Source organism: Molothrus aeneus, chromosome 14, assembly GCF_037042795.1.
Source record: "Molothrus aeneus isolate 106 chromosome 14, BPBGC_Maene_1.0, whole genome shotgun sequence".
Classification (NCBI taxonomy): Eukaryota; Metazoa; Chordata; class Aves; order Passeriformes; family Icteridae; genus Molothrus; species Molothrus aeneus.
In genome coordinates, this window is record NC_089659.1 from 8,596,882 (window position 1) to 8,708,873 (window position 111,992).

At 45.1% G+C, this 111,992-nt stretch overlaps 4 protein-coding genes and 1 long non-coding RNA gene across 12 annotated transcripts; 3 read left to right on the forward strand and 2 right to left on the reverse strand.

The window, feature by feature from the left end:
* The first annotated feature begins 20,793 nt into the window (after nucleotides 1–20,793).
* LOC136562700 (synaptotagmin-like protein 2) lies at nucleotides 20,794–42,013 on the forward strand. The gene is made up of 16 exons (XM_066559673.1): nucleotides 20,794–21,055; nucleotides 23,159–23,310; nucleotides 26,196–26,289; nucleotides 27,366–27,456; nucleotides 27,632–27,725; nucleotides 28,338–29,450; nucleotides 30,829–30,927; nucleotides 32,811–32,902; nucleotides 33,937–34,038; nucleotides 36,279–36,448; nucleotides 36,587–36,689; nucleotides 37,335–37,496; nucleotides 38,192–38,270; nucleotides 38,756–38,855; nucleotides 39,103–39,308; nucleotides 40,378–42,013. Exons 1-16 carry the CDS (start codon nucleotides 20,955–20,957, stop codon nucleotides 40,521–40,523), a joined length of 2,904 nt encoding a protein of 967 aa, XP_066415770.1. The 5' UTR covers nucleotides 20,794–20,954; the 3' UTR covers nucleotides 40,524–42,013.
* Nucleotides 42,014–45,922: 3,909 nt separating this feature from the next.
* On the forward strand, nucleotides 45,923–48,415 carry LOC136562427 (uncharacterized). 2 transcript variants are annotated; one of them, XR_010784516.1, is made up of 2 exons: nucleotides 45,923–46,031; nucleotides 48,104–48,415. It is a non-coding gene; the product is annotated as an uncharacterized lncRNA (long non-coding RNA). The 2 variants fall into 2 exon arrangements; XR_010784517.1 differs by having other exon boundaries at nucleotides 46,027–46,106.
* A 2,854-nt stretch (nucleotides 48,416–51,269) lies between these two features.
* On the forward strand, nucleotides 51,270–59,180 carry RAB39B (RAB39B, member RAS oncogene family). Its single transcript, XM_066559766.1, has 2 exons — nucleotides 51,270–51,539; nucleotides 55,617–59,180. Exons 1-2 carry the CDS (start codon nucleotides 51,325–51,327, stop codon nucleotides 56,041–56,043), a joined length of 642 nt encoding a protein of 213 aa, XP_066415863.1. The 5' UTR covers nucleotides 51,270–51,324; the 3' UTR covers nucleotides 56,044–59,180.
* Nucleotides 59,181–60,339: 1,159 nt separating this feature from the next.
* Nucleotides 60,340–69,812, reverse strand: VBP1 (VHL binding protein 1). The gene is made up of 6 exons (XM_066559768.1): nucleotides 69,705–69,812; nucleotides 65,542–65,666; nucleotides 64,884–64,950; nucleotides 64,324–64,422; nucleotides 62,463–62,601; nucleotides 60,340–61,507 (listed from the first exon to the last, which is right to left on the reverse strand). The coding sequence occupies exons 1-6, from the start codon at nucleotides 69,789–69,791 to the stop codon at nucleotides 61,437–61,439; spliced, it is 588 nt and encodes a 195-aa protein (XP_066415865.1). The 5' UTR covers nucleotides 69,792–69,812; the 3' UTR covers nucleotides 60,340–61,436.
* A 991-nt stretch (nucleotides 69,813–70,803) lies between these two features.
* On the reverse strand, nucleotides 70,804–99,646 carry LOC136562407 (phosphatidylinositol-binding clathrin assembly protein-like). Of its 7 annotated transcripts, XM_066559204.1 has the most exons (23): nucleotides 99,442–99,621; nucleotides 91,814–91,956; nucleotides 90,563–90,638; nucleotides 89,621–89,723; nucleotides 89,336–89,429; nucleotides 89,120–89,231; nucleotides 87,981–88,087; nucleotides 87,324–87,365; nucleotides 83,797–83,882; nucleotides 82,612–82,735; nucleotides 81,882–82,018; nucleotides 81,482–81,585; nucleotides 80,473–80,619; nucleotides 79,971–80,030; nucleotides 79,749–79,859; nucleotides 78,973–79,089; nucleotides 78,826–78,856; nucleotides 78,214–78,334; nucleotides 76,280–76,303; nucleotides 76,097–76,153; nucleotides 75,667–75,774; nucleotides 75,056–75,110; nucleotides 70,804–72,567 (listed from the first exon to the last, which is right to left on the reverse strand). In XM_066559204.1, exons 1-22 carry the CDS (start codon nucleotides 99,572–99,574, stop codon nucleotides 75,096–75,098), a joined length of 2,052 nt encoding a protein of 683 aa, XP_066415301.1. In that variant the 5' UTR covers nucleotides 99,575–99,621; the 3' UTR covers nucleotides 70,804–72,567; nucleotides 75,056–75,095. The 7 variants fall into 7 exon arrangements, with proteins under 7 accessions (XP_066415301.1, XP_066415306.1, XP_066415303.1 ...); XM_066559209.1 differs by having other exon boundaries at nucleotides 70,804–75,110; nucleotides 99,442–99,646; XM_066559206.1 differs by lacking the exon at nucleotides 80,473–80,619 and having other exon boundaries at nucleotides 70,804–75,110.
* Nucleotides 99,647–111,992: the final 12,346 nt, after the last annotated feature.

A 111,992-nucleotide genomic window follows, 5' to 3' on the forward strand; every position in this document is an offset into this window, starting at 1 on the left:
CTAATCATTGTTTGCATTTTCATAGATTAACAATTTTTGAAACTATTAAGTGGTTTTGTTCTTTGGTTTGGCAGCATTTGTTGTCCTTGTCTAAAATGAAAAATGCTTTCAGCTTAAGAGTGCACAGAACTGCATCATTTATATGGTGGCTGCTTGCCTTAACAGGTAAGATAATGTAATTTTAGGGTTACTCTGCCATATTAAAACCTGGCATAAAATTAATGCAATTGGGCTGAACTCTAGGCTTTCCACCTGCTCCTGCTGTCTCTGATTTGGAGGGTTCAGGTGCATTGATGTTAAAAGGATGTGTTTGTGCTTTCAAACACAACAGTTCATGCTGTCAAATGACTACAAGGTGACCTCATTCTTTATTTTAAAAAATAACCTGGAAATATGAAGGAAATTCTTGGACTCAGTGCTGACCTCAGCTGCTCCCTACTCCATGTATTGCTACAAATCTCTTTGCTTTTGGCATGCTCCACTTTAGGAAAGAGACTAAAGCAGCCTCTGTGTCTGAGCATTGCTTTGACTGCGTGAGTTTGACCTGGCTATGAACCCCTTTCATTAAATTCACATAACTGGCCCTTGGAGTGAACTGAGAAGCTGTTTCTGCATCCAGGCTCTGCAACTCATCTGCCCTCTGAAGGAGCCTGAAATTAGTGGGACTGTTTGGCCTTTTTCTTGGGGAGGCAGAATAATATTTGTACATGCCATTAGTTATTAATTAATGGTTGTACAGCTGGTTTTGCCCCAGCTGCCCTTCTCCCCATGGCATTTCTGCCATGGGGTCCCTGGTGGCAGCAGAGCCTGGCTGTGCCTGCTGGCAGCTTCCCAGGCTGCTCTGGCACTGGCCCCTGGTGACTGTTGGGGCATTTTCCTTGGGAAGCTCTGGGTTCCCAGAAGCTGGGCAGTGCTTTGGAAATAGCATGTAAGGTGAACAAGGTAACATGGAGTGAGCCAAGAGCAGCTGCTTCCTTGGTGCCTGGCTTCATGAGACTTTTCCTTTTGATTCCCAGGAGTTTTCCAGGAGAAGGTTACTTGTTTAGTTGGTTTTAATTCCCAGGAAGAATGATAAGATGCTTCCTTCCCTGCTTTGCCAATAATCTCATTAGACTTGTCTTAATTATTTTCATTACACTGAGTATGGCAACACGATGGTGTTACAAAGTTGTGGAGCAGAGGATCAGCAATCCTGAATGCAAAACAGTGCAGGAGACCAGGAGATAAACCTAAGCACTTGTTTTGTCCTGCCTCTGACTTGCTTGTGACAGGCAGCCCAAGTTATTCAGCAACTGATGGGGACTCAGATCCTGTAGCCCGGCTGCTTTGTTCCACACTGCTGTTCCAACTCTCTGGAAGCACTTGTTAATCTTCAGTGATCAAGTGGGCACTGAGTTTGCATAGTGTAGGGAAGTGATGGAAAATGAAACTGTCAGCAGCCTGTACATCGTGGGAGCAGCTGGGAAAGCAATAGCTCAGATGATTTCAGATGAAGTCATCTGAAAAACAGATGAATCTTAATGGTGTGTAGGGTGTAACCTTTGAAAAACAACCGTCTAATCCAGTTATACACGGCAATTTGATTCAAACGAGCTACCGAAAGCCGCGGGGCAGCCCAGGCCGGCACAGTTACATCCCTGTCCCGCCTTGCCCGGGGCACCGGGGCTTGGCAGCTCCAAACCCGGGCCGGTGCCGGTGCCGGTGCCGGTGCCGGTGCCGGTGGTGGTGGTGGTGGTACCCTGCACACAGGCGTGTCCCGCAGCCCGGCCCCGTGGCCTGCACAGCCGCGGGTGCCCGTGTCCCTGCTCCGTGTCACGGCCGGCTGTGCCCGTGTCCCTGTGCCCGTGTCCCTGTGCCCGTGTCCCCGCTCCGTGTCCCCGTGCCCGTGTCCCTGTGCCCGTGTCCCCGCTCCGTGTCCCTGTGCCCGTGTCCCCGCTCCGTGTCCCCGTGCCCGTGTCCCTGTGCCCGTGTCCCCGCTCCGTGTCCCTGTGCCCGTGTCCCCGCTCCGTGTCCCCGTGCCCGTGTCCCTGTGCCCGTGTCCCCGCTCCGTGTCCCTGTGCCCGTGTCCCCGCTCCGTGTCCCCGCTCCGTGTCCCTGTGCCCGTGTCCCCGCTCCGTGTCCCCGCTCCGTGTCCCCGCTCCGTGTCCCTGTGCCCGTGTCCCCGCTCCATGTCCCCGCTCCGTGTTCCCTGTGCCCGTGTCCCTGTGCCCGTGTCCCTGTGCCCGTGTCCCCGCTCCGTGTCCCTGTGCCCGTGTCCCCGCTCCGTGTCCCCGCTCCGTGTTCCCTGTGCCCGTGTCCCCGCTCCGTGTCCCCGCTCCGTGTCCCCGCTCTGTGTCCCTGTGCCCGTGTCCCTGTGCCCGTGTCCCCGCTCCGTGTCCCTGTGCCCGTGTCCCCGCTCCGTGTCCCCGCTCCGTGTCCCCGCTCTGTGTCCCTGTGCCCGTGTCCCCGCTCCGTGTCCCCGCTCCGTGTCCCTGTGCCCGTGTCCCCGCTCCGTGTCCCCGCTCCGTGTCCCTGTGCCCGTGTCCCCGCTCCGTGTCCCTGTGCCCGTGTCCCCGCTCCGTGTCCCCGCTCCGTGTCCCTGTGCCCGTGTCCCCGCTCCGTGTCCCCGCTCTGTGTCCCTGTGCCCGTGTCCCCGCTCCGTGTCCCTGCCGGCCGTGCCCGTGCCAGGCGGGCGCTGCTGCGCAGCCCCGAGCGGTGCCCTCGATCCCCCCGTGCCAGGGGCACCCCGAGCTGCTGCCGCCTCCCCTCGGCGGCTCCTCCTGCCTGTGCACCGGCAGAGCATCCCCGTGGCTGCATCATCTCGGGCCATAAACTACCCTGTGGCTCCCACTCTCACAAGGGAAAAGCAAAAAGCTTGTACAGGCTTTTCCAAAGGGTGAAATAAATGGTTTTGTAAAATTATCAGAAATGCAGTTGGGATCTTTCTTTGCTCTTTTCCTTCCCAAGCACTGAGTACTGATTCTGTGCCACAGATGATGTAAGACTCCTACTGGGTGGCCTTTTCTATAATGTTCAATAAGTGATATGTTCTCAGAGCCTGTATGAAATACTGAAAAGCTTCCAATTCTATAAGCAGACAGCCCTCAGAAAGAAAAAACAGCTTAAAACCCAGTGCAGGGACCTATCTATCAGCACCACTGATAGATCTGGTGCTTAATTAGCATCAGCTTTTCATTTTGCCCCTTTCTATTCTGCAGGTTAATATCACATATCCAGCTGGGACTGTTCTGGTTGGCATTGTCACAGTCACTGCCTGTGCACAGCTAGAAAAAGCTGGCTTTGTTCACTGGGACTTTGGGAGGCAGGTCACACCCCAGATGACAACTGACCTGCAGCAGATAGATTAGAGTGGTTGTACCTTCTAGCAGTAATTACATGCAATTAGAGTGTCTTCCTGGGACAGGAAGCCCCTGACCTTCCAAAGGAGGGTTTGCAGCCTTGATTTGATCCCGTGGTGTCAGTGAGATTCCTGCAGCACTGGAGCCATCCACGAGCACACAGTTATGGGAGCAGGGCTGAGCCTGGCCACGAGCACGGCACCACTGAGCACATGGCTGCAGAAAGTTGCTCTGTTAGCCTCTGTGTTTCATCATTAAAATATGATGTAGATGGGAGACAGTGACCTAGGGTGCACCAGGACTGTCAAATTTATCATGACCCATGCAATAATTAATGGTTTCCCCTACCTTTCTACCTCTGGGCATGGTGGTGGTGAATAATGACATGAAAGGTCAGTTTAATTTGCTCTTTCATTAAGGAAATGCTACTTCTATCCTGTGGATTGCAAGGAAAAAAATCTTAAAATAGTTCCAAGTATACACTTAAAGAGCAAAAATCAGAAAGCAAATCAATGGCTTACATAATTTTTATTTTTAAAAAAGTACAACCCTACTGGAGCACACAGTGACCTTGGATATGGCATCATTATAAAGGATTAAAAACTATTAGCAGCTTCTTGCAGTTTGGACTTTTAAGCCAAATAGGGCAATGCCTCTTCCTGATAATTCTACTTCAACATTGTATTAATAATAACATAGTTGACAGTTGCTAAGTTCTAGAAATAAGTTCGTTTGAACAATATAATCTCTTTTGCAGTTCAACTGACATTCATAGGGTGCTTGCATTTTTTGCAAATGTTTCCTGTTTTAGGACATGAACTGAACAAATAGATAATCAAATGGTATGGGAGTTCAATACAAGGGCTGGACCTTGACAAATAAAAAGCACTTTTTTTGTTGTGATTGAGCACAAATCCATGTGACAGTTTTTAAATACCTTTTATGTGTTATCCCTCAAGTAGCAGCCTAATTTGCACTTCCAAAGAACATCAGCAAATCTTTCCTGTTTCCTTAGAAAATGCTATTTTTGTGATCTTATTCCTGTAAGCCACACTCATCTTGTTCAGTAATCCCTCAGGTCAAATACAGCAAAAGCAATACTTCCTCTAAGTAAATACCAGCATAATGCAGTTAGGCATCTTCTTTCATGTTTTAATAACATAAAAGTCTGGCAGAGTCCTGGTTTATTCCAGGCATGTTAAGTAAACAGCCAATTTTGATAGCCTTTTTTGCAATACAAAAGCTTTATGTACATTAATAGCTTAAAATCTCCTTGGACCCTTTTGAGATGGGAATGTGCTCAGGTGAGTGTTTCAGCCTTGCTTGGGTGGATGGGACCAGGGAGGAAAGGAAGGGGTACCTGTTCTAAGGGGCCAGGGAAAAACGTTCTGGTATTGCATAATGAGAAATCATCTTCAAACTAAGCTTCTCTTTTCCTTTTTAAAGAATTATTCTCAAGAATTGTCCTTTCTGCTTTGGCTGCTTGTTAAGGCACTAGATACCAAATGCATTTTGTCCTTCAAAATTATGCCTATATAAGCAATTTTGAAACCCATTTGAGTGGAGTTCTCACACTGATGTCTGGCAGTTCAGTTCTCTCAAGATGGGTGTTTACTTACAGTACTTCAAAATAACTGGGAAAATGTGGACTTCTAGTTCAGAAAAGAAATTCCAAAGCTGACTATGTGCAGTGTTGATTGTGACAAGTAGACCTGAAATGCTTGTGTGCTGACTCCTGTGCTGGAGCAGAGCATGGGTTCATATTGCTAAATAGCATTTCTGTTTAGATTTGCTATTTTACATGACAGATCCATGAACAAATCCAGCCTCAGCTGACCCTGGGGGTTGGAGGGTGGGTTGGATGCTGGTACCCTGCTGGTACAAGCTTTCTCATCATGCAGTGCCACAGGCTGTGCAGTGCTGCAGGTGAAACAGCAGCTGTGGGGAAGGTTGTGCTTCTCTAGGTAATTTTATCCTTCACTTTTATTCACTGGACTTTGCTCAGTAATCTAACTGCAGATATTCTCATTAAGCAGAGGAAAATCTACTCCTGTTTTTGTGTCTTGCAAACAGCTTTGCCTCTGTGTTACCTTTCCTTGTGTGGTACTGTGCAGCAGTGTAGTCTTTACTTAGGACATCCTGTGAGAACCAAAGAGAAACCCATTTCTTAAATGTGATTTGGACTGCAAGAGGGGCAGCAAACTCACTAGTATTTCAAAGAAACCTCTCTGTGAGAGAAGATTTATTGTTTGCTTGTTTTAAAGGAATGCCAGGATGTGTTCCCAACAGGAGACACTATTATTTCCTCTTACACACAGGGCAATTTTAAAGCCAGTTAGCAGCAAACTTGTGTCTCTCAGGGCTTCCTGCTGACAAGGAGGGAGCATGCAGGGCATCCGGAGGGCAGGGATGGAACAGTGTGGGAAGGGATATCAGGCAGTGTCACTTAACATCAACAGCACTTTGGTCTGAAAATGGTAAAGCTTTTCTAATTTTCTGCCTTTGACAAGTCCCTTTCTGCTCCATGTTGTCTTCTGCTCGAAGCTGGATTACTGCATTTATTGGAATCTAGAGAACAGACTGGATGCTTTTTGCCATGTATCTAGCCTAACTCCTCAGCTCAGCACAGCAAACCTGGAGTGACAGTGGTGGTATGAGCCACTGTGTGATATTTCCTTTTCTGTGCTGGTTTCACTCTGGCCAGAAATAAACACATTGCAACAGAGCAGCACAAAAACAACCCACTGGATTATCTCATGCATGTGGAAAGTCTCCCATTTCCTTCATGAACACTGACCAATACCAGTCTTGAGATATGGCTGGAGGTCTCAGGCCTGTAGGTGTGTTTTCCTGAAGGATTTTGCTTTTCTACAGGTGCCTGTGTTTCTCTTTTCTGCAGGGAAACCTCACCTTTAGTAACCATCTCTTCTCACTGCAGAGAGGAGTCTGGACCTTGCCCTGTACCTGGTGCAGGCTCAAGCCCCTGGTGTTGCTTGAGCCATGGGTGGCTGTGTGCACTTTGTATCCCACTCTGTCACTGCTAGCTGGGATGAACATGGCCCTACAAAACCTGTTGGCTTTGCTGTAAACAATTACTAACATCTTTCCCTTGACTTGGGCTATGTGATTTGTAAGTCTCTCACAAAGTTCCCTGAAACATGAGCCAATTTCTCTTTTAAAACTCTTATTACATTAAAAGAAAAAGAATCATCTTGCACTGCTGAGCAAGATGGTATCAAAAATATAGTTCTTGCTGCCAACCAATAGAGATTTATACCTTACAGCAGAAAGGACACAGAGCCTCAGTTTTTGATAAGAACTGCTCAGCTTTTCATCAGTAAAAACTGAGTTCCACAGTGCCAAATAAAATAAGGCCAGCTTCTTAGCTGGTTTAAACTGGATGACCTCCATGCAGTGTCACTTGATCTGCACTGAATTTTACTTGCTGAATTTTAGCTGTAACATGACTCACCATCTCTAACCAAGTAAGACATACAGCAGGATTGCAAAGGATGTGTCTAAAGAGATATGTTGCTATTCTGCTCCTATCCAGTCCTAGATGCCCAGTTCCTGCAGATAGAAGTAGGACCCTGCTCGTACACACATTTATCAGGGGTTTTTCCTCCTTTGGAGTCTGTATTTATGTTTATGGCTTGCTGGTGGAGCATTTGTCCTGATGGATGGGGATTTTATCTGTTTCTTTATTCTGGCAAGCTGTAAACCAAAATTTTAATACCGAGCAAACAAAACTGAGAAGCAGTTTGTTCTCAGAAAAATATTTTTATGATACAACAGTGGGAAGTAAAAATGGCATCTCCAAAGCACCATGTTCTTCCTTTGGTGCTTTTAGTAGTTTTAGCACTGCAGTCAGGGAGCTGGGGAGGAAGTTTTGGGGTTGCATCAATTTGAATGAAAACCCCCACTGAAACTGTTGTTGGTGATTTTGTCATGCTTCCACATTTAGTTCCTCTAGAGGAGGCTGAATTGCAAAGAAACACTGAGAGCATTAATCACACTGATATTTACCTTTCAGCTATCTTCTGGCAGCCTTTTGAAAGTCACCGCTAAAAATACTTAAAACCCTCCAAGCTTAATGGGATTTGAGTTAAGAAAAAGGACAGCATAGAAAGAAAATCCTTAGAACGATGTGTTGTGCCACGGCTGTACTTGCAGAGGTCCCAGCTTAGGTGAGATAACAAAATGATTGTTCATCTGAACTAGAGGTGCACCTCATCTAAAGGGGAGTCCCACATTGTACTTTGAAAAATTGTGTGGGTTTTGAGGGGCTTATCACCGTGGTGGGGATATCAATGGACAAACCTTTTGGTGGTGGGTTTACCTTGGCTGGATGCCAGGTGCTCACCAAGCTGCTCTATCACTGCCTTCCTCAGCAGGACAAGATGTGGTGCAGGAAAATAAGATGGAAAAAACCCATGGGTCAAGATACAGGCAATTTAATAAAGCAAAAGCAAAGGATGCACATGGAAGTAAAGGAAAACAAAACATTTATTCTCTACTTCCCATCAGCAGACAATGTCCACTTTCCAGGAAGCAGGGATTTGTTGCACAGAGCCTTTGTTCTGGAAGAGAAAGGCCATAATAATGAATGACATTGGGGCAGGCAGCAATCAGCATCTCAGACTCAGATGACCTCCTGATGCTTTAAGCTTAATAGCCCAAGTCTTAGACTTGAATCAGCAGTTCATTTTAGGATATGAACTATGAAAGCCTGAATAGAAATCAGCAAGTAAATCCAGTTTTTTTCCCACCTCTGCCTACTATTTTAGTGTTTTACACGATTTCTGCCACTTGTTCTCCTGAAGATATTAAAAGACTGAAATGTGAGAAAAGCATGGGAAGCACAGGCTGTGGTAATAAAATGCATTTCTTCACTGATTTTATAGGCTGTTGTAAAGTCCCCATGTGACTGTATCTACTCCCTCCCAAGTCACGTTTTTGTCTAGCATTGAGCAGGAGTGGCCAGAAATAAACCCTACACTAAGCTCTTGTTCCTGCCTCCACTGGAAGCAGAAGCACTGACTGTCCAGCAGCCAGACATTCAAACTCTCAGGGATGTCAAAGTGTGACTGGTTTTGCCTCAGCTTTCTGTGCTGTAGAAGATGAAAACCGGGGGAGCTGCCGTGTCGGTGGTGGTGGGACAGCAGGGACAGTAGGGACAGCCATCAGCTGCCAGCTGCATCCTTTAAGGGATGCTCTGCTTTCCTCCCAACGGGGCTCTGGCACTTTGTAAACTGCCCCTGGGGAATGAGCAAGGCGGGCACATTCCCCAGGTCTGCTATTAGGTGACATACACACGTGATCAGGGTCTAAGAAGAAAAAGGTTTTATTTTGTGTGTTCTCTAGCTTATACACTCTTAAGAAAGCGTGATCTTAAGTCATTAACTACATCACAATAACTTATTGTATTTATTGCTGTAAAGCAATTAGTGTTAATATAATTGGTAATAGTTTAACAAGAATTTAATAAGGCACGTATACACATTTACTACATGTATGTAGTCTAGCTTGCAAAGATTTTCGTGTATCTTTTCTAATCTGTTCCCATGCTGACGGCTTTATCTTCTTCCTTGCCACGGATACACTCGAAAATCATCAATTATTATTTCTTCTATTAACTCTGCTTTGTTTGCAAGCCAGCTGTCAAGGCCCTCCACAGCCTCCTGGAGCCTCCTGATTTTTCCTCCCCATCTAAGATTTATTAATGTATCCATTACTGTGTCTTCGTGGGAGCAGTGCCCTGGTGGAAGGAGCCACGGAGGCACCGAGGGGGCAGCGTCACACGTCTAGATTGAGTTACCGAGGTAAACAGCAAGGAGTAGAAATCCCAATAAACTGGAATTGCTGGAAATATACCTTCAAATCCTAGTTTGGAGCTTAAATTTTTGCAGGTTTGGGTTAGAACGGGGGCTGGGCAGCTCACTCTTGGCTACCTGCCGGAGTTGAACACTGGCATAGCGCTCGGTCCCCAGCATCCCTCTTCGCTCCCTCCTGTCCCCAGGCACAGACCGAGGGAGAGGAACAGGTTTTGTTTCACAAGGAGGCAGCTTTGCCATGCTGAAGGGACATGGGGCGGCTGCTCTGCCTGCTCCGAGAGCCCTGGGGGTGCCTTGCTGCCTACACCTCCCCTGCGAACACCCAATAACTTATATCTGCTCCTACCTTACACCTCTCCTAACACCCTGCCTTTCCAAGGCGGGTCCTGCCCGGGCTGAGAGAAGGGTGGCGCTAATTACTTTGTATTAATACACAATAACAATACTTGGCAAAACTGAAAGGATCCCCAACCCAGGCTGCCTCCAGCCCCTCGCAGGTCCCGCTGACCGGCCTGACCCCTGCCCCTGCTCTGGCCCGGGTTTTCCGTCTGGCTGCCGCCCCGGGATGGGCACTGCCCGCCCCGGGATGGAGAGCCCGGCCCCGGGATGGAGAGCCCGGCCCCGGGATGGAGAGCCCGGCCCCGGGATGGATAGCTCCGCCCCGGGATGGAGAGCCCGGCCCCGGGATGGAGAGCCCGGCCCGGGATGGAGAGCCCCGATTCGGGATAGATCGCCCCGATCCCGCCCCCAGGATGGATAGCTCCGCCCCGGGATGGAGAGCCCGGCCCCGGGATGGGTAGTCCCGATTCGGGTTGGATGGCCCCGCCCCGGCATAGCCCCGATCCTGTCCTGGGATGGATAGCCCGTCCCCGGGATTGTTAGCCCGGCCCCGGGGTGGATAGTCCCGATTCGGGATGGACAGCCCCGCCCGGCATAGCCCCGAGGGCAGGTAAGGGCTGCGGGGCTTCGCCGTGCCGGGCACAGCCCCGGTGTGCGGGGGGGAGCGGGAGAGCAGCCCCGGCCGGGCTCGGTGCCCGTGTCCGTGTGCCGGGCACAGCCGCCGCCGGGACACACCGGGACACACCGGGACACACCGGTGCCTGCCGAGCCTCGCTGGCCGGCCGGGCGGCGCTGGGAGCGGGCGCAGGTGCCGCTCCCCCGGGCCAGCCGAGCCGCGGGGGTGCCCGGAGGGTCCGGGGCTTCCCTTCCAGCAGGGTCTGGCCTCGGGGGCACCGTGCGCTGGGCACGCGGGGCCCGGCAGCGGGTGGGAGCGTGGGGCGAGCTGCACGGAGCAGCTGCCGGGCCGGACAGCGGGCAGGACACGGGGACAGCCTCGGTGCCCGTGGCGGGGCGGCAGTGCCGGCGGGGACACGGGCTCCAGCGTGCTCCGTGTGCTCCGCGGCGGCGCTCGGGGTCGGGACGGCGCCCGGCACAGCGGCAGCGCTCGGGGCTGGCCCGGCCTTCCCCAGCCCGGCACGGCACGGCTCGGGGCTGGTTCCGCCCACCGGGCTGCCGGGGCCTTGCCTTGGCATGGGGCATCGGTCCCCTGCGTCTGGCCGGGACTTTGGGCTGTCAAATCAAAGTGTATCTCATCTTGCATTGATGAATTGCCTTTTGCAATTAGTCCCAGAGTGGTTTTTGTCCCATCTATTAAAATGAAGTTTGTGAGGCAGTTGCTGGTTTTCAGAGGGATCATAGAATCAGAATAGTTTGGGTTGGAAGATCATCTCATTCCAAGGCAGGTACACCTTACTCTAGACCAGGCTGCTCAAGCCTCATCTAGACTGGCCTTGGACACTGCCAGGGATGAGGCATCCACAAATTTCTCTGTAGAGAAAAATCTGACATAAAAAGCTTTCAAAAAAGGAAAGTCCTAGAAAATAAGGGGTACTTTTGATGATTTATAGTATACTTTTTGTTACTACTTCCCCACTTTGTATTCTAAGCAACTCGTGAAAACGTGGAATGTTAAGTGTCACTTCCCTGTGACTTCTGCTGTTTTATCTGTATTTTCCTGGTCTACCCTCTCTATCCTGGTTTTATTTACTTCCCTGTTCACGCTTCATTGTTGCAAATGCTTGACATGGCAATAAAACCAGCATGTTTTAATTTCTGCTCCCTTTGCAGCCATCTCTCCTGTGTGATCAATGCTGTTGTATAAGCCACGGTAACCTATGACCTGTTTGGTCCTTGTGCCTTTCTTGGATTGCTTTGACACTGAGTCATTTTCACATGAAATAGTTTGCAGTGGAGCTTATTCTCTCCAGTGATGCTGTAAACCATTCTAGACCCCTGCATCTCTGCCCCTGGGGCAGACCACAGGGCATGGTCAGACAGTGGAGATCTGCTGACCTGTGGAACTTGTGTGAGTGAGGGTGTCAGCAGGCAGGAGTTAGCTGGTTCTGAGGGCTGAACTCAATTCCTTTACCTCCCTCCCTGTTCCACCTTTGGCAGAATATCTGAGAAACTCCACGTGGTGACCCAAGTTTCTGCTCTCCTGCACAATTCTGTAATTGAAGTGCAAACTTGTTTTTTTTTTTTTTCCTCCTGGACTCATAAATTGTATCCCTTTAATGGGCCTCCATCCCTGGGAAAGGGGCAGCCCTTGCCACAGTATGGCACAGTGTGGGACAAAGTGTTCATTGTACACGAGGCTCGCTTTGATTGCATTTAAATCAATATTGTTATCTGCACTCAGAGATGTAGCAGGGGAGTGTGTGGGTTGAGCTGGAGAGAAAAACAAAACAATGATAAATGTTTGCAACAAAGTTATAAGGAGTACAAGGCTGTCCTGGGGTGTAAAGAGGCGTCGGAGCCTGAGGAAAAGAAGGGCTTGTTAGTGACACTTGATTCAAAACTAAGTTACTTTTTTTTTTGCAAGTTAAACCTAATGGTACAGTTCATCTTGGAGAGCCAAAACAGATGGGATTAGAAACTCACCCAGGGAGGATGCTGCTGGGAACTGCTCTGGGTGGCTGCTTGGCTGAGCCTCCATGGCTTCAGGAGCTTCAGCCCAAGCTGTTCCCTTCTTGCAGACCTGCGCTCCCAGGGCTGACTGCACAAAGCAGAGTCACCACTGTGGAGTGTCCCTGGGCAGGCACCTTACCCTCTGCAGCATAATGTGCATTTTACACAACAGCAGCATCATCATACAGTTGTGTCAGGGCAGAATTACAGTTGTCACTGCTTATATAAAAGCTCCCAATCTTATTCAGCTTAAGCACCTAGAAATAAAACTACATTGTTCAACAGTTCAGATGACCTTGTTATTTTTATCCAAAAAGTCTGTTTTCTCCACCTTCCTTCAAGATTTGCTAAGTATTCATGGAGCTGCACAGATGGAAGAAACACCTTGTCTGTGCAAGGAAGTGGTACCAGATGATCATCTGGTACTGATTTTATTTTTAGTGATTTAATTAAATCAGTGCAATCTGTGTTTGGACTTCCCACTCAAGTTTGTCTAAACTTTTATGTTAAACTGAACTAAATGACAGGCCATGTCCACATGCAGATTTGTGCTAGTTTAAGCACATCTGTTTATAGCTGTGCTTGTAGCTAATTAACCTACTGCAACTTTGTCCAGTAGAGAGAACCTGCTATGAGAACTGTGGTTTTGTGTTGAAATTAGTGAATCTGATTCGCTTTTAATCTCCTTGTGAATTGACACTACCCATCTCTGGTAGAGTCAGCCTCCTCATGGCTGTGGGTGTTGGATGTCACCCTTCACTGGGCAGACTTAAACCTTTCACCTACCTGTAAGCATTGCAGGGGACAGACACTGGAATCAGGTGCATTTTCCTTCTTGTATGCAATGGGTGCTGCCAGGGCCTCCTGTGCCACTCAGGTCATCCTGCTCCTAGAGCGTACAGTGGCTGCAGTGGGTGAATAAATGACTGAGTCTGGTTTGCATTGGAAAGTCACATTATTTCTGGAAGGAAAGTGGCCAGTTAAAAAAGAAAATATTCCTATGTATGAATTTGTTTTTTCATGGGACAAGGTGTGTGAAAGCAGGGGATGTGGCAGATCAGACATGGGCTCACTGCCCCTGAGTTTCCTTTCACTGTATGCCAGAGTGACAAAGTAAAACAGCTTTAGTTAAAATTTTAGTGTAGTGCATTTCTGCACTAGAACTGGGCCAGCACAGACCAGTCTGGGCCCAGCACAGACCAGTCTGGGCCCAGCACAGACCAGTCTAGGCCTCAGCACATGTTTGGGAACTAGAAGAGAAAAAGTCATGGATCCCAGATCAGACATGGACCTTGGGCATCAATTTTCTCCCCTTCCATCACAGGGGGGATGACCCCAGCCTCTGGATGCAGACCCTCTTAGTTTTGGCATCAATAACTAGAAGCTACAGGTTGGTGATTACTTCCTAAGAGTGTTTCTAAAACTCCTTTTCCTGGGTGTTGGAGGGAATTGTACCTGCCAGATATCTCAAACAATGCAATGCACCCTGCTGTTTTACAGTTAACTCAAAACTGGAATGAAGGTATTTCAGAATCATCCAGGCGTGGCTGAGGCTTAAAAATAATCAGTGACCAGAAGGAAGGATCCCTCAGTATGCAAAGTTTCCTAAACAAACAGCACTGTTTTCCCTTGGGATTTATCACCACGCCTCATGCCTTGAGCTCAGCAGGCACAGGAGTACAAAGGAATTGGGCCCTGCATATTTTTAACTTCACCCTGTTACAAAATGAGGTGGTTTTAACATTGTGGTTTTTTTAAATGAAATGTCTTCTGATCTGGAGGGCTCCTGACCAGGGTAGGTGTTGCAAGCTCACAATTATTGGGGCATAACAAGCAGGGTCAGGAAAGCAATTTAAGACATGTCACCACTGCAGGCAAACATGGAGAAATTATGTTTGGAAGAAAGCACAGTTGAGGTCAGCAAATATTTTTCTGGGTCAAAAATAATAGACAGAAGTTCTCATGGGTGGTTGCTTTTTTCTTCATCTTCCATTTCTGCATTTTCTTTGTTTGAACTCAGACAAAACTTATATTCCACCTCCCATTTTTCATATTGAAAATATCTGGGTTCTGAGGATGAGTGGGTGACAAAGGACAACAGGGAGATGATTAATTTAAATACTTGCAATGTTCTAGCTTTAAGCTGCTACTGCTCACTTTTAGATACCATCCATTTAATTGCCCTTACCTTTTCAAATGTAACAGCTGAGGAGATGCTCTTAGGAGCACCCATCATACCAGGTGGCATCTAGAAACCCTGCTAGCAGGACAGCTGAGTTTTAAAAGGTGATGTAACAAGCCTGTTCTCCCTTGGCTGAAAGGGAAGCCTGGCCACCAGGATGTTCTCTGATGGAAATGTCAGTGTGGCAGAAGCACAGCAAGATGTCCATGAGAAGCCCTAAGCTAAGCTGTGGGGGTGAAGGGCTGTTACAAACTAATAAATAGGGAATGCAAATCCTCGTAGAACTCGTTTTCTTGAGGACCTAAGTGCAGATTTAGAGCAAAGCTCAGCACAAGCCCCTGCCCCCACCCCAAAGCCATTTAGTGGAGGTGTGGGAGGCTTCCCCCTTGCCTCCAGCAAAGCTCTTGGGAGAGGAATGCCTGTGCTGGGAGTGAATGGAGGCACAGTGGGTCCAGCAGGGTGACAGAGCAAAGTCTCTGAGGTAAAGCATCCTCTCTGGAGATCCAGACACCCCTGTTCACTGGGACATTAGGGGATTTCTTGGTGTCCCCTTGGTGGCTGTGCTTGTTTATTTGTGTTCTGGCAATCTGCAGAATTACAATGAACTACATCCTGCAAGCTCTGCAAATAGTTCCCACCTATGAAATAAACAGAACTCTCAAATATTTAGACTATAGCATTGCATTATCAGTTTATTACCAAGTAAAGGACTTGTTGACCTTAAGGAATCTGAGTCAGACTTCTCCTGTGATGGGTGTTTTTATTTTGGCAATGCTGGTTCTAGGAAATAATGATTAAGACTGAGAAGCTCAGTCTTTTGTTTACCCTAGGTGGTAACTAAAGGATGGTTCATTTAATTGAAAATGGCTAAAAGGAAGTAAATTGTGTGCAATGCAAATTCCACCCATGCAGTTCCTTGTTAGAAGGAGATGAGTAGAGTTCAGTGGAGATAATTATTCGTGTGATGGTTATATTGCATTGTGTAAAAATATAGAGGGGAGCAAAGATCCTAATGCATCCTTAACTGACCCTTCTGTAATGTCCTGGGTCTGGGATGTTCTTTGGAAGCCAAGGTATTTCTGAGGCTGAGTGCAAACAGGCAGAATTCACCCATTTCCTCAGTTAAGCATTCCTCACATGCACTGAACAGGGAGAGTTTGCTCATTTTTTTGGCTTAGCATTGTATTGTTCTGAAATATCTTCTACTGGCTGCTCTTGAGGGGCTGGGCTGGAGACCTGCTTGTTCTGATAAATTCCTGCAATTCCTCTGTGCCATCTCAGGGCCATTCCTGTTCAATGGACATCCTTCACTAAAGCTGCCTAAGGGGAGGGGGAGGGAAGAGATTTTAATAAAGCAGCAGAGATTCTCCATCATGCTGGATGTTATTGGAAAGTGTGATGTGGAGCAATGACTTGATCTGAGAGAAACCACCCAGGGCTGTGCTCAGAATGAACTGAGCAGTAGTTTTTTTGGTCTGGGATGCACACTGGAGGGGAGAGCCATCTCTAGGGTCAGAGCTGCTCTCTTCTAGCTCACGGCCTGCCAAAGCTGCCCCCACTGGGGGCTACCAGCAGCATGAGCTGCTCTTTGTTCTGTCTGAGGTGGGAATGGCACTCTGTCATGTACAGCCCTCAATGAATAGAGAAAAATATCTCTAAAGTCTGTGAGTAGCTGAGCTTGAGCAATTCTGGCATTTGTACCTGGCATTGCCAGAATTTGGCCTTGACATTTCCTGTGTGATGGTAACAGATGTGTTTGGATGTGGACTGCTCTGGGAGACCACAGTTACCTCCTTTGTTTGAAGTTATTCTTTATCTTATCAGCTGTCTCTCCACCTGAAGGCCATTTGTGTATGACTTAGCTGCTTAGGAGGGCTTTGGGTAGGAGGTTTTTGGGTAGGAGCTGTAGGTGTCTCTCTCATTTCTCTGCAACAAGTCAGACAAAATATCATTGCAGTCAGTGCAGTGACACATTTTCAGTGGAATAGCTTTTCAGAAAGCAATTAAACAGATTCTCTGTTCTTGTAGTTCACAGCTGTTCTTAGTCAGCAGAGGAGTAGACAGTTCAGAGCTGCAAGTGGTTTATTGCAAATTAGGAGAAAATAATGTACCTTGGAAGAGCTCTCATGATGCTGTGGAGTTTCACAACAACTAAACAAAAGGCAGGTATTTTATATATTCATTTCATTACAGTGAGAGGGGGGATGTGAGCACAGAGAAAGAGAAGGAGGGTTGGTGGTGTGAGTGTGGCCACAGGCAGAACAGACTCTTTGCTGTTCAGCCATGTGCCTTCTCCCTGGGACAGCCCTTGGCTGCCTTAGGAGCACTGTCCTACTGCCCAGCAATTCCATTCTTTTAGAGCAGTGGCTGTAAGCTTGTGCAATACCTTTCCCATTGGTATTTCTGCACCTTGAGGGCTTGCCTGTGTGTGAAAGGGAGCACTTGGATCAGTTGAGCTGCCACAGGCTAAAGTGGGGCTCAAACCTGGCCCCTGCAGCTGCAGCTGCCCCATCCCTGGGCTGGGACTGCCCCTTGCCTTGGTGACAGTGGCCAGTGCCAGCCCTGGGCACAAACACAGGGCACCAACAGGGATCACAGCTCCCTCTGCACTGCAGCACCAGGCAGGGACAGACAGCCCAGCCCCACAAGGAGGGTTTAATGCTGGTTTTCAGCCCATCCCTCACACAGAGAAAGACCAGTTTGCTTTTTCTTTTTTCTCTGCTGGCAAAGGACATCCATTAAAAATTATAGTATTATGACAGAGAGCATTATAATGGCTGTCACTGTTTTGCCTGATAATAAAAATAAAATAATAGTAAAATAAAAGTAAAAGAATGATGGCAATGTCTCTGCATATTTCACTGATTGCAGAAGCAATCAGATGGGAGGAAGAGTGGGGCTGGACTTTCCAGCATGAGACATGGAGAGGCACATGGCTGATCATGGGCTCTCTGGGTATGGCAGTTTTGGCACTAAATCTTTCTGGTGCAGTTAACTACAGCACATACTGGGAACTGCAGGGTGACTGTGGGTGCCAGGAGCACATCCATCATTCTTAATACAATGCTGCTCTTGGTTTTGACCTGCCCTCCAGGGACTGTCTTGACTAATGAGGGTACTGGGAAGTGTCCACACATTGTAAAGCAAAAGAAGGTTATTTCCTTACATTGTGACATGATGTATGATAAAGAGGTATGGACAGCAGCCTTTCCAGCTAGCTGCTATTTTCACTGGGCTATGAATACTCTTGTGAGATCAGTATTATCTGTTCCAGGTTTTGTTATGCTTTGTGTTAGGAGGTCTAAAGGGTGAGGTGGGTCTAGATGGTCCTGTGCTCACCTAGGTCATGGAATGGGGTCTTGACTACCAATCTGTCAGGTTACAGTTCCTAAATTCCTCCTCTTCCTTTACATGCCACTCAGTGTCTACCCAATAAAATCTGCTTGGCCTGTGGTTATGTTATAAATCTGTGCGTGTCCAAGTGCTGAGGAAGATGTGCAGCAATTTGAAGGAGAGGTGCATGATGAGAAATCAGAACCAAGATTGGAGTGCCCTGCAGATGGCCTACAAATAATTTGTGTCTGTAGGAGATGTCAGCAAGGGCACTGAGCTGTACTGGGTATCTGAGCAGTTCATGCTTTAGTTCTGCAGAGCATTACCATAGTTCTGAGCTCAGTGAAGCCTCCCAGAAATAAAATGAAAATGCAGCACAAAGAAGGTGTCAGCCCCTTCAGCATCTGCCTTTCTGAAAGGGGATGTTTCACACCTGCCAGGCCAAGCAAGCTTTTAATTTTTATCTGATCAAACTATTTGAAAGAGAGTTACTTTAAAAAACCCAAACAGCTTCTGGAACAGCAGCCTTCTCCAGTACTCTGTACCTGCCAGCTCATTCTTATCCTCCATCTATGGCACTTTCAGACCCAGGTGAGCATTAGCACCCTGTCCCTTGCTGCTCTGCAGCTCAGTGGTCCATGGAGGGCTCTCCTGTGGAGCCTCTGCACTGCCCAAGACACACATGGGGCACCCATCAGAGGCTGCCCAGGCTCAGTGGGGCAGGGACAGCCCTGTGGCCATGCTGCAGATGGAGATCATTCCCCAGGCTTGTGAATTCCTGCAGGGCTGGGGCAGCAGCTTTGCAGCTCCTGACACTTCCAGCAGAGCCCCCAGCTCTGGTGGAGCAGTCTCCTGGAGCAGCTCCCTTTCCCACAGCAGGTGCATCAAGTGGTTTGATTTTTAACTATATAAACAAAAGGAGTTGGCTCTTGGTTTCTGTTAACCTTTTCCTTCTAATGTAGGTATTTCAGTGAGAGAAAACATTTTCATGGGGAAAAAAAGGACTCTTTACAAAGAAGAAGCCTTTTTGTCAAGATGTAGCCTTTATTTTTAATTGACTGCCATACTGATGAATAAATATGAGTCTTCTCTGAAAATATTTTCTGAAGTAGTTTCAGCCCACGTGTCATGGGGTTTGTTAAAAATAAATAAAAGTTCTTGAGAAGCAAATACTGTGATATGTCCCTAGATACCTTTTCAAAAATAAAATCTGTCCCAGAAAATTGTGTGAATGTCTTTGTAGAAGCAGGATTGTGCCTGAGAGCCAGAGAGGAGTAGATGGAACTAAGCATGGAAGAGCCATGCCAAGCTGGAAGAAATGTAGGTTTAAACAGCAGAGATTCACCAGGGCTTTTTATTATTGTTTCTGTTTAAACTATTTAGAGTGGTATGGATAGTTTCTCACATGATAAAGGCTATATTGTAGTGTGACAAGCACAGCCATTCTTGCCTTAAGAAGTAGGAAATGTTGTTTCCTTTCCTCCTGCAATTTTTTACAAAAACAATAACAGTTTTTATGACAATGCCATTCCTTTTATTAGCTTTTTCCTGCAGTGTTCTGAGGGTTTTATTTGTAAACATTATGGTCAGATGCCTATTCTTTCTCTTAACACATTGTTACACCATTACAAAAAGCACAAACGTTTGTGAGTTTATAATCTGTAAAATAAGGTAAGTCTGTGAAATGATGTCACATGATGAGCAAAGTTCACCGGTTCTCAGCTTTGGATGGGTCCCTTGATGAAAGAGGTGCACCATGTCCAGTCCAAAGTGACAAATACTATGAAGATGCCAGCTTTGAGGGGTCTGAAGGAGCTGTGGCTGGTTAACATGGAGGCAGAGGTGTCCAGCCCAGTGAGGATGGCTGCAAGGGGATAATTCCTGTGTCAGCTAGGATGGGCTGACAACCAGGTAGCAATGGGGAGAAGTTTCTTGCTGACAGCAAAGCACTGAAATAGGTGGCCTGAAGGGGCTGAGGTTGGTATCCTCAAAGGCACAGATTAGAAACTAAGGGTGATACAAGCTTTGAGGTAGGGAATGGGCCTGATGACCTTCAGATCATGTTTGCCATGAAAGATGGGATTTATTGATTTTTAATGATCTGACTCCCAAGGCTGTGGCTTTGGAAGAAACAGCAAAGTATCATGAAACCCACAAACACCTGAAAGGTTTGCAAACAGTAGAAAAATTGAGTGAGGTAGAAACTGCCTACTTGGACAGGAGCAGAACTTTTCCTCCCTCAAAGGTGGGCCTTACTGCCCTCAAGTTGGCCGGGAGAGAGGAAAAGGAATAAAGTGGCAAGGCAGTGCTTGTTTTACCTTTCCTCCACGCCCTGCAGCCTCTGGCTATTTTCGCTGTCTTTTGAAACACAAAGTGATCTGCACCAGCAGTGTTTGAATAGCAAATATCAGTGCAGCATAAAGCAAAGGGCACACATATTAGGAAATGAGCAGCCCCTGGTATTTCATAGCATAACATGCAGCAGAAATACTTGCAGGTTGCTGTTCTGTCATCTTCTGATTGCTTTACAAAGGTTGGCTGCTTATCCTTGGTCGCATTTAGGGCATAAAGAAGTGAGGATAAGAAGAATGGAGGTAAAAAGCAAGCAAGCAATTTGGTAATTTATATACATATTTTGTTTGTAGCATGCTGATTTGACTGTTTATCTGTTAGTAGGAAAGGGCTAAAGTAAAACATTGTCTTGGTTAGGTTAATACCACGTGAGGAGCTCTAGGACAGGGAGGAAAGTAGGGCAGCTTGTTTTGGAACTTGTGCTGGAGAACAAATAGAAACCCCCAATGTACACATTCACTTGCCATATGTCACGCTTATCTGAAAGGCATCTCGGTGCTGTTCCTTTGCAGGGATGCTTGAACTCCACAGAGCAGACTTCCCTGCTGAGGAGAGCTCATGCCAGAGCTGCTGGGGCTGCAGTGGGTGAGAGGAGCTTCGGTGCCTGTTGAGGCAGGAGCTGCTCCTTCCCCTGCTCCCCTCTGTGACTGACGCTGGCACCAGAATCGCTGCGACTGAGCCTGAGGAAAAGCAAAGGAGCCTGACTTGCTGAGAGAATTTTTCTGGCAGGGGAAGGCATGCAGTGCAAAGAGCTGTGCCAGCCCAGAGCCTGGAAGTGCAAGTCCAGGTGCTAGGGTGAGTTCCACCCAAGCCATGCTGTGGTGACTCCTTTCTCTGCACCGCATCTTGCTCGGCACCAGGGCGCTGTGAGCGGCTGCCCATGGCCCTGGGCTGGATTAGTGCCTGCTCTGAGTCCCCTTGAGCCATCTGAAGAAGATTGTAGGGAAGATGTTGGACTTGAGCTTCCTGACCGAGGAGGAGTATGAAAAGCTGATGAAGGTTCTGCAGAGAGATGCAGAGCTGAAGAAGAAGGATGGGGATCGCATCAGGTGAGAGAGTGTGTGATGGCAGGGTGTGAGCTTCCCTTGGGGGAGACTTTTTCACTTCTTTGAGAGAGGAGCATGTGTGTGGGTGCAGGTTGCAGCAGTACTGTCCGTTTTGCTCAGATCCTGATAGATCTTTTCATTGTACCTGGTCTTTCTCAGCCATTCTTCTGTTGCTGCTGTCCTCTCCTGGCAGGAGGGGATTCTCCTTTTGAGTTCATCATCAGCCCTCAGAGATGCCAAGGGCAGTCACCCCTTTCCTGCTCGGTGGGGGAAGATGCTGGTTTCTTGGTGGCAGAGGTCTGAGCAGGGGAGCAGCTGCTACCTTGTTTTACTCACCTGGTAGCACAGAAAGGCCATAGTGTGTTTTAAAATGAGATTTTACAAAATGAGGTTTTACATCCCCTTCTCTGTTGCCCCGTGTCTTTTTGAGGTGGGTGTGTGTGCACCATCTGTCAGACAGAGAGGGGTGATTAGAGGCTACATGATCTGTCAGAGGTTTGCAGGGACCTGTTCCAGAGCCAGGGGTTCTGGCTCAGTGCAGCTCCTCTGCCACTGGCCATCCTGGAGCTCAGGTCTGCTTGATCAGGATTGCTTGTTGCTGCTGTTGCTTTTTAAATGCCAGCCATTAGACCATCTGGGCTGACAGTGTGCACCACGCTCAGGGAGCTGGCACTGAATTCTCCATGGCAAGAAATTAGTAACTCAGTGGGTGTGGGTGGCACTGTGCCAGTTTACCCCAGTTAAGGATGCAAGTCTTCCATTTGCTGTTGAGCCAAAAAAAAGAGTAATCCCTGTACAGAAAGGCTGCTCAAGGCTTGAAGAGGGAGCAGGAAGCTTTGCTGCTCCTGGCACCCTGTGTGCCCTGGCCTCTGCTTGGAGGTGGGAGCTGAGGAAACAACTGGAAGCCAAAGCCTGGACTTGAGGTGTTTGTGTCTGCATGCTCTTCTTACCTCTCCTCTGAGTTGTAACAATTTCAAAAAAGCTTGTTTTTATTTATTTTGGGGTTTGTTTGTTTGTTTCTGAAATGAAATATATTTTCTCTCTGAAATGGAGGTTTGGTAAAAAGAATGTTTGGATTATTTTGGTTTTGTTTCACTTCTCTTTGAAAGCTGTTGCACAGGAGGCTTTGATTTGGGGGTGAAGTGAATTAGGTCCTGCTCAGAGCCCCTTGCTGTCAATTTGGCTACCTGCAGTAAGACATGTTTGGTTTCAACACAACCTGCCTGCTAAATGAAGTCAATGGCATTTCCTTGATGTGCTGCCAGCAAGATTAAAATTACTATTTCCTCTGGCCCAGCACCTTGAGACCTTCATGGAGGCAGTGCAGCCCTGGACTAGATGGGAGCATGGCCTGCAGAGGCTTGAGCCCAGTTATCCCTGCTCCCTCCTGGTCTTTAGGCAGCCAAATGTGACCCTTCCAGGAACCCACCCTGACCTGTGCTGAGCTGTGCCAGCTGAAAGGCAGCTAATTCAGGAAGCCATGGTGAGGAGGATTAGAGTACAGAGCACTGACAGGTTTAGGTGCCAAAAACCAGCCCTGGGTGTGCCCAAGAGAGGAACAGTAGGAGAAGCCATGCCTAGGAGGGAGAGCTAACTGCAAGTGCCAAAATAGGCGTGGCAGGGGGAGCAGGGAGAGGAGAAGTGCCCAGGGAGAGTGCTGCAGGGACAGGCGGCTTCCCTAAATATCCTTATTTATTTCTGTGGTTTACAGCAAATTTGATCCAAAAGGTTTTGCCATAAATAGATTAATAAACAAATAAAATGGAGAAGTGCAAGACAGATAAACAGCCCCACCCCTTCCTTAACCCTCAGGGCAGCCAAGCAAGTGGACAAATCTCCTTGCCAGGTGAATGATTTGGATTTATGAAATTTGGAAGAGGTGAAAGCCTGTGTTTACAAGGTGCTGTTACCATTTCAGATAAAGAGTAAATCAGGTGTTTACTTCCTGCTGTTCTAATGCTGGTTTGGCTCTAGTGATTGCAGAGAATAATCTCTGGATCCTTCATAGTGTCAGAGAGGTGAACCCATGGACATATTGCAAAGGTAGCTCAGGGGAAGTGGAAACCTGGAAGATCTGTTTGGTGATGTGCGTGCCCTGCCTTTCAGGAGGATTCAAGGCTCCATCACAGATGAAAAGAAGAAGAAGTTTGTGACAGGGGAATGGTTTTCAGAAGTGAAGGCAAAACGGTTCCAGGAAGACTTGGCAGGGCCGGATCTCCTTCGGGCATCCATTAGAAGGAAAAAGGGCAAACCAGAAAGTGAGTATGTTAGTGCACATCTTCCCAAAACAAACTGATGGACCAGAAAAACATTGGTCCCATTGGGTGGGAGGGATGGGAGTCTCCCTGTACTGGCAGTCTGTTGAGAAACAGTCGTGTTGTGATAAGGGGATTCTCATCTATGTTTTCAGTACCAGAAAAACATCCCTTGTTATCAAAATCAGGATCCAAAGAAAAAATTACAGTGTGGCCAAGAAGCACATTATTCCCTTTTCAACTTTTTTTTTTTCTTCCCTTTTTCCTCTGTTTGTATTCTCAGACTTATTTTGGTAAAGCTCAGGTATAACATGGGACTTTATTCCTTCCTCTTACTTTTTCCTCTTACTGCCATTTTACATTACTGGTTGTGCATCAAGATTCTGCAGCTAATATATTCACCTTAGATGAGATAAGGGCCTTTGCTTGCCATATTGACAGCTTTTTCCTTCCCCTGGAAAGATCAGTCATTCACCTCTGCTGGCTTTCAAGGTGATGAAGGGCTGCATGTTCCTTTAGTCAAATCTGTGTTCATAACTCCTGATTTGAGTCTTTGGACTTAACTCTGTGTTAAGGAGGGAAATGAAAAAATTCCTTCATGGAAAAGCCCCACTAAGATAATTTCTGGCATTCCCTTTGCAAGGTAAGTGGGCTGAGGAGGGGTGGAAATATGTGCTTGCAAAGGAAAATTCCCAGTGATCTTTTCTGGAGGAGGGTTTTAACCTTCAGAAGGGAGGGTTGTGGGGATCCCTGAGGGTTTTCACAGTTGGTATTGATTGTAGTAGGAAAACAATAGTCATGGGCAGTAATACAGATCTATAAAACAGATAGATACCCTGTATTTACACTACAGCCTGCAGAGCAGCACAGATGGATGAATTTGATGATAACTTCTTCTTGAGCTTATGTGCAATTCTTGAGGGCTAAAAATCACCTACAAGAGAGACCATTTTATCCACCTGCTGTGGCAAGTGATGCACAGTTACTTATCCATGTCCCAGGCACTAAGAGTCTTTGTTTTAGAGTGGTAGGAAATGAGTAAAAGTGTTAGAGCAGGAGTGCCTGCCAATTTTATACACATGTATAAAAATGCATGTATAGGCAAGTTAAACTGGTCAGGCCACTCCTGATTTCTGTTGGAATTTGCTTCTTATATTGTCTCATCCCAAAGTTAGCAAAGGCATATGGCTTGTCTTGATGGATTGTAATGCACTAAACTGTTTGTGGTGATAGGAGCCAGGTGTAGCTGTGGCAGGGGCTGAGCCATTTTTAAGGCAGGGATTTGGATGGGTGGGAGTGAAGGCTTCCTGTTGCCTCTGCCAGGCAGGAATGAGGAGCTCTGTCTGAGGGGGAAGTGTCAGTGAAGAGCAAGTACAACACAGAGCCTTTGCAAGTGGGATGAGAAATGAATACAGTCTTTGGTTGTCAAGGTCTTTTCAGCCATGACAGGCACAGGGAAAGTGTGGGAGCTCTGTGTTTGGGTCCTTTACTCCCAGCACAGCTACCTGCTGGCACCTCCCTCCCCAGGTCTGAGGAAGAAGAGGAGGATGTGGCTCACTGTATCAATAAATCTGCTCAGTGTGCCCTGCTGTGCCTGCACGTGCCATGGCCAGCACGTGCCACCAGCCATGTCTGGGGTTCTCTCTCCTAAAACAATGTTCAGTGGTGCTTTGTGCACATCAGTGTTGGCATGGGCAGGACAGTCCCTCTCTCAGAAACATGCTCTCTAAAACTGGCTCATTCCTACACAACCAGGCTCTTGTTTTTCAGCAGGAGCAGTTCCCTGACTTCCACTGCTCTGGAAACCACAGGGCCCCCCAGCTTCCCCCGCTGTGTGCCAGACATGCAGCCCTAATGCCACAGCTCTGAGCAGGGCCAGGGCAGGGCAGGAGGATTGGGAATGCAGCATTTTTCTCCATAGGAGTGCACAGGCAGGAGGAGTGAATCTTTGGATATGGCTGTGACTTGCAGGCTGACCCTGCTGGATGGCACCACCAGGCAGTGTTGAGTCTTGAGCTTCTCACCATAGGAGTGGCATGCGCTTGGGCCTCAGGAGGTTTTCCAACCAGATAACAAGCAAGGCTATACTGTTTAATATTACTTCTGAATCCTCTGAACTTCTTTTTCTATTGAATTGTTTAATGAAATATATCCTAAAATGGTTTGTCATTTCTTGTAATAGGTAAATTTTCTCTTTAAAATAGACCTAGCTGCATGAATAAATATGTGCAGATCTTGTTGACCAGACTAAGGTTACTTTTTATTCTCTGTTTGAGAGTTTAATCCTTTTGGTTTTGCAGTAGCAAGAAAACCCATTTGCTAACAAAATATCTAATACAGCATTATACCCTGCAGTCTGCTGTAAAAGTTACCATCCTCTGTTGTTTTTAATTTGGGGTCTCTGGGAGCTCACAAGATATAGCTGGGCCTTGTGCCAGTAAAAATAACAGGGATCTCCTCATTAACTGTATTGGCCTCCTCCTTTGTTTGCCAAGATCGGATGACTTGAGTCAAAACAGGAAATGGCTGAATTTAAATCCTGGAACAGATTAACTTTATTGACAGTCAGTGGCAGCATCCTGTGGAGGTTTCCAGTGATGTGACAGCTCCTGGAACAAGTCAGGCATTGGGCAGCTTTGTCCTCTTGGACCTGCGGGGTCTGGAAGTGCCTTTGCTGCCCTGGAACCACCCCAGCCTTGGGGAGAGCAGACAGAAGCCCTGAAAACCCTCTGAAAACCCCTGGAAACCCTCTCCACTTAAACCCCCAGGGATTGTGCTGGTGGGACTCTTTTTCATTGGGTAAAGCATTTTCTTACCCCAAACAAAACACACCAAACATGGCAAGTTTAATGAAATGTCATTTCTCAGATGTCTCTGTTGTATTACAGATGAGGACAAGAGGCACATCCAGACAAGTCTGGAAAGCAAAGCTGCCCCAGTTCCTGCCTTTCCTGAGGACATTGCTGGTGCAGGAGAGGGAAGGTAACTCTGCTGCATGTGCAGTGCTCAGGCTGCTGCTCTTACTTCTAATGAGAATTGAATGCTACCCATTAAACCCTGGTCTCTAACTGAGTTTCCAAGACTCTATAAGTAATAAGTTCTATAGGGTATTTTTTAAGTCCTTCTTCTAGGAATTGTCAGAATATCAATCCACCCCTAATAATCAAGTGCTAATGTGCTTATCCCACAAAGGTCTTTTCCTGCATGATTTGATAAGGGATCAGTAAAATGGAAGCTGTCTCTAATGCCAGGATGTGCTGGTTAGTTTTTCAAAGTAATTATGGTTTTATTTGTTTAATTTTTGCTATGGAGCAACACTAACAAAATGAATGGTTTGAGGAAACTGCTCATTTCCTGCTGGTGCCAACCTTTGTGTCCAGTGCTCAGCACTCTCCATCAAGGCTTGGTAGGATTTCACGTTGTGCTGACTGAGCAGAAACATCCATTATAAAAGCACTCCAGTGAGCAAGTCAGTGACCTCACTCAATATCCATGGACTGTGGAGAAGCATTTAAAATATTCACATATTCATGTATTATTGTTTCCATCGTATTTGCCTTTTTTTTTTTGTCAGCAGAATGAAGAATCATTCTCCACAGGTGGCAGTTGCTCCAGTTAAATATTAAATATGGGCTTTGACAACACTTGGAAGCCTCTTGCAGGTGATTAGTGGGTGTTGTTTAATGAAGGACCCAGAGGCAACAGGCCCTAGGTACTCCTGCTTTGCTGGCACAACACCCAGTGGGTTTTTGCAGGGGGTTGGTTAAATCCTGAAAAGCTAGCTTTGTTTTTCTCATTCAGTCTTAAGCAAGGTGTGGCCTGTTCCTTCCTGGGCCATAGCACAGAAATGTCCCTCCCTTCTGCATGGCCCTTGGGCTCTTCTGGCACCTCCCAGAAGAGGAAAGTCTCAATAAACTTAGTAGTTGACACACATTGTTTTTAGTGAGCAAGTTCTGCATCTGAGCAGAACTGAGGTGGTGTTGAAGACTGCCTGAGCACCCAAACAGGCACATCATTACCACAGACCTCCTTGTTCAGGCATTTCTCCTCTCCCACAGATCCAGTACGCCTACTCTTGAAACCACAGAGCAGAAAATTCTGCCAAAACCGAAGCCAAGACTTCCTGTCCAGTTGTCTGCATCATACAAGGTAGTACAGGCAGAGCCTCTGCACTTTGTTTTGTTACTCCTTGAGGCTTCACACAATCTATACCTGCTGACAGGGGCTCCACAGGCTGCCTGCCCTGGTGTCTCTGCTCAAATAAAACACATTTTTTCCAGCTTTACCAGTATTTATACACTGATAAGATTTGTTTTCTGTGCAGAGTTCCAGCATACATGATGTCTCTTCCTCGGAGAGTGACACAGGAACAAGTCCAATTGTGACTGCAACAAACAGCTTTCATTTGTCTGGAAAAGGTAAGTTTTTTGTTCAGTGAGCTATTGGTGCTTTTGTCACTCACATCAAACACCAAGAGACAAGATGTTTTTCAGTGTGTGTACAAATAAATAACAAAGAGTACCTTGGCATATAAGAATGGGCTGCCAACACTTTGTGAATTGCAGGCAGGGCAGCAGGGACCAAGGGAGAAAGGAAACTGATGAAATTTCTCTGGGCTCTCAGTACATATTGAACTGAGTGCTTGGCTCTCAGCTCTTTAATCCAGAAGAGGACTTACCCCTCTCTTTCCAGCATTGACTGCATAGTGTAGTTCTGGAACATAGCAAATAGCCAGCAGGGAAGCTGTAAAATTGAAAGGGAACCTGCAAACAAATCCACAACTCACAGCAGCAGTTTAGAGCTCAGTGGATTTTCTCAGTGCCCTGTTGCAGGGAGAAGGACTGGGGTTTTCAGGGCTTTCTTCAGATGGAAGGGAGCTTTCTAGAGTCTGAATATGGAAAAGAACTAGGAATATATTGATGATTTCTAAAAATTCCCTGTGTCTTCTCATTGAGAAATTGCAGCCCAGACCTTCCAGGGAGGTTGGATATGATGCAGTGGGATCTGAGCATTTGTTGTTGTTGTTGTAGGTCATGGAGTATCTCCAGTGCCCACCAGGCTTTCAGAGGATGCTGAGCCTCAGCCCAGCACTGCAGCTGGAGGAGAAGCTGCTGATGGAGCCACAGAGGGGCCAAAAACTACTCCTGAGGAAACTTATCCTCCCAGCAAAATACCAGTTAAGAAGAAACCAAGCAGAACCTTCCTGAGGTGTGAGCAGGCTGTGAATCACACGGGGCCAGCAGAGATCAGCCTTTCCAAGGAGGAGGCACCGGCAGGCCCCAGAGTGCTGCCCACAGACGGGGAGAGCGGCCGGGCCGGCAGGCAGGGGGTGAACTACACCATCTCAGCCATGAGTAACAGGGAGGAGGAGATCGGCCTGGACCGTGAGCACTTCAGGAGCCTGAAGGACTTTTGGGAGAAGGGAGCAGACTCTTTTGGGGCAGGGGGCAGCCCGGAGGCAGGGCTGGGTGAGGCAGACCCTCGGCACCTCAGGCTGGGCCGCTCGCTCTCCCTGCAGCCTGGGCCAGGCCAGGGCGCTGAAGGGAAGCCTGGTGCCTTCACCAGAACAAGGACCCCCTACAAAAGGACAATAACCCTGTCTTCCAGCGAGGAAGAGCCAAGCTGTGCCACCCCTGCAAGGAAGGGCTCAGTTTCTGTCACTCCCAGCTCCACCAGTGCCAAGAGCAAAGGGGGCCTGGTTACAAGAAATGACGTGCTGGGTGAAAGCAGTGGGAAGCTGCTGATGCCCGAGGAAGAGAAGGTGGTGCAGCACTGCTCCAAGAAATCCAGACTGCCTGTGAGAGCACCTTCCATCCAGCTTGAGTCACCCACCAAGGATGTGTCTGGCAGCACGCTGGGGCCAGGGACACCCGTGGAGGAGGAACTGGTGGTGGCAGGAGAGCGCAAGCCCACAGGGAGGGCCCCGGCCAGCAGGGTGCAGATACTGATAGAGCCTGTGCCCACAGATGGGGAAAGCGAGGATGAGAAAGAGGAAAGGTCTGATTTGGGCACTCAAGACAGCATGGAAATAAATGGAGAGCTACCTGAGGAAAAGATGTGCGAATCTTCAGACCAGCCAACACCTGGTGAACCATCTGGAGAGAGAGAAGCTGTTCAGGGAGCAGACTCAGCTGTTTACTCAGGTACTGAGGGCTGTGACCGCACCCTGTGAAATCCAAATACAGAGCCATCCCTAAGCTGGTTTTCTTCCCTAACCCTTCTGCATTTTGCACATTTTCTTCATCTGCCCATTTATCCTATATTGCAATTTGTGCAGAGTTATCTTTATGGAATGTGTTCCACAAACAGCTCTGGAAACAAATCTTGTGTAGCCTAGTGTGAGTGCAGAAGGGGACAGTGCCATGTTGTTCCCTTGCTTTCCTCCCCACTCCCAGTCCCTGGGCCTTACCTGCAAGCAGCTCACCTTGGGACAGCCCTCCACTGCCTACAACACAACACAGGAACTCACTTTATGTCACTCACTGGCAAGATTGTATTTTCTTCAAATGTGGGACTGGAAGAATTCTTTGTGATAGCAGAGATAAGTCTAACACAAATAGAAGAAATAAAATGTGAAGCAAAGTGTTTAATAAATACACTGGCTCTCAGAGTATCTTGATATAGCCACTGGCTGTCAGTGCCTAAATTACATTTTGTGGTTTTTTGGAATGTGCAAGTGAACTTTGATATTAAACTTTAAGCAAAGTGGACTGAACAAGGAGTCTGTTCTTCCTGGGTTCTGATACCATGTTCTCAACCATGATGGTGTCAATAGCATCACCATTTTAGCAGCCTCTTCCTCTGGGTTTCATGGGCTCTTGTAGTGACTGTTACTATAAGAAAACATTATTGTTACTTGCAACTCTACATTTGGGCTCTGATTACCCTCAGCTCTGCTCTCTTCCAAGCAGACCTATGAAGAGAGAGCATCTTCCCTTCTTTTTCCAAATTTTCAGTCCTCATGTACGTGGATAAGACCTGTTTGAGAGGATTTTCCACAGACTAATCTGATTTTTATTTTTTAATTGTGTAATTTCTTGGCTTATTTCTTACCTCATGTAACATTCCTATGAAAATCCTGACTTGCACTTCAGGTCATTGTAAATATTTTCTTTATGGAATATTTTGGGTTATGAAGGACATCTAAGATCATTAAGTCCAACCATTTATACACTAGATCATTCTAGTATTTCTCGGGGCTTTTTCCTTTATTAATTAATTTATTTCAGGATGATATTAGCAGATGGCTCTGTTTCACTGGAAGCTCTTCACGAGAGGTGGTGTGTCTTGGGGACTGGGTTAATCCAGTATTTGCATTTCCTGACACAGTGTGAAGAGATTTTCCCAGGGGAGACATCAGAGCACCTGGATCACTGGGAGGCAGCCCTGAGCAGTGTGACTGCAGTGTGCTCTGGGCAGAGGGACCAGGGGAGAGGCACACACACACAGGCCTGTTGATGCACTGCCCATTGTGTTTATTTATTTATTTACCATGTTGATTTGGCTTTTTGTGTATTCCAGAGGAAGATGGGGATCATTCTCCTGCTGCTCAGGCACTGGCCCGAGCAAATAGCATTAATCTTGCAAAGAGCATGGTGAACATTTACACAACCACAGAGAGTGAGTAACATCTTTCTTTCTTCTTTTTGGTTTACATTTGCTGTAGGTGATATATTATGCCAGTTTTTCATCACCATGCTTCTGTGCATGTATCAGGCAAGGAAAATGACATATTGTTTCATCATCAAATTAGAGAGTTTATACTGCCTAAAATTAAATTCAGAGCCAGGAAATTACAGCTAGATTGATGGTTTGTTACTTCAGCAAAACCACAAGGGCTTCGAAGGGTTGGCAAGAAGCTCGTGCTCATCTCTCCTGTTCCTGCATGAGGCTGTGGGATCTGCTGGCAGCCTGGGGATTGATCTAAGGTGCCAGAGCTGGTGTCAGCTGTGACCCAGAGCAGAGCCTGTGGCTGGACTGATGTCCCCAGCTGGGACATATTTTATGGTGACAGTCTCTCCCTGAGAAACCCAGAGAAGCTGAGGAGAAGGCAACCAAGGAAGCAGCAGCCTGCCTGAAGAAGCCCAAGCAAGCTGCAGGCATGGAAAGCACCTGAGGGAAGGCAGCAGCAGCCTCTGTGCCCAAGAAAGCCAATGACAGTCCCCAGAGGGATTGGCAAGTCCAAAAAGACAGCTAAGAGCTTGCCTCCAAGGGAAGGGGTGAGACCAAGGCTGCCAGGACTGAAATGAGAACATGGGAAGGCAATGCCCAAGGAAAGATGAAGGTAAAGCCACTCAGAGGCTTTGAATGAGCCAGTTTGAGTCCAAGGCTGGCCATGGGAGGAAGGCAGCTTGCTGGCAGGTCCCACTGCACAGCCCTGTGGCTGTGCCCACCCGGCTGGCACCTCGTGCCAAGCACTGCCCATCATGGGGTGCCTGATGTGGCACAGGGAACACTGGCTCAAGGCTCCAGGCCCCCATTGCTGTCCAGGGACGTGGTCTCCACCAAGACAACCAAGACTGCAGCTTCCCCTTATCTAGAGTGTCCTGATTTAGGGCAAATTGGGAGAAAACATAATATCCAGCATAAACAGAACACATGAATGGGGATACAAGCATCATAACATCACCCTAGGACACTGAGCCCCAAAGCTCATCCTTGGAAACCCTCCTGTAACAGCTTCATGTTTGCAGTATAGCAAATAGTCTGTGGATACTATTATTTATTCAAGGTTGGAAATAAAAATAGTAAATAGCAAATGAATGTTAAATCAAGAATCTCTTGGGCATTTTGAGCACCAAAGCATGTATCATCATGCCTAAAATGCCAAACAATTGTGTATATGTTCATGTACATATTTCTTTCCAAAACAAATTCTTCTGGGATGGAGAAAGTCATCTTCAAGAGAGTTATTGGAAGATAAAGATACAAACAATAAGTTTTAGTTAGACATTTAAGCAGTACAGTAACCATCTTTCTATTGATAGGAAACTTTCTAACTTTTTTCTTTTAGATAATCTGGCTATTGTCCACCTCTGTGTCTAGCAGAGTATTTGAGAGGTGTATGCAATGGTGAAATTGTGGGTATAAATATTTTAGTGCTCTTTTCTTCAGGGCAGTGTGCTGTGAGATAAAAATGTGAACATGGTTGGTTTCTTTGACAAGGAGGCAGATTAGGGTGGATTTAGTGTAAATTCAGTCTACACAAAGCAGGCAACATCCATGTCCTGGTGCCGATGAGGAATTAGATGAGCCACTAGAGGGAGTTCCACACTCCCACACGGTGAATGAAAATCACTGAAAATGCCTCAAGATGTTAATTAGGAATTTTTGTCTTGGGGAGGATCAGCTTCAATGACAGGTGACACAGACAGAGCAAGTAGGTAGTGCTCTAGTGCCTTCCACAAGCTTTTCCTCCTTCCTTGTGCTCTTTAATAAAAGTGTGACTTATAATTTCCTGATTCTGACCAGCTATCTTGATGCCTTTTTTTTTGTACCTGCAGCATACAATAAACCTCATTTGATACCACATCAATTTCTTGAACCTGAAAGAGTCAAAGAACTGAGCAGATCCTCTCCCCTCCTGTTGTCTGAGGTGGGTTGATGCCAGAAATGGCTGAAATAGTGTTCACAGCATCCCCTGGATGGCAGTTGGTGTCATGAGGGTGTTTCTCCTGGAAACCAACAGTACTTGCTTTAGAGCATGCCTTGGTTATGTCATGAATAAATGAGCATGTGGACACCCAGGGCACTGGGAATGTTTCTCTCTCTGCTCTGGGGAACCCTGACCCCCAGAGGAGCACTGACTTTGACCCTCATTCATGGAAAAAGTTTCCCAGACTTCAAGATAGACTAGAATCCACAAAAGTGTGAAATAGATTATAGACAGCAGTGTAGGTGTATCACTTAGGTGAGAAATTTAGGTTTTGGGATTTTTAGTATGTTGTGGATGGAAGCAAGATGGAGGGCACAGGGTGTCATCCTGGGTTTCTTCTTCATGCTTCTTCTTCCTCCTTCTCCATGGGTTTGGGGGGCATTTTGTAATTGGGCAGAAAAGTCTGCATTGCAGTTATTGGGTTAAAAGGGAAAATAATCTAGGTGTCAGTTCTTAATTTGATAGTTTAGTCAGAAAAGACCTTGTAACCAGAGATTGTTGGCCATTTTGTGCCTTCTAATGAAAAGCTGCTGAACTCACAGTAGTGAGACTGTTTTACTGATAAGAAATAATAAACACGAGTCCCAACATGAACTACCATCTCAAGTGCCTTCAATCCAGACCCAGAGAAACCCACAACTGGAACCTCCACATGAGAAATGCCTTAAGAGAAAAGCCCCCAGCAGGCAGAGCAGCTGTTCCATCCTGGAGGATGCTGCCCTGTGTGTCCAGCCACGCTGCTGTGTGCCCTTTCCCAGAGCCCAGGCGGGGCCTGCAGCTCTGTTTGGAGGCAGTGAGTGATGACGTTCAGTGCTGCTTGGAGGGGATGCCCTGGGGAGGCTCCCTGTACTCTCCTGCAGCTCTGCTAACCTGATCTCTGCTCATGGCACTCTGCTGAGCAATTCCTTTTTCTCTCCAGTGTTGCAAAGCGCTCCTTCGGCACAGCTTAAAGACGCTTCTTGTTTTCTGAGCAGACGGAGTCAGACACGGCCTCGGAGCTCAGCTTTCAGCTGGGCAGGCACAAGAAGTCCCCCAGCACTGGCAGCCACTCCTCTGACATGGCTTCTGTCTCCTCGGTAGGTCCTGAGCGTGGGGGCTCTGCCCAGGCTCCTCAGCTGGATGCAGGGATGCTGCAGTTAGGCTGCTGCTGCTGCTGGGGCCTCCAGAGCAGCCTGCTGGTTTCTGCAGGGTACATTGGTAAAGGAATGGGGGTGATAAATTACTGGCTCAGGTTAAATCCAGGTGCCACCTCAAAATAGAGACCCACTGAGTCATTGCTGGTGAAATTCCCTGTAAGCGACAGCCCCCCCTGCCAGGGGTGGGTGCTCTGGGTCCTGCTGGTGCAGGAGGTGGGGAAGGGGTTTCTAGGTGGGAAAATGAGGCACACAGCTCTTAAGGGGCATGTTTGTGGTTCAGGACTGCAGATGGGTACCCTCTGCAAGCTCATCCTTTACCAGCAGATAAGAGGGAACTCAGAGTTGGACAGCAAAAGCATGTTTTGGAGCTTCAGCTTCTAATGAAAGCTGAAAAAAGCTGAATGTGTTTAGTTGAGTGTTTTTAGAAGACTCTTTAGAGACAGTATTTGGGGATGGAGCTGCTTAAAAGTGCTTGAATTTGCTGTGTTACTGTTATAGATTTCTCCAAGGGGTATATTTGAGAGTTACAGAATATATGTGAAGCAAAGCTGGTAGGGAAAGGTCATGAATGGAGATAAATATATTAAAAACTTTGGGGCACATGAGTTCTTCTCCTAATTTGGAGCATCTGGGAGCTGAAAATGAGTCCAGGTCATGCAAGTGTTCTTGAAAATCTCATTCAGGATTCTCTGCTGGGGTGAGTATCCTGATGGGATGGTAAATGCAGCTCCAAGGACTGACTGGAGATGTTCAGCAGGTTTTTGGAGGTTATAATAAAATTCAGAGCCAAAGTAAGTTGGGGAAGACAGAGAAGAATTGGGTTAATTATAGGAAGGATTTTTGATAAATGTTCATGATGGTACCACAGAGAGGTGCCAAGAGGGTTAATGATTTGCTTTGTAAACAGCATTAGCTTTTATGATATCCTGTCAGGAATCATGATTGGTGCAAGGGAAAATTATCTCAGCTTTCTGTGGCTGAGCTTTGCTTGTGCTTCTTGACTTTCTATCAGTGAAAGACAAAGACCTGAAAAAAGAAGCCCAAGTTGTCTGGGCAAATTGCAGTTTTTTCTGGAAAAGCAAATAACTCCTGGGTGCCTAGCTCCAGATTTGTGTCTGGGGAAACCTCATGCTCCTGTGCCTTTGGGGCAAGCACAGGCTGTCTCTGGTGGGGCAGTGGCTCTTCAGAACAGGGTTGTATCTGTTTTGTGCTGCTCCATGCACATTGTGAGTAAGCAACAAGATAGGAATAGTTCTTCCTACATTTCCAGTCTGATAGGGTTCCTGTTAGCCTATTTCATGAATGGATTGACAATTGTGTGACTATGTCTACCTGAAATAACAAGTTCTTATAATATAGTTCAAGTTCTCTCAATATCTTTCTTTCTTAGTGATGAGATTGGGTCAGGATATCAGTTATTTGTTCTGTAAGCATAGGGAAGAGACATGTGTGGTCCCCCCAGGAATATCTGTGTCCATTCCCCAAAGTTTTGGGATTTAGGAGTGAAAAAACTTCTGTGTTTCTTGAGCATTCAATGCTTCTAAGTCCTGGTCTATGATAGCACATCCTTGTGAGACTCTTATAGGGATTTCCCTGTGGTGGTGTTCACAGGGGTCCCAGGACGAGGGAAGAGATGAGAATCCTGACTCCATGTTTCAGAAGGCTGATTTAGTATTTTATTATATATATTATATTAAAAGAAAATTATATATTAAAACTATACTAAAAGAATAGACGAAAGGATTTCATCAGAAGGCTAGCAAGGAATAGAATGATAATAAAATCTTGCAACTGACCAGAAAGTCCGAGACAGCTGGACTGTGATTGGCTATTAATTAGAAACAACCACATGAGACCAATCACAGATGCACCTGTTGCATTCCACAACAGCAGATAATTATTGTTTACATTTCATTTCTGAGGCCTCTCAGCTTCTCAGGAGAAAAAATCCTAGCAAAATGATTTTTCATAAAATATGTCTGTGACATTTCCCAGCTCTGGCTTGCTTGAGAGCAGCCACAGCTGTGAACCCTCTCTGTGTCAAGAGCACCACACTGCACAAGAACAGGAACACCAGAGTTTTTCTCTGGGAATGCATTTCTCAGGCTCTCATCTTTGCCCAGAACCAAGTCAGACTGTGCCTGTTTCAGTGGCACTGACCTTGCTCTTCCCCCTGGCAGGTGAGTGGCAGTGTGCTCAGTGTCTACAGTGGTGATTTTGGGAGTGTGGATGCCCAAGGAACCGTGGAATTTGCTCTGGACTATGATGAGAAGAACCGGGAGTTCCAGGTGCACGTGTCCCAGTGCAGGGGCTTGGCTGTGGTGGATGAGAGGAAAGGCAGATCTGACCCGTGAGTGACCTTTTAATGCCTGAATTCTGTCTTCTGGAGGATTTTTATTTTCTTTTGATGTAATGGTTCCTTCCTTCCTGCCAGCTTACTGGAGAGCTGGCAATGTGGGGCACTGTCCAACTGGAGTTTGTTTTCTAGGTATGTTAAAACTTACCTGCTCCCAGACAAAGCCAGGATGGGTAAGAGGAAAACGTCAGTGAAGAAGAGGACAGTGAACCCCGTGTACAATGAGGTGTTACGGGTAAGAACAAACACACACACTGAAAAGCTCTGCTGGAGTAGGCACCTCTGTCAGGCAGGTCTGGAAAGATCCTGCCTTCTTGGCCAGATTCTTTGCTGCCTCCTGCCTGCACTGCACTGCTCTTCCCTGAGCTTTGAGAGCCCTGGGGTGTTAAAGGCTCCTCTGCACCCATGTGTGTGGCACCCAAGATTTCTCTGCCAAAACCACACAGATCTTTGGATGCAATAGGGTCCTGCAGTCAGAGCAAGGGCTGTTTGTCCTCCCCCCTTCCCTGGCATGCAGTCACAAGGCACAGGACTGGTAAGAAAGGTCTGCATTATGTGATCATACTCATCAAAGCATGGAGGATTATTTAACAACGGCCAGGCCTGTGTTAATAATTCTTGAAAGAATATTGGTTTTGCCCTGTGATGAATGGAATGCCAGGTTTCCCTGTGCTCAGCAGAAAAGCTTTGTCAGGGTAGTAGTGTTGCTACAGGACAAAAAAAGAGATGTTCAGACTGAAGCCAGTCCATTGGTAGTGCATATGTGTGGGGTGGGTTTGAGTGTCTCAGAGCTTATTCAAGCTTTTGTGTGGTTTATTTCTGTTTGTGAAAGAAACAGAAGAAAAAATTTGAGCAACCTGATTTCTCTTTTTTCCTCTAGTATAAAATAGAGAAAATGGTGCTGCTGATCCAAAAATTAAATCTCTCTGTTTGGCACAATGATCCCCTGGGACGTAACAGTTTTTTGGGAGAGATTGAAATAGACTTGGCCAGCTGGGACTGGAGCAACAGGAAACTCAACTGGTACCCACTGAAGCCCCGGGTGAGTGTCTCACTGCAGTCCTGCTTTCCAGCCCAGCCCTGAAGCCTGGAGGGTGGCAGTAGTCCTTCCTGACTCCTCTGAGGTCTTTGGGTGGAGCAGGACAATGTGAACTGCACTAGGGAAGAACCCCTGGGCACCTTAGTGCAGCTCAGTGCTCAGAACAATGCCCTTCTCAGGTCTGTTTTGGTGACTGATCTGCAGGGACACAGTCATAAATGCAACCTGACACTAATCACAGCAACTTTGACATGACTTTGCCATTCTCTGCACTCACATGAAGACTTAAAAAAAAAAAAAAAACAGTCTTAAAGTCTTAAAAGCAGCAGAGTTCTAGGTGAAGCAGCTGATATGCCTTGAGAGGTGAATATTCAGGTGCCACTGTTTGTAAAGCCTGTACAGCTTCCTGCATGCTTCTGGATTCACAGGTCTGATATGAGTCCCTTTTAAGCAAATAGAGGACATTTATCTTTCAGAACCAAGATGCTTAATTATATCCAGCTGGACATGTCTGGAAGGGCAACCTTGTACTCTGAATCCTCAGGCTTTTGCTTCTGAGAGGCTGAGTTTGAGAACAAGCCCACAGAGAAATGAACTGCCCTAGGAGGGGGCTGCTTCAGCCATGGAAAATCAGAGTTTGTCCATTTGTGCTCCTCCACTGAAGTCCATTAAGTCAGTCATAACCCTTTCCATTTCAGAGCCTTTCTGCTGTTAATGGTGTGGATCATCGAGGAGTGATGAGTTTGTCCATTAAGTATGTCCCCCCTGGAAGCCTGGGTGAGTGTGGTTCATGCATTAAGGGCAAACACACAGCTTGCAGTGCCTCATCTGCTATGGGGCTGCTTAAAGAGCAATCTCATCAGAGCAAGACCTTGGAGATCAGCACAAAGGCAGTATTTGACAGCACTGCCTGCAGCCTACATCTGATTTCCACATCTGGACTTACTGGGGAGAGAGGAAGGGCTCAACGACCTCCAACTTATGAGCATGTGGCACTGTAGGGTGCTGTGATGTGGTAGGAGCAGCACAGAAGCCATGTTACTGTGGGACAGGCATGAGGTTGCTTTGGCTCAGCAGTTCCATCTCTTTTCCTGTCTGATACAGCACTGGTGGGTTGTGTCAGGAGCTGCTGCAGGGCTGAGATGCCCAGGGAGGGGCAGTGAGCACACAGGAGCTGTGTGGGTCCCACAGGAGAGGAGCCCTGTCATTCTGAGCTGTGGCTCTGGCTGCCATGACAGCTTTTCTCTTCTCATAAACTGCAGGGCCCAGGAATCCTCCCTCTGGTGAAGTTCACATTTGGGTCAAAGATGTCAAGGACCTGCTGCAGTTGCGTCCATCCGGAGTTGACTCCTTTGTGAAGTGGTGAGTGCCTGAGCACGGGGCTGCTCCTGCTCTGGGCTGTGCTTCCCACAAAGGCTGTGCTTCCTACTCTGCTCTCAGGCTCACCAAGCTGTGCCTCCATACTGGAAAGCCTTTGTGTTGCACTGGGAGAAGTGTAGGGGAGAATTGCCCTTGTTTTTCACCTGTAGGAAAAGCAGGAAAATCCTTGCTGTGATAAAGCTCTTGGTCAATGTTCAGTGTTCATGCTGTGTGCTTTCTCCTCCCAAAGCTATGTGCTTCCAGACACCAGTAAGAAGAGCTACCAAAAGACCAGAGTCATAAAGAGAGACACAAACCCTGTTTTCAATCACACCATTGTGTATGATGGTTTTCACACAGAGGATCTGAAGGATGCCTGTGTTGAACTCACTGTGTGGGATCATGAGAAACTTACCAACCATTTCCTTGGAGGAATCAGGCTGGGCCTTGGGACAGGTCAGTATTTTCCTTTATATTAACTCAAAACTGTTCCTGTAGTGCTACAAGGTAAAGTTACAGAGTATTTTGCTGTTGGAGAGAAACCAGGGATGGGGAGTCTCAGTAAGTGGTACCTGCACTGTGTCGTGGATGGAGGGGGCCCTGGTGCCATGGTAACAACCCTCTGTTCCCACATTTTCTGCCAACATCAGATCTGAGGTCTGGCAAAACTCAAGAGAGTTTTCCTGCTGGGAAAACAGGCTGCATGACAAACCAACATTATATTGGTGCTCCTGCCAGGGAAGAGTGCTCAGGTAGGGACTGGAATGTCACACAGGACAGCACCTGGTGCCTGTCCATCCTTGAGGTGCTCTCTGAGACATCTCACAGTGTTGCAATCGAGGATAAGTGTTCCCTGGGGAACAAGGCTCATGGTAGCTGGCAGGTCTGCCTGGCAGGTGCACACACTGTGGCTGTTGGATTTGCCTGTATGTTCTCTGGTTTCCACCTCACATGTCACCAGGTGGCTTGTGGACTCTCCAGAAGGAAAGGCCAACAAGAATAAACAATAAACAGCATAAAAATACCAAATCCAAATTAGCTGTGATCTAAATTTAGACTTCTCTCTCACTGACAAATAATTGGCACCTAAAATTTTGGTTGAATTGGAATGGATGTACACACTTTTCTGCTATGCTATGTTTGATTCCTATGGAAATAAAACAAGAGAATTTTGATGAATACTCCACCTTGTCCACAAGAAAATCTTCTAAGAGGAAAACCAACCCTTTAAGACCTTTCTTACCATTCAAAAACATGCAGAAAGGGTTTGAGCCCAATATTGCTTTCCTTGGCAGGTTATGTTTAGGGTTCTTGCATTTTATGGCTTTTGCAGTGACTTCATTTTGAGCTATGGCGTAGAATGGGCATTTGCAAGAAAATAGGAGGTGCTCAGGGTGCAGCTTGCTGGGGGACAGTCAGCAGCTTTTATGTTAGGACATTGCCTGCAGCAGTTACATCCCATTGAGTGTTTTTGCATGGAGTGGGAACTCTTTGTGTAGCTCTCAAAGTTTCTCATTCTTTTCAGGTTTGAGCTATGGCATCTCTGTGGACTGGATGGACTCCACTCAGGAGGAGGTGGCCTTTTGGCAGGAGATGATGTTGGCTGCCAATGAATGGATCGAGGGATTGCTGCCACTGCGCTCACTGGCAGGGAGGAAAAAGCTGAAATAACCCATTGCTGGGTGCCATGGAAATGCCCAATGTGCTCATTAGAATTAGGAAACTTCCTGCACCAGGGAGAAAGAGACCATCCACAGGCTGCAAGTGTCAGGGTAATAAGGCAATTAATGGGCATCACCTTGGAGGTGTTAATGTTCAGTACTAATCCACTCACAGAGGACATGGAAGATGCCAAACAGGATTTTAACCAAGAAGAAACTTATTTTGCCTTTTTGTTTAATCATTTATGTACTCAGTATATTTGAATTCCATTAAGCTCTGGGAACATTGGCAGAAGGAAAAGGAGATATGGATACTTTTTTTTCTTTTTACCATTTCTTATGCCATTTTTCTTCCATGCAGAGATGCAGTTGTACTGAAGCAGCAGCATGGTTTTATTCATACTCCCTGCAAGGGGTACACTTTGTACTTGGTGTCCAATTGCTCCAAATCACCAGCACAGTTTGAGAATGGGAGCTTTGCATTTGTCACCCGTGATAACACCTCTTTAACGTGAGGAAAATTGAGTTCCAAGGTGCATCTAAAGAAAGAGAGGACTATTTGCAGCAGAAAATGAAGAAACCTGAGGAGGATGACAATGAGAAATTTGATGTATTAATTTCTTTGTGCTTTAATCTGAAAGAGTGAAGGGATGCTCTTAGGGATAGTGGGATTTTGCAAGCAGGGACTGGTTTCCTGGCTTTTCCACAGGCTTCCTCGGAGACCTCAGGAAAATCTCTGTGAAAGGAGAGTTTGAGTGCAATATATACTAAAATGTTTGCCCAGAAGTAAAACATGGTTGCATTACTAAGGGGCCTTTGCCATGCCTTGTGTGCAAAACATTTCAACATGAACTGATGAGGTGGGAGGCAGTGTCACACTGGCCTGGCATCAGGGTCAGGGGGGAAAGGGCGCAGCCACACTGACACAGGAGGCACTGGGAGCTGGGCCAGAGGTAAGGAGGGGTGAGAGAATGTGCAGGGAGTGCAGAGCTGCAGTTTCCTGGGGGTCTTCTGCATCTGCATCCCCTGCTGCCCTTCTCTTCCTTTCACCTGATGCCTGCTGTGAGCTGTCAGTGGCTGGAATTTGCCTTTTGCCAGGAGCTTGCAAAAAATCTTTGCATCTGGCACCGTGGTGGAGTGGTGTTGTGAATACATTTTGAATTGCAGCTTTGTAATTTCTGTTTTGGATGTACATACTGTGATTAAATAGAATGTTTTTCTTTAGTCATCAGCTGGTTTTCTTGTACCTATTTTCACTGTGCTCCAAATAACAAAAAAGCAAAAGAGGTGTTAAATTTTTTTGTGTCAAAATGAGGCATTTTTGCCAAAGGGCAAGTGAATTGTCATGAAGAAATAATTTTTATAACTATCCTACTTTAGATTTTGGCTCTCTGATTATTTTGGTATTCTTCTTTAATGGATTGATTTTATTTAACTCAAGCCTACTGTGAATTTTCAGCTTACCAAAGATGGTTGTAAATAAATGAATGGAAAAATGTACACTTAGAGTAATAAGACTTTTTCTTTAAATGGAAACATTTAGGATATAATCAGCTTTCATGGGAAAAAGAAAGAATTAAAGTGGTCTTGCAGTCGGAAAAAGACAATAATTGGAAATGCACCAGACACAGTAATAAAAGCACTAGGAGAGAGTCCACAGAACAACAGAATTAAGCAGTGACTGTCTAATGAAGGAGTTGATTCATCTGTAACATCAGCCCAAAAATACTTGGTAGGGGGTCCAGCTTGACATGTTTTGTTCACCAAGATTTGGTCACTTATTACCTTTGTGGGATAAAATAACAATACTGGGCCTAAGTTGAGAGTTTTAAAAAAAATATGATCCTTACCTTAGGTGCTGAACATGTGAATATTTATACATCAGTGCACCTGAGTGCTGTGAGGAGCCCTGGTGCAGGGGTGGGGGGTTCAGCTGGGATGGATGTGCACACATCAGTGTGAGCTGGAATGGATGTGCACACATCAGAGGGTGCTTGCTGCAGTGAAGTTACCCACAGAACTGCTGCTTTCCTCCTGGTGCTCCCCTGTCCCCAGGGACAGACAGGGATATTCCTGGGGCAGACTTTCTGCTGGGGCTGGAAAAGTGGTTGGTAGCACCAGGGACTCTGTGTCAGGTCCAGGTCTCTTCCTGGTGGGTTCAGCTGATTCCTCTCCACCTCCTCCTCCTCAGCAGCATTACTGCATGGCAATGTTGCCAGAAGTGCTGGTTGCATTAATGGAGCTGGAAATGGTTGTGTTGGTGTGTCAGGAAATGAACAGATTTTTCATTGGTGGTTCCAGGAGGGCAGAAAAAGGGGGTCAGTGGGCCAGTTCATCCCAGCAGAGTTACCTTTATGAACTTGGCACGGGACTTTGTGAGACTATTTTTGTACTCAGATTCCATTGAGGATTTTTTTTGTTAATCTTTTCCTGGCTTGTTTATTTAAATTAAGCCCTGATTAACTTAAGAAGCTTTCTTTGGCACTTAATAGTTTATCAGAGTAAAAGATTACGCTGCCAAACCACACACACTTTGTCACACAGCTGATTCTGGGGCAGTAAAATTTGCTATGCTCTCTGTTTCACTTACTGCACAGAAAGCACTTTATCATGAAATGACTTAAGGCACATTTATTGCCAGTGTCCTGTGGAGGAGCAGAGGATCTTGTGGGTATAAGGTTAATGGCCTGTTTGCTTGTGGTTTATGATGCTGACATTTGCTGTCTGTGAATGCTGAACCTCACAGACTCTGACATGTAAATGTGTGCTGATGGCAACAAGAGTGGGGTTGTAACTGGTGGGAATAAAAGAAAAACCAGATGGAAAGTTTTCTGACTGTATTTACTGGTTACTTGTAGCATGGGTCAAGCAAAACCTCATGCAAAGGTGAGAGCCTGTGGTGCCAGTGGCTGTGGTTTGTGTCCCTCCTTTCCCTGCACAAGGAGGTGCAGTGCCAGCAGTGGCAGCTGAGGGGACCCCTGGGCTGGACCAAGGAGTGACCCCAGGGAGTGCAGTGCCATCCTTTAATATCAAACACAAACCTCAGCACCTGCAGGACAGCTGGCAGCTGCTTTCCAGGAGGCTTCTGCATTTGTGAGCCAATGTGCTCTCTTCTAGGTTATGTCTGATTTATGTAACTTTTTATTGGAAATCTTCCAGGATTAAAAGGAAATGGAGAAAAAGCAAAATTCTAGAAAGTATTTCTGCTTCATCAGGCAAATAAAATATGTGGCCTATGGCTATTCAATATGTAACATGAATAATTACAAGTATGAGAAACTATTGAAAATAGTTTAGAAGCTAACTAAAGAGAAAGAAAGAATTGTTGAATCTTGAATGAGTGTTTCAGCAGACATGAAAAGAAGTGGCTGAATTAATTATCCATTACTAAATATTTGCCTTGCTTTATCCTTCACCAAGACAGGGAAAATTGAAGTACTGTAGAGATTTGGAGATAAAAAAATGCTGGCTAAATAAACACTTGTAATAATGTGATCTGTTGAAATTAAAAATGCTGCATTTTTGCAAGCTTGTTTAGTCAAAAAATGTATCAAATATACTGGTGTATCAAAAACTGAATAAATACATTTCTGATCCTGATAGCTAAGCATGAGTGTATTCAGCACCAGGTTGGATTATTTTTTTAAATTGTCTGGTTTGTACTTGAAGATTTTTCATGGCTCAATCCTTTCTCTTTTCCACCTGCTTCTTTTGCACCCCTCAGGTATTAGAGGGGGTGCCTGGGAGCAGATGTCCCTCTGAGCACTGTCACAGAGGTTGTCAGCAGAAAGTGGGAAGCAAAATCAGTGCCCAGATTTTGGTCCATGCTCCTGGAGCTCCCAAGAGCATCAGTGCTGCACGAGATCCACTGAGAGATCTCCACCCTGGAGAGCCTTTGAAACAGAAATCCCTTCCCATGAGGTCAGCAGGAGCAGCCACTGCTTCCAGGGATGCATTTTTGGGAGGTTCCTGGGGCTGGTGGCTCTGCCAGAAGGAGCAGCTCTGCCAAGGTGAAGTTTGTGGGGCTGCAGGAGGACTCAGAGAGTTTGGGGACAGCAGGACCAGCTCCTGGCCTGTCCTGAGCAGGAGATGGCTCCTTTGGAGAAATGAGGTTTGAGCAACAGTGGGCAACTCCTGAGTGGCCATTCCCACTTTTGGGGTGTTTGCCACCTTCACCCATGCCTCTGAACAGGTTGGTTGGTTGGTTGAAGGTGCAAAGACTGAGCATCAGTCTCCAGAAGACCCATGGAGAAATTACTATAAATGGTTTATATGAAATCTCTTTCTTCTGGGAGAGGGATGGGAGTGATGGAGAGCTGGATATGTCTCCTTCAGGAGCCCTGCAGGAGTCTGGTGGCCCCAGCCCAAGCTCTTTTTCGTTTTGCATTAATTTCCCATTCTCTCAGCTTAAATTCCCCATGTCAGATAGTAAAGTCTGAATGAAGGGTGAAGCTGTCAGCAGGCAGAGTGGAAAAACACAAACAGGAGCAGGGGCTGAGCTTGCCAGGTTGGCTGGTCTCAGCAGGTTCATGCCTGAGGGCTCCAGTAAATATTCCTGCTGGAAAGGGGCTGATGTTCAGTCACTGCCCTGCAAGTGACCTGAAATATGTGCTCGCTTAAGCAGACAGATACTTGCTTTTTAAAATGTTGTAAGATCATATTATGGCTGAACTTGTCTCTGGGCTGAGGCAATTCAACCTCTGGTGTGGACCCAAACGAGCTAAACCAGCCCTGCTTTGGGAGGAAAGGAAGGAATCCTGTGCATGAAGGCATTTCTGTGGGTCAGTTTTCCTTTTTTTTTTCCAGGGCTGCTGTCAGGGTTTAGTGAATTACTTGGCATCCTGTATATTACAAAATGGAAACTATAAAACACCACAGAGCCACAAGTCCTACCCCCTGCAGCACCTTAAAAACCCCACAGCTAACCCTTAACAGGCGTGGCAGGCTGTGCTGGAAGGTGCTGAGCAGAGACTGCTCCTGTGTTTTCCTTTTCCCTGCACACCAGCCTGAGCAGCTGCTGAACTACAGACACCACCAGCAGGAACAGAAATCAGATTTCATGCATCTAACAACCCATAATACCATTACAGTAGTTGTTAACCATCCAAAGTAGCTCTTGAGCTGTAAGCAAGCAGTCTGAACTCTGGACTGGAGGGGAAGCCAGGGAGCTGTTTTCTGGCAATATAAGTAGCTCAGACACCCACTTTATAGCAAGAAAAATCACAATAACCTTGTTCCCTTCCCTCCTCTCTCTCTCCCACTCACCATTACTAATTTATTCTGATTGTAATGGCTTCTATTTGCTCTAAGCAGATCCTGTTCCCTTCCTGGGAAGAACAGCTACAAGGACATAATATTCCCAGAGGAGGATCTGTGCTAGGATTCAGGCAGGCTCAGGCAGATATAATGATCGCTTGATGGGAGGCCCCCTTTCGATCAGGCAGCCCATGGCCATTCTAATGCGATTGTAATCTGAAATAAGACACCAGGAGCTGCATCTGGAGTGAGCCCTCCCGTGGTAAGGAGCTGCTGTTTAATTTATTGTCACAGGGAAACATTTTGCAAATGTTTTATGTCTCTTCAAAAAGCCCAGGTGAGTTGTTTGTATGTGCCTGCTGATGGGGCTAGAGGCTGTGTCAGGGGTGCTGAGGGGCACCAGAGGGTGGCTCTGCCACTGGCAGGGATGTGGGGACAACCTCAAGTGGGGACAAGTGGGTCACACTGTATGAGAGGTATGAGAGTTCAATCTTCCCTGTCCATTCTGGCTGCAAAGCAAATGCTAACGCTGCCCTGGAGCACTGCTCCAGAGGATTCTCTGGTTATTTCTGAAGTTTCTCTGCATTTGCCTCTCTCTCAGTTTCTCCCAGTGCCATGGATCCTGGCTGGATTTGCAGCCCTGTCTCTGTGCCATGTTAAGCTCCTTGTGAGGAGGCAGAGCCTCCTGCTCAGGGATGGGGCAGTTGAAGCTGTCTGAAGCTGCTCTGTGCTGGGCCCTTTGCTCCTCTGTGGCCAAGGGAGAGAGAAATGCTGGTGGAGGATGGTTCTTCCCATCAAGCTGAGTGGGCTAAATAGCTCTCAAGATGTTCCTGCCTCTCTCAGCTGGGTACAGAAGGAGCCTGGGCACCCAGTGCAAGAGAGCCATTTAGGTAATGGGTTCCTCTATTGATGGGGGCCATTAATGGAACAGCCAGCATCACTCAGCCAGGACTCTCCTTACCAAGCCTGTGTCTGCTTTACTGCTTTTGTTTTGTTTTGTGACACTGGGAGCCGGTGGTAGCTCTGCAGGATGCCCCCCTGGAGCCCCAGCATGCCTGGAGCTGCCTTGGTGGGCAGTGCTCACTCCCTTGTGCACCAGAGGCATTTTGCTGACAGGGGGGGTGTTTGGGGAGGGAGAACAGGCAAGTTCTGGGGACAGAGGCTGCCAGTCTGCCAGAGAATTCCACCTCTCCAAAAGGCACAAAGGCCAAGGTGGGACAGAGCTACACCATGTGCCTCCTGGCACTCAGCCCTGCCTGCTCTCCCCTCCTGCTACTGCTGCTGGAGGCTGTAGGGCTGTCACCTCATCACAAAGTCCTAAATTATGTTCCCAGTGCCTCTGTCAGCTCCAGAGCACTGTGTGGTGCCCTTGCCTTTACGCTTGTCTGCACCACCCTGACTAAGTGTGGACATGGTATAAATAATAAACACTAATAAACACTTAATACCTTCCCTCTGTCCTGGGTTTTACAGCAACACATTCAGCCATAGGTCATGGGTGCCATCACATCCCTGTCATCAGTGCAATCTGTCTCCATGTCACATCTGGACAGGCCTAATTTAACAGAGGTGTTTTTTAGAACTAGCTAATAAATTCTTTGCTCTGTGTGGTTCCCAGCCCTGCTGTCAGCACTCCCATCACCTTGGTGTGTGCCCTGTGACTGTTTCCAGTCTGTTTTGGAGGGACTCAGGGCTCTGCTTGGGTGCAGTTTGTCTCTGCAACAGTGAGCAGCTCCACTGTGCATGTGGCTGGGATGTCACACCTGGCAGGGCCAGGGATGGCAGAGTGTGGATGTGGAGCTGCAGCTCACCAGAGTGATGTGATCACTGCTCTGTCCCAGGCTGGGGCACACACACAGGCTGCCTCACAGAGCTCCAGACCTGCAGAGAGGGATTGTGGCTGATTGATTGTTTTTTGTATCCTTGGAAACTGAAAGGGCATTAAAATTGCATGGTGTGTGCAGTGCTGATGCACTCTGCTCCTTGAAGTGCAGCCTTGGGCTTGGGGATGGCTTCAGCCTCCAGCTGCCCTGCAAAGGGCACTGCTTTGAGAGAAAAGCTAAGCTACAGCTGAGCACCAAACTGCTCAGAGGGAACTCTGTCCATTCAGAGGGAATCCAACCAAGGCCAGGCTGGATGGGCCTTTGAGCAGCCTGGTCTAGTGGAAGGTGGCTCTGCACATGGCAGGGGTTTGGAACTGAGGGTCCCTTCCAACCCAAACCATTCTGTGAAGTACCTTTGTGGATTGCAGTGCTGAGCTCCAGGAGGGTGTCTGGCTCTGACACATCCCTGACCACAGCTCAGCACCTTCTCTGTTGTGTTTCTCACTCTCAGAGTTCCTGTCCAAGAGGAGTTGTCTGCCTCCAGACCATCCCACCCCAGGCACAGGGACTGCTGGGGCAGGGGCCAGGCCTGAGGTGGAGTTCCTGCACAGCAACCCCCACCCACCAGCCTGAGGAACAGGGCTTGCAAAAAGCCCCAGAATCTGCCCAGGGCTTCATCATCTAACACTGAAAGGGAGTGAATATGATCCCTCTGGGATGGAGACTACAGAGAACACAGGGGAGCAACAGAGTCATTCTCCAGCCTTTGCCTCATTTTGTCTCAGCTTTTATGCCTTAAAATAAATGTACTAAATAAGAAATCCTTGCTGCAGTGGCTGATGTGTGGATGTTTGTCACCTAGTGTGCACAGAGCCTTGGGCAGGGCTGTCACCCGTGTTTGCTGCACCCAGCACAGGCTGTGGGCCAGCACTGCCTACACGAGAGCTGCCCTTGGCTTCCCAGTGTGGTGCTGGCTGCTGGACTGGACCCTGCCTGTGGGGTCCCAGCGTGCTGCCAGCAGGTGGGAGAGCTCTGGGGTCAGCCCTGCCCTCACCTGTGCTCAGGTGGTTCTCAGGCAGCTCTCCCCAGCACCACCAGCTCTGAGGGAAAAGGGGGTCTCTGGAATTGCCCCCAGGGCCACAGGAAGGAGCACTGCAGGGCTGTCCCCAGTCTGGAGCTGCCATCAGCCCACAGGGGCTGCTCCCAGTGCTGCCATCAGTGCACACACACTCATGGTGAATCACCAGCACCTGCCTGACCTCAGCCAACAAACCTCACTTTGCACCAGATCTGGGTTACTGTCTCTCAGACACCAGATTTTCCATTTTCTACAACAGCACCAGAACAAAGGCTCTCCCAGGATCTCATTTGCTCCTACCTTCTCATTGCTGCTAATTAATGCCATGGCTGCCTAGTCACACAGTGGGTGTTCATCTTTATGCATGTGTTCACAGAGAATGAACAAAATATCTGCATCACGGTGTCCTGAGAGTTGATTTGCTGGGGAAGACAGGTGCCTGATGCTTCAGGAATTCCTCTGGCTACGACAGGATCTGCTGGGCACCTTGGTGCTCTCCTCAGTAAGTCCCAGTGCTCTGGCTGCTCCTTGTCAAAGGTCACGCCAGGAAATGTCAGTGGGCCTGGAGCTGTCCCTGGAGCTGCCCCTGGAGCTGCCCCTGGAGATGCTGCTGGTGGGTGACTCAGGGGTGCTACTGAGTGCCCTGTGCCTGCCTGAGCACAGCCAGACCTGTGGGGGAAAGGGAATGGAGCAACTCTGAGTGTGTGAGCACATGGGGAGGAGAGAAAAATAGGGAAGAGAAACCACAATTGGTTGTGGGCTTCAACTAATGGGCACGGAGTACTCAGAAATCATTCTGTAAAGTGCACCAGATCCCACAAAGCCTCGCTGGCAATGAGTCACTGGTTAATGTACCACTAACTTGGATTTATAGGTTTAATATTTTTCTGTTGCGCTGTTGCTGTTGCTGTGTAGATTGCTTCATCAATTTTCTTTCCTGTTCTGAGGTACGTTAAAGTAAGATCTTTTGGGGTTGTTATTTTTTAATAAATAGATTATATTTCAAAGAATATTGAAAAAGTTCCTTGCCATTTATTCTTCAAGACTTGAAATGGTCTCTCTAATGTCCTAGTCCAATTTACATGGTGGTTAACTGTCTCATGCCTATATAAATGTCCTTTTTCTGAGGACCTAATGAATATAACAGCCACTCTCAATGCATTTATTTCAATAGTAGTCATGAAGGAGGAACTTTTAAATGAAACCATCTTTATTTTTTAAAAACCCACCAACCTATTAATAAATGTTTTTAAAGTGTCAATATTCCTCCTTTCTGTGTCCAACTGAATACAGACATTTTACTCACTGTTTTTAACAATATACGTGCCAATTTTCCCTTCCAGACATCAAAACTCTGCTCTGGCAAGAGATTTAAAAGTAGGTGCTCAAACTCAGCCATATCCCACGGAGCCAGGGGAGAGTGGCTGTGCTGTGACAGTCCCTGTGTGGGACAGGCTGGCAGAACGGGCAGCCCGAGGTGTTTGTGCTTGCAGCGTGAGATGTTCACCGCACATCACCCTGCTGAGCCCGGAACCCACTCCAGCAAAGTGAGGGAAATGCATTTAAGACTTGTGGTATTTAGATTGCTGGGTATTTAATGTCCATAATTACTAATTTTTGAGACTGTACACATATGGTATACACACACACGATATATATATATATATATATATGTATATATACAGACACACAGGTATGTGTGAGCATGTGTACTTGTTGGGTTTGGTGAGCAGGACGCCTCCTGTTACCATGGCCCTTTCCAGAGAGGCTGGTGCGGTGCAGGTGACCCTGGGGCGGTACCGATGCTCTCCAGAAGTGCCAGGAGCACTTGGCTCCTCCGGCAGATTTCAGTGGGAACGGAGCCCCCAGTGCAGTAGCGAGGAGCCTGAATCTCTCCAGAAACGAGTCTCGGGTTTAAAACACAGAAAGGTGATGCGCACCTTGCTCGACTCCCCCTTTCCCTTGGCGGAGCGCCGAGGAAGATGAGCTCTCCCCAGCCATGGGCTCAGCACAGCCTCTCCCGGTGCCGGGGATCGCTCCGGTGCCCTCGGCCAGGGCTGCCCGGCCGCCCCGCACGGTCCCGCCCCGCCCCGCCCCGCCCGGCTCCCGCACCGCCGCGTTCCGGGGCTGGCGGCTCCTCCCGGCAGTGCGGTACCGCGCGGCCGCCATTGCATCACCGGCACCGCGCCGGCCGCGCCTGCAGCCCGCACCCCGCACCCATCCCGCATCCCCATCCCGCATCCCCCATCCTCCATCCCGCATCCCCCATCCCGCATCCTCCATCCCGCATCCCGCATCCCCATCCCGCATCACCCATCCCGCATCCCGCATCCCCCATCCCGCACCCCGGCTCCGGCTCGGGCGGGGAGCGGCGGGGCGAGCGCGGTTCCGCGGCAGCGGGCAGGGACTCAGGCCGGGCTCCAGCGCGGGTTCGGCGGCTCCGGGGCCTCCCCGGGCCCGCGTAGGGCGCAGCGGAGGCGGCGGGGGCTCGGCGGGGCTCGGCGGGATGCGGAGGTGGTGACGGGCCCGCGGCAGCCGCGCAGGTCCCGCCATGGGCCCCGCCTGAGCGGCGCGGCCGCGGCCGGCCCCGGGCCCGGGCCGGGCATGGGCGGCGCGGCGGCGGCGGCGGGCGGGCGCTGAGGGCCGGCGGCAGCATGGAGGCGATCTGGCTGTACCAGTTCCGCCTGATCGTCATCGGCGACTCCACCGTGGGCAAGTCCTGCCTCATCCGCCGCTTCACCGAGGGCCGCTTCGCCCAGATCTCCGACCCCACCGTGGGCGTGGATTTCTTCTCCAGGCTGGTGGAGATCGAGCCTGGCAAGAGGATCAAGCTGCAGATCTGGGACACGGCCGGGCAGGAGCGGTTCCGGTGAGACCCGCGGCGCGGGGCCGGGGGCTGCGGGGGGGGCCCGCGGCCGGGCGAGGCGTGCGGAAACGAGACAAAGAAGAGTCAAATTGGCACCTTTTGTGCCCCCCATCCTCCCCCGCATCCTTCCCCCATCCCTGGGACCCGTGTCCGACCCAGATGGCTGCAGGCAGGTGTGCGGGATGTGCAGGTGTGCGGGATGTGCAGGTGTGGATAGCGAGGGGCGGCTCCGCCGCCGCTGGGGGGGATACGAGGCCCGAGGCAGCGCTGGGTCCGCGCTTTGCCAGCCTGGAGCTGTCCTTGCATCGGCGGATGCTGCTGGCAGGGAGAGCGCCTGCTTCCCTGCTTCCCCCGGTGCGGAGGCAGGGGCCGGGATGTTTCCCAGGCGAACACTACGGAACGCAGTGGAAAATGCGTTTGGGTGCTGTGCTGCGACAGCAGAGCTCAGCTCTCCTCCGTAGGACAGAGAAAGGTCGGGACGAACGTTTGGCTGTGGCTGTGCAGGGATGACAGGTGCTCTCTGGAGAGTGCCAGCGCTGCATGGGCACAGACAATCTGGGGGCTTAAGCAACAGTAACCAAGTCTGGATGAAGTAAAATAAAGGCAGCTTGTGGGACCATGCCAAGTTTCCCACAGGACTGTGTGGGAAAACCAGCAGCCCTGGCTGGAGCAGGCTCGGCCCCAGCCAGAGAGGAGCTCAGACCTGCTGCTCACAGTGCTCATTTTGAAGGTGTGTGAGTGTACCCGCAGCTCCTGGCCTCCTGTTTTTTGTCTGAGTTTTTCATGTGTCTTTAACCCTGATCCTCTCCTCCATCCTGCTCCCTTGGGATCACTTCCTGTGTTCCACATCTCTGTGCAGCATCACAGAGCTTCTACGTCTGTGCTGTAATGACTCGCCTGAGGAATGTTTTGGTTTCATTCAGTAGATGAAAACTCCCCGACCCCACCCCTCTCACCACCTTCCCTCGCATCTGTGGCACTGGCATCTGGCCCAGGATGTGCAGTAGTTGGTCCTTATCCACTGACAGGATTTTCCTCTGCTGCCTTGATGCCTTGCAGGCAAGGAGCTGCTGCTTTATTCTGCTGAGAGAGGAGGTGCTTTAGCTTGCAGTTGCATCAGCTCCCAGCTTTGGCTCTCTGGCTGAGGTCTCTAGAAAACACCTGAGCGCTGTGCCCTGTTCTGCCGTTGCTGTGAGGAGCAAGAGCTCTCGGACGGCTTCAGTTTCCTTTCCTTTGCACATCAGGAACTCCAGGGCCCTGGAGGCTGCTGGCCCTCGGTGCTGGGCTGACCCAGCCCTGCACTGGGGGTGTCAGCAGGATGAGCTGGTGACCTTCAGAGCAAGGGCAGCTGCACTGCTGCCCTGGGCAGCAGCCTGCAAAGGCAGGAAGGATGCAAGGGGCAGGAGTGGTCAGTGACAGTAAAAAAAACCCCACTGTGCAATTTTGAAACGCCCTTGCCAAAGTGCAGACTCGAATTCCCAAATGTGAAAAGCTGGAGCAAAGCCAGCGGCCTTTATGGATCACTCTGAAATGTGGAAAAAGAAATATAAGGTAAAATCTGGTTTGTGTTTATCCCTTTCAAATTGCTCTTAGCTCTGTGTGACAAATTGTGCCCCATGAAGACAACTCTTGGGCTCCTCCTACAAGGAATGTTTCTTGGCCAGAGACAAGAATTAGCTGTTACTGGAATAAGCCAAAGCCCCTTGGACTTATCATAGGCAAGAAGCACAATGGAGAAGGTACTCTCCAGAAACCTGAAACTTTTTTTGTCATTTGTCAAGCACAGGGAGTTTTTGAGGAGGGAAATCTGTAAGAATGAGCTCCCCGTTTTCAGATCTGAGCATTTCCAGTCTGATTTACATAGTTTAACAGCTGCCCCACGAGGACAAAACCACTGTAGTTATTTTGAAAACACCTTGGCATTCTCTGAGCAGCAGCTGTGTTACAATTTTGCTCTTCCTGACCCCCTGTTGTGAGCTCTTTCACTCTCCTTAATTATTAGCAATTTCTGTGCAGTCAAGGCTTAAATTACAGTTAAACATGTGCCACTCTATTTTGCCAGACCAGGCCCCAGCACATGCTGCCTGGGGCAGTGTTGAGGCTGCTTTGGAGCTGTAGAAGAGCAGGGTCCAATTCTTGCCAGACCCAGCAGGTTTTGCCCATCTCTCGTTGCTCAGATACTGCTGTTCCCTTGTCAGAAACGTGATGTTGTGTAATGCTAGCAAAAGCAAAAGCCTGTCAGCCCTCTCTCCCTGGAGCTGTGTCCCACCACCTACAGAAGAGCTGTTTCCTCCCAGCCAGCAGCTCTGCCTTGGCTCAAAGGGGAATACTCAAACAAACAGGCCCTGGCTGCAGGAGTCCCACCATGGGTACAGAGCAGGGGACAGTTCCCAGACATTGTCCGTGTGTTAAAACTTGGCCAAAGTAGCTGCAAGTCCCTGTTCTGCTCTGGTCAGTGTGTGTGTGGCAAGAGGAGGGAAGGTAGAGACCTCAGAAGGGAATTGGGGAGGGATGTGCAGCATGAAGGCAATAGGCTTTGCCTCCTGCAGATTGGTGAGGAAAATAGTTGTGGAAAAGGCTTTAAGAAAAGGCACTGAGACCTTCACCTGATTTTACCTTGAAGCAGCATTCAGCTTAGATTCCATCATGTCTTTCAGAAGTACCTGGGGCATTGTTGTTGCTGGCAGGAGGAGCCAGGGCTGATGGCACAGAACACAAGGGAGAAGCAGAAATGTCTGTGACAGTGTTGGGGTGAATTCAAAGTGCCAATATCTGTTTGCAGCTGGCCAGATAGCAAAAGGCAGATCTAATTCCCTCAGTGCCAAATGTGCAGAGTGACTATTGTTCCTAAGCCAAACAGTTGGAGAGGAAAAATTATCCAAACATTGCCAGCTAAGTTTTTCCCCCTGCTACTGGCTTTCTTCAGTTTTGTCTGTGAATTTTCACCCATCACTATGTTTGTCGATAAAACAATTCTTGAAAACTGTTGTTCATCTTTTCTTGGGGCAATTTTGACAGATACACACACTACAGGACCAAATGGCACCTAACAACAGTCTTGCATAGCCAAAAAAAGACTGTCCTAAGGTAAAAATGCAGCAGTGCTTGTATTACTCCAGCAAGGAAAGTTCAGGCCTGGGTGTGAATTCCTCCAGGGACTGAAATCGATCGTTGCTTCTGGATTTAGAGCAAATCCATGACTTGCAGAAACACCACTGTTCATCAGCTTCTTGGTTTCCCCTTGTGTAGCAGTCACTGAACTGTAGCTCTGCTTTAGCCCCATGGCCTCAGCTTTGCTCCATTCGTGTTTGCTGATTGATTTCCTGTGCTGCTTCTGGCTGCCTGGGGCTGGCCTGGCTCAGAAGAGCTGTGGGACATGTCCTTCATTTTCCAGCCTGCAGTTCCAGGTCTTTTTGGTGACTATTTAATGTCAGTATTTGGCAGGAACATGACCAGTGTTCATGCAGCTTCTCCTTGGAAGCTCTTGTATTATTTTGCTGTTTCTTGGTCAGTGCCATGATCAGTACCAGTGTCCCGTCACTGCAATGTCACTTTCATCCAGTTGTGTAGAGGAAGAAGCTGTAGGGATGGGTGGATGTCTCTATCCCAGGGCTCTGGGTATATGGAGGAGAGCTACAACCCCATGGTCAGCCTTTCCAGATCTCTGACCTCCTGCTTTTATGTGGCTGTCAGAGAGGGGGTGTTTGGTTCCAGTTGAATCCTTTGATTTGTCACAGTGCCTCTAAACCCATGGGTTAGATGAGGTGTCCAGAGAGAACTGACATGATGGGGTGGGACTCAACAACCAGAGACATAGAGAAATCCATGAGAGAATAAAATGATGGGGGGCATTTTGAAGAGAGCCATAATGTGGGGCAGTTACCCAAGCATGAAATCTTTAAGCCAAAATAAGTTTTCCTTTTAGATGACAAGCTCTACAGAGCACCAGCTGGAAGTTCTAAGGCGTTGCCTGGATGGCCTTCTCTTGCCCTGTACTTGCGGGGTGGTAATGCTGCTTTCTTAAAGGCCATGTGTTCAGAGAGCTGTGAGCTAACACTGCTGTGGCTCCTTGGCTTGCAGGTCCATCACCAGAGCCTACTACAGGAACTCGGTGGGAGGACTGCTCCTCTTTGACATCACAAACCGCAGATCTTTCCAGAACGTGCACGAGTGGCTGGAGGAGACCAAGGTGCACGTGCAGCCCTACCAGATCGTGTTTGTCCTGGTGGGGCACAAGTGTGACCTGGACACGCAGCGGCAGGTGACGCGGCACGAGGCAGAGAAACTGGCTGCTGCCTACGGCATGAGGTACATCGAGACCTCGGCCCGCGACGCCATCAACGTGGAGAAGGCCTTCACCGACCTGACCCGGGACATCTACGAGCTGGTGAAAAGGGGGGACATTTCCATCCAGGAGGGATGGGAAGGGGTAAAGAGCGGCTTTGTCCCGAACGTAGTGCACTCCTCAGAAGAAGTGGTGAAATCAGATAGAAGGTGCTTGTGCTGAGCTCCTCTAGGGAGGCCGTGGTGATGAACTCTACTAACCAAACGTTCTTTACTAAGTGAACTCAGTGTGACAGAGTGGAGAGCCACGCCCCCGTTGTGAACAGCCTCCCATGTTGTTTTGGACACCAGGACAGACCCTGGAAAGAAATGTTCTGTTCCAAATAACCTTTCAGAACTGGGGGCTACAAACCTGAAGGAGAGCGAGTGAGGGTGCATGTGGATGTTGTAAGGAGACAGGAAGCAGAAATGAGGGGCTGCACAACACAGGAGAGGGTATACAGAGCTGAATGGGCTGGTACATGCCAGGGTACTGTACATGTTCTCTTTTAAGTAAACCCATAGCTCCCTGCTGGCTTTTGGAGCCACAGGATGGATACGCAGTCGTATGACAAACAGGCAGACAGAGAGAAAGCAGGAGGACATTTTGGTTTGTGTCAGCTATTTCTTTCCAGGAAGGTCTAAAGGCAGCACAGATACCATTTCCTCATAAGGTCAGTTCCACAGGAGAAGTTTACTGACATGGTATGCACACTTCTGAGTTTTCTTTCTTATGTTCTTGAACCTAGTTTGATAGCAAAGAATATTTTGTGGGGTTTAAAGAGGAAAACTACTTATTTGATTGGTAATTAAAGTTTAAATTATTCCTCCCTTAACAGTGTTTTTCTTGCTGTGCTGAACCAAGACTCTAAGTGGCAACTCTTGCTGCAGTAGAGATTATTCAATGCAATTTTTACTCATTTAGTGCCTGGGTGAGTACCTTGAAAGTACCCCAAGTTCAGGCTTTCCAGCAGAATTAAGTGATAAAGAGCATAAAGAGAGAACCATGTCCTCAGGTGTTATGTGTTAAGACTGGGGTGTTGCAGCCAGGTGGGACACACCATTTCTGTCTCAGTAACAGCACTGTGCTGACCTTACCAGCCAGGTCACAAGGAGGAATGGAAAGGAAGGAGGGAAAAAAGAAACCCAACAAAATAAAAAACTTGAAAAGCTTAACTCAGGTGCATCAGACATCCTAAAAGGTGAGATTAGCTCTTAAAGAAGTTAAATAGCATTGAAAGCAACGGCTTCCAGAGGTACTTTCTGCTGTTAAAGTGTCATAGTTTCTGTTTTGGCCTCTCTGGAAGAGAACTGGCACTGGGAAGGTGGAACACACAGCAGGAGTGTCTGAGCAGGTGGGAAGGAAAGCCTCAAGACACACTCAAGAGTAAAATTTGTTTTCCTCCATGTTTTAGTTTGACAAAAGAGGATCCATCTCAGGCTGGCCATCATGGGATGGCAGCCATGTCACAAAAGCTGTGTGTAGGTGGATGTTTTCTGGGAATGCCATTCACCACTTAAAAGCTTTGCTTCTGCCAAATTTTAACCCAAGCTTTTGAAGTGCAATGGGGTGACTGTGCTCCTGTAGCAAATTAGGGAACTTGAGCCTATTGAAAGTGAGCAAACAAAACTATAGTGACGTTTTTACTTGTGTTTGAAAGCTTTATACACCAAACTGCAATGGGCAGGATGGGGGATAGGTAAAAGCCACAGGAAGCATCTAGTGTTTATTTTTGGCCTCTGAGTAGAGAAAAAGAAAATATTTGTTCCAGCTTTTTAATCTGCCCTGTCTACAGAAATACAGGTGTTGACTGCTGTTGAGTTCAGACTGTTTTTCCTTCTGAACCCATTCTCACAGTTTGCAGCAGCACATGGGCAGCTCTGTATTAAGAAAAAACCTGTGGTTTCCATACTGAAGCTGTAAAAAACCCAAACCCACAGCAAACCCAACCCAGCAACCCAAACCCTGAACACTTTTGCTTTTGGTGTTCTAGGAACAATTTCAGTTCCTGGGCTCTGCAGGGGAGCAGCAGCACTGCACCTGCTGGGAGGGCACAGGGAGCAAATGCCAGGAGGGGGGTGGCAGTGGCCTGGGGCTCCTTGGTGAGCTTGTCAGTGCTGGAATAGGCTGTGGGTGCATCCAACAGCTCCTGCTGAAGGGCAGTGAGTGCCAGGCACTTATGGTTGAGTGCCCTGAAGATTAAAATGGAAAGTAAAGTGCGCCCTTTACAAAATCTGTTTCTGGGTGAGCAAAGGTGGGTGCAGGGAGCGCTACAGGAACTGGGCAGATGCCAGGGCAGAGTGTGGGGTTTGCTCAGACCAGCTCAGTCAGTTGCATTTCACAAAGGCAGGGAGACACAGTACCAAAGGGTCAGTTTCTTTGTTCCCTGGATGGAAAGTCCACCTAGCAGCTGCTTCAGCTTTTTCAGGGGCCAGGTGGACACTGGGTGTGTCTGGGGGTGCTGGCTGAGCCCCCAGGGGCACAGAGCCAGGGTGTGACATGAGGGGCAGTGAGGAGTTGGATCAGACATTTTAGCAATAGTCAAATTCTGTAATTCCCTGTGTGAGAACCTGGCCAGAGGGGAAAGATCACTTTTCATGAGACAGACAATATTTTATTTAATGGGTTTTGGACATTCCCTGTTACTGCTCCCAGGGAGAAATTCCAGAAAGCCTAAGCCAGTATGTGCATTCTGGCCTTCAGAGTAAATCTTCAATTTAAATACAGAAATGTTGTAATTCTAAAGAGGAACAGTACAGAAGAAAATGTACATGGTCTTAACTATTTAGAGTTAATAAATTGTTATATTAAATGATAGAGAAATCATTATCTACATCTTTTTCTAATTCTTTGCATTTTCTAGACAGCTTATTAAAATATAGGAAATGTAGATTCATCTGTACAAAATTTGGAATGTTTTTTCTAAGATGAAGAACTTATTGGATATGCTAAGAATTCTTTTCTAACAACTGGTTTTAATGCTTTGACTTAGAGGGACTTTGAGAAATCAGAAGGTGATACCTCTCACAGGCTAAAGGTCAGGAGCTCTTATACTCTAGGACAAAAAGAGAAAAAAAAAAAAGCAAAAGCTAACTTTCTGTGGTCTCTACCACATGTTAAAAACAATCTGCATGTTAAACTGAACTTGCTCAGAACCTCCAGAATAAAAGCATACTTTACACTGTCCTCGCTTTGTTATGCACTGTAACGAAATGTGAAAATAATGCTGTATTTAGCTGTCTGTATGTGACTGAAAATATGCTTGTATTTAGCAAAATGGTTACTACGTGATAATGTGAAATTCAAAACTTGTAAAGAAACTTTGGTGGTTTTTTTTTTTTTCCCTTTCCCCCTGCCCATTCTCTCTTAGCGTGTTCCCTGCTCCCTGTCCCTGCTCTGTATTCCAGCCAGGGCTGGATCCACCATTCCCAGCACTGCCTCACTCTGCAGAGCCTGTCCTCTGCCTTGCTGAGAAAAGCCAGACCAGCTCCTCTGAGACAACACCACCCCCTGCTCCCAGCAGTTGCAGCCACCGCAGCCTTGGCCCCTCCAGGAGGCCTCTGCAGGTCTGGTGGCACCAGCAAAGGGCAGAGCAGACCCAGGCAAAGATTAGTCATGACGCTCATCTGGGAGTTCTGGGGTTTTTTATTTACCTCGGATCAAACACAGAAACACCAAACTCTGAGTTGTGATGGCCGCAGCCACCTCCCATTCCCCAGGAAGCAGAGCCCTTTGAACACAGGAGCCATTTCAGCTCCAGGCTGTCATCCTGTCCCCTCTGACACGAGGCAGCAGCTTCCTGGCAGTGGCATTCGGCTGATTTTGCTCGGTTCTGCTTTTGCTGTGCAGAAATGCTTAACTGGTCGTTTTGTTGTGCACAACAAAGGCAATTGCTGCCTTAGGACCAGCCAGGGCTGGGGGGGAGGAGCACAGCCTGTTGGGTCTCATTAATCCAAACTGAAGAAAAAACTGTGAAAGACAGGGAGAGAAACACAGGCTGTGTGTGCAGCTGCATTTCCATCATTGCTGATGCTAGAAAAGGAAAATGGAGAGCAGCAGCCTGAGCAGTGCCACATCCTGCTGCTGTGGCAGACACCTGTTGGAGAGGACAGCAGGGCTCCACGTTCCTCTGCTGCAGCCACAGACACTGAAACAACAGCAGGGCCCTGGGGAAGGAAGAGAGGAGCCCAGGCACTTACTGCTGACCAGGGTTTACCTGCTCTCTGCCCTTCCCTGCAGCTCACTTTCTGACAGGCACAGTGTGGTGAATCACTTGCTTTCAGTCACCAATTCAGATGTGCTGACTCACACTCCCCCCCCTTTCATTCACACCAGCATCCAGCAGCCACACTTTTCACGTCTGCTGCTTCCACGGAATTTTGCATCCCCCCACGCCCAGTTAAGGGAGGGAAACACTTACAGAAGATCACACATCAAATTCATGACTTTCACACAAAGAAAAATGCACAAAACCAGCTGTTTGCCACAACTGTTTAGTTTTACTATTTTAATATCATGAAATAAAAGTACAAAAAATTTACAGGTATATTGTTTCTTACATGAAGATTGAACAGTTAACATTTGCATTTATTTTGCAGTGAAACCTGTACTCTCAGTCACAGAATGTGATTATTAGCCACTGACATCACCACTGAGCATTTCATTTTAGAAAGAAACTGCAAAGGTAAGAGGCAACAATCTCACAAGGCTTCGTAAGGACCAATGAATACTCCAACTGTACCAGCAGAGGTCATGCTCCAGTCAGCCATCCCGACCTAAGCCAGGCTTCCCACCTGGAGGCCGAGTTCAGACATCTCAACTGGAAACCTGGGGAATGGAAATGGGAGGCTCTCACAAGCTGGGGGCTCTTGGGTCCCTGTTCAGCGCCTCCCCTGAAATACCCAACGTGGGCACAGGTATGGAAAACAGGGGTGAGGCCTGCAGGTCTGACATGCCCTGTGCTGCTCACTCCCTTCCCAGTGCTCTGAGGACAACCACAAACTGCTGCCTGTGAGGTGCTCAGAGCTCAGTGACAGGCAGTCAGCTCACCCAGAGTGACCACGAGTTTATCCATATCCAGGAATGCCTGCAGGCTGGTGCTGCCATGAACTGACTGAAACAAACCCCAAGTTTCCACTCTATTTTTGTTGTTTTCTAGAACATTACAGCTGCACATCTTCCCAGCCTAAGTCAAAGTTAACTCCATCAGCTGTACAGAGATGAGAAAGAAAAACCCTGCACTGCCTTAGCCTGTGAACGTGTCAGGCTCCATTTCATACATGCCCCTCAGCTTTTCAGACAGGCTTTCAGGTAGAAATTTATTTATGATGGACTGGTCTGATCAAAATACTAAATCCTTTGCTGGACTGTGTGGTGCCTTTTCAAATAATTCATTTCATGAAGCATGCACGAAACCAAATTTTGAGTTTACAAATAAATAAAATGGTGCTCACCATTAGTTTTTATATATTTTACCATTTACTGAAATGCTGAAAGTAACTCAGTCCTGAATGAGGTTTGGGGGTGTTTAAATAAAAAATACTTGGAAATTGAAACCACATTTAAAATTGGAAAAACTATGCTTTGTTTTTGGATGGGTCTTGCTTGTTTCTTCTCTTTACGTCCCAATTATAAACTCTAGCCATATCTGAGGGTGTGGAATTAAGGAAACAGCTTTCTTATGCTAACAGAAAAGAGAAAAAAAGATTTTTAAAAAAGGAGAAAGAGCAGTTTACAGAGTTGGCCACTTAGTTACAACACTCAGTACAGAAACCATTTCTTGAAAGGTCTGACTTGGTGCAGAGCTTCAGCTCTCAGGAACACTGGTAACTGTTGGTAACTGCAGTATTTAGATCATTACTTTAAAAATCTCCAAAAAGATATTGCAGAGAAACACAATTTTAGTTTTGCCTAAATCTTTGCTGATTTCAAGCCGCCCATATCAGCTGTATTTGCCTCTTTCAGGGCTCCCAAACTCCTGCTGCACTAAGACAGCTCAAGTACCAACCTGAAAGAACAAGCAGTTGTGACTTCATTCAACTAAATCTAATACTTCAGTTAATGGCTACACTCAGTAAAATAGTTTTTAACTAGAAAGTATAAAAAACAACCCCACACACCCAGGAGGTGGTTCATGACAGCATAAAGAAATTTAAAAAACACTGAGCACAGCCCAAGCCAGACCCTTGCTGGCTGCAGCAGGGCTTGTGCTGCTTGGAGGCAGCTGCAAAGGCTGTGATGGGCAGCAAAGAACAAAGTTCATGTGCTCTAGAGGAAGGGTCACTGTGGTGACCCTGTGGCTTTAAGGTGGTCACCTGGGCATCAACCCAACCTTCCAGCTCACTCTGCAGCCAGTCTGGGTTGCAAGCACTGCACTACATTTCATGAGGACATACACACAGGTTTTGTTACCTCTCACACACCAACCTCCAACTTAGCCCTGCCAACACAATATTCCACTACATTGCTAGGACAGTTAAGTTCACAAGTGCCACAGAATTTTGAGGAAGCCAGTCTAAGATAAAAATACATCAGAAAGTTGGCTGTTACCTGGATGTTGGCTTTCAGATACATCTCCTCCCCCCCATGAATGAAAAGGATACTGACTTCTGTAGTGGTGAACTGATCTCTGAGAAAATCCAGGTCTTCCTCTAGAAGATCGAGGTTTTTTGTGGCTGTTGACAAATTCTTCTCTAACAGAGCCTGAGCTTCATCAATATCATATTCAAGCATCACATTGGCCTGAAAAAGAAAGATTGATAAAAGCTTTTAATCTTGCATTGTAAGGACTAAGCCCCACCAAGTGTATTTTAGGCTGTTGTTCAAAACTAATCCTGTTAACAACAGACTGTCCTGACAGGCCAAGCAAGATTCAGGACAGGCAATGCCCAAATCCACTTGAGGCCTCCACTCCTTCAGTAACTGAGTAATAAATCTCCCTAGTGACTTAAAGTTAAGCTCTCTTCCTATAGCTAAGCAAGAAGGGATTTCTTCCCCCGTGGATCACATTCAGCCTTTCAGGTATTAGCATCTCATCCTCACTGTATTTGAAAAGTGAGACCTTACATTTCTTAGCAGCACCTTTCAGATGCCACACAAGTCTAGAAACAGTTTTTGTTGGATTCAAGATAGACCTCAGACTCTGTGTGGAACACGGACAAACATCTGGCACTGTCAGTAACAAGAGCTACTACAGGTACTAGAGATACAACAGGTATAAAAGTCCTCTCTGATGCTGTGGTGATGGTTTTTAATTCCACACATGGTTGTTTCAGTAAGAAGCTACCACAGGATGAGATAATAGAGCAGTATCAGGTGAAAATGCACCAATGAAGCTTTGTCCTCTTCAAGAACTGTGCCCTGAATGGAGGCACAGTCTGTGACTGACAGGATCCCACAGAAGGCTGCACTGAGCTGCCAGAGCTGGATAAGCTGCTCTCTAAAGCAAGTGGAGGACAGAGATCCCCAGTAACAGTGACACACAGCCTAACACGGAGTGCAGGCAACAAGCAGGAGAAAGGCCAAGAACACTTAAATAAAATTAATTGTGTGTGGCATTTCATTACAGCTTTTCAGTGTGAACTGTTAATAAGATGAACCTTCTCTGATGTTCTGTTAGAAAATAAACCTGGGATGTTCCATGAAAGTCAGTGTTTATGAACTCTGAAGACAGTCTCCTAATAGTAACAGCTATCAGAATTTTTTTTCTTTTTATGACAGAAGTGGGAAAGTTTGGGAGCAACTGTCCAATTAGTCTGGATGGTTCATGTGTCCAGTGTTTCTGTCCTAACCAAGAGGCTTTGTCTGGCAGCCAACACTGGGATTTAGGAACATCCATGATTTAAAAGTCTCAAAATAAGCATCAGCAGGTTAATCTCCACATATAATGAAGCCTCTAAATACAAAATGCTCCAACCTGATAGTGCTTAAGTACTTAGGAATCTAGGCTGTGAATGCTGATCCCAGCAGGCTTTAGTGCAAAGTCCACTCTAAATGCTGGCAGATACCTGTGAGCAACAGAAATCCCATCTTTCCCTAAAAAGGTGCATGAAAAGGGAAAGCAAGATGCTGAATACAAATAACATAGAGAAGATGGGAAGCTACTTGCCAAACTAAGTTATTTTGCTGGGCACATTCCCATGCCAGGCAATGTCATTAATTTGAACAAAAAGTGACAGAAATGGTAAGGGAAACACAAACAAGGTTTTTGGAAAGACCAATCGAGCAAAAAGACAATTCTCTGAAGTCTTACTGTTCAGGAACCAAAAAGAATGGAACAAGAAATCTTCACTAACACACTGACGTTACCTGGTTAGATGTGCTCTGCTGCCAGGGCACAGCACCACCATGCACCCATCAACAGAATGGTGCCCACTACAACCAGGGCAGACAGCAACCAAAACTCCTTCACAAGTCTTTTATAAGTTATTGAAACAGTTTCAGAGGAAGGTCCATTTTACTTACCCCCAACCACAAACAAACTTTATCTGTAGGAGGAACTGAAGCTTTGCAGTAGAGATTATCTGCCAATAAAAATCTGGTTTCCATTGGATGTGTGGAATCCTTAAGACAAATGATAAAATTTACAATTGTTATTTTCACTGGAAATATGTTAAAGACATAAAACTTAGAATAAAGAGCACACTTTTCTGCTTTCTGCCATTGATACAGTATTAACTTTTGTGGAATTCTACATAACTTTACTTCAACGTTAAAGTTAGAGCTCCAAGAATAATGCATTTTTAAAAGATATATTTAAAAACAATACAGAAATCTCTATAAAGAATGGAGATGAAGTCAAAGCTTAGCTGCAATCTATACACTATTAAAAATGAAGTTTGCATTACAAACATTAACTGGTTTTGAACTAGCTTTCAAAAAGTACTACATACCTTTAAAAATAATTCTGTTATTTATAAAGGCATATTAAGTGTGCTCTCCAAAACATTTCTTGCAATGTGTTCTGTTAGGGTGGAAAGGTAGTTAGCTTTTCTCATACTCATTAGATATTCAAAATAATTTACCTTTTTCTTCTGCATGTGTTTTAAAATTTCTAATGTCTGTTTAATTTCAGGAATCTGACTTTTTAGCCTGTGAATTAACAACAGTCATAATTTATTATTTTACAGAGACACAAAGTTTCCTAAACAAGTGATCACTTTTATTATACAGTCCACCCTCCATTTAAAAACTTGTTAACAGCTTTTTCCAGCTTACAAAAGCAGGTTTGAAAGACATGGCATGTAAAGGCAGCTCAGCTCCAGCTTCACCTGGCCCTCACAACAGCGAGGCTGGCTGGCTTTGGAAGCACAGCAATCCACTCAGCTTTCACAAGGAACAACAACAGGAACAGTAACACCCCCCCTTTCACTAAAACACTACATTCCAAATATTTGTCATCTCCCAGAGGACAGGGAAACCTCAGCAGAAATACAGGGTGAAACCCCTGCAGGTAAAACAAACCCAGTGTGTTTATTCTGAGGCTCATGGACTATTGTGACAGTGAGAGCCACAGGACTCTGCACTGTTCAAGCCAGAGCTCCCCAGAGCTGAGGGCACTGCTCCCCCTGACAGCCCTGGCAGAGGCACTGGCATCCCAAGGCCTTCTGGGCCACTAGACTTATGATTTAAAAAACACAACTGTGCTAAACATTTCCCAAATCTGCAAAAATTACAACTTACCTCCTTTTCTTTTGAGCAAGATTAAGTTCCAGAAATTTATACTTCTGATACTGCTCATCCAACTTCTTAAGAACTACATCTGCTGTCTCATTTCCAGGCTGTTTCATAAAAGAATCTACATCTTCCTTTAAGGGGAGAAAGAAACCCTCAGTGTTAGAAGAGTTTTATGGAAATCCCAGACACAGACATGCTATCATCTTACTGCAGCTACATCTAGAGGAGGTTTGAAATGTAAACTTTTTCTCTGGACTGAAGTACAAAGCATTTTGTTTCTTTTCTTAGCCATCTCTTCATTTCCCCCTCCCTGCCTTTTTTTTTTTTTTTTTTTTTTTTTTTTTTTTTTTTTAGGGAATTAAGGGACGGGTGCAAGGATTGCTTCATAACCATATCTGTGAGAACATGGTTAGTGGTGCTTTCAGTCCTGGCTGATGTCAAGGGCCACCTTACAGGGGTGGGTGTCCATGGGGCATGGCTAAACCTGGGTTTCCTACCTGGAAAGCAGGGATAATGCTTCTCTGTGGCTAACCAGATCATGAACTATTTTGGACAAAACTGATGAAGGAAAAGAGCCTGATCAAGCATGTTGTAGCAGAGGAAGATGCAAAGGGTATTTGCTGAGAGTATTTGCTCAGACAGGCACTATGGAAGTGAACAGCCGGGTTTCAAAAGCTCCTTCTATGGTTAGCAGGAAGCCACAGAAACCTCCAGAGAACAACTCCAGCCAGTCCTACCATCAACTGACAGTGAGAGCCAAGGACTGGCAGGAAAAGCTGCCCGAGAAGAAAGGCCTGAGCTGGCAAGGATGTCAAGCTTGGCATGTGCCTCCTTCAGAACCCCAGGAAGCAGCTCATCTGCTGGGGGCCAGTGTTCCCAGCTGCTGAAAGGTACATCAGGGATCAACCACGTGTTTCTGGCCTCAGACCATGTACACACAATTCCAGACAACCCCACCCCCACAGAGAGGTAATTCTGCCCTTGTCCACACAGCTCAGTAAAATCTGATGGAAGCCCTACCACAGGCCCCTTCAGCTCCTCCTTTTGAACTTGGTGTCTCCATTCCAGAAGCTTCCCACCAGAAAATGACTGTAATATGTTACTAAAGTGATACCAAAGATGGAGCTGTTCCCCCTCATTATGATCCCTTAACTCTCCTGGCTAAAGAAACTTACTAGGAAATTACTGAATCTGGTAAGGAGTCCCTGCCTTCCTTATCATAAAGGAAATCTGTAGCAGAACATGAACTCCACAACCTGCAGCAGGCAGCACTGTCCAGGTGGTAGATCCAAATCAAGAGACCACAGCTCAGACTGCTTGAAAAATGCCTCGAGGGAGGAGCTACCTCACAGTCAGGGAAGCATTCCTGCCTCTGGATAAAGCTCCCAGAGAAGCCTTCAACAAAGAAAACAAGGATTAGGTATGGGAAGGTGTTGTGGAAGTGAGGCCTGAGGATAGTGTGAAATGGAACTCCCTCTTGTGGAGGCAGCTCTGCTTGTTTAAACCAGCTGGGGCAGAGAGCAAAAGCAGGGGGCAGCAGCTCCCCCACACGTGCCTGGCACCCAGCTCTGCCTCAGCTGCCATCTGTGTGTGCACAGGGACAGCACTGAAACAAAGATGCTGAGAAATGAATCCAGAAGTAAATCCAGGCCCCCTGCATACTGGTGATCTCCTGCCACTGCATAATGTCCCAGCTCAAGGTGAGCTCAGATTTACCCCCAAGGTGTTCCTGCTGGGGCTTCCAAGCCTGGTCAGGCTCTTGTCCCACCTCCCCATCTGCAAGGCTGAGGCACAGTCACTTCTTTAAGCTTGACCAGAGCAGCTCTGAGGCACAGCTGGCTGCCAAAGCCATTAGGATCCCCACTTTGTGGTGTGTTCACAGCACCACCACTGCAGAATTCTTACAACACTTACAGCTTCTGCAGGGACCTGCCAAAACTCATCTGTATCTTTTTAGGAAGAGAATTCACTGGCAAAGCAGCATTTTGCAAAGCTCAAGCCAAGGCCCGGGAATGCTCTGCAGAGCCCTGAAGTGCAGCAGGACAGCCCATTCCCACGTGTCCCTAGGGTTCTCTTCTGAGTGGTGACCCAAATAAAGAGCTGCAGGCATGCACTCTGCAGAGCTTCATCACCTGGGGGCATGTGCAGAGAACATGACAAGAGACACCTACTGCAGACCTGCAGCCTCACACCTGCTGAAGGAGGCAGAACAAAGAAGGCATTTCATTTGGAAATGTCTGGGCAACAGCTCAAAACCACCAAGCTGAAACTTCTGTTTTGAGAGTTTGTTATCCAGTAAAACCCTGCATCTTAACACTACTTACTCTGAGTGCTGAACATCACTTGGAACCTGGAGAGGGGCAGGAGTGTAAGAACAACGGCCTCAGAGAAGGCACGAGCCATAAATTGCGTGAGGAGCCTCTACTGAACCAAGACACTGACAGGAACCATCTCTGAAGACAAGATCCACAGTGAGACTGCCCATGCAGCATGTGGTGTGGGAAATGCCAAGCAAGAGATCAGCAAGTCTTTAAATGTTTTTGAAATAGAAACCTATTTTCTGAAATAAAAAAAGCTCCAGTAAAACCTACCCACAAGACAGTAGTATTTTCACTCTGCAGAGCAGAATACCATTACAACTCCTCAGTGCAGGCTTATTTTGAATAAAAGAAAGTCTATTTTAACATCTACATCCAAGTACTCTATGATCACCATCGAGGATCTCTTCTGCAGACATACCTGTATTTGACCAGAGCACCTCTCAAAACTGAGAATTAGGAAGCTTCCAAGATGTTCAGATCCAGAGATTATGAAGATCCACAAGGTTTTGAAGAACTGAAGAGAAGCACAGGACTTATGCACAGCCCCAGCACTCTTGGAGCCATGTGACACAGCACACAAGATATTTCAGACACGGGTACTGAAAGGAAACTACATGGAACCAAACAGAGCAGCTACAAAGGCAGCCACCAGCATGGGATGAGGGATGTGACAGATGCCCTTAGAGTGTTTGCTGAGGCTGTTTATGTCCTGCTTCCTGCCAGGGTGGCCACCTTGACCACAGAGTCAGCAGAGACCACAGGTTCTCCTCTGTCAGGATCAGTGAGGTCTCACAGGGCAGCTGAAGACAGGCTCTTCCCTTTCACTTTCATCTTTGCTGGTCTCTCATGAAGCATGGAAGGAAGTTAGCTGGAAGAAGCAACAGTTTTCCAGCCCACTAAGGATTTGTCAGATCCTAATTACTGTTAAAAGACCTTAAAGGAATAGGAAGAACTGGATCACTGGAAGTTAATGCACTGCACCTGTCTGGTCAGGTCCTATGCCCAGACAAGACACAGCAGCAGTACAAGCACTACATCTAGAAACACCAAAATGCAAGTCAAACAAATTTATAAAGCAGTTGTATCGGATGGGGCAGACATCCAACACTTCCCAAGATCCCCAAGGCAGCTAGGTACAACCACTGTGATCAATAGTTATCGATCAAAGGAAATAAAACAGCAATCAAGACTGTGTACCAAGAGTGAGCTCACAGCTGAAAGTGGACAACGGATGATTGTGAAATTATGCCACTGCATCAGTCACGGATTCCTGCTTTTGAACCCCTCAACAGAATCATCAAACCCTCGGTAAATCAGTTTTTAAAGCTGAATAAACAAGTTCGGCCTGTTTTCCAGAAAATACACATTTGCTGGTTTTCAAGAACACATAGGCGCTTCTGAAAAGTGAATCTTCTCAGCAGTGTAGAACTTGATTAAGAGACGAAGATGCACGAAAGGTGTTTGAGCAGGGCAGGTTATCCATGGAGCAGGAGCGGCCAGGCGTGCCCCGCCCGGTGCGTGCCGGAGGGCTCTCCCCACACGGGGCTCTCTGCCGAGCCCGGCAGCGCAATAACGCGGTACTGCTGAACACGGGCAGCTTGGGATGGAACAGAGCAATCACCCGGGAAAAGGCCCGGACTGAGGCTGTGCAGGGCCTCCGCCGCCCTCACCCCCGGTACCGCCCGCCCGCCGAGGTGCCGCCTCACGGGGCCGGGCCCAGGTGGCGGAGCGCAGCCCCCACCCCTCGGCCCCGCACCGCATGAACGCCGCCTCGGGGATGCCCAGCCCCACTGCCGGGACCCTTCCCCAGGAACCCCTCCCCAGAGCTGCCCAGCCGGCCCCACTCACCACGAACGCCGCCTCAGGGATGCCGAGCGGGCCGCGCTTCCCGCCCGCTGCTGCTGCCGCCGCCTCGCTGCCTCCGGCCGCCGCCATTTGGGAACGGACGGTGCATGCGCGGCGTGCGCCACAGGCGTCATCGCGTCAGCGCCGAGCGGGGCGCGGGCACCGCCCATTGGCCCAGGAGGGTGAGGAGGCGGGGCAGGAAGGGAGGGCTCCGGTGTGAGAGGGAAGGATCCGGCAGAGAGGGGCGGGCTCCGCTATGTAGGGGAAGGCTCCACTATGAAAGGGAAGGATCCGGCAGAGAGGGGCAGGCTCCGCCATGTAGGTGAAGGCTCCACTATGAAAGGGAAGGATCCGGCAGAGAGGGGCGGGCTCCGCTATGTAGGGGAAGGCTCCGGCAGCGGGGACTGCCTGGGGTGGCCGGGACTGAGGGCCTTGCCTGCCCTGTCGCGGGAAGGCGATGCCGCCTGTCCCACCCTGTGCTTCTGCCTGCGGAGGAAGCGCCCTTGTTTCTAAACGCAGCTGCTCTGCCTATCCCACAGCGCAGATGCCAAACCAAATAGAGCCAATGCCTTTAACAATCTACAATAACCATTCCGAAAGGATCAGCGGTAATGCCTGCCCTGCATTCACACGCACAGGCTGCTCCCGACCCGTGCCCTCACAGCCGGCTCGCTGCAGCCCGGCCGAGCCCGCAGCTCATTGCTGCTGCCCAGGCCTCAGCTCTGAGATGGAGACCAACACGAATAAACTACTAAATAGTCCAAGCTTACAACTGAAAACAGATCTCTGAAACCTAAAGAAACAAAAATACTGCTATTAAGAATGGAGTTTTCTGCTGTAGAAAGAAGGAGCAGCTGCAGCACCCCCATGTCCTCACCCTGCTGCAGGCCCTCCACACTGCTGGAATGATGATGGCGGGGGAAGGAATCCAGCTCCAGGCAAACTCCGCCAAGGCTCACAGTGTCCCTGGAGCTTCCTCTGCTCCAGTGTAAACACAGAGGAGGAACAAGCCAGTTAAACACTCTAATTCAGCCATGGCTTATAGGCATTATAGAAAGCCTTAAGCCTGAGAACACAAAAAATGATCACATATACACATGCCTTGCATATGCCAAAGTTTATTTTTTTCCAAAACCTGTTTCATCAAATATGTGGATACGAGCAGTTTTTTAAAAAATGAACAATTTGCATATTAACAAATTGTGAAGTTCCACAATTAAAATATCAACACAGCCAGTCTTGTGCTTAGGCTTATTTTTTAAAAAATTCATAGAACATAAATCCTTAGATTTTTTTCCAGTTTGTGGCTAGTATATTTTCCACACATTCTGTATTCTTATAAAATGAAGGAACTCACAGAAAGGAACATCTGTACAAGAATACATCTGAAAAAAAGCAACCTAAATTATCATAGCTCCTTTTAAATAAATATCCAATAAAAGGCACAAACCTGTTTATGGGAGAAAACATAACATACAAAACAAGACCTATTAAATAAATAAAGTGTGGGTTGGGGTGAGGGAAATCTGTTCCAGCACCTATTTTGTCATTGCTCCAAGATAAGATTCCAGCCAAACATTTGGTAAAGGATTAAGCTTAATCACAAGGATACACATCTGAGATATACTGAAAGATTTGATGTTACAATTCCTGTTGTAACTGTACCAGTTACTACAATCTCTTTAAATAGCTGATTATGAGAATCTGCATAAAGTAGTGATGCAGAAATGTACAGATCAATGACAAGTCAGATACAGCTTCAGAGTCATAGCAACAGGTTTTCTATAGTCCTAGCTATCAGTAATGTATAAATGATAACATGTACAGTTTCCATTGCTCAAAAATATAATCTTTTCAATGGAAATAAATGACTGATACAGTGCCTTTAGATGTTATCCTTACAATACAAACTACCCCAAACAAAGTTTTCCTTTTTATGTACAAATTAAGCACCGATCCACAGTGCATACTATTCTAATTGTAACCCCCCCATCCCTGCCACACATCAAAATACCCAGCTGGGGATAGATAGACCCTGTATTCAATCTTGTAGTCAGAAGTTCTGTTGTTACTTTTGTGTGTGTGGTTTTTGCTGTTGGTTTTGTTTTTTTCTTAAACAAAAGTCCATTTGTTATTTTACCTACAAATATTCCACCACTATGTGCACAGAACAGATTTTTCTAGTACACATGTCCAAAATTTATTTAAAAAAAAATCAGTAACTTCTTGGAGGCAAAGTCAAACTACATCTTGAGAACATTAGAAAACCCCAGTTATTTAGAGGTACATGTTCAAGTCCAAGAGACCTCACACAATCCACCTTTCCAAAGTCCCTCAGAAGCCATCCAATGGCATGTTCCATGACAGCCTGCCTGTAGCAGCACCAGGTCCCAACAGTGAGGCTCAAGTGACCCACTAAAGTACAATAATGCAAAGTGTACAGCACAAATCACAGTCTTCCTCCTCGTTCAGACAAACATGGAGAGACATCTTAGTCATCAGCTTCCTGAAGTATTCAGAACATGATTGTGATCCAATGAGTCAGAAGGAAAATCACATTTATATACATCTCTCTTGACTCCTCACAACTGCTGTTAGCAGTTTCTGCAGGCTGGTACAGTCACCCTCAAGAACAATGTTGGTGTTCAAAGTGGGTTTTTTTTTGTGGAGAATAGCCATAAAAGCCTTGACAGCATCCTAAGTCCTTGGTTTTCACTTCTCAAGTATGTTATTTAAACACATACTCTGCCATTTTGTGTGTTCCAACACATGCACAAGAAAGAGTTGGGCAAAACCCAGTCCTGTGCACTTGTGTGCAGAGAGAAGGTACAAAGTGATCTTGGCTTCACAAGGATCAAGCTGCAAGCTGTGTTTCAAAGCAACAGAAGAAGGCAGGTTATAAAGTTCTTAAAACATACTTTGTGGCTGTTTCTCCTTTTTTAATACTAATAAGTTGGTATCAGACAGCTTTGCTACAAGAAAGCAGACCAAAAAAACCATTAAAAGATCCAGAGCAAATCAGAAGTAGTGCAAGCTATTATCCAGTACTAAATCCATTTCTGAGCCAGGTACATTCCAGATATTCAGAATGCTCTGAAATAAAGTTATAACAAATATATACTGCTTGCCAGGCATTTATTTGCATATTTTATTAAAATAACGTGTTATCACTTATACAACTCAGTATAAGAAAGAGACCTAACAGCTTACAGTGCTAGGAACTGCCTGCTTGTAGCACTCTCACTTCTGCCATTAATGCCCAGACATTCATAACTACATGGACTGATCTAATTTGAACACAAGACTTTTGACTGCTGAATGAATCTATGGAATTCACTATTTCTTAAATAAACAGTCCCCTCACCACAACGACCCATTCTAAATGGCATCTATTCCCTCAGCATGTGGAGGGCAACTATAGGCACTGAAGAACTCATTGGCTTAAAATTGTACAATTGTTCAACCCAATAAAGGTGGATTAAAGCTTGAAGCCCTTTGTAATTCAAACTTGAACATTAAACTACCATCTACTGAGTCCAAATTCTTTGAAAGTCCATATACGTCAAGGAACACTGAGTTTTAAATGTCTGCAAGGTTTCATTTTCCAGGAAATCAGCAGTTACAGATTTCAAGGGTTGAGGAGAGGAGTTTTATTTTGTTTCTTTTGTATTGATTCATTGGGCAAAATATTTACCATAGAGTTAAGAAATACTATTTTTGCACTCTTTGGACAGAATTAAGCATTTGGAAAAATAGAAGGGTTGTTCTCACTCTGAGGAATGTGCTTTATTTAGAAGTGCTCTACAGGAGAGTTTGACAAGATTCTCAGGCCTAGCTGCATGTATGGTGAGAGTGAGAGATATTTCTGCAATTACAGACTCTCCCAAAAGATAAAAGACATATGATGCTGGAGGTGTATTATAACAATAGAAAACTCAGCTTTAATATTAATCATTATTAGAAATAATTTTACAGGAGAGCTTTTCATTGCATTTTGCCACAAAACTTCTGGAGGAAAAGTTCCCACTTCTATCTACTTATAACTAATGGGTTTTTTTAATGCTATCACTTTTTATTGGACAGTGAAAAATACAAGGCATTTTCATAGCCAATTTCAGTTCTGGAGGAAGATTCTTAAGTACAAAACAAGTTCCAGAAGTCTGTACACATCTGACCCATTGTGAACAGCAATATTACATAAATTAGTTGATTTTAAAGATTTTCCTCTCAAAAAGAGTCCGGATTTCTTAAGGTAGCATTTTTATATTGAAATTACTACAGAAGAAGATTACTGCAGCATCAAAGAAACAACTATCTAAAAGTTTACATGTATTTACACATTTAAAAATAATTATTTTTATATGGTTTACAACTAGGTTCTTATTTCAAAAAAGAAGCACAAGCTATTCTCTACAGCTGGATAATTTCAAAATAGTTGCCAGTTCATGAGTGTCAGCATGATTGCAAGGTTTGAGTCTTCTGACCTAATGGACTTTAGAAAGAAGAGTTGGCTCTCTTGCCTCCACTGCAGTTATCAACAAGGCTCTCAGAGTGCTGCAGTGCTGGGGCACTGACAGACCCTGGCTCCCAAGGCTGCTCTCCCCTGAGCCCCTGGTGGGAGGTGCCACCTGCAGAGAAGGTACCTGTGAAGTGCAGCTGCTGGAGCTGCAAGAACTGTTCTGGAACACACTCATTTCCCCATGTCTGTCACAGACTTGCAGCTGCTGGCTCTTTTAACTCAGCTCTGTCATACTGACATACCAATGGAGCAATTTATTATTTTTACTATGTCTGTGTAATATGTGTCTTGTTGATTCACAGCATTTCAAACTCACATTATAAAGTTTGCAAATTACTATAAGTTATTCTAATGTGAAAAAGCTGTCTGATTTCACACAATGTTGGCCTTATGATAATGCAAGCACTGCTCTATCAGAGTATTTATTAGAGCACATAAAAATTTTATTGCTCAACTTGATTTTGTGTTGTGTCTTGGTTACAGCAGCCACAGAATTTATGAACAAAATAAATAACTTTGACATTCTCAGTCAATTCCTAAGGTAATCCACTGATGATTAAGGTTGTAGAGCAATCATGTAACCTTCTCCTTGATTTTGAACATGGTAATCCAGCTTGCACCTTCTGAGTCAACCTCAATAAAAATAGTTTTCTGCTGAGCAGTTAAAAAAAAAAAATCAGGAAACAAACATGACTTCACACTGCAGTGACTGTTATAAACAAGAATCTCTAAAGCATTGCAGTTCAAAATAATATTGTATTATACAGGGAATAAGCAGTTGCCCTGTTCAGGAATACATCATGGAAAGATTGAAATTCAGTCTTTTCTTTTTTACCAGTATTTGGTTGTTGTCACATCTTGTTGCTTTGGTGGTTCTACATGAACTGTATCTGTGAAACAAAGATTATGTATTAATGCCACTTATATAACAAATGCTTTCCCAGTGTTTTAGAATAAAGAATCTATTTGGCTGCTTTGTTACTTTTAAGTCTATAGGCTTTGGCACTTGAAAAAACCCAAAGAACATTAAAACCAATGTATTTGGATGACAAGAGTACAGCTTCTCCAGCTTGAATGATCTCTTGTCCATGCATTTTTCCCTCCCACATCACCTGATCCTTGAAGAAGCTTCCAGCACTGCTCTGGTCAGCATGAGTAAACCAAGTATCCAGCTAATGTCATAGGGAGAATAAAACCTACATACCTTCACCGCTCCTGTTTACTTATTACTGAAACAGTGAGAAGTAAAAATCTGATTTTCACTTTCTTCCTTGCTTCCTGCAATTCCATCATCTGAATTTACCTTCTCACCAGAAAAAGTTGCTGCCCTTGAGGAACCCCTCACTTGCACATGCAGAAATACACCTGCAGCCTTTAATGAAGCATTTGGTTGTGTTTGCCAGGGCTGAAGCTTCAATATTAACAAGATTAAAGAGCACTGTTCACCTGAGTTTCAGAAACGGGTGCAAAAGGATTTGTTGGCCTTAGACCAGGCTGTGTGTACATCATTGTCTGAGGTGCCATCAAAGGAGCAGCTCCAACCTGAGGAGGTACCTGTGAGAAAAACAAAAACCCCACAGAACCAAATATATCAAATTCAAACTACTTCCACAAGATACATCTTTTTGCATTTGAAGTATAGTAGAAAAGAAAAATATAGACACACAGAGAATAAAGTCAAAGTTTTTAAAAAACACTGCTATATCAACCCCAGAGTCATCTCTTTCAATGCAGAATGAGAAACATACCAGATTTCACACACTATTGCCAACACATTTAATGTGCAGGATGGTTTGAACATCATAATTCATGACATGAAACCCACTGGTAGAGACAACTCAGTTTTCAGGAATTCAAAACAAATCAAGCTTCTTACCATTCCATATACAGGCACTTGAGGTGTGGTCAATGGGTATGTGATAGGAGCAGGTACCTTTAAACAAGAAAATTTTAAATTTTAGATAAACTCATGCATACTTAGTAATAGATCTACAGAACTTTGAAAACCACATTTTTCAATACTAAAAATAACCAATGTATTTACAAGAAATGGACTTACATATGCAGGATAGTGTACTCCATTCTGGCATAGCAAAAGGATAAGATAGAAAATTATTTAATAGGTATTCATGCTGGAAATTCTAACTAAGGGATGGATTCAAGTCCAGTACCATAACAGTTTTTAACTATGCTTATTTATTAAAACCATTAAACCATGAGGAAAAAAGTGCAAGGACAGTAACATAAGTTAATAAGCTTAGAAAGTTACCACTAGTACAATTTACAGCAAAATTAGAAATTTTACTACACCTAGCCAGATTTGAGCATATTGCTTGCACAAGCACGTGTGTGAGAAGCTTTTAGAGGGCATGGCATGCAATGCTCCTTCTTCCTCCCATTATTGGAGAAGGGCATAGGAAAAAAAGCCAAGACAGCCAGTGACCATTTGGTTTAGGAACTGAATAGCAGCAGATGTTTAGTCAGGTTGGTGTTGCCCACATACTAACATCTGATGTCAGCACATATCACAGTATGACAAAAGAAAAATGAAGAGCATTTTTAGCCTTATATCAGGTTACATTCACAGGCCCAGCAATGCACGTGCTTCCTAAGGCCATGCTTTGTTAAGCTGTGCTAATTCCACTGAACCCCAGGTGCTGGTTAAACCCTTGGCTATGGGACAGGATGCAGTGGTTCATGAATTGGAGGGTGAGCTCTGAGGGCCAGAGGCCAGCCAGGACACTGAGACCTCTGCAGTTCTGGGGCACACATTTTAAAGAGGCTCAGAGCTGAGCTAGATCTTGACATCAGTAATTGTTTGGAGCTCCAGGAAAAGGCATGACCAGACACCTGGCATAAAACAGTCAAATGCTTAGACCTGATGAACATATGAAATCAAAACATCACTTGAAATCCACAGTGATCAATGGGCACTAAGGTACCCTCCATGTTCCAGAAATAAAAATGCATCAGCACTCTAACAACACATTCTAGAGCACCTAGAGGGGATAAAGAGATTGTATGGTCTCAAAAAATCTCAAATGGGAATGCAATAACACTCTCATCAAATTTTTTAGTTTAATTTTTGAGTCCAATACTGGATTTAATACTGTATTCAACTTCTCTAATTCTGAATGAGCATAGTCATAAGACAAGGAAAATAGGCATTAGGCAAAACTATGCTTATTGCAAAATTAAGTCAGACAGCAGTCCAAAATTCACAGGAAGTGTGGTAATTATCCTAGTTGTCTATGTAACTGAGATGAACATCTACTTCCCTCTAAGAGCTATATTTTAGAAGTGATTCATATTTCTATGAATATAACACAGTTGAAAAATCGTCTTAAATCATAGAAAAGTCAGTTGCCTACAAATACTCCTCCTACAAATGAAAATTCTTCATTTAAATAACTATAAAAGATACATTTAACATTTTCTACTGTGTTAAAAATATGAAGTTGCTGTTGAGCATTATCAGAAGTCCAAAGCGCTGCTTGACCTCCTTATTAGGGTGCCTTGCAGGGGTTGCAGCAGTGTTTCATGATAAAACTGAAAAAGGAGCAAAGACTGGAAGGAACAGCAGTTTTGCCCTTAAAACACATTCTTTGGATTCTTAAAGGTGAATTTTTGTGTGCACATTTGCATGTGAGGGGGAGTGGGAACATCTCAAACATACACATCAGGAATTTTCTGGACTGGGATCACTTGTTTCAATCCCGAAAGAATTTATGAACTGAGACAGGTAATCCACCCTTCACTTGAGTTGTAAGCCCTTAGTGGACAAGTTTTTCAGTGAGGGAAATAAAGCATGCTAAAATCTCTACCTCATTCAGTAAGATCCTATGATCCTGTAAGCATTCCCTGCTACCCCCAGTCTTGTATCAAATGCCTTTGAATTTGAAAATTAAATTTAATTAAATTATTTTTAAATGAATGCAAGCAGAGAAGCAGCAGTTGCTAGAATGAAGTGTGATTTCACAGTACAGAAATTACCATGTGTGGAATAGTGGGTAAGGGAGTTGGGGTCCACGTGGTTGATGTGCTTGTTTTTGCTTGCCAGTTTGTTCCACCAGTAAGTTTTTTCTCTGTAGGCTGAGACCACTGCATATCTGATCTAAAATGAAGCCATGGTGTTAGTTTTCATGGAGAGACAACATCTAGAGTAAAACAACATGACAGGAAACCCAAACATCCCTTAATGCATGCACACAGCTGAAATCTATGAAGAAGCACTCAGAATTTCAGTAATTACTTATGTATCTCCTCTCCTGTAAGTGTGAAGCCTGGGGCTTCTGTTTGTGTTAAAAATGAACTATCAGTGCTGCACTGTGCATATAATGACTAACTGGAGTTTGAGGTAACTTTTTTAGTGTTTCATAAAAATAAAAATACTTCAATAAAAATACAGCAATTGCAAAACTAATTAAAGTGAGTTACTTTAAAAGTTAAGGTTGGCCACGTTGTGCTGACTGACCACAAACATACTGTTCCAATGCACTTGTCAGTTATTCTGGATTGTTTCAAGAGATGAGATCCTTGCCATGTTAGTGCCAGAGACTTTCAAACACTCATGTGAGAATATTCTAAGTACATATATGCACTTACTTTTTCGATGGAGTTCCTCCAAAGCCAAGATCTGTGGGGGTAAAGAAGCAGACAAAATCCTTAAGCATTTTAATTTTGGAGGGAAAAAAAGCTTATTTTGCTTTTAGTAAAAAATGGGAAAGTAAATTTTAAAAGCTTCACACTTACTTCCTACTAGGTTTGCAAGTGAAGAATCAAGGTCATTTGCTAAAATTTTTCCACTTTGCTGGCTGGTTACAGTGGCTCTTTGACTTTGTGGTGGTACTGTGGGTTGCAATACATCATCTAGAAAGTTAAAACCTAAACAAAGAGAATAAACTGTTAACAAAATGGTTACATTACATTTAATAAATGACATCTGTAGGCCAGGGAGGTATTGTCTTTAGAGCACTAATTTGAGTATTTATATGTGAGGGTTCAACATGATGGAAGTATTTAAGACTTGGACAGAAACACAGTTTAACCTCTTATTTTTCATGGAATACTGTATTGTACCTACTAATCTAAAAGAATCTTTAACTGTATTTTAACAATACTTTGGTACACAGAAGAGAAAGACAGGTATTCTTCAAGAAACACACACAACCAGTTCTGGACTTCTGCAAGTGCTGTGCCTCTGAATGGAATCAGAGGGAAATCATCACCATGTATCAAGAGAAAGCACAGAAGAAAAATGAATATGAGCTTACCCATTAGGAGAATCCAGTGGGCCACATTCAAAGTTTGTTCCCCCAGAGAGAGAGGAAACAGTTATTACACAGAGAATGAAATCAAAGATAATTTTAAAGTAAATAACTAACAACTGAACTGATTGCCTCTTATCAGCCCATAATCACCTTGCAAATATATTAAGTTATTAAATTTCCAACTGCAATAGCAATTGTGCTAAATTGTTAAGCAATTTTTGCTTGTAGGGTATAAATTAGTCATAAGGCAGTTTTTACCACTTGCAGTCCTGTACTCTGGTGCTGTAGATTTTCCTCCAAAAACAGCATCAAAATCCACATTAATTGTTGAAGAGGCAGTACTCGGAGAAGCTGAATGAAGAGGAAAACCTGAAAAAAAAGTTGAGTAATGAAATGCATCCATGAAGTAATATCACTCATTCTAGTGAAACCAGAAAGTTTTAAAAAACAAAAATTAAAAAAAAAAAAAAATCAAATTACCATCAACAGTCACAGGATGATACACAGAAGCATATGTTGGTTTATGACCACTAAAATCATCTTGGCAAAAGGAGAGAAGAAAATAAGATCAGTTTTAAAGAGAAAAAGGAAGAGGGAACTCAACAATTAAGTCTGCAGTTAAAAATTAGGAAATTTTACTAATATAAAAAGGGTGTTTTTTTCTATTTTACATATTTGAAAAGCCAAGTAACTACTGCATTCCCCATTACAAAAGAGAAAGGAGGCTGCAGTTGGAAAGAAATCAGCTGAAGATCTTAGGATGTCTAGACTGGGCAAGCAGAACAAAATAATAGTTTATTTCAACTACAGAAATAAACATTTAAGGAAACATATAATTTACTACACCTGGAATTAATGGACCATTTTCACTTATTAATAAAAAGTGAAGATGGGCCCATATCACAAGAAGACTACATAGCCCACATTATTAGCATTATCACCTCCACTTGCAAATAAATTACATGGGGTTTGGTTTTTTTACCACTAAACAGTTCCACTGTTTGTTTGGAGGAAAAAGAAGAATTGATGAAAGGGGTGGCAGATTTTACAGCTTCTTCAACTGGCTTCATGTCAAAGATGTCCAGATGAGGTGGAGAACCAACACAACCATTGGAAGACGAGAAAGGACCTTTCAGATGCAGGATTGAAGGAAAGAATACAGAGTACAAATAATGGAAAAGAAAAACAGACTGAAATGATTGAATATGAGAATCTCTAGACAAAGTCAAATTGTAAATATTCTACCTAATGATCAAAGTTAGATACAAATTTTTAGATAGATATTATCTAAACATAAATTTTAGATACAAATTTTTAGTTTTAGATAAAAATCTTAAGAGCTCTCTGTTTAGGGAAAATAATTCTAGTATTGACATAAGGTGGGAGGGGAAGAATGACAGAACATATATCAAAGAAGTTAGATACTACATTTTCGGCTTCAATAATCTACCTTTTAAATAGCATATAAGAGTATCAATTCACCAATTAAAATACTAACATTTACCATGGTGTTATCACTGCCTTCTTTTGGCATTTAAGTAATTTCTTGGACATCTAACCTGACCATTCTTTGGAAGGATGGGTGAAGAAACTGGGGTCCACAGCTTTTTTACAGGAACTCTGAAATTACCAACACCTTTTAAATGAGAAGTATATTAAATATTGCTTAATTAAATGGAAACACTAGTCCAGGATCTTCTCACTTACACCTGCTTAGGTTTTATTTCCCAATGGTTTTCAACTTAGATCTTGAGTTTTATTTCTTCTCCCTGTCCCCTTTATTGAACAGCTCCACTCCTTTGTTCCATCAACACTAATGTTATGTGTTCAAGGAAGTTGGTCAGAATTTTCAGATGATTTACTTCGTATTTTCTTATGAACATTTGGATGCAAAATAGTTAAGGTTTAAGATGCAGATTCAATTAAATATGAACCTTGTATTCTAAGAATTCCCTTATCATTTAGACAGTCAAATCAAGGTATGAGCTCACCTCCCCAAGCATTGCTTGCTGATGTTGATATAGCTGGAGTACTTTGCACAGTTGGAACAAATGCAGGCTGAAGATCAAAAAGATCACTAGAAAGGTTGGGCATGCTGGATAAGAAATGAGAGACAGAGAGAATAATATAAAGATATGTAACAGGTATTGCATTCTTGCTTTTATGAACACCTGTACCAATCTCATTTTCTCTTATCTGCTAACAGCCCATCAACAACAGTGATACAATAAACTGGTAATTGAGCACTGACAAAATTATTGTGGGTACCCCAAGAAAACATCAGCAGAAGGTACCTGAGATGTAACCAGGATCACAGTTTTGCAGTTGATTGCGGAGCTACAGGTCAGTGCAGTAATTTCTGTTTCTTTTGGAAAGCAAAATATCTCTCACCTATTTGTTGTGGGTGCTGGTGCAGCAAAGAGGTCAACAGCTACAGTGGTATTCACACTTTTTCCTGATAAAGTGCTTGGGGATGCTGATGTGGAAGTGGAATTTGATACTACAGAGATTTCTCTTAATCGCTGCTCCTGAAAGGTGAGACAGTTGGCATTTTAGTCTTATTAATTTATTAACATTTCAGTCCTGGAGACATTTTCAAAGAAGAAAATTTTAATTCTATAAAGTCCTAAAACCAGAAAAATAACTGAAATTAGAGATAAGAATATTTGTCTTAACAAATCATGTAAAAATCAAGGTGAGACTTGATGTTTTAAATAATTCTTTTTTAATCCATATCTGCCTAGAAGTAAATCACTTCTAGTCGAGCTACACATTCCAGGCTCCCTCCACAGTCACTCAGAGGAACAGTTCAATGGACCTTTGTTCAGGAAGGCTTGTTTCCCTACTTTATGAGTCTCTTCATGGTTCAATTCAGATGTTCAGAAATCAGTATGACAACAGGCAACCCAATCATAACATAGTAATGCAACACCCTTGTTTAAATTAATTTCATTTACATCCCTCACTACTTCTAGATAGGTTCACTGCATTTTTATAGCACTGGTCAAAGCACAGGTGTATGCTTTACACAGCTCACATTCCTCACATAGAACACTGAGTGACCTTGCAAGCTTCATCACCAGAAAATCTTTGAATACAAAACTTGATAAAAACATCCTACCTTGAGTGCTTGCAGTCTAACTTGTTCCTCCTCCAATGCCTGCTGCTTTTCTTTCTCATCCATCCGGCTGAAGGACATTCCTGTATTGGCAAGTGTGGAAACAGCACTGGATAGGGCACTGGCTCTAAAAGGAGCAAGAATTTTAAAAAATATTAAAAAACCCACAGTCAGGTATACATCACTTACAGTTTCATCATCAAGTGCCTTTTCTAGTCGTGTGTCATCTTCCTTCCCAGTCACCACTTCCCTTACTCTCTGGTACGTAAGAGCAGACACCCAGAAACAGTTTGGTGACAGAGGCAGGAGTGCACAGAGTGACTCCCTTGAGTTTCAGTGGGTAGGAACTGGAAAATGTGGAACACAGCAATTGTCTTTCCTTTTAAAGTTATCTAGACTAGACTGGAATGTTATTCAAATGTCAGAGGCACAGAAAGCTTGTTTGCACACTATGTAACAGCAAAGAAAGCAAACATTATATATATGAATAGAATATTGTGGCAGGGAATCCTTAGATTCTTGAAAAAAATAATCTGAGAGGAAAGACAGCAAATTGGAAACATAGCTCAGCCTGATACATTTATCAATATTTACCAAGTTTCTGTGGGAGAATGTCTATGACAAAAGAGATCTCTCATTATTCAGTCAGGAATATTTTCATACATACTGATACTGTACTGACAGAAAGAATAACACAATTTCTTTCAGCACAAAACATCTAAGCTAATTTGGCTATTCTGAGGAGGGGCTGAAGAAATTTTATGAGAAGGTCAAGATAAATTCATGGTCTGAGAGGTAGGCCATGAATATATAAATAATAACAATTCAGATAAATACCCTCCTATCTTGGGTAAGAAGAGTATCAAAATCCAAACACCTTATAAATGTTACAAGTCAAAGGACTTTAAAAAAGTAGAAACTAAAATGAATAATGTACAATATCTCAGCTCAGTGGTTTATTACAGCATAATCAGAAATCCATCTGAGACACAGGCAGACATACCCACACTTCAAATGTGGCTAAGCTATCAGACTATTACTCACTAGATATTTAATTTATATTTCTAGGAAGATACATTCAGAAGTGAATAAAAATCAAGAATAGCACATGACTGAATCCTGAAAATTGTTAGAATGACAATGGCAAATCTTGTGTACAGGCACTGTTGTAATTCATTGGGTGCTCACCTGCTGGCAGCAGAGACCTCCTTTGTTTTCTTTCCCTCCACAGAAGCCAAATGCTGTTCCAGTGCCTCAAGCAAGCTGCTGGGTGCCTAAAATTAAAAGTATTTATAAAACACTGCTTCTATCAACACATCATTGTTTAGTACACAGATTGTTTTTAGTTGGTGAGAAAACCAAACAAAATCTCACACATCAGTAATGGTGCCTTTGGGTCCTGCTGCCATCCTACACACCCAAATTCCATCTACTCAGTGGTGGTTCCTTAAAAGGAGTGGGATCACAGGGGCAGGAGGGAAGGATTCCCCACAGTGGCTCTGCTTCTGTGCATGCAAGTCAGATTCTTGGTTTTGGCAACAGTATTTGCTGTGTTAGAATTAACTGAATAACCAAAGCTGATGAAGCACTACTCCCTTAAACTCACAGAAGTCCCCAGACAAAGACCTGGCATTTTAAATATATTTTCCCAAGTAACAACAAAAACCCAGTCACTCTCCATTCAAATATTTACTGTCAAAGGCTTGCAGTAGAAACACCTGACAACAGCAGGATGTTAGGTTTGATAAAACAGGGAATCCAATCCAATCTGATCCAAGGACACTACTGCAGAATGAGTAGCTTTTCAACATGTAACTGTAGAATAAACCAACTCAATTACTCTAAGTGAAATAAATCCTGCTGCAGATTTAGATGAAGGGAATGTACCTCTAAAATGTAAATCTATTTGCCAGCTCAGTCCTCCTCACTTGGCAGGGTTTCAGAGACATTAAGCTTCTCTTACCACTTGCCAACTTTCAGGAGGTAGAACAGATATAACAGGCATTGTTTGGAGGAAAAATAAACTTGCCCTTGCTAGCCTTCTGTACCAAAAGCTAGAACAAGGCATTTCCTGGAAAGAGGAAAATATTATTCACACAAGGCTTTGGCAGGCAAGCTCCCCTTTGAAATACTGAGCACAATTCTACCTTCCCACTTTCATTGAAGGCAAATTCAAGCTAGATTAATTCAGAGATGGGGAAAAAAAAAAGGCCATCAAAATAATCCTATAAAACTGCTTGTCTTAAAATGAAGACTTGAGCTTATATATTTCTTAAGTAGAGCAAGGTAAGCTAAGACAGTGTAGTTACCTCACCTCAGGTCATGAATAAATTCAGCGTTCGACCCAGACAGCTAAATCCCAAGAGAGACATTTTGAAATAACCTTTTGGAAAGGTATCAGGGACAAAAAAACCCAAACCAACAAAACAAAAACAACAAGTAAAAAACCAAAATGAAAAAACCCCAGTCAAACCAAACCTCCCCATACTTTTATCTTTCAGAAGGCACAGTAGCTTGCAAAAGGCATTGCATGGCACAGCTGCTTAGATAATCTTAGTAACAGGAGACCATGCCCTAATTCCAGAAAGCTTCTCCTCATATTTTTTTCCTCCCAAATCCACTCAAACTTATTTGTATGGAAATGCATATTCTGTACTTACTTTTTTAAAAACCCTCTGAACAACCCCCTCAACCACAAGAACTAAACCAAACAATCCAGTAACCTCCTCTGAACTTTCTCACTACTGCAGATAGCCAACAAAACATCAGACTTGGAGTGAACAGGGTAGTTTTAGATCAGAAATTATACCTGGCCTAATCCAGCCACTGACTTGAGAAAGGCTGTATTTCATGATTCACCTCCATCCCCCACCCCCCAAAACACAAGACAAACTAACATCCATACAGAGGGAAACAACCCAGTTATGTTCATGAAACACAAGAACAGCTATTAACAGAAAGCAACATCAACAGGGCACCTACAAAGGAAATTTTTTTCACAGAAACAGGCAAAAGTGGCAGTATTAAGAAATTACAGCAAATTCTTTTGAAGTGGCACTAAATGGATGGACAATTATTCAACTCATATTAAATGCCATGAATTTTTCTGTCTAAGTGGAATGTTTAATAGTGGCACTGAAATTGCCAAAATGCACAGGATGCTGAGGTCTACCACCAGCTCAGAATTGCTTTCCTCATGTAAGTGCTCTTACAACAAAACAGCTGAGCTATTAGAAATAAAACGTTGTGGGCACAGTAGATATTAAGTATTTTCTCACTGAAAGTTTCAGATAAAAAAAAGCAGCAAAATGAAGTTAAATACCCCTATTCCCAGTAAATAAAAAAACCCCACTTGCTTTCAAGAGCCTTTTAATGACCCAATTAAGTGGCCAAGTGCACACTAACCCAGTGAGGTATAAATAACTTCAGTATAATGTGATTAGCATAATACAGCCCAGCTGAATACTGCAGTACTAATCAAAAGACAAAGTATGACGCTAAGATCAAACAGCAACAGAAAACTTCAAACTACTGTTTTCAATCATTACCTGCCCTTACCCTGATGGTTTCAGTCATAGTTCCTTTATACCACATAGGCAAGTTCTTAAAGTGATTAATATTAAATGCTAGGAGCAAGCATTAGAGATCTGTGCTTTGAAGCATGCATTATTTCAGATGGAAATCATACTGTAGGCAGTAATGAACACCACTGACAATGGAAGTTTGTGGCTTAGGTTTGATTTCCATATTAAAAAGACACTAATTAAGGTTAGGCAAATCTTCACACTAGATATATTTCTCATGATTAGTCCATGAAATTGAATTTCAAGAAGCTAGTGTAGGATTAGATGTGACTGTTCAAACATTACACATTAGATTGTTAGTTTGTCACTGACTGCACTCCATCAGCTCCAGTGCTCGAGCTCTAAGGCACTGCAGTTTGTGCCCCAGTCTCCTCAGGCTGTTTACTGCATGCTGCAGCTTACTCTGTACTACAGAAATAATGACACACTCTGCTGTGTTGGGCTGGCCCTAGGTGAGAAATAAAACATCCCTATAAACTGAAGGGACTCACAAAGAACAACCCTGTTGACCTCTGTGGACTATCAGTGTTTCCTGTTCACCAGGTCAAAGCATTTTCTCACCTTCCTTCTGCCCCTCAGTTTATCCTCACTGGAAGGTGTTTCCCTGCATTCCACCTTTCAGACTGAGTTTTCCAGCACACAACCTGCACTGCATATGTCCCTTATACTACTGAGTAAAATAAAAGCCAGCATTAAGAGCTGATACAGAAACATCAAATTTATTCTTCAGACTTAAGGGGACAGAAAAAAATTTCAACTGATCCAGCTCAGTGCCATCTTTAAGTGTGTTGGAAGACATGTAGTGAAATAGAAGACTTTCCTGTAGGTATGGCAAGATACTTCTGCTTACTTACCAAGGAATCCTCTGTGATAAAAACCAGAAGTTCTTGAAAAATATTATTTTCTGTGGGTTTTATTGCTTTAAATGACCAAAAAAATCTCATTAAGAACTGCAAAGTGTAATTATTGAATACATTTCATCCATGTGAGAAGCTACTATACATATTTCCCACATATAAATACATGAAAGAGAATACAGTCTCAGGACAAAAGATTACTATGCTACATGCCAACCTTTAAAAACACAAAGAACAAAATAACTGGGTAAATCAATATGCAATGTACACTGACCTGAGTAAGATCTGGAATGTCACCCTGATCAATTCCAACTTGCTGGGTTTACAAAAAAAGGAAAAAAGAGTACATTATTACATGCAGTGCCAATGAACATAAAAACCAGCAGTGTCTGAAAAACCAGCAGTGTTACATAGAAACTAGTATATTAAAAAGGGATATTCATAATTTTCCGAACTGCTGCAAGTTTCACTAGGAACACACCTTAGAAATCAAAACTACATTAAACTGCATCTCAAGGCAAACTCAGCTTTTCATCCAGCCTAACTTTCATGCAGAAAAGCCTGCTAGAAGCATTAGAAACAGCCACATTGCTTACTGGAACTAGTTATCAATTTTTAAGTACTTACAGTAAAGGAGAGCCCTATAAATATCTTTAAATAGACTGTAATAGTCAGTTTATACATTCTGGAGCATTCATAAAATTTATGACAGTTCAGAAAGTTTACGACGTGGTCTGGCTAATAAAAAGGATACCCAAGAATCCCACTCCATGTTAACAAGCATATACAAAATTTAAAATATCTAATCTCTAGAAAACTTCCTTGTATGGTGAAGTTAAGCAAACAATTTGTTTCAAGGTGTTTCTATATTGATTGTGTACCAATACAGACAGCTAAATTATATCCTTTCCATACACATAGATTTATTTACCTCTGCTACTTTGAGGAACTCTGACAATTTGGTCATTCTGGCTAGAAATTTTTTGTAAATATCCAAGCCTTCTTTGCACTGGTTCTTCTTCATATCAAAATATCTTTCTGAGGATGCAAATAAAACTCTTGTAAGATAATACCCTCCCAGGCAAAAAGCTGACAGTACTATAGAAGTTAATTTGACACAAAGTTCAGTAACAAGACAGTATTAATTCAAAGCTATTCAGATATTCAAGCTTATAGGAATACCTTTTATAATAAGACAGTCAATACAAAACCACTGATTTTTCTGTTTCTGTGTGTTAGACTATAATGCAAAAATTTATTAAACATGGATGTCTATCAGTGCACATCATTAAATTCGGTATTATGGTGAATATTTTCAAAAAGTCAGCTTTTTTTCAAAAAGCCAGCAATGAGACAATTTATTTTATCATTTGAAAATATTCCTGGTATTTATTGACCTTTTTAGACCCTGTATCAATACATTTTGATACTGAAGTGGCTATGTATACTGAACTGACCTACCAAAAGGAGCATCAACCACATCTTTTACTTTTTATGGTTTTGCTCTATATACTTACAAATATGGCACTGAGTAAAAATTAATGGATTAACAGAACAAACTGATGGCTTCATTCATAAATTCGCTTCAATAGTAATGAAAAGGCTTTGCTAAGAGCTTATCACCCCTTAAAAAAAAACCCTCAATTTCATCTCATCAGCTCAGGCAGATTCAGGTACCAGTGAAAGGTGACCAGTCAAGTTTTAAAGAAAGAACAGGAAAACAGAATTCAGCCATACTGTGAGTATATTAAATACTCAAAACACCACATATCTCACCAAACCTTTACAGTCCAATTGCAAAAAAAATTTTATCCATGGCACTTTCATGGCATTTTTGTTTCAGTCTCACCAATCACCCTCTCATTTCACTTTCTGTTTCAATATGCATTCTTCCAGGTAGAAGTGGATGTGTGAGCCTATGCTCCTGGTCACTAAAACTAAGACAGGCTTCATTTAACAGCAACAAAACAGAGAAAATTTATTAAGAAACTGAAGTAGTTAATTGTATATGTTCTTTAGTTTTTTCAATATCTTTCACAAAATTCAAAAGCTAAAAAAATTCTCACATACCTAAAAGATTAATAATCCCCTCATTGTATGCTGCAAAAAGTCTAATGGAATCTTTAAAGAGGAGCATAAAGGCAGCATTTATAACACCATTTGTTAGTTCATTTGGATTTGCCTGTGTAGAAAGCAATGAGAAAGTAAATTAGTATTTAACAAAATAATGAAACTCTCACTTCAAAGTGAGAGAATGTTACTTAACACTGAGCTTAAAGTACTTACATCAAAATCAAGGAGTGCATCAAGCTGGTTCTGTATGATTGGAAGGGTTTTCAGAAGCTTTTCAGGATTCATAGTTCTCATCACTCCATCTATCCTACAAAGTAAAGGACACACATTTACAAAATACAGAGATCTCAGCACACATTGTACTGTTTCAACAATGCAATATTGCTTCAAAGGGCCAAAAGAGCACCATTCTATGACAAGCTCAAGAACAACTGAGTTCCTCCTTGTCCCACCCCCTGCAACAGGAAGGGTCAAACACAAGAAGCAGAGTAGTCTTACCCTCTTTTCATTTTGGTGAAGTCAACTGCTACAAGTCTATATGAAAGTGCTTTTTCATTCAAGTACCTGCTGTATCGCCTAATGAAGGTAGACATATCATAGCCTAGAAGTTAAGCATTTGTAAGTTAGACATTTTGAAGGGAAAACTGAAGTTTTTCAGTTCTTTTCAAGAACTGTTCTCCTACTAGCCTATTTTACATCAGCTTGCATAAAAAGTCCTTCCTAGGCACTTTCCAGGATCTTGAGATGTGACATTAGTTTCTTCCCAAGTGGCTAAGATTGGGAAAGCATTTTGTGCAATTATGAGAATAAGCACCTAAACACATTAGAACATTAGACAAGAACTGAGCATGAAAGCTTAGGCTAGCACCAAGCAGTTATTGCTAAAATGTACTTGAAATTAGAATAAAAATGTATTCCTAGTAAAATGCTGAAGAGATTGGTAACTTATCTGCCATCCCTCAAAACCCACATGAAAACCTAGAAGTTTTCTACCATGAGCAAATAATTGAAGGACTTATCAGAGATTTGAAGAAGTTCTCCCTATTTATACAGCACATCCTAGTTACCATTCCATGCACCTTAACAGTAAATATTTACTGCTGAGTCTTTAAAATGCAACAACAAAAATTATTATTGTACTGATAATTCATCAGGTTTACTCTAATGAGCATTAAGAGCTCAGTTTGTAAGATTTACAGCTGTGCAGCTGTGTGTGCAATGCTGCATACATTACAGACAGATTCCTAGTACTCACCTAGGTAACTCAATGTCACTTTACCTGTGTCTACATTCCTGGCTGGACATTCTTTGGTGTCTCACAGAATAAAAACCAAAACAGCCTTCCACTTAAATGTCATTTAGCTCCTAGTGTGCACCAATGCATGCACCATCACAGAGAAAAAAGGAGTAGAGTGATCTCCTTCAGTGAAAGATCCTTACCCTGCATGGCACTTTTGTCCAGGTAGTTATTTAGGTTGAACAAGGTGTTCCGGGATGCAAGATACTGGATAAAGCGCTGTTGGTGAAGAAAAAATGGAGAATGTAATTGTTGTAAGAGTAAAACATAGAAGCATATTACAAACAAACTACACTTACCTTGGAACTATTTCTAGTAACCTCTATGTACAATAGAAATCAGTTAAAAGGGAAAAAATTAGAGGAAAACCTGAAAATACTCATTAGCAAAGCCTCTGATGCCCAAAACTTGATTTGGCAGAAATATAAATTTAAACTAAACAAAGAGACATCACTGCTCATGAATAAAATACAAATAATCCTAGAGGAAGCTGCCTAGTTAACTTTGTACTTTAGAACAGACAAGCTGGAAAACACAAAACAAAAATACTATTTGCATAACCCAGGCTCCTGAAGTTTGCTGTAGCTCAGCTGCTGCAGTGTGAAGAGCACACTATGTTTTACAGGTCATTTCTATCAAGTTCACAGAGCTTGGCAGAGAGCAGGAACACCAAGCTTTCACAGCAGGTTAATGGCTGGAAAGCACTTCTAAGAATTGTCACTTCAGTGTTACCAGTGGTGAACAATCATTTCTTAGGTCAATGACCACACACAGGTTCAGGACTGTCACCTGACCAAAGTTTAGCTTTTAACATAAGCCTTGTGCAAGAGAGGCCACATTTCTAACTCCATGTTATTGACTAGGAAGCTTTTAATAAATTGTGATGAAATAATTTAAGTGAATTAAATACAGTAGAACAGTGCTTCAGAGGAATGCTAACAGGAACAACCTATGAAGACTCAGCCCATTAGATGATGTCTTGCAAGATCAAATATTCTAGTCACCATATTCGTGTCCCTTTTACCAAGTACTCTTTCTTATCTGTTATTAGGTTGGCTGCACATTTACAGAGTGCTAACAAGACTCTTCTGCTGTGCTCTTACTGATAAGTACTACCCTAACGAAGTAAAGCTCATCAGAAGTCTTTCAAGCCTTTATTCTAGAAAGGTCACTCATTATTCCCTCACAGACCAACCCAGATACCTGCAGGTAAACTGCAAACACTGATATATTTTGGTATTGAAATAATGAAGGAATATTTTTTTCTTCTGGACAAATACTTTAGAGCTATCAGCAGAGGAAAAACAAAGTCTTGGAAAATCTAATGCTTTACAGATTGAGATAATTTTTTAAAAACTGTCTAGTAGGCTTTAAGAGAACAAATCATGTCTTACCTCATTTCCATACATCATGAGGTGGTGTGTTGTAATTAGAGCTTTGAACACTACAACCCAGCTACTGTTCGCAGTTCTTTCAAAGAGTGTATCTGCCAACTGTGGAATATTCACATTCATTTCATTTGTGCACTGTATTAGATCTAAATGAAAGGGAAAAAAAAATCAAAGCATTACAATGAATTACATGCTCAGAGGATCAACATGTTATTTTGTGGTTTTTACATTGAGAATTCATACTGGAAGCATTAACTTCAGTTCTTTAAGAAATAATTGAGGTTTTTCCACTCCTTGCTCAGATTCACTACATTTTACTGGAACACTCTATGTACGAACTTCAATGGCATTTTAACAATTTTATGGAGTCCCAGTATCTCATCAATAAATAACCTGTTCCATTAAAATGGAGCCCAGATTAGTCTCTGAAAGCCAGTGTGAGTGAGCTGGGTGGATGTGTGACCTTCTGGATGCTCAATGCCCAAAGCCACTCCATCTAACCCAAAAAAAGAAAATCTGAGAAGTGACAAAAAGCTGAGACATCCCAACCTCATGAGATCAACAGGCAGCACAACTCTGCCACTCCCACCTAGGCCTGAGTACTCACACCTGATGGCAATGAGATGCTATGAATCTGTAAAATATGCCTCTTTTCTGTAAGAATTAAGAGCAAGAATTTGCATCTGCACCCTCCCACTTAGCTTAAAAACACCTGATCACAAGCCTATGAGTATTTTGTGGTGGATTGTGGTAGGTCTCAGGCTTTCATACAAAAAAGCTCTTTGTGTCCTAGACTGACAATAAACTCAGTAGTAGAACATTAACTTGGGAGGTCAGAGACAGAGAGGTTCCAGACTTTGCCTGAGATTTAGCACAAAACCAGGGCAGGCTCCAGCAGACACATGGGAAGAGGACTTGCCTGAGAAGGCTAAAGAAGGCACTTGCTTAGAAAAGAGCAGAGAACTGAACCCAGGACTACTCTAACCCCTCAAGACATGCACATCAGACATTTATTCTCTCTCTGTGCTAAATTTGGCTCAGGTGTGATCAAAGTACACCCTAAGGACTGGGCAAGGCCAGTAAAACAAACATTTGGTTTGAAAAGCTTCCTTTGTGGCCTCTCATTTAAGCTGAGCCTGTGAGCAGCCCATTGGCAGCAGAGCCCAGTGCTGCTTGTGCAGCTTGTCTGGATGAGGAGCTGAAGGAGGGCAGGTGCCTGGGCAGCAGCTGAGAGCTCTGAGGTGGTGGCACCACTGAAACAGCCAACTGCAGCACGTAGAGCACAGACTGTGTCAGCAGAAGCACTTGAAATGTCAACTTAGAGCTCACACATTGATAATTTAGGACAAAATATTTCACAGAAATACTGCACTTAAAATTTGTATCTTTCTAGTGCACAGAGTATATTACAGATGGACTTTAACTAAAGATTGGTTTATTAAGACAAAGTCCATTGATTAAGAATTGCTGTTTAAAATAGTTTAATAACCAGAGCAATTTTAACAGAGTACAGAATTTTAGTATCTCATCAAGGTAAACAGCTATAAAATGCAAGCTATAATAAGTTACTATTTTCATTCAGATGTCAGATTTCCAAGGACGTACAAAACATTGAAGCTGGGATGAAAACTTTCACTCCTATTAGCAACACACAAAAATGCTGAGGTAGCTGCACAAAAAGAAGAGCACCAGAAAGCAGCTTTAAGCAAGCTATACACCAAAACCTTATTGCTGAGTAGTACTCAAATAGTTCAATATTTACGAATGTGAACTTTCTCAAAACCCAAGTACTTGGTTAGCTACTGCTCCCTACTCATGGTTATATCACCATCAGATGCTCTGTCAAATTAATAAGTGCTTTAACCTAGAAGTCCAAACAGCCTATAGGCAATTATTGCCCCATATAATGAAGCAACAGCCTCATCAATTGAATGAGGATCTTGTTGTGACATTTCTAAGTAGTTATCTCAAAACATACTAAGGCAACTAAGTCTTCCTAAATCCAATCAGTTTATAATCAGGTATTATAGAAATACATGGGAAATACTGAGCAGTACCTAAGAGCAGCAGCTGCTGTGTCTGTACCCCACACAGAAATGTTATGGGACTATTAAAAGTCCTACTCTCAGTTTATAAAAACTAAACAATCAACAAAACCCCAACCAACAAAAAAATCTCACAAACTCTTTCAAGTGCAATACCTATAAAACTAGGTAACAGTTAAAGAAATTCCATTGATCTGCTGAGGTCAAAGACCACACAGCTTATCAAAAATATTAATTCAGCACAAAGTCCTTTTGCTTCATATAACCAGTAAGCAAGTCCAATTTTTCACTGAAGAATTTTCAATATTAAATGTGCTCATTAAATAACAGATGAAACTAGAAGGAAGATGCAGGTTAAAAGCCAAAATCTTGCTGCTCTCCAGTCAAGCTAGTCATTGGTATTTTGCCAATGCCCCCCAAAGATTTCTGTCCTGTCACCTTCCCTCAAGCTAAGGTCTCCCAGCAGATGTTCCAGCAGACCCCAAGATGATGCCAACGCAGAGATCCTTTACACATTCTTATCTCTGTGACTGCTATTGAGTGTTCTCACAGTGCTGCTGGGGCACAATGTGACAGGAATCCTAGTGTTACACCTGCATGCAGTGCTCTAACTGGAGAGCTCTCCTTAAGCCCCACATCCATAAAACAAGTTTTTCTTTATGCCAGAATAAAGGTTTACTTCCCCAGGAAGCCATGCAGATCTCTTCTGTCACGGGCCAGTAACAGAGTGAAGCTGACAGAGCTCTGCTGCATTTGAGAAGCTCTTTTGTTATTGTTTCATTCTCAAGTGCAGACAGTTCTGTGTAAGATACACGTCTGTCCATTTCAAAAGGCAAACAAAATTAAATACCCCACATAGGCAGGGCCACTAGGAGTCCAATTCAAGCTGTGGCTGAGTGAGCTGCCACCCCGTCCACTCGAGCCATGCTGAGGACAACACTCACTGGCTGCCCTGAAGACAATTTTTACAGGGGGTACCCAGCACAGCCTGGCCTTTGATTCCAAACCTCCTTCAACAGCCAAGCACTTCAGTCACAGTTACCAATATCAGAGAGAACACATGCTTAGACAAACAAAATGTCTCTGAAATACTAAATATCCTAAATACTAAATATGCAAAAAATGTCAGTGCATTTTATAGGCCAAAACTGAACTTTCTTAAGAGCATGTTGCAAAAGACCAAGTTTAAAAATAAGGCAGCTTCAATAAGGCTACTTGGGGTAATTAAAAAAAAATATTTTACAAGTAGCAATAAAAATAAAGCTGGCATTACATTTTAATCCTACAATTGAGATACATAAAAAACTGCAAGTGCCATTTCTCTAACATGATTCTTCTAAGCCTGCAATGGGAGTATCTACATAGAGACAACTGCAGGGATCTATTACAGCTGGTGGCACAGAAGGAAGAGGCTATTATCCCATACAGCTGGAATAGAAAGGAACACATGCACCTGAGAGACTGACAGCTGGGCAACAGTAACAGGGATGTTGGCAGCAAAAACTGGAATGAAATGCACAGGGTGAGTGATGCTCATTTTCTTATCGCAGTACTTATATAAACACTTCACAACTCCAAGCATTTTGCCAATTACCCAGAGGAATCATTTCAACTGCAAGTGAAACTGCAGCGCTATTTCTAGAATGGAATTTAGAGACATGTTAACATCACACAGGGAAAAAAAAAGAAAAATGAAAATAAAATAAAATAATAAATCTAACAGCTTTAAACCAGAAGAGTACCACAGGGGTTTTTCAAGCAGCCTGGAGGAGCTGTGAGAATCTTAGTACCTAGAAGAGTACTTAGTATTTCCTTCCCACAACTCATCTGAAATACTGGCACATCATCTATGAAGCTATACAGCTCTTCAGAGAACAGCATAAATCCAGATATTAAAAACAAAATTAAAAATATATATATCAGCTTTTTGGAAAATTCTCAGAAAAAAAAAACTGATATACTTTTCAACTTTTAAGTAATAGGAAAAGCCATAATTTTCTTGAGTCAGGAATCTCTCAAGAGAGCTGTAAATACATAAGATAAAGGCAACCATAATAGTTTGATATTCATGTATTTCTTTCATTTTGTCACAGGACTGAAACTGCTTTAAGACAGATGTAAAAATTAAGACCATTTTCCTCAGTCCCAGCAGTCTTAAAAAAATACATTTTCTTCTAGAAAGTTGCATCATAGATGGCAGATTACAAAAATGTAAACCATCAGAGCCACTTCAGCCAACTTGCTCAGTGTAGCCAAGGAATGCAACAATTTTTGCTGGAAGACTTAAAAGACAGCATTCAACTGTTACAAACATTGCTTTGCCCATGTTTGCTCATAGTGCATGTCTGAGAGCAATCTTTAAATTTCAGTTATTATAGAACAGCTAAATCTGAATTTTGAGTTACTTTACCACAAGCAAAGCAATTCAGCTATTCTGTCCCACTCCCCCACTAAACAAGGACACAGGACAGATAGCCCATAATGTTTTAAGAAAAGCTATATACAACCCCCATTTACAGATCCCCACAATATTAACTTTTTTTTTTTGTTCAAGTTAAATTTCCTCAATTATTGTACTGAAAAACTTCACAAATTGCTAAAGAACTTCAAATGAATGACAGCCACTGGTCTGTGCAAAGGATTCAAAAAAAAAGCCTTTGTTCTGTATCACAACTTGCACATCTCTGCAAGAACCACACTGCATCAGCATTCACTTGGCAGTCAAAAGCTCAAGTTGCCAAAAGAAAGAATGGGCAGCACCAGAATCACAGTGCCAGAATTACCACTTCTTAGAAGGCTTCCAAAGCTTGTATATATATGGGAGTTTTAAGTTTTGATTAACAACATTAACTACCTCCCCATCCCCTGTGCTTCTTTAGTGGGTTGTATACAAGTTAAACAGAAGCTGTTTTTTCATTACTGTGTTAATTTAAAAGTTTAAGCTGCAATTAATTTAGGGGTTTGTTTTTTCCAAGTTTTGGTCTACACACAAGTCTACTCAGCCAGTTACCACCTTGGCTACATCTTTAATTTATTCTTTTCTCTTTTGATTCTTCAGTGGTTAGACAAGAGGATGTTTGCCTCCAAAGGTGTAACAGCCCCACTCTGCTGTAGCCCAGACTCTGAGGGCTGAGGGAGTGACAGAAATGTCACCAGGAAAGAAGAGACAAGACCTTCAGGTGCTCCACTATCAGCCTCTATAGAACATTTTATATTATCTGAAAATATTACAAAATATTACAGAAACAGATCTGTTTACTTATTTAGGACACCATGACCTACCTTAAAAGGTAAATCCCCAAGTATGCCCATTGACATTGCTTAGGTTTTTGGGGTGGATTTTTTGTGGGTGTTTTTTCACTCTTGAAGTAAAATATGACTATACTACTCAGCAGTTAGTAGTCAGATAAACCACAGGACTCTTAAATACTCACAGACACTGTGTCTGTAACACCTTTCCGTAAAAACCTATATTCTAATACCACAGTTTTTCTTGCTGAGGAAACTTGGCAATAAGGGGATTTTAAGAATTAATCTGAACAGAGGGCACAAACTGATACTCCTCCACAATCCCTGATACAACTGCAGCAACTCTCAAAAAATTGTTCCTGGTAAAGCTTTTTCCTGAGCAGCAATTACAAATAATACCAGATGGTGCAGCATTTTGAATGACACACACACATAGTGACCAGAGTACAACCACCTAAGTTTTACATTAAATCCAAGCTATGCTTTCCTTCATAATGTACTTAAATTGGGAAGCACTTGCACTGTATCTTGGAAAAACATACTGTCATGATTTTTTTTCCAGAGATTGCAGTATTTTGTATCTACCTGCTCACATTTAATACAAGTAAGTCTTGTGTACAAGTGAAAAAAAAAATGCCACTCAAAGGGTTGCAGATGTTTGAAAAGCAGTGCCTGGGTAGGCTCAATGAAGACAGGAGCATGTTCATTGGGAATTTTTAAACCCTTTCAGACATATTTAAGGTACCATATTTCACATCTTTTTTTTCCCTACCCCACCAAAGCATTCCTCTATTTCAGAGGAATACCAAGTGACAGTAAGATTTTTGTCTGTCTTAGGCCAAAGTCTGAGCAAATGAATTACACCAGAATAGAGAACTCACGTGGCACAGAAGGGGACTGTCAGGAGACTGACTGACAGCTCTGAACAGCCTGGGATCAAAAGGAACTTGTTAGTCAAAAGGCAATATCAGTTTATGGTGTTCTCAAGTAAAGAATTGTTCCATGTTTCCATTTTCTTCTTTTGTAAGGGTGACATAGCTGATGACATTATTTCAATAGTATTTTCAAACAACACACTACCTTTTTTAGGATTCAGAACCTTTCAAACTATTGAGCAAGCTGTCACCACTTTCTGGCTTCCTGTTATGTTGCCATTTCTGGACTCAAAGGTTACCTCACTGAATTTGTACCACAGGAAGAACACGAGACCAGAAGAAATAAGGTAGCTTTAAAAAGGTATCTTTAGAAAACAAATTGTCAGTTACCCAGTTTTAAGGCTTTTCATTTCGACACAATAGCTGCAATGTTCACTACTGTAGCTGGATGCCACCCATTCAGATCAGTAACAAATGAAATATATATTTGGCTGGTTTTAACTGTTTGATCCACACCAAAAGCTCTCACACAAGTCAGTATGAGCAGACCAGTGTCACAGGGTCACACATCCCAACTATCCTCAAACAATATAACCCAAAACGCTTCTGCCGAGAGCCTGAACCAGCAGCACCTTTAGTACCATCAACTTGCACGAATCCTGCAAAACTACCCGCCTGCCTTTGAAGAAACCAGCAAAAGGCTTCAAGCCTTTTTTTTCTCTCTTTAATGGAAACATACTTATTTCGCTTTTACAAGCTGCAGAGCGGGTATGCTACAGAATGTACAAGGTTTGTGCACTTCTGAGCAATCAGACAGGAACTCCAATTGCTACTCTGTTACTAAAGCGAAGCAACACCACTGACGCTTCTGTAGATTTCAGGGTAACTCTCTGCATCTTTTGGTGTAGACAAAGAGGTTTTAACATACTTAGTTTAAACATATTAACGGCAACACACTCTCATCCAGAAGAAACGCACTGATCAACCTACGCCCTTCCCTTTTAATCTTTTATCTCGTTTTGCGATTTGTAAAACAGAAAACTATGGTATTTCGGGAAATGTTCGAAATGTTTAAACGGCTGTAGTCGACGGGATGAACAGAAGAACTAAACAGTGCTCAAAAAAATTAAATTCCGCCTTGCAACAGTAAACACACCTTTTCCCCAGGTGTCGGATTAATAAGCACCACTGTATCCAGAGCACAAGAGCTAAGCAGCTCTCAGCGGGAACAGCTCATGAGCTTGGAATATTTTCGCTCCCCGGGCGCGACCAGGTGTTACAAACCTCGCTCCCTCCACGTGGAAAATAAGTTCTGGAGATCACACCAGTGAGGTCCACCCAGATTTACGCGACACCCCCTCCGTGCAAGCGGCCGGCTCTCCCCTCTCCCCCGCCCGTGCCCGACGGGCTGCCCCGAGCTCGGAGCTCCAACTCCGGGCCCACCCGGCCGGCTCCTACTCACAGTCCAGGTGCTTCTTCTTGGGGCCCATCACCTCGTGGGTCGTCGCCTTGCACACAGCCTTGGCGACGGCCGAGCCGGTCACGCTGTGCTGCGCCGCCGTGATGCGGTCGGTGATCGACTGTCCCGACATCATCGCCGCGGCCCTGGCGGCGGCTCCGCCGCGTCCCCCCGCAAGGCCGGGCCGGCGGCTCCCCCGCGGCCGGGGGCGAGCGCAGCCTCCCGGAGGAAGGGCGCCGGCGGCTCCCTCCGGCAGGAGCGCTCGCCGGGCTCCGCCTCAGCGGCTCCTGTCGGGCGCCGCCGCCGGGGCTCTTCCCGCTGCTTCGCGGAGCGCCGGCGGCGATCGCTCGGCTCCCGGCACCGCTCGGCGCTGCCGCCTCCGCCCGCGGGTGCGCCCCGGCTTTCCCTTTCACATTACGCTCACAGACAAAATGGCGGCGGCCGCGGCGTCAGGTGACCGCGCGCCCGCCCCGCTCCCGCCCCGCCGCTGCCGAGCGGGGCCGGGGCCCGGCCGGGTCGGGGCCAGGAGAGGAGCGGGAGCGGAACGGGGCCGGCAGCGGGAGCGGGGCAGTAGCCGAGGCCGCCCCTCACGCCGGGCCTCAGGTGTCCGCGGGCGGTGGGACCCACCCCCGCAGCGCCGAGGCGCTCCGTGACTCGCCGCCCCCAGCACCGGAAAATCACACAATCAGCTTGGATGGAATAGACCTGTGCGATCATTGATCCCAGGCTGTGACCCAACACCACCGTGTCAACCACACCAGGGCACCGAGTCTTTTCTTAAGACTTTTCTTTCTTAAACACCTCAGGATGGGTGACTCCAGCACCTCCCTGGGCAGCCCATTCCAGTATCTAATCACCTTTTCTGTGAAGAAATTCCTCCCAATGCCCAAGCTAAACCTCCCCCGGTACAGCTGGGGACTGTGGTCTCTGTTTGTGTCACTATCTGCGTGGGAGACGAGGCCACTCCCCGGCTGGCTGAGCCTCCTTTCGGGGAATTGCCCGCCGGCTCTTTGTTCGTGGGTGGGTGTGAATGACGGACGGGACCGGCCGGGCCCTCACGGCTGGGGCGGCGGGACAAGCACCGGCGCGGGGCGGGGGCCGAGGGGAATGATCGAGATGAGATTTTCATCACAGACCACAACGGTTTGGGGTGCAAGGGACCTCTGAGATGGTCTAGTTCCACCTACCTGCCGTGGGCAGGGACACCTGCTAGACGCGGATACAGTAGTTTTTGTGGTGATGAGTTTTCCTTTCTCTTGCGGACTTTACTTTCAGAAGCAACGTCTGGGGAAAAAAAAAAAAAAAAAGCCCAACCTCCGATGCTGAGCCTGTTTCAAGGGACTGTAGAAGCATTTAGGTTGGAAAAGACCTCTGAGCTCATCGAGTCAAACCCTTAACCCAGCACACTCAAGCCCACCACTAAAACCTGTCACCAAGCAGTGCCACATTTACCTGACTTTTAAATTCCTCCAGGGCTGGTGACTCCACCACTGTCCTGTGGAGCCTGTTCCTGGGCTTGACAACAGTTTTGGTGAAGAAATTTTTCATACTATCCAATCTAAACCTCCCCTGGCACAACTGGAGGCCAATTGCTCTTGTCCTGTCACTTGTGGCTTGGGAGAAGAGACGAAGCCACAGCCTGGATGCCATGGAGCTCTACTCACATGGAGCCAAACCACTGGTGGGTTCTCAAAACCTTTCCAGCTACAGATAGCCAGCACAACCCTGTGAGGGGAATCCATCCCAGCCAGACCCAGAGCTCTGACAAAAGAATGCAGAATCACTAATACTCAGTCAGAGCAAACATTTCCCAGGCCATTCCACAGAGGACTATTTTTTTAACTTCTGCATTTATAGTACACTAATATAAGTGTGAACACTCATACAAACAGAAGATAGAACACAGCAATAGTTATTTTTACTTTGAAGTAAAAATACAAAAAGTAAGGAGAGTAAAAAGTAGGCAGTTGAATATGAGTGTTATAAACAAAAATCTAGCAGCTTCTGACAGTCAACTCATATTTTAGGGTGCTGATTAAAACTGTATTGCTTAAATTATCCCTAAAGTGAAATACACCATAAATATGTGGGTAGACTGCCACAACACCAACCGTTTGCTATTGCAGTACACATATAAAAGCACTAAAGCAGGAAACACTTGCACTCACAGTACTGTGTCTTTCACTAGTACATAAAACTTTTGTCTTTTCATAATATTTGTACGATATAGAAGGCATTTCTTAGGTGCTTCAGCATATTCCTTATTTATCATGACAGGGAACAAGGACTACTGAAATATCTTCTTACCAACTTATGCTGCACACTTAAACCATCTTTGTACCCAACACAAAGGTTTATACATTCCCATTAACAAATGTTCATAAGAACAGGCTACAGTTTGAGCCCATCTTTCAGGATTGTGCTCAGGGCAGGAGAAGCAGCATGTGAAGTTCCCTGGCACCAACACCAGCTTGGTTTGTGTCATCATTGCAGTCACTCAATGCCTTGTGAAACTCACTCTTTTTCAGCCCACTTCATTCCTGGTGGTTGCTCCCACTGTGGTGAGTATGCAGTGTTGACCTTGCCATCTTGGTGGCTGTGTCCAGAACAGAACATTGCCAGGACCTGCTGTATCAAAACCCAGCCATAACCCTCTCTGCCAGGGGGATTTAACTTGACTGCAGCACGTTTCACATCCATGAATGACCTGTGTGATGGTCTCCATGGTCAGGTCCCCTCCTTGACCATGAACCCATCTCTATTCTCAGCTGGAGGGATGGGGAGAAAATTAAAATTGAATACCAGTACACAGCACAACCCTATGAGGGCTGCTGTGGGGAAGATCAGCTCCATTCCAGCCAGACGCAATAAATGTAAAGAGAACAACAAAGGGGAGCAGGGTCAGCAGCAGAGATGTCTCTTTTGCTACCATTGAAAAGCACAATAACAGTGAACAAATATTAGTGAATGAACTGGGGTGTGTAATGTCATGAAGGAAGGATTTCTATAGACCTAAGGGCATAAATGCATTAATACATGGTCACTGATATTAAATTATTGAACATTTCCTATGCTGGGAAAAGTTACAACCTCTTCAGTCTCACTGGCAGCAGGCAATTTCCAGCTGCCTTATTTTTGTTTTAAGGCTTGTAGTTTCTGAGGAAAAAAGTGATCTTGAATCTTCAAAGCCTGAGGGAACATCAAAACAGTAAGAAAAGAAGAAATGGAAAGATTAAATACACATTAAAAATGTCTACATCTCTTTGGGCCTGTCTAAACAGGGAAGTTCTTTTGCAATTAAGGAGGGTGTGAGCTGAAGCACAGCAGCCATTCTGTAGTACCTCCTTCCCCAGCAGGGACTCACTTATTTTGTTCTGTTTCAGAAAGCCTAAATTCCACATAAAAGTGCCTGAGTTGAGTGTTTTCCCTTAGCCATGGTTCTGTCTTTACTCCATGTGCTGGTCAGGCCCAAATCTGAGTTCAAATCTCCCTCTTCAGTCAGTGCATTGACTTGCCCTGGGTTCAGGCCATCCTGTGCACCCCCTGGTTGGCTGCAGGTAGAATGACAGAATCATTTAGGTTGGAAATGACCCTTAAGATCATTAAGTCCAGCCATTAACCCAGTATTGCCACAGCTACCACTAAACCATGTCTCCAAGTACCACATCTACACAGCTTTTAAATATCTCCAGGAATGGTGCCTCCACCACTGCCCTGGGCAACCTTTTGTCAATGCTTGACAACCCTTCTGGTAAAGAAATTTTTCCTAATATCAAGCCTGAACCTCCTCTGGCACAACTTGAGGCTATTTCCTCTTGTCCTGTCCCTTGGAGGAAGAATCTGCCCTTCAGGCCCTGATGTCTGCCCAGGCTAATGCAAAAAGCCTTGCTCATGGCCCCTCTCCTGCACCTATGCTTTAGTTCATTTTAGTAAAGATGAAAAGTGGAAATTATATGTACAATTTACATCTCATTCATTTTGCTGCCTTCTGTTTACTATAGGGCAGGTAATGAAGGCATCAGACAGGAAATGTGGTTCAGGCTTGGATGCATATAAATAGTGCTTGGGGATAGTGGCAGTGGGGGGAATGGATGGTTCTGGGCTCCTGCCATGGCTGAATGACTCAGATGGTTTTCCAGGGAAATGAGTATTTTACCAATGAGTAGTGAGTGTGCTGTGGGCTGACTCTACCTACAGCCCCGGGAATGCAAACAGTTTAGCAGCAGGTTTGTCAATAAATACCATCTGCTCAGTAGCACTGAATCCAAAATAGAGCACAACCTACCTTACTGGAGGCTGTTGTTTTGCTGATAGAGTTGAGATAAAAATCACAACTCAATTATTCTTTTTTATACTGTGATTGTGATCTGAAATTATAAAATCTAAATTTATTCAGGCTTGTTCAATCCCAGTTTAAACCCAGGAGAGTTAAAATGCTCTCATTAGCATTTTTCCTGGTGGCCAGTAAGACATCTATCTGCATGGAGGAGTGAGCAGTAAACAAGGCTGCTTCTTTCACAGTTCAGGCACTGAAGTGAATGAGAAACACCTCGATTCCATGCTGCCTGCAAGGGAAGGAAACAAACCATGGCAGCAGCAGAGATGGGATTCCAGGGGGCTGAGATGGGGCTTGAGGCTGATTTCCTGATCCAGCACTCCAGTCATAACAATGAGTCAATCCTTGACCCAGCCTTTTTCCATACAGGGGCACCAAGAGTTCTCCTTGACTCCCAGTTTTCCATGAGCTTTGCCAAAACAGAGTGCTTTGGGGATCTTTGCTGCTGTCAGGTGTGGTTAAAATTGGGTGAGGAGGTTTCTGGGAGAGAAACAAGGCATAAGCATCATCTAAAAAGCCTAATACCAGAAGGAGTTTCAATGTTATTTAACTAATTCTTACCTGAACAGAGACATGACAGGAAAAACTCCACCCACTGTTGTCCAGCTTGGATTTAAGAGTACCATATTCTGCCAGTCTCTTTTAATGATCTTTGTTTCCCTCTCTCTGAGTTGTAAAATGTTGATAAGAAATTGGGCTCCAGAACTGGGACCCTCTATAGCTGGATTCATTCAAACCTTGCAAAACTACAGAATGTAAGAAAATCAGATCACAAGCCCCTTTCTCCAGGACCACACCTCAAGAGACCCTGAGCAGTGACCAGGTTTGTCTCAGGGCAGGTTTTGGAGCCCACAAGATGCAAAAATTGTACACAATACCTGGGACTTTAAGCCCCTTTTCCAAGCACCCTGCAGACGTGATATTTATGCTGAACAGTGTAGGAGTGCTAAAGCCACAGACTGGTTGTCACCTCTCCTGTCACATGAGGGAAGAAGGTGTCACTTCCCCTGTCCCTCCCATTCAGCCCCTGCCGAGGAGCAGGGACTGGGGCAGGACTTGGCCTGGGAGCTGTCTCTCCTCTTCCCAGCCATCTCCAGCTTCTGCCTCCCAAACTTGACTGCTGGTGAAGTTTGAACTTTTAAATTGCTGGCTTTGTATAGAGAAGAGAGAAAAGAAAGAGGAAAAGAAAGAAAGGGAAGGAAAAACTAATCTGGAGTTATGCCACAGTTGCAAAAATTGCTGGGAGGCAGAAAGGCAGAACTCCCGTGGCTCCCATTGCAGCAGCTGGTTGCTGTTCCTGCCCTTAGGCTTCTCGTGTTCTTTGCAGGTGTAAGGCTGTCAATAACAACAGATTTGAGAAGATTTCTGATTTATTTCTGAAGTACTTCCCTGTGAAAGAGTTTCTGTTTGGTGAAGAAGCTGTTCTGGTTCCATCTACTGAGCAATTGAGCAAGGTTCATGGAAGTCTCCGTTGCCTGACTTCTCTGTTTAACATTACCATTTAATGGTTTATTTTAAGGGAAAACAAAATAAATACTACAATATGATGCAATTGGTGTAATAGAATTATTCTTGGTTTGGTCTGTTACTTCCTGAGTAGGTTTATGAGAAGGGTTTTGAAAAGCAGGAACTGAGTACAGTATCTCACACAAATTCAGGATCGAGGCTTAGGCTTGGAAGATTAGTCTTGGTTTGAGGGGGGAGGGCTCAGTTTTGGCGTTGGGACTGTCCCAGGACAAACCTTGTTTATTTTCCAGAACCATGTGTGTGTGTGTGTGTGTGTGTGTGTACACTGGGCAATTCTGATTCAGTCACTGCTGGCGTTAGCAGACACTTAAGGACGTGTAATTGTCACCTGAGGAAATGGCATGGCTGCCCTGCTCCAAACACTTCAGAGGGCTTGGGTTGACAGGTGACCAATGCATTCATTCATTGTTTCCATCACCTTGGGGTTCATTCCTGGGGCCTGTCTGTGACAGGGGACTCAGGGTGATAAGACAAGGTGTGAGGCAGGTGCTGGAGCTGTTTTAGAAACCTCAGAGGCTGCAGCTTGGAGAACCCTTGGTCAGGACCACGAGAGCCATTCCCTGCCCTTACACTCATCATTTTAACTATAGAACAAATAAAACCTGTAGAAGCAAGAAAGCTAAAATCATCAGCCTAATCAAATTATACAAATTGTGGACCAAAGCAGATTCCCAATATTTCTGTCCCTGCCAAGGAAAAGGAGCATACCTGGCTTGGGGAAAAAGGATCTGGGTGTGTGTGTGGGGGGGCTGTGCCATGGCAACAGAGGAAGGAGCTAGCAGCACAGCCTCCAAAAAAATATAACACTGCCAATGGAAATCAATCTTGTCTTAAAATCAGTTTAAAGTACTCCTGGAAATTACAGCCCATCAGGCATTAGTTTCATACCAAAGAAATAAATGGGGACAAAAAATAACAATAAAATGAGACATTTGGCTAAGCAGGAATAAAGAGGGACAAAGCTACAGATGCTTATAAAGGAAAATCTTCCATTTCAGTTCCTTAAGTGTGTCAGTGAAATGGAAGATAAGGGCAGCACATACCTTTTATCTAGAGTTGCAAAAAAACCAGAACAAACCAGAAAAAGGCTTGGACTAATGAGCTTAGGCACTTGTGAGATGCCATCAAGGCATCTCACTGTGTTACTGAGTGCTCACAAGCCTCTGAAAAGCTGATCCTGAAAGGGAGACACAGAATTAGATGCAAACAGTAGAATTACAAGTATTTTGAAATTGAAATGCTTGTTTGCAATACCTTGCTGATAGAAGAAGCACCAAATCAATGACATTGAAATAGGGTGGTTTCAAAATTGTCCAAAAGATGGATGTTTTTGAATGTGGGACTAATTTTTTTTTATACAAACTGAAATAAACCAAAAAAGATACTTGAGTTTAGAATTTAGCACAAGCACTAAGAATTTAACCAAAACTGGGTCTTCACAGAGGTAACTGAGAGGCTCTAGAGACAGATGAGGGGCTGGTCACAGTGGAGGAGGGAGCCTGAGCTGGTACTGTCAGATGGAGTGGCTCCCACCATACACAACCTGCCTTTGCCACTTGTCCTTTTGACAAAAATTTCCATTTTTGTGGGAAATGCTGCATCTTACAAGCAGCCCCATGTGCCACAGAACTACTAGGTAAACAAAGGGATAATTTTCTATGGGTTTATGCTGGGGGACTGGCAGACTGAGTTCTCCAAGGCTGCAGCACAATTCTGTTGCTTAAAAGACATCAGAGAAGCCACACACTGCAAATGTTCTAACCACAGGAAAAACTCAGATGGAAGTTCATGCTTTACTAGGCACCAGTGAATCCACATGAGAGAGAAACCTTAAGTGAAGAGTGGATTTTCTGGTCTCTAATAGCCACCAACTCCCAATCAAGTTTTTTTTTTTCCCAGGGTTTCATTCATTCTCTTGCCTCTTTTGGTTTTTTTCAGCCTGATTACCTCCTCTCACAAAATTTGCAAGCAAGACATTTATTTACTTGAAAATAAGGTGGGCGGTGGGCTCAAGAATTACTGGGGAGAGGATGGATGGAGAGTGATCTTCCAATAAATGTTGAAAATCAGATCCCATCAGCCTGGCAGGGTCGGGAGAAGCTGCTGTGCTGAGCATGCAGATGAGAGAGCTGAGCACGGTATTTGTAGAAAGTCAGCCAAGCAGAGAGTGCCACGTTCCTTTCCGCGCTCTTCCCTTCTTTTTACACAAGCCATCTTCATCCCAGAGGTGAGAATGGGTGTTCCAAGTATCAGCTATAAAATAGCTGGTTTCACTAGGTAGCATCGCTAGGGAGGTGAAGTTTTGTTGTCCAGCACATTGCCTGGGAGGCAAAAAAATGTCAAGGGCTGGACATGTTTCAGGGCACAAGAATGCTGAGCACAGGACAGTGCCCTGTGCTCCATAGGCAGCTGGCACAAGGATGCTCTGGCTACTGCTGAAAGCCCTGTGGCCAAATTTCGTGCACATTTCCAAAGTGTGGAACACACACATGTTAACAGCACAAGCCTGTGCACATGCTTTGCTCTCAGCAAGCATGGGTTTATTTCACCTTTCTTTGTGATCAGCTAAAATGAAAACGTTTATTAGCTGCCTATTGCTATTATTTTCACAGCTATGAAGTGGCCTTTGCATTGCAATCAGTTGCTTTGGCTCCTATTGTTTTTTGAAGTGTTAAGGATTTGCAGGCTGAGAGTGTGCAGGCAGTGACAGAGACATTTGTTTGCTGAAAAGCCATTTGCTTGGTTTCCATCATGCCTATTCAACAATATTCCCTCTTCCCCTGGGTTTCATCATCCTTACACCCTTAAACATCACAGCACAACCTCAGTCTTGTTTTTTGCAAGAATTCTCCTTCTGTGTATAAAATTAATCAGCAAAAACAGAAAGGGAGTACAGGCAACCCGTCATGAATCCCCAATTCTGGCAGGATTTTCTCTGATGAATGCAAGTGTGGGGTTTAGTTTGCAAGCACACACAGCATCTTAGTGATGGATGAGCCTTCCATTCCTCACACAGTGGTGGGGTTGGTGTTTCAGGGCAATGCAGTCACAGGCACTGGGCTCTGCACTGTCATGGAAAAGTCTTTTTCTGCACCCAGCAGAAAGTGCACAGAGAAGGTGATGGTAGCTTCTGTGTCCCTGCAAGGGGGGAGCAGCAAAACCCCACTTGAGAACTGATAGTGGCAGTGTGGCCACAGCAGGGCTGCCTGTGAATTGAGCTTGTGAAGGAAATGGCATCACTTTGTTCTTCAGGCACCAACTGAGAAGGGCCTGGGGCTGTGAGGGCTGCAGAGGCAGCCAGAGAGGGTGTTCATTGCAAACACCATCAGCTGGGCCATCCTTCACCAGGGTGCCACCCACCCCTGGAGGTCGTGGGTTTGGAGTGGGGGGCGACGGGCCAACATCAGAGCAGGATTAACTGTGGTGGGTGTTCCTGGGGCTCAGATATCTCTGAGTCTGGTCTAGGAACACCACCCACCATGGGGTGTCTGGGGAACCATCCAGCAGCCACACAAGTGCCCATGCCACAGGGTAAAAGCAACTACATTAACATGGACAGCTTTCTGCCTGCTTCAGAAGGTAAAACATGGCAAAAATTACAAAAACAGGGACTGCAAAGATTCCTGCATGCAAAACTGTCATGGAGTGGACAGCCATGGTGCAGCTTGGGGCCCTTCCACCCTAAAGGCTCTGGGTGTTGGCAGGTTCCCGCCCGTGGCTGGTGCACCCTGCTCTGCCTGGGCACAGCCTGATACTGCTGGTTATCTCCCTGGGACAAGGAGCCCAAGGCACTGGAGGGGAGATGTTTGTACCAAGGCATTTCCAGCTAATGCAGTGCTCACACCTCTGCCTTGCTGTGTGCCAGAACCCTGTGACAGCAGCACTGGCACTGAGGAGCTGCAGAGTTGGTGTCACCAGTGCCATCCCAGTTCTGCAGTAGTGGCCACTGCTAGCAAACCAAAACCCATGACCGATATTGCAATGGGTCTCACAGACAGCATGGGAACTGCTAGGAGTGAACCTGGCTGTAGCCATCCCTCACTGACCTGATCAGGAGCAGAGTTGTTACAGGTGGCTGCACCTTATTTGTCTTAACTGTCCCTTAAAAGCCTGACCCCGGGAGCCACAGCATGGGCTCAGACCCACACGGCACTGAGAGCAGAGAGAGCACATTTCCCATGGCAATAAATGCAATTGGAAACTGCAGTCACCATGGCTGGAGTTCTGCACCATCCCTGTCACAGCCCAAGCTGCTGGTGGTGGTCACACTGCCCCCGGGCAGCTCTGCACAGGGAAGGTGACAGGGAAAACTGGCATTTTCCTGTCCCTTTCCCAGGCAGCGCAGGGACCTGCTGGGGTGGGCACGGCCTCCAAGGTCTTGGTGTGCACAGGCATGGCAGAGCAGGCCCTGGGCAGCCAGGCAGACACAGAAATGGAAACTCTGCTCTTCCCTGAGGAACAGTGCAGCTCCAGGCCAGCCCCCACATGCCTCTGTGTCCCAGTGTAGGAGACAGATGCCTTCTGCTTCTTGAGACTAGATACATAGATGTGTCCTCAAGCTATATATAGATACCATTACAGAGATAAAAATCTTTTATACAGATAGAGGTCTGCTTGCTTTTCAGTTCCAGCATGTACTGTTCCACTGGCAGCCCCTCAGGGCTGGGAGTCTTTCAGATGGGCTGTGAAGTGAAGAAGCACATAAGGAAGGTGTCTGACAGCCTGAGACATGGGGAGGAGGAGGTGAGCCCTGCCTGAAGGGTGTCCTTGAGCTCTGTCCTGTGTGTCTAACTTGGTGGCACAAACAACAACCCATACCAGAAATTCTGGCTTTGATAAATCCAAGTTGGGTTGCTCAGCCTTGGTAGAAGCAGACTGGACATCTTGGACCTTAGCAGTGGACACTGTGGGGCTGGGAACAGGCAAGGGCAGCAATGATTCTACAGCCAATTTAACATCAGCCAGAACAGCATGTTGACTGATTTTGTTACCAAGCAGTTGATGAAAAATGCCCTTTATGAGAACAAATCCAGGTGAATTGCTTTAACTTGAGGGCCTGAGTCCTGGATTCCCCCTCAGCTTTGCCCAAGGCTTCAGTGGGTAGGAGCTCAGGGGAACAAAACTTCCACATCCCAAGCCATCACCTTTTATTTTGGCTTGGAAAGCATGCAAATATCTGTCCTTCAATAGGTCTAGAGAGAATCCTTATCTGCTGTTCAAATCATGTGTGGCCTGGTGGCTGTCACCCCAACAGCAGAGGGGAGATAAAAAGGAGAATACTTTGGTGAAGAAAGCACTCGGTGCTGGCAAAGACTTTGAGTAGTCATGGAATATACTTTGTGCTGTGATTGCTTTTTCCTAATAACCAGCCATGGTGATGAGCTCCCCCACTTTCTGCTTAAGCAATAGCCACCAGTGGTGGCTGAGATGGTTTTGGGTTCTGGGAAGATAGATAATGTCCATAGCTAAGGGCCATTCATCTTGGGGTTTTTTCCCCCATATATAAACATGGAAAAAAGAATTACTGACATTTCTGGTTATTCCAGATTTTAATTTGGTGCAAAAGTCAGATTCTGAGCGTGCTGATTGTGGAAACCCATCTTTATTTTTTCTCCCTGTCATTTTGTCTTTACGTGTCATGCAAGTTCCCTCCTGAGCTGCCTCTGGTGAGTTGCTCAGCTCTGAAGGGCAGAGCCCCCCCTCCCCTGTCCTGGGGTGAGCACATTCCTTGTGCTGAGCAGGCAGAACGGGACGGATTTCCTTCGGTGCCATTTCCTGATGATTTCTGACTAACTGTGGAGGAAGTTAAACCAAAGAAATGATGAATCTTCTATTTTTTATTTTAAAAACATTTTTAAAAAGACATCTATTGTTTTGAACTGTAAACAGCCTGCCTTGCTGTTCTGCTGCCTGCCTCATCTTCACGCATGAAATTTACACCAAAAGCCAGATAAATTTTCTTCTGGGAAGCCCTTACCATTCTGGGGGAACTTCATTTGCCAGGGTCAGTACTCTGGGCTTGCTCAAGGCTTTAAAATAATTTCCTCATAGTCTAAATGAACATACCCTAAGATATGACTGAGTCACCTGCTCCTGTGGCCAAGGGAAAATCTCTCAGCCTCTGGATTTTTGGGGCCCCAAGGGGCCTGGACACAGCCCTGTGGGTGTGAGGCTGTTTGTCAGGGGGAGCAGCAGCAGCAGGAGGCAGGAGAGGGTCAGTCTGTCCCTGCAGCCCTCCTGGGCACAGCTGTCACAGCCCCTGGCTGGGCATGTCCTCAGGCAGCTCAGGTGGGAAGGGGAACAGCTCAGTGTCCATTGGGGCTGGTGGCAGGGAAATCAGCTGGATGCCACTGCAGTAGGGGTGCACAAGCCCCACTGGGACTCCTGTAAACTTTGTCTCCCTTTGCCTGATAAGCCTGGCTGCTTCCTGAAAGCCACATTAATGCTAAACAGAGACATGGAAGAGTTATGGAGACCTTGGGGATTTAATTAATTCCTTTGTTGCTCAGTCCTCCATGTCTTTCTGTAGAGGAATTCTCACTTTCAGGCTGTATAAAAGGTTGCATTTAAAGCTTGTTCTGAATTTTGATCTGGAAATGTAAGGGAAAAAGCTCTATTTGCCTTCTGGCACCTCCTCAAGTGCTTGCAGACACCTGCCAGTGCTGCCTCTATTTGATGTCTTGTCCTTTTC

Excerpts from the sequence above, each read along its gene's own strand:
- LOC136562700 (XM_066559673.1), top strand. The coding sequence starts at position 20,955 with ATGTTGGACTTGAGCTTCCTGACCGAGGAGGAGTATGAAAAGCTGATG. Across the intron at positions 26,290-27,365 it reads GCTGGTGCAGGAGAGGGAAG|ATCCAGTACGCCTACTCTTG; the intron begins GTAACTCTGCTG and ends CCTCTCCCACAG. Across the intron at positions 27,726-28,337 it reads CTTTCATTTGTCTGGAAAAG|GTCATGGAGTATCTCCAGTG; the intron begins GTAAGTTTTTTG and ends TTGTTGTTGTAG.
- LOC136562407 (XM_066559209.1), bottom strand. The coding sequence starts at position 99,574 with ATGATGTCGGGACAGTCGATCACCGACCGCATCACGGCGGCGCAGCAC. Across the intron at positions 89,430-89,620 it reads TTCACCAAAATGAAAAGAGG|GATAGATGGAGTGATGAGAA; the intron begins GTAAGACTACTC and ends TTTACTTTGTAG. Across the intron at positions 76,154-76,279 it reads GAGTACACTATCCTGCATAT|GTACCTGCTCCTATCACATA; the intron begins GTAAGTCCATTT and ends TCTTGTTTAAAG.
- RAB39B (XM_066559766.1), top strand. The coding sequence starts at position 51,325 with ATGGAGGCGATCTGGCTGTACCAGTTCCGCCTGATCGTCATCGGCGAC. Across the intron at positions 51,540-55,616 it reads GCCGGGCAGGAGCGGTTCCG|GTCCATCACCAGAGCCTACT; the intron begins GTGAGACCCGCG and ends CTTGGCTTGCAG.
- VBP1 (XM_066559768.1), bottom strand. The coding sequence starts at position 69,791 with ATGGCGGCGGCCGGAGGCAGCGAGGCGGCGGCAGCAGCAGCGGGCGGG. Across the intron at positions 65,667-69,704 it reads TCCCTGAGGCGGCGTTCGTG|GAAGATGTAGATTCTTTTAT; the intron begins GTGAGTGGGGCC and ends CTCCCCTTAAAG. Across the intron at positions 62,602-64,323 it reads AAGTTTGTTTGTGGTTGGGG|GCCAATGTGATGCTTGAATA; the intron begins GTAAGTAAAATG and ends TTTCTTTTTCAG.